This window comes from Pristiophorus japonicus, chromosome 18 (assembly GCF_044704955.1).
Source record: "Pristiophorus japonicus isolate sPriJap1 chromosome 18, sPriJap1.hap1, whole genome shotgun sequence".
Taxonomy (NCBI): Eukaryota; Metazoa; Chordata; class Chondrichthyes; family Pristiophoridae; genus Pristiophorus; species Pristiophorus japonicus.
This window is the reverse complement of record NC_091994.1, coordinates 37,348,382-37,490,460: the sequence shown is the minus strand read 5'-3', so window position 1 is coordinate 37,490,460 and position 142,079 is coordinate 37,348,382. Positions and strand designations below refer to the sequence as shown.

Here is a 142,079-nt window from a genome sequence, read left to right as displayed (position 1 = left end):
GCCAAATTTGCTGATGATACAAAGATAGGTGGGAAAGCAAATTGTGAAGATGAAGCAAATAATCTACAAAGGGATATAGACAGGCTCAGTGAGTGGGCAAACATTTGGCAGATGGGATATAATGTGAGGTTATCCACTTTGGTAGGAAAAATAAAAAAGCAAGTTATTATTTAAATGGGGAGAGATTACAAAATGCTGGGGTTCTTGTGTGCATGAAATGCAAAAAGTTAGTATGCAGGTACAGCAAGTAATCAGGAAGGCAAATGGAATGTTGGCCTTTTTTGCCAGGGGGATAGAGTATAAAAGCAGAGAAGTCCTGCTACAACTGTACAGGGTGTTGGTAAGACCACACCTGGAGATACTGTGTACAGTTTTGGTCTCCTTATTTAAGGAAGGATATACTTGCATTGGAGGCAGTTCAGAGACGGTTCATGAGGTTAATTCCTGAGATGAAGGGGTTGTCATATGAAGAAACATAAGATTCTGATGGGGCTTAGAGTAAATGCAGAGAGGATGTTTCCACTCATGGGAGAATCTAGAACTAGGGGGCATAGTTTCAGAATAAGGGGTTGCCCATTTAAAACAAATTGAGGAGGAATTTCTTCTCTCAGAGGGTCATGAATCTTTGGAATTATCTACCCTAGAGAGCTGTGAAGGCTGGGACTTTGATTATATTTAAGGTAAAGATCGACATATTTTTGAATGATAAGGGAGTCAAGGGTTATGGGGAGCGGGCAGGGAAGTGGAGTTGAAGCCAAGATTAGATCAGCCATGATCTTATTGAATGGCGAAGCACGCTCGAGGGGCCAAATGGCGTACTCCTGCTCCTATTCCTTATGTTCTTATAAAGGTTTAGCATATCTTCCTTGTTTTTGTAATCCATGCCTCTGTTTATAAAGCCAAGGATCCTGTATGCTTTTTTAACAACCTTCTCAACTTGTATTGCCAGCTTTGAAGATTTGGAATATTGCAAGAAAGCCAGAATTGTAAAAATGGCATACGGGAACAGGATGTTGCGGCTCAGGATATTTTCATATGTTAAAGCTGTTATATAAGTACATGTTGAAGTGGGACAGAAGGATGCAATAGAGGACTGGCAGAAGGTGGGAGAGAAGGGCAGGAGGGTAAAACAGGGGAGCAGGAGGTGTCTGGATCAGGGCCTTGGTTCTGAGAGTTACTTCACAGCTGATGAAAATTTACTGAAAGTTTTAATCCACAGCACCTCTACATCATGAGACACTGAAGCAAGCAAAGAATGAAATACTTGTATTTTTATAGCGCTTTTCATGACTGTTATGTCTTGAATAAAGAGTCAGACTAGATACTGCAAGCTCAAAGTAAGGTGTGACCTTAGTCCTTTATTACAGATCTCAGAGTGCCTCTCCAGCCTGTGAGGCCTCCTTATGTACAGGTGTTCCCAAGGGATTGTGGGATCCCTTGGGACTCCAGGGGATAAGCCCTCTGGTGGTTAGACATGACATTTACAGGTTTACATAACAATGACCTCATGATGTCCCAAAGCGCTTTACAGCCAGTGCAGTACTTCTTTAATGTGGGAAACGCAGCAGTCAATTTGCACATAGCAAGCTCTCACAAACAGCAATGTGATAATGACCAGATAATCTGTTTTAGCTATCGGTTGAAGGATAAATATTGGCCAGGACTATATTCTCTTTGAAATAGTGCCATGAGATCTTTTACATCCACCTGAGAGGACAGATGGGGCCTCTTACTTAACAACTGTTGGATGTCTGGTTTACATAGTCTGCTGTCTGCTCCATCACTCGAGGATGCTAAGCATTCTATAACATTTCCAGATGTCTGACCAATCAGCACTTTCACTGATGATGCATAAAGAAATACAGTTCAACAGGATCCCCACAGGCTGTCGTTACCTTGCATTTAGAGTTCAACCAAACTCATCACTCTGGCCTCCAACATTTGAAGCATTTAGATTTTATCCAGTCCCTTGCCCAAAGAAGCTCCCCGATTTGCTCCCACTCTGAGGTGGAAGTGAAGGAGAGGGAGTCTACAATTGGCCTCAGCACCTGGGGCTAAGCAAGTGGAAACTATCCAGATTCCGATTTGTTGTCCAGTGCCCCCATTGTAAAGTACGTGTGATGATGTGTTACAAAGGGTTACATTTTAAATCTGGTTTATAATAAACACATTAAAACAGATTAAATCTTGGTTAAGAGCCTTTAAAATGAATGCACTTTTAGAATTAACATGAATATTAAACTGTATAATATCAAAACAGCAGATGCTTTCAGAAACATTAAGTTGTACCAGCTCTGATTTAGGCACGGCTCCAGCTCCCAGGTTCAAGTACAGGAATTTCCTGATTTCTGGCAAACTGTCATATTTTGATACTGCCATTTTCTGGGTGACTTGCTATCTGAAGCTGCCTTCGTCATTGGAGCCTCTGGATTGTCCGTCAGCCAATAGGAGCAGTGATGCTGGAGGAGGAGAATAGCTCATACCACCATTCCAACTCCTGAGGTCAAAAGTTCTCCCGTAACAAAGGACCGACCAAAGTAAATGTAGGGGTGGGAGTTACTGAGAAAGAAAGACTTGCATTTATATCGCACCTTTCACAACCACCGGACATCTCAAAGCGCTTTACAGTCAATGAATGTACAATGTAATCATTGTTATTATGTGGGAAACGCAGCAGCCAATTTGTGCACAAGCAACTCCCACAAACAGCAATGTGATAATGACCAGATAATCTGTTTTTGTTATGTTGATTGATTATGTTGTTAGGCTGAAAGATGGATGAGACTAGGGCTTGTGTTAATTGTAAAACTGCTTCAAGACAGCACCCAGGGAGGGGATGGTCGGAGGGGAGGGGGAGGGGGGACCTGGTGCTGTAGGAAACGCCCTGTTTACATTGGGGGCAGATTCCACAGTAGCTAGAACATCAAAGATAACTAGAGTGGTTTTAAGCAATTAATTATAAGTTTGTTTGACCTGTGTACAGGTCATGAGAGCTTAACTGACTGCTACCCATGGTTGGAAAATGCAGAATACCCAACCTCTGACCTGCTCTTGTTGCCACAGTATTTGTATGGCTGGTCCAGTTAAGTTTCAGGTCAATGGTGACCCCCAGGATGTTGATGGTGGAGGATTCGGTGATGGTAATGCATTGAATGTCAAGGAGCGGTGGTTAGACCACTTCTGACCTTATGATGGAGGGAAGGTCATTGATGAAGCGGTTGAGGATGATTGGGCCTAGGACACTGCCACGACCTGAGACTGAGATGATTGGCCTCCAACAACCACAGCCATCTTCCTTTGTGCTAGGTATGTCTCCAGCCAGTGGAGAGTTCCTTCTCTTCCCTTCCCCCCCCCCCGCCCGAGTTTCTGGGCTCTTTGGTGCCACATTCGGTCAAATTCGGTCAAGGGCAGTCACTCTCAGCTCACCTCTGGAATTCAGTTCTCTTGTCCATGTTTGGACCAAGGCTGTAATGAGGTCTGGAGCCAAGTGGTCCTGGTGGAACTCATTGGTGAGCAGGTTCTTTCAGTGGGTCTCTGACCTGACAGAGGGAGCAGGACCACATTGTGTATTTTACTGTGTTGCTGAGTGACTGGGATCCGAGTGCAATTGGGTCTTCACAGACCTTGTTCTTTCAAGAGAAGTGGCACTCTATTGGTGATTGTGTGGTAGGATGGTGATCGGTGCCTAGAACTCCGGATCTAACTGTTGCCACTAGGGGCGATGCCAAGAGCAGGTCCATAGACAAGACGACCTGATCTCGTATCCCCTCAGGGCCAGCCCAGGAGCAGTGGAGACTCGTACTCTAGGAGAAGGCCACCTGCTGTAATATAACATTGGCCAGCACTTGGAAAACTGTAAAGTGGTTGAATAAAATGACTTGAAAATAAAACTCAAATAAAGCAAAATAATTTATTTTGGTCTGTTGAAGGCAGAGAGAAAAATATTTTCAGATTTCCTTGTAATAATTCACATGGTTTCTTGTCTTCTCACTGATGGTGTTCATTATGTCTACCTGAGAGTGAATACGAAAATCCAGTCAGTACAACTGACTAGTAACATTAGATTTACTGAACAGTCAATCCGTGTCGCAAAATGTTTTTGTTAACTGAATGTTTATTTTCATTCCTCCTAACCCTGAAATATCTTGTCCTACACCCTCCCCTTCCTGCCTACATCCTCACTGTGTTGTATTCAAGACTCATTGCACTGTCACCGACTCAAACTCATTCTTTCCCAGGACTTCTGAACTGTGGAACTCCTCACCTCCCTTGACTTTGCTGCTTCTGCCTACAATCTATTGGCTTTTAAACCTCAAACCAGTGTCGCCTGACCACTGCTTCTCGATTTGCCTTGTCTTCTCTCTTTCTTACTCTGTTGCTGTTTTGCAGAGTGGACCGTGGCTATTCTGCGATTCTCAATCCAAACAAAGAATGCTGCTGACTGCAGTGTGAAGCAGTCATTGCCATCGATGTGACACCTGCACATTCTCAAACACACACACCACGTTTAAAGGGTCACTCTTCACAAAGAGGACAGCAATGTCCTCTTTGCACTGCAGATGAAAGAAGAACGAACTTGCATTATATAACCCCTCACACAATCTCCGTACGTCCCAAAGTGCTTTACAGCCATTGAAGTCATTTTGAAGTGTAGTCACTTTCCCACTAACAGCAATGTGATAATGAGCAGATCATCTGACTTTAGGAGTTGGTTGAGGGGTAAATATTGGCCAGGACAGTGGAGAGAACTCCCCTGCTTTTCAAAATGGTATTATAGGATCTTTTACATCCACCTGAGAGGGCAGACATTGGTTAAACATCTCATCCGAAAGTGCAGCACTCCCACAGTACTGCGCTAGAGAGTCAATCTAGACTTTATGCTTGAGTCCTCGAGATCTGGACCCACAGTTGACACAACTGCAATAAAGTGAACCTTTCCCCAGGATAGTCCAATCTGAAAGCTGTGTCCAAATGCGCTGGGCACTGCCTGGAAGCCCTGCCTGAGTGCCCTTCCTGGTAACTGGGTGGTGGCTTGTCTGAATCCCAAATCTGATGATCCTGCTTTCTGCAATATTATTGCACTGCACAAGTGATAAGTTTGTTCAACTATTATACTTTAAGCCTTTAGGGCACATCACTGAGAGAATAAATATTCAATCCTTTTATTGGGGGGGGGAATCAGCCTGACAGGCGACCCCAGAGGAAGAGTGTCCCTTTGAGTAAACTCGTAGATAATGCACTGATGGAGCAGATTTCCTCGTGACAGCCTACTGACTCTGTACCCGCCACAACCCACAAATTCCTCTTCTCAGCCAGGCCCAGTGAGCAGAGAGGAGGCCCTGTCCGCGGGGGGGCGGGTTAGCTCAGGCTGGCTTTACACATCTCCTAGCAGCTGTTATAGAGTGGATGTGTCGGAAACAAAAAACATTAAGGGAGACTTTGCAAGTATTGAAATTGATCTATTTCATTTGGCAAGTTCCCTTCCTGCTCTGCTGAAAGCACAGATTCTGTCCTTTATTTCAGTAACCATTACTCACCTTCCCATACAACAGTGACTACACTCCAAAAGTACTCCATTGGCCACAAATTGCTTTTGAGACGTCCGATGGTCGTGAAAGGCGCTATATAAATCCAATCTTTTTTTATGGGCTCATTTAGTGAGAGTTGAGTTGGAGGGGAGGGAACATCACAGCCAAGTCTGATCACGTCCACGCTCTTCCAGCTGGCATCACTGGAGGAATCGGGAGACCGACCATCCTGCATCCTTACTGCTGCTACAGCTGAGACTAGTGAACTCAGCACTGGCCCTGGATCAAACCTGGGACTTCCCTGCTCTGTATCTTACTCTATACTTTACTACCTCTACACTCTCAACCCGCCTCAACTCCACGAATTACAACTCACTCAAAGTGTAGCGGAGAGTTCTTCACTCCCATCACCTCCGTCCTCACTCAGCTCCACTGGCTCCCCATGCCTCACGGAATTGACTGGGTCAGCCATTTAGGACTGAGATGAGGAGAAACTTCTTCACTCAGAGAGTTGTTAACCTGTGGAATTCCCCACCGCAGAGAGTTGTTGAGGCCAGTTCGTTGGATATATTCAAGGGGGAGTTGGATATGGCCCTTATGGCTAAAGGGATCAAGGGGTATGGAGAGAAAGCAGGAAAGAGGTACTGAGGTGAATGATCAGCCATGATCTTATTGAATGGTGGTGCAGGCTCGAAGGGCCGAATGGCCTACTCCTGCACCTATTTTCTATGTTTCATCCTGGCTTTCAACTTCCCTCAGTAGCTTTCACCCACCCGCCCCCTCACCTTCATGATCTCCTGCCGATTTAGCCGCTTGGACTCACCATCTACACACTGGTTTTTCCTTGTCTCCTGTTCCCTCTACTCCACCATCGGTCTCCGCTCCTGAAGTCACCGCACTCCCTGCCTCATTCCCTTTGTCCTACCGCTTCCTGCCCTGTGTTCAAAAACCTCCCCTGAACCCTTTTCTTCAACCATGCCTTCACCCTCTGCCTCAATCCTCTCCATCGGCTCCAAGCCTGCCCTCTGTGTCAGCTCAGTCTCACACTGGTGCAATTACCCACTGAGCCTCCAGAGGGAGCCCCAGTCTATGTTTCAATCTGAGTATTTGTTCAATGGACAATTGTTGATGCCTCTTCCACCCTGTATCACACCGAGCACAGCGCTGCTACAGAGACCTGTTTTTGAACAAGCAGATCCTGGCAGGTAATTTGTTTTCACACTGGTCAGACGGTTGACTCATGCACTTTGCCTGGGCCGCCGCTCTGTTCTCAGCCCTTCGATACCGTGGAACATTTCTTCTGACGGGGTGAGTACCAAGGGTTGTTCCTCTGAAACAAGGCACAATAAAACAATCAGACACTGATGATAACCTGCGGAAAATCTTTCAAAATAATTGGAGCTAAGATCAGCCGATTATAAAGGTCATTATGTCAATCGCCACTTGATGGCCAGCCCAACCAGCACCTTAAACATCCGCTCCCTCCAGCTTGGTGGCTGCAGTGTGTACCATCGACAGGCTGCACTGTGGCTCCTCCCAAACACACAACCTCCAACATCTAACAGGACAAGGGGCAGCACCCGCTCAGTCATCGTCGCTGGGTCAAAATCCTGGAACTCCCTAATCAACAGCACTGTGAGAGTCCCTTCACCACACGGACTGCAGCGGTTCAAGAAGGTGGCCCACCATCACCTTCTCCAGGGCAACGAGGGATGAAGAATAAATGCTGGCCTTGCCAGCGACGCCCATATCCCGAGAATGAATTTTGAAAAATATATAATTAGCCCATGGTTTCAGGATATAAATCCAGCCGATTCCCCATGTGCTGCCATTGGACAGCAGGGGGGAACAGTGCAATCAGAGAAAATGCTGATGCTACAATTAACCACTGGGCTAGAAATAGGAGACATCATCTGTGCTTTCCGCTGCCCACCAGCGTGCAGTGATCTCCCGAGAGGTGCGTGTGTGCGAACACTGGGTGCTGACTCGTATGTTGCCACTGATCTCGCCCACCTTCCAGTCCCCCTCCTCAGTGGCCATTCTTTCTGTCTGATCCTGGGCCGTGAGTGGTCCGCAGGCAATAGATTATGGGACCACCACAACCCTTTCCAGCAGGGGGTCACCGAGTGGCGACCATGAGATGGTTTTTGCCTCCACTTCGGCTGAGACAGAGGCCAATCGTAGATCTAGAACTAGAGGGCACGGTCTTAGAATAAGGGGCCGCCCATTTAAAACAGAAATGAGGAGAAATTTCTTCTCCCAGAGGGTTGTAAATCTGTAGAATTCGCTGCCTCAGAGAGCTGTGGAAGCTGGGACATTGAATAAATTTAAGACAAAAATAGACAGTTTCTTAAACGATAAGGGGTTATGGGGAGCGGGCAGGGAAGTGGAGCTGAGTCCATGATCAGATCAGCCACGATCTTATTGAATGGCGGAGCAGGCTCGAGGGGCCGTATGGCCTACTCCTGCTCCTATTTTTTATGTCCTTATGTTCTTATCATCTGCCACCACTCAGCTGAGATCAGCGAAACTCAGCAAAGGTTTCTGCTCCTTGTGACTCTATGCCACGACAGGGGTGGGGCGGGGGCATTTACTTACTGAGCCATTGGCAGGCGAGAGCTGGGACACTTACTGATTCAGGAGGCTTTGTTCCGGCGTTGACCACAGTTCTTCCCTCAGAGACTTCAGCACCTCTGTGATCAGCACATGGTTTACGCTGGACGTTCTGTCCCTCACTTGACACAGCAGCTGATGAAATGGGATCCTGGATTCCTCAATGGACTCTATGAAGCTCTGGCTCATTTCCTTCATCTGCGGGTTAGTCCAGATACTCCGAAACGTTAGGGCATGTCAGCTCAGTGTTTTGATAGAACTTCAAACTAACCGAAATGAATGAGGTGCCGGCCAGTAGCTCGGTGAGCTAATGCGCCACCTGGTGGCCTGAGAGCTATGCCACATTGCATCCATAACGGCCCAGGGAGGGGAGGCCTCACAGAGGAGAATGAATCATTTGGAAGAATATGTTCAAGAGATTTTAAGCCAGAAGGTCCCGGCTTCTGTCCTCAGCCCATGCTAGGAGATAGGGTCGGGATAAATGGGTCATTTTCCGGTTGGCAAACAGTGACTAGTGGGGTGCCGCAGGGATCGGTGCTGGGTTCTCAACTGTTTACAATCTATATTAATGACTTGGATGAAGGGACCGAGTGTAATGTAGCCAAGTTTGCTGATGATGCAAAGATGGGTGGGAAAGCAAATTGTGAGGAGGACACAAATAATCTGCAAAGGGATATAGACAGGTTAAGTGAGTGGGCAAAAAGTTGGCAGATGGAGTATAATTTGGGAACATGTGAGGTTATCCACTTTGGCAGAAATAATAGAAAATCAAATTATAATTTAAATGGAGAAAAATTGCAAAGTGCTGCAGTATGGAGGGACCTGGGGGTCCTTGTGCATGAAACACAAAAAGTTAGTATGCAGATACAGCAAGTAATCAGGAAGGCAAATAGAATGTTGGCCTTTATTGCAAGGGGGATAGAGTATAAAAGCAGTATTCCACTGTACAGGGTATTGGTGAGGCCACACCTACAGTACTGTGTACAGTTTTGTTCTCCATATTTAAGGAAGGATATACTTGCATTGGAGGCTGTTCAGAGAAGGTTCACTAGTTTTATTCCAGAGATAAGGGGGTTGACTTATGAGGATAGGTTGAGTAGGTTGGGCCTATACACATTAAAATTCAGAAGAATGAGAGGTGATCATATTGAAACATATAATATAATGAGGGAGCTCAACAAGGTGGATACAGAGAGGATATTTCCAGTCATAGGGGAAACTAAAACTAGGGGACATAGTCTCAGAATAAAGGGACGCCCAGTTAAAACTGAGATGAAAATTTTCTTCTCTCTGAGGGTTGTAAATCTCTGGAATTCTCTGCCCCAGAGAGCTGTGGAGGCTGGGTCATTGAATATATTTAAGGTGGAAGTAGTCAGATTTTTGAGCAATAAGAGAATAAAGGGTTATGAGGAGTGGGCAGGGACGTGGAACTGAGTCCATGATCAGATCAGCCATGATCTTATTGAATGGCGGAGCAGGCTCAAGAGGACCAAATGGCCTACTTCTGCTCCTATTTCTTATGTTCTTATGACCTTAGCATTTCGTGTTGGGTGAAGTGGCAAAATTGGCCGGGAAAGTGCATGTGAGAATATGATCAGGTTTAGCTTTTATGCCACCAATAGAAGAATAGCCTGCCAACTTCTCCTTTGTAGGAGGTAGAGAGCAGCCTGTGGTATTGTACCCCAGTGAGAGTCAGCACACTGAGAACTTTACCCCAGTGAGAGTCAAGACACAGGGAACTGTACCCCAGTGAGAGTCAGTATCCGGGAACTGTACCCCAGTGAGAGTCAGTATCCGGGAATTGTACCCCAGTGAGGGTCAGTATCCGGGAACTGTACCCCAGTGAGAGTCAGTATCCGGGAACTGTACCCCAGTGAGAGTCAAGACCCGGGAACTGTACCCCAGTGAGGGTCAGTATCCGGCAACTGCACCCCAGTGAGAGTCAAGACCCGGGAACTGTACCCCAGTGAGAGTCAGCATGCTGGGAACTGTACCCCAGTGAGAGACAAGACACAGGGAACTGTACCCCCAGTAAGAGTCAGTATCCGGGAATTATACCCCAGTGAGAGTCAGTATCCGGGACCTGTACCCCAGTAAGAGTCAGTATCCGGAAATTATACCCCAGTGAGAGTCAGTATCCGGGAATTATACCCCAATGAGAGTCAGTATCCGGGGAACTGTACCCCAGTAAGAGTCAGTATCCGGGAACTATACCCCAGTGAGAGTCAGTATCCGGGACCTGTACACCCCAGTGAGATTCAGTATCCAGGAACTATATCCCAGTGAGAGTCAGTATCCGGGAACTGTACCCCAGTGAGGGTCAGTATCTGAGAACTGTACCCGAGTGAGGGTCAGTATCCGGGAACTGTACCCCAGTGAGGGTCAGCACCCAGGAACTGTACCCCAGTGAGAGTCAAGATCCGGGGAACTGTACCCCAGAGAGAGTCAGTATCCAGGGAACTGTACCCCAGTGAGAGTCAGTGTCTGTGGAACTGTACCCCAGTGAGAGTCAGATGTAAGATACTGAGGGGGTTCGACAAGGTACATGCACAGAGGATGTTTCCACTCGTGGGGGGATCTAGAACTAGGAGACATAGTTTAACAATAAGGGATTGCCCATTTAGAACTGAAATGAGGAGGAATTTCTTCTCTGAGGGTTGTAAATCTGTGGAATTCTCTGCCCCAGAAGCTGAGGAAGCGGGATCATTAAATATATTTAAGGCGGAGATAGATCGATTTTTGAACGATAAGGGAGTAAAGGGTTATGGGGAGCGGGCAGTGAAGTGGAGCTGAGCCCAAGATCAGAGCAGCCATGATCTTATTAAATGGTGGAGCAGGCTTGAGGGGCCAAATGGTCTACTCCAGCTCCTATTTCTTATGTTCCTATGTTCTTAACTGTACCCCAGTGAGAGTCAGTGTGTGTGGAACTGAACCCCAGTGAGAGTCAGTATCTGTGGAACTGAACCCCAGTGAGAGTCAGTGTGTGTGGAACTGAACCCCAGTGAGAGACAGCGTGTGTGGAACTGTACCCCAGTGAGAGTCAGTGTGTGTGGAACTGAACCCCAGTGAGAGTCAGTGTCTGTCGAACTGAACCCCAGTGAGAGTCAGTGTCTGTCGAACTGAACCCCAGTGAGAGTCAGTGTCTGTGGAACTGTACCCCACTGAGAGTCAGTGTGTGTGGAATTCTGTCCCATCAAACACTCGTGGGTCAGATTGAACACGGGCTAGACACTCAGTAAATTTCTTTCTACACTTCAATGCCCCTCCACCTCAAACGTAAAGATCCCCTTCAATGTAATATGTCCCACACCCCACACCCCATCGTGTGGCCTCTTTAAGTGAGACTGCCCAAACTCATTTCCTGTACGCCCCTCACAACCAGCGGAAAGATGCAAACTTTCGCTGCATCAGTCCCCGGAAAGAACTTGCATATATACAGCACCTTTCACAAAGTTATCTTAATGTTGGTGTTTACAGAACACGCCATTCCCAGGATTACTCGTCTGTGCTGAAATCATTGCTGGCTGATTGTGAATTAAGTTGTCAAGAAGATGGCACATGCAGAATAACAGACAGCTCCAATCTCCTCACTTGTCAATGTGATACGATCAGTGTCGCCGTGTGGAGTTATAACAAGCTTTGACTTTGGGCTAGGTTGAACAGATGAGCAGCTGCTCATTTTAATCTCAGTCTTGGGCTGATTGCTTTTTCTCTGATAGACAATGAGTGATATTTTGTCATTTTCTCAGCCAACAATTGAATAGTACGGTGAGTCGTGTTGGGGCACATTTCTCGGAAGCCAACCAGGTTCCCATTGTTACTGGGTGAACCTCGGCAGTGAGTGTTGGCAGGGCATTCAATCATGGGAGGGTGGACAGCGTCACATTCACAGCTGATCCTCTCCTCAGCCAGCATCCCAAACATGCACTTTTCAACAAGGCTCACTGGACAGGGATCAGGAGATGGAAACTGGTGCATAAGGTGTCAGCTGTGGCTCAGGGGGTAGCACACTCGCCTTCTGAGTTAGAAGGTCATGGGTTCAAGTCCCATGCCAGAGACTTGAATACATAATCTAGGCTGACAGTCCAGCGAGTGCTGCACTGTTGGAGGTGTTGTCTTTTAGATGAGACTTTAAACCGAGGCCCTATATACCCTCTCAGGTGGCCATAAAGGATCCCATGGCACTAACATTTATCCCAACATCACTAACACAGCTTATCTGGTTGTTGTCTCGTTGCTGTTAGTGGGACCTTTCTGTGCGCAAATTGGCTGCTGTGTTTCCTACATTCAGGAAGTACTTCATTTACTGTAAAGTGCTTTGGGAGATCCTGAGGCTGTGAAAGGTGCTATATAAATCCAAGTTCTTTCATTTGTCCTCATTGCTCTGTGCTGCACTCGCGGACCTCAGCTGGAGCAGGAGCAGAGGCCTACAGTTGGCCTCAGTGCCCTGTGGAGGACATTATCAGTCAGATTGCTCCTGGTTGATTCCTTTGGAACAGAGGAGGCCGAGGAGAGATTTAATTGGGGTGTATAAAATTATGAGGGGCCAAGATAGAGTGGATAGGAAGGGCCTATTTCCCCTACCAGTGAAGTCAATGACCATGGGGCATAGATTTAAAATAACTGGTAGAAGGATTGGGGGGCGGGGGGGGACAGGGAGGTGAGGAGAATGTTTCATCTAGAGGGTGGTGGGGGTCTATTATCTAAAAGGATGGCAGAGGCAGAAAACCTCGTCACATTAAAAAGTACTTGGATGTGCACTTGAAGTGCTGTAACGTGCAAGGCTACAGACCAAGAGCTGGAAAGTGGGATTAGACGGGATAGCTCTTTTTCTGCCGGCACAGATAGGAAGGGCTGAATGGCTTCCTTCTGTGCCGTAAATGTCTATGATTCTATGATTGCTACGTTTGACCAATGCTGGAAAGTTCACGTGGGTGAGCATCAGGTCAGGCCGTTATTGGGCACAACTGTGCCGCTCCCGTGGTCGAATAGCCGCGCTTTCCCGAGGTATGGAAGAGTGGCAGGCAGCGTTGGCAGTGCAAGTGTCGACAGTCAGAGAGATGGGGGAGGGAGCAGGAGATTCAGAGAAAGGGACTGACAGCACAATAGCTAAAATGAAAGTCAAACTTCTCTCACCGCTCTGCCCGAGGGACAGCCGCTGGACAAACGCTTGGTTAGCAATACCTTCGGAAATGCAACTGTGCGGTGGCTCCGGGAGCTCGCCGGGTCCAAGTGGTGGTCTGCATTCGCCAGGATGCCGTCTTCGGTGACTTGAAGGAGGCTGAGTGTAGTGCTGGCGGGAGGGCAGTCAGAGCCGGGCTCCCCCGGACTGCCGGGGCTGGCTATGGGTGGCAGAGGCAGTCTGAGTCTGCACAGTGCCGAGGGCTGTGCCTTGCTCTCGTGTGTTCTCCAGGCCGCTCTGGGCTGTGAGCTGCCGGTGTTTGCTGGAGCTGGCTGCGGATCGGTGTGTCGGTCAGCGGGCGGTGTTTCCCGGGGGGTGAGGGGTGCGATCACCGGGAGCTCCGCCTGTTCGCTGGGCTCCTGGACCCCGGCCAGAGCCGCCCGCAGGTCCACCGTGATTCTCCGGGCGTGGCTGGTGGGCGGCGGCCGGCTCTCCGGGCCTGCCACAGCCTGCTCCCGCCGCACCTCGGACACCCCGCGGCCCCCAGCAGCTTCGAGGGCGGGCAGCAGCGGGCCCCGCACGCTGGCTCTCCAGTTGCGCCGTGTGTCAGCCGCTCTGGCCGGGCCGCTGTGCCCTGGACCCTCTCCGATGCTCACACAGCGCCTGACCAGCAGGCTGATGCTCAGCGGGCGGGCGGCCGGCAGCGGTAGGACCTTCCCCCTGCTGCCTCTCATTGCTATCCCACAAGGAAATACCGGGGCCAATGTTCACTAGGCTGCCTTGTCCCTGCCAAAGGCTCGCAGATGCTTCTGAACACAGATCAGCACAACCTTTGGTGGAATGAAAAGCAAACATTATTCTTCAACGTCACAAAGCAAATTATTCCCAGTCTTTGCAGTGTACAAAACAAATCTGAGTAGGCCACTCGGCCCCTCCAGCCTGCTCCACCATTCAATAAGATCATGGCTGATCTTCCACCTCAACTCCACTTTCCCACCTGATCCCCATATCCCTTAATTCCCTTCGTTCCCAAAAATGTATCGACCCCTGTCTTGAATCATCATCATAGGCAGTCCCTCGAATCGAGGATGACTTGCTTCCACGTCAAAAAGTTCACAGATGTTTCAATGAAGGACCTAATATTCCAGGTCCGAACTAAATCGTGAAGGGTGGAAGATGCCTGTGCTTGGATTTTTTTTAACATGGGGTGGCCGTTGCACACCAGCCACCACACGGGCTTGACAGAGCTAGGTCTTGGTCCAATGGCAAGAATTAACCAAGACGACTGGAGACCAGCTCTGCTGCACAGACCTAATGTGCACACATATCGCAGTGTGGGCTGGCCCGTGCTGCCCCTGGGCCCTCGCCTCTCCTGGGCTCCGCTCACGTCCCTCTACAATCTCTCGCCGCTCCTTTGCCCAGACCACGCTGCTCCTGCTGTACCTGCCCACGCTCCAAACACCGACTTGGACCTTGATGACATCACTCTTCACTGCTGTTGCTCTCCTGCTCCAGCACATGCTGCTCCCTGGAGTGGTATGCCTCCACGCTGCTCCTTCCACTCCCGGCCTGCTCCCCAGTCTTGAATATACACAAGGACTGAGCATCCACAGCTCTCTGGGGTAGAGAATTCCAAAGATTCACCACCCTCTGAGTGAAGAAATGTCTCCTCCTCTCAGTCCTAAATAGCTTACTCCTTATTCTCAGACTGACCTCATGTTCTGGATTCCCCAGCCAGGGGAAACATCCTCCCAGCATTAACCCTGTCAAGCCCCTTATGAATTTTATATGTTTCAATCAGATCACCTCTCATTCTTCTAAACTCTAGGGAATTTAGTCCTAGTCTACTCATTCTCTCCTCATAGGGCAATCCCCTCGCCCCAGGAACCAGTCTAGTGAACCTGCGTTGCAAGTTTTAATATTCTCCTTTCCTTGCTTGAAGATTCTGACTGTTGTTGAAGTACAGTTCCATAAGCATTGGAGGAGGAACTGACTGCATATAGATATGTAAAGAGAAAAAGATTAGTGAAGACAAACGTAGGTCCCTTGCAGTCGGATTCAGGGGAACAAAGAAATGCCAAACCAGTTGAACAAATACTTTGGTTCTGTCTTCACGAAAGAAGACACAAATAACCTTCCGGATGTACTAGGGGACCGAGGGTCTAGTGAGAAGGAGGAATTGAAGGATATCCTTATTAGGCGGGAAATTGTGTTAGGGAACTTTATGGGATTGAAGGCCGATAAATCCCCGGGGCCTGATAATCTGCATCCCAGAGTACTTAAGGAAGTGGCCCTAGAAATAGTGGATGCATTGGTGATCATTTTCCAACAGTCTATCGACTCTGGAGCAGTTCCTATGGACTGGAGGGTAGCTAATGTAACACCACTTTTTAAAAAAGGAGGGAGAGCGAAAACGGGTAATTATAGACCGGTTAGTCTGACATCAGTAGTGGGGAAAATGTTGGAATCAATCATTAAGGATGAAATAGCAGCGCATTTGGAAAGCAGTGACAGGATCGGTCCAAGTCAGCATGGATTTATGAAAGGGAAATCATGCTTAACGAATCTTCTGGAATTTTTTGAGGCTGTAACTAGTAGAGTGGATAAGGGAGAACCAGTGGATGTGGTGTATTTGGACTTTCAAAAGGCTTTTGACAAGGTCCCACACAAGAGATTGCTGTGCAAAATCAAAGCACATGGTATTGGGGGTACTGTACTGATGTGGATAGAGAACTGGTTGGCAGATAGGAAGCTGAGAATTGGGATAAACGGGTCCTTTTCAGAATGGCAGACAGTGACTAGTGGAGTGCCACAGGGCTCAGTGCTGGGACCCCAGCTCTTTACAATATACATTAATGATTTAGATGAAGGAATTGAGTGTAATATCTCCAAGTTTGCAGATGACACTAAACTGGGTGGCGGTGTGAGCTGTGAGGAGGACGCTAAGAGGCTGTAGGGTGACTTGGACAGGTTAGGTGAGTGGGCAAATGCATGGCAGATGCAGTATAATGTGGATAAATGTGAGGTTATCCACTTGGGAACAAAAACACGAAGGCAGAATATTATCTGAATGGCGGCAGATTAGGAAAAGGGGAGGTGCAACGAGACCTGGGTGTCATGGTTCATTAGTCATTGAAAGTTGGCATGCAGGTACAGCAGGCGGTGAAGAAGGCAAATGGTATGTTGGCCTTCATAGCTAGGGGATTTGAGTATAGGAACAGGGAGGTCTTACTGCAGTTGTACAGGGCCTTGGTGAGGCCTCACCTGGAATATTGTGTTCAGTTTTTGTCTCCTAATCTGAGGAAGGACGTTCTTGCTATTGAGGGAATGCAGTGAAGATTCACCAGACTGATTCCAGGGATGGCTGGACTGACATATGAGGAGAGACTGGATCAACTGGGCCTTTATACACTGGAGTTTAGAAGGATGAGAGGAGATCTCATAGAAACGTACAAGATTCTGACGGGACTGGACAGGTTAGATGCGGGAAGAATGTTCCCGATGTTGGGGCAGTCCAGAACCAGGGGATAAAGTCTTAGGATAAGGGGCAGGCCATTTAGGACTGAGATGAGGAGAAACTTCTTCACTCAGAGAGTTGTTAACCTGTGGAATTCCCTGCCGCAGAGAGTTGTTGATGCCAGTTCATTGGATATATTCAAGAGGGAGTTAGATATGGCCCTTACGGCTAAAGGGATCAAGGGGTATGGAGAGAAAGCAGGAAAGGGGTACTGAGGGAATGATCAGCCATGATCTTATTGAATGGTGGTGCAGGCTCGAAGGGTTGAATGGCCTACTCCTGCACCTATTTTCTACGTTTCTATGTTTTTCCATATTTAAGTCCAGACAGTGAGTGTAGGCAGTCTATTTGACAATGGGAGGAATTGCAGGCAAACTGGACCCTGTTATCACCCAATGTCTATGCACGGTCACTTTTGAGCTGGGGGTGTGGGGGGGGAGCGGGGGTGTCACTGGGTGGCGACCCCTGGTTGATTTATCTCTCCCTAGTGCAGCAGTGTTGAGACCAATTGTAACATGAGCTAATGCAGCGTAGACCAGAGATCAAACCTGTAGCATTCCTGCTCAGTGTGGCTCAGTGCCGAGCAGTGCATTCTCTGAAAGAGCTGGATGGGGTCCACTCGTGCAAGTTTATTTAAAGAACATAAAATAATTGCAGGAGGGGAATCCCGGCTTCACTGCCTTTAAGCAGCTGCAGCCAGGTTCTGATTGAATCGGTTTTTGGCTGCCCTACAAAAACCAGTCAGGAGCAATCTCCACTCACTCAACACACAATAAATATCTGGACACACAATATCAGCATCTGCAGTATTTTGCTTTGTACACAATATCTGGAGCTTGTTTTTGCCACATGTTGACATCAAGACTCCATGCGTTAGAAAATGCAAACATTCATTCTAATGGTTTCCATGGTTACCCGCTGAGTCACTATTCAATCCCGGCTCTAATGCAGCTCAACCTCATGGTTACAAGGCAAAAAAGCAATTCTGGGAATGGGATGAAAGTTATAGGAACATAACTATAACATTGGTTTCTATACGCTCTCACACCTTGGAACATAATGATGCCAGCCAGCCCGAATAGGCCGCTCCCTTCCCTGTACTCTTTGGTAAATGCACTTGCAAAGTTGCAAGTTCGATCCCCGGTGAGTCCCGACTTAGCCAATCTCAGCTGGAGCAGCAGTTGGGGTGCTACAATTAGTCCCATTGCCCATGGGTTCCCTGCTCCTAACTGTTATCCAGTGACCGCTTCTGAAAAGTGTTGGTGAACACGGAGTAAAGACAGATCGGGCTTCATTGTGATATCTTCCAAAGTCGAATAGACTACTAACATGCTGTAGAGGCTCACATGAAGAATGACAATTTCGCTCAGGCATCAGAGGGAACGAGTGCCCGGGGAACAGTCAGAATAACCAGGAGAGAAGGGGGGGAGGGTAAGGAAATCATTAATAAAAGATATTTGTAAAGCACTACAATGCATGGCATCTTGATGCTATTTTTCTGACTTCATTATATTAGATTGCTGTATGCTTCACACACCCCCTCACTTATTTACTTCCAGCATCTTTTTTTAATCAACATCTGTGTCATCACAAACAAAACAGCTTTAAATATAATCTATAAATTAATGTTTTGAGTCAAGCACTTTTGGCATCACACTTCATGGTGTCAAAGTATAGAAAAAGAAAGGGCTGTAATTTTATGCTTTTTGTTTCTGAGCTGAAGATGGAAATGTACAAGAGTTTGCAATCTTCAAACTTTTCTCCCCAAACAGGCAGTAACATTCTGATTGCGCTCTCTACATGTTCACAATTTATATTAATGATTTAGACTTTCGAATCAAAAACACAATTTCAAAATTTTGCGGATGACACCAAATTGTGGAGGACTGCAACAAATTACCAAAATACATTAATAAACTTACAGAATGGGCATATAATTGGAGAATGAATTTTCACATAGATAAGTGTGAGTGTGATGCATTACAATTTGGTAAGAAAAATAAGGAGGTCAAATATTACTTGGAAAATAAGAATCTAAATGGGGTCACCCTGCAGCCTCTTAGCATCCTCCTCACAGCTCACACTGCCACCCAGCTTAGTGTCATCTGCAAACTTGGAGATATTACATTCAATTCGTTTGTCTAAATCATTGATGTATATTGTAAATAGCTGGGGTCCTAGCACTGAACCTTGCAGTACCCCACTAGTCACTGCCTGCCATTCTGAAAAGGACCCGTTTATTCCTACTCTTTGCTTCCTGTCTGCCAACCAGTTCTCTATCCACGTCAATACATTATCCCCAATACCATGAGCTTTAATTTTTCACTCTAATCTCTTGTGTGGGACCTTGTCAGAAGCCTTTTGAAAGTCCAAATACACCATATCCACTGGTTCTCCCTTGACCAATCTAATAGTTACATCCTCAAAAAATTCTAAAAGATTTGTCAAGCATGATTTCCCTTTCATAAATCCATGCTGACTTGGACCGCTCCTGTCACTGCTTTCCGAATGCGCTGCTATTACATCTTTAATAATTGATTCCAACATTTTCCCCACCACCGATGTCAGGCTAACCGTTCTATAATTCCCTGTTTTCTCTCTCCCTCCTTTTTTAAAAAGTGGGGTTACATTAGCTACCCTCCAATCCATAGGAACTGATCCAGAGTCTATAGAATGTTGGAAAATGATCACCAATGCATCCACTATTTTTAGGGCCACTTCCTTAAGTACACTGAGATGCAGACTATCAGGCCCTGGAGATTTATCGGCCTTCAATCCTATCAATTTCCCGAACACAATTTCCTGACTAATAAGGATTTCCTTCAGTTCCTCCTTCTCGCTAGCCCCTCGGTCCCCTATTATTTTTGGGAGGTTATTCGTGTCTTCCTTAGTGAAGACAGGACCAAAGTATTTGTTCAATTGGTCTGCCATTTCCTTGTTCCCCTTTTAGATGCATTTAACGGGAGGCTAGATAAGCATATGAGGGAGAAATTAATGGAGAGTTATGCTGATAGAGTTAGATGAGGAAGGATGGGAGGAAGCTCGAGTGGAGTATAAACACCGGCATGGCCTGGTTGGGCCGAATGGCCTGTTTCTGTGCTGTATCTTCTCAGTAATTCTATGCAGTCATCTCCCTGCAAAACAGATACACCGCTTTGGGTACTGTTAAGGGGGATGACTCATCAGGGGATGGCAGCAGCAGCCAAATTCATGGCACCGTGGGTGGCTATGCTGCACAGGAGGGCAGGAAAAAGAGTGGGAGAGCTTTAGTGATAGGGGATTCGATTGTAAGGGGAATAGATAGGTGTTTCTGCGGCCATAACCGAAACTCCAGGATGGTATGTTGCCTCCCTGGTGCAAGGGTCAAGGATGTCTCGGAGCGGGTGCAGGACATTCTGAAAAGGGAGGGTGAACAGCCAGTTGTTGTGGTGCATATAGGTACCAACGATATAGGTAAAAAAACGGGATGAGGTCCTACGAGACGAATTTAGGGAGCTAAGAGCTAAATTAAACAGTAGGACCTCAAAAGTAGTAATCTCAGGATTGCTACCAGTGCCACGTGCCAGTCAGAGTAGGAATTGCAGGAAAGCTCAGATGAATACGTGGCTTGAGGAGTGGTGCAGAAGGGAAGGATTCAAATTCCTGAGGCATTGGAATCGGTTCTGGGGGAGTGTGGGACCAGTACAAACCGGACGGTTCTGCACCTGGGCAGGACTGAAACCAATGTCCTAGGGGGAGTGTTTGCTAGTGCTGTTGGGGAGGAGTTAAACTAACATGGCAGGCGGATGGGAACCTATGCAGGGAGACGAGAGAAATAAAATGGAGGCAGAAGCAAAAGATAGAAAGGAGAATAGTAAAAGTGGAGGGCAGAGAAACCCAAGGCAAAAAACAAAAAGGGCTACATTACAGCAAAATTCTAAAGGGGCAAAGTGTGTTAAAAAGACAAGCCTGAATGCTCTATGCCTCAATGCGAGGAGTATTCAGAATAAGGTGGACAAATTAACTGTGCAGATAGCAGTTAACGGATATGATGTAATTGGCATCACAGAAACATGGCTCCAGGGTGACCAAGGCTGGGAACTCAACATCCAGGGGTATCCCGCCTCCTTTTCCTCTCTGTCTATTCTTCATTTAGGAAGGATAGACAGAGAGGAAAAGGAGGCGGGATGGCGTTGCTGGTTAAAGAGGAAATTAATGCAATAGTAAGGTGGGACATTAACCTGGATGATGTGGAATCGGTATGGGTGGAGCTGCGGAATACTAAAGGACAGAAAACGCTAGTGGGAGTTGTGTACAGACCACCAAACAGTAGTAGTGAGGTTGGGGACAGCATCAAACATGAAATAAGGGATGTGTGCAATAAAGGTACAGCAATTATCATGGGCGACTTTAATCTACATATTGATTGGCCTAACCAAACTGGTAGCAATGCGGTGGAGGAGGATTTCCTGGAGTGTATTAGGGATGGTTTTCTAGACCAATATGTCGAGGAACCAACTAGAGAGCTGGCCATCCTAGACTGGGTGATGTGTAATGAGAAGGGACTAATTAGCAATCTTGTTGTGCGAGGCCCCTTGGGGAAGAGTGACCATAATATGGTAGAATTCTTTATTAAGATGGAGAGTGACACAGTTAATTCGGAAACTAGAGTCCTGAACTTAAGGAAAGGTAACTTCGATAGTATGAGGCGTGAATTGGCTAAAATAGACTGGCAAATTATACTTAAAGGGTCAACGGTGGATAAGCAATGGCAAACATTTAAAGATCACATGGATGAACTTCAGCAATTGTACATCCCTGTCTGGAGTAAAAAATAAAACGGGGAAGGTGGCTCAACTGTGGCTAACAAGGGAAATTAAGGATAATGTTAAAACCAAGCAAAAGGCATATAAATTGGCTAGAAAAAGCAACAAACCTGAGGACTGGGAGAAATTTAGAATTCAACAGAGGAGGACTAAGGGTTTAATTAAGAGGGGGAAAATAAAGTCCTTACACAATACCACAAATCCATACGAGGCACATTCTATGGACAAGGTCACACCATGACCTGAACCTTTATTCACAGGACCAAGAAGTGATGACCCTGCGTGGGACCTCCCTTTATATACCTGGGTGACCAGGCGAGGAGTGTCTCCCACAAGTTCACCCCCTGTGGTCAAGGTGTGCATTTCTTACGTATATACAGTATTGCAATGTGGTTACATAAAGGTTACATACATGACATCACCTCCCCCTCAACATCTTATTGGGATCATAGGTTAAGTCTCTCGGGTGGTCTGCGCACTCTCGTGGAGCGCCGCAGTTGAGGCTCTGGTTGTTGAGTCTTGGTATGCGTGTCTGTCACCTATGGTGATTCTGGCCTGTCCGGGCTGACCGCAGGGACTGTGCATGCTGCTGAATATTCTTGTTGCTCATTCACTGGCGGTGGTGTGAATACCATCTCATGATCCTCCTCAGGTTCCTCAGTGTCCATGCTGAACCTTTTTTTTACTTGGTCCAGATGCTTGCGGCGTATCTGCCCATTGTTAAGTTTAACCACTATGATCCTATTCCCCTCTTTGTCTATTACAGTATCTTCAAGCCATTTGGGCCCCAAAGCGTGATTGAGAACAAATACGGGGTCATCAATTTCTATACATTTCCCCCTTGAATTTCGGTCATGGTACTCGTTTTGGGACTGGCGCTTGCCCTCAACAATGTCGGACATGACTGCATGAATAAGGGACAGCCAAGTTTTGAGCATTCGTTTCATGAGTAGCCCCGCCCTGGCGGGACCCCCGTGAGCGAATGCAGTCGGGACCTATAGGCCAGCAGGAGGCGCAATAGGCGGCATTAAAGGGAGGGTCCTTGAATCCGGAGCATGCCTTGCTTTATGATTTGGACCGCACGTTCCGCCTGGCCATTGGAGGCCGGCTTGAATGGTGCTGTCCTGACATGGTTAATGCCATTACCTGACATGAACTCCCGGAATTCGTAGCTTGTGAAACATGGGCCATTATCGCTAACAAGGATGTCCGGCAAGCCGTGGTTCGCAAAGACCGCGCGCAGACTCTCCACGGTGGTGGATGTCGTGCACGAATTCAAAATGATGCACTCGATCCATTTCGAGTACGCATCAACCACAATGAGAAACGTTTTTCCCATGAATGGGTCCGCATAGTCTACGTAAATACGTGACCATGGCCTGGTGTGCCAGGGCCACGGGCTGAGCGGGGCCTCCCTGGGGGCATTACCCAGCTGGGCACACGTCGTGCACCTGTGAACACAGTGTTCCAGGTCTGAATCAATTCCCATCCACCATACATGTGACCGGGCAATGGCCTTCATCAGCTCGCTGTGGAGTTCCCTGATGAATGCTTCCCTGCCCCTCTGGGGCATGACTACCCGGCTGCCCCATAGTAGGCAGTCGGCTTGGATGGAGAGCTCATCCATCTGTCTGTGAACGGTCTGACCTCCTTAGGGTATGCTCCATGTGTGGGCGCCCAATCCCCAGTCAGGACACATTTCTTAATCAAGGATAGGAGGCGATCTCTGTTGGTCCAGATTTTGATCTGTGATGGGGGAGCCTGCGCTGTCAAAGGCATCAACAGCCATGTCCATCTCAGTGCTTTGCTCCGCTGCCCCTTTGGTGGTGGCCAGTGGAAACCTGCTGAGCGCGTCAGCGCAATTTTCAGTGCCGGGCCGGTGCCGGATGGTGTAGTCATACGCAGCGAGCGTGAGAGCCCATCGCTGTATGCGAGCTGACGCATTGGCATTGACGGCCTTGCTGTCTGACAGCAGGGATGTTAACGGCTTGTGGTCCGTTTCTAATTCGAACCTCCTGCCAAAAAGGTACTGATGCATCTTTTTCACCCCATAGACACATGCGAGTGCTTCCTTCTCAACCATCCCATATCCCCGTTCAGCTTGAGAGAGCGACCTGGAGGCATAAGCCACAGATTGTAGTTGGCCCTCAGCGTTACCCTGTTGCAACACGCACCCAACCCCATAGGACGATGCCTCACATGTCAGAACCAATTTCTTACGGGGGTCGTACAGGGTCAACAACTTATTTGAACAAAGTAGGTTCCGCGCCCAATTGAAAGTCCGTTCCTGACAATCCCCCACAAAACTAATCACAACCCTTACGCAGGAGCACGTGTAGCGGCTCCAACAATGTGCTTAAGTTCGGCAGAAAGTTCCCGAAATAGTTCAAGAGTCCCAGAAATGAACACAACTCCGATGTGTTGCAGGGCCTGGGTGCTCGTCGAATCGCCTCCGTTTTGGATTCGGTGGGCCGAATCACGTCTGCAGCAACCCTCCTGCCCAGAAACTCGACCTCAGGAGCCAAAAACACACACTTAGACTTCTTGAGTCGCAGGCCTACCCGGTCCAGTTGGCGTAGCACCTCCTCCAGGTTGTGGAGGTGTTCCTCAGTGCCACGACCGGTGATGAGGATGTCGTCCTGAAATACGATTGTTCCAGGAATGGATTTGAGCAGGCTTTCCATGTTTCTTTGAAAAATCGCGGCCGCTGATCGAATGCCAAACGGTTGTAAACAAACAGTCCCTTGTGCGTGGTGATGGTGGTCAGTAGTTTAGATTCGTCGGCCAGTTCTTGGGTCATGTAGGCTGAAGTGAGGTCCAACTTGGTGAACAGCTTGCCGCCTGCCATTGTGTCGAAAAGGTCCTCCACTCTCGGGAGCGGGTATTGGTCTTGTAGGGACACCCGGTTGATAGTGGCTTTGTAGTCGCCACAGATCCAGACCGAGCCATCCGCTTTTAGGACGGGAACGATGGGGCTTGCCCAGTCGCTGAATTCAACGGGCGAGATAATGCCCTCTCTCAGCAACCAGTCCAACTCGCTCTTAATTTTCTCCCGCAACACATACGGCACAGCTCTGGCTTTGTGGTGCACTGGTCTGGCGTCCGGGGTGATGCGTATCACTACTTTGGTACCTTTGAACGTCCCGATGCCAGGTTGAAATAGTGACTCAAATTGCTGTAGGACCGTGAGCATGAACTTCGCTCCACAGATGACATGGCGTGCACATCCCCCTATTTCCAGTTCATCTCAGCTAACCAGTTCCTCCCCAACAGTGCGGGACCATAGCCCGGGACAATCCAGAGCGGCAGCCGGTTCACCGATCCATTGTGTGTGACCGCCAACATTGCACTGCCTAGCACTGGAATGATTTCTTTGGTGTACGTCCGTAATTGCATCTCAATGCGTTCTGGTTTGGGTTTGCTGGCTTTGAGTGGCCACATCTTTTCCAATTGTTGAACACTCATGAGTGACTGGCTGGCCCCTGTGTCCAGCTCCATGCGTACAGGGATGATGTTTAATAGGACTTTCATCATCATAGATGGCGTTTTGGTATATGAGCTGTGAATGTTTGCTACATGAACCCGCTGAACTTCAGCGTCCATTGATTTGCCCCAAGCATCATCCTGCCTCGCAGACCCCTCATCTGGTTCATCCGCCTCGTATATTAGCCTGGTTACAGGCTTTCTGCACATTCTGGCTAAATGGCCACTGAAGTTACAATTTCTGCAGACGAACTGTTGAAACCTGCAAGTCCTGGCAGAGTGTTTGCCCCCACACCTCCAGCATGAGCTGAGATTCCCATTGTTGTGAACAAAAGAGCTGTTGCTAGGCATTCCTCGCTGATTGTCCCTTCGACTGCTCCTGAGCACCCTGTTAGTGGCTGTCAATGGCCCCATCCCGGGCCGCATTGTCCACTGGGGGGGCGTAAATGTCCGTTCAGCCTGCCATTGTCTCTGTTGGAGACTTACTCTTGGGTCTATTGCTGCATGGGGTGTCTCGAACTGCCCTTGCCTGCCTGCGGGGCTCTGTGTCACGTTTATGATATTGATTCCCTGATCCGTTGGAGGCAGAATTGCACGCGTATATTATCTTGGTTTCCTCCTCCCCTGCCATAAAAGTCTGAGCCATCAACGCTGCCACTTCCAAGATCAAGTCCTTGGTCTCAATTAGCTTTCTGAAAATCCCAGCATGACCGATGCCCTCAATAAAGAAATCCCTTAGCATCCCCCCCCTGCAGGCGTCTGTGAACTTACAGAGGCTGGCCAAGCGCTGGAGGTCTGCAATGAAATCCAGTATGCTCTGTCCTTCCCGACGTCGGTGTGTATAGAATCTGTGTCGGGCCATGTGTACGCTGCTTGCTGGTTTGAGGTGCTCACCGATTAGTTTGCTGAGCTCTTTGAAGGTTTTGTCCGCCGGCTTCTCGGGTGCTAGCAGGTCTTTCATGAGCGTGTAAGTCTTAGGTCCACAGCTGGTCAGCAGATGAGCCCTTCGCTTGTTGGCCGCTGCGTCTCCCAGCCAGCCCTTCGTGACAAAACTCTGCTGGAGCCTCTCAATGAAATCATCCCAGTCCTCACCAACACAGTACCGTTCATCTGTGCTGCCGGTGGCCATTCTCGTGGGTCGTTGATTCCCGTTTCTCGTCGCCAATGTAAAGTCCTTACACAATACCACAAATCCACACGAGGCACATTCTATGGACAAGGTCACTCCATGACGTGAACCTTTATTCACAGGACCAAGAAGTGATGACCCTGCGTGGGACCTCCCTTTATATACCTGGGAGACCAGATGAGGAGTGTCTCCCACAAGTTCACCCCCTGTGGTCAAGGTGTGCATTTCTTACGTATATACAGTATGCAGTGTTGTTACATAAAGGTTACATACATGACAGCAAGCTTGCAGGGAACATAAAAACTGACTGCAAAAGCTTCTATAAATATGTGAAGAGGAACAGATTAGTGAAGACAAACGTAGGTCCCTTGCAGTCGGATTCAGGTGAATTTATAATGGGGAACAAAGAAATGGCAGACCAATTGAACAAATACTTTGGTTCTGTCTTCACGAAGGAAGACACAAATAATCTTCCGGATGTATTGGGAACAGTGGGTCTAGTGAGAAGGAGGAACTGAAGGATATCCTTATTAGGCGGGAAATTATGTTAGGGAAATTGATGGGATTGAAGGCTGATAAATCCCCGGGGCTTGATAGTCTGCATCCCAGAGTACTTAAGGAAGTGGCCCTAGAAATAGTGGATGCATTGGTGATCATTTTCCAGCAGTCTATCGATTCTGGACCAGTTACTATGGTCTGGAGGGTAGCTAATGTAACACCACTTTTTAAAAAAGGAGGGAGAGAGAAAACGGGTAATTATAGACCGGTTAACCTGACATCAGTAGTGGGGAAAATGTTGGAATCAATCATTAAGGATGAAATAGCAGCACATTTGGAAAGCAGTGATAGGATCGGTCCAAGTCAGCATGGATTTATGAACGGGAAATCATGCTTGACGAACCTTCTGGAATTTTTTGAGGATGTAACTATTAGATTGGACAAGGGAGAACCAGTGGATGCGGTGTATTTGGACTTTCAAAAGGCTTTTAATAAGGTCCCGCACAAGAGATTGGTGTGCAAAATCAAAGCGCATGGTATTGGGGATAATATACTGACGTGGATAGAGATGTGGTTGGCAGAGAGGAAGCAGAGAGTCGGGATAAATGGGTCCTTTTCAGAATGGCAGGCAGTGACTAGTGGAGTGCCGCAGGGCTCAGTGCTGGGACCCCAGCTCTTTGCAGTATACATTAATGATTTAGATGAAGGAATTGAGTGTAATATCTCCAAGTTTGCAGATGACACTAAACTGGGTGGCGGTGTGAGCTGTGAGGAGGAAGCTAATAGGCTGCAGGGTGACTTGGACAGGTTAGGTGAGTGGGCAAATGCATGGCAGATGCAGTATAATGTGGATAAATGTGAGGTTATCCACTTGGGGGCAAAAACACAAAGGCAGAATATTATCTGAATGGCGACAGATTGGGAAAGGGGAGGTGCAACGAAACCTGGGTGTCATGGTTCATCAGTCATTGAAAGTTGGCATGTAGGGACAGCAGGCGGTGAAGAAGGCAAATGGTATGTTGGCCTTCATAGCTAGGGGATTTGAGTATAGGAGCAGGGGAGGTCTCACTGCAGTTGTACAGGACCTTGGTGAAGCCTGACCTGGAATATTGTGTTCAGTTTTGGTCTCCTAATCTGAGGAAGGACGTTCTTGCTATTGAGGGGGTGCAGCGAAGGTTCACCAGACTGATTCCAGGGATGACAGGACTGACATATGAGGAGAGACTGGATCAACTGGGCCTTTATTCACTGGAGTTTAGAAGGATGAGAGGGGATCTCATAGAAACATATAAGATTCTGACGGGACTGGACAGGTTAAATGCGGGAAGAATGTTCCCGATGTTGGGGAAATCCAGAACCAGGGGACGTAGGATCAGTGGTAGGCCATTTAGGACTGAGATGAGGAGAATCTTCTTCACTCAAGAGAGTCGTTAACCTGTGGAATTCCCTGCCGCTGAGAGTTGTTGATGCCAGTTCATTGGATATATTCAAGAGGGAGTTAGATATGGCCCTTACGGCTAAAGAGATCAAGGGGTATGGAGAGAAAGCAGGAAAGGGGTACTGAGGTGAATGATCAGCCATGCTCTTATTGAATGGCGGTGCAGGCTTAAAGGGCCGAATGGCCTACTCCTGCACCTATTTTCTATGTTTCTATGTTTCTATGTGATGCCTCTTTACAGTAATCGGACTTTGTGACTTTAAAGGGACAAGGCAAGCTACACACTGGTGCATCTTAGCAGCAGAATAATATACATTCGCAGCAGAATAGTACATGGCGCTTTACATTCCAAAACACATCTGTTGTCATAAACTTGCTGTGAGCAAAAGCACAAGAGATCCACTCGTATCATAAATGAAAACACAGAATGCTGGAAATACACAGCAGCTCTTTCAGCATCTGAAATGGGGAAAGGCAGCTTACCGTTTCCATTGGAGAGCCAGCGTCAGATTGTACAAAACAAAGAGAGGAGTGAGAATAAACAAAGACCCTGCAGCGAAGCAGTTACTATCAGGGCCTAGTAGCAGCTTTATATCGTTGTTTAAACAAACAGAAAGAAAGACTTGTATTTATATATCACCTTTCACTACCTCAGAACATCTCAAAGTACTTTACAGTCAATGGTGTACTTTTGAATTATACTCACTGTTGTAATATAGGAAACACGGCAGCCAATTTGTGCACAACAAGATCCCACAAACAGCAATGTGATAATGACCAGATATAGTATTTTAGTGATGTTGGTTGGTGGATAAATATTGGCTAGGACACCAGGGAGAACTCCACTGCTCTTCTTCGAATAATGCCATGGGATCTTTTACATTCACCTGAGAGGGCAAACGTAACGTCTCATCTGACAGAGGATGTCTTGCATGTTTCCTAGGTCGCAACATAATCTGGTAAACATTACCTCTGCCTGCCGTTTTTTGACAGCAACTCTCAGGTAAATTTATGTAGGTCCTTGTATCCCTTATTCATTGTTGAAACAATCTCATCGCACGTCCTCCATAATGTTCCCTGGCGCAGTATCACATTACATCAGACTACGTCTATCCAGAAACCAGATTAACTCGGTTGAATAGGTGTCAAAGGACGTGGGCCAGGTGCTGTTAACACACTGACAGGTGGTTTGTAAGGTCCTTTAGAAATTACTGAGCACACAACCTCAGTAACACAAACACAACAGAGCAACAGAAAGTTCAATGTTTCTGCTGCAGACACTCCCATTCCAAGAACCCTGGAAACAGGGTGATAGGGCCTGGCACAGATTGGTGTGTGAGTGTTGCTTCAAGTATTTAATCTGAACACCGTTTGCAGCGTGATGTACCAGCTGGTGGAAAACTCACCTCCACCTGCTAAAGATTGTGAAGCATTTATTTAAGGGGTTAATGGAATTTCACTGTGGAGAATGGATTTGGCTAACAAAGGGTTAAGGTATCACATGCAGGATGAAAACAAGTTGGGGGCAAAATTGCCCCTTTTTATAGCCCCATTAGCGCCTCCGGGGGGCACTAACAGGGCGCAAGGACATTTTCGCATGAGAGAGGAGAATGCTACCGCCTCCCGGGAAATTGCCCCAGAGATTTGGAAGGCACTGTCCTGGTTAGCGGTTAGCACCCCAGGCCGGCACGCAACCGGCGATGACATCATCGTTGTGCACGTCAATCCCTCACTGCCCCGCAGCGGGAATTGCCCTGTGGGCCGCGAGGCTGGCACGGGCAGATGTCAACGACAGCTTCGTGGGTTGGGAATCTGGCGGACATCAGCTCCCGGGGCGCTATTTAAAGGGGAGGTCTGCAGCGCTCCGGGTTGCTATCTTTGTTGGTCGGCCCTAGCGTGGACCGGGTGGCCATCGAGCAGCCCAGCTCTCCATTTTGGAGGCCGGGCCGCTGGTTCGGTCTCACGCACCACTGGTGGCCCAGTGGCAGCCAACAAAGGGCCATGCAGGGTGTGCAGCGGCCCTTCCCTTTAATGGAAGAGGCGGGGCGTTGTAGTGTGTCAGCGCCAGACTGAGTATCTGTGTAGCGCTGGCCCCGGGAGCACCCCTCAAAGGAAGTGGAATGCCGGAGAGGTCCGATTCCTTTGAGAGGGGTAAAGCCCAATTCCGCGTCGGGGGCGGAACTTCCGGGCCAGGCGATAAAAGTCCCGGCCCCGAAAGATAACTTCCCTAATTGAGGCGTGGGGCAATTTCACCCCCGTTATCTATTTTGATACAGGTACTAAAAAGATATTGCCCGGAATTATCTGGGATGTCAGCGGCGCGGGATCAGTGACGGGTCTAGTGGGAAAGTGATTTTTTTTGAGAGCGGGACGTGACCCCACTGTCAACCCGCCGCAAAGCGCCTTTCTCAATGTCGGGTCTGTCAGTGCTGAGCAGACCCGACAGGCAGCAGCGGGCGACCCATTTAAGCTCATTATAATGTACTTAACCGACCCTTAACAGCAGACATCTCAAAGCGCTGGAGAAGTACCACCAGCGCTGCCTCCGCAAGATCCTGCAAATCCACTGGGAGGATAGACGCATCAACGTCTGTGTTCTCGCTCAAGCCAACATCCCCAGCATTGAAGCACTGACCACACTCGATCAGCTCCAGTGGGAGGGCCACATTGTCCGTGTTGAATCCTGACCCTGCAGTACAGAATTACACGAGGCACATGCTGAAGTCAAGGTCACTCTGGACCTGCACCTTTATTTCACAGCTCTCGAGTCACACTTGCCTGAGACCTGCCTTTATATACCTGTGTGGAACATGTATGCCATGTCTCCTGCAAGGGCACCCCTGTGGTAAAGTATGCTTGTGGTTACAGGTCATATCTAGTTACAGTCATGTATAGCATGGTAAGGTACAGTTATATACAGTAGTGTGAGGTATATGACAATCCGCATGCCTGACACGAGACTTCCAAAGCAAGCGAATCCCAGGTTGGCAGAGGAAACGTTTCAAGGATACCCTCAAAGCCTCCTTGATAAAGTGTAACATTCCCACCGGAACCTGGGAATCCCTGGCCCAAGACTGCCCAAAGTGGAGGAAGTGCATCCGGGAGGGCGCTGAGCACCTCGAGTCTCGTCGCTGAGAGCATGCAGAAATCAAGCGCAGACGTTGGAAGGAGCATGCAGCAAACCAGGCTCCCCACTCACCCTTTCCTTCAACCACTGTCTGCCCCATCTGTGACTGTAATTTCCGCATTGGTCTATACAGCCACCTGAGAACTCACTTTTAGAGCGGAAGCAAGTCTTCCTCGATTTTGAGGGACTGCCTATGATGATGAACTGATCCTTAAAAGGCCTTTTTAACTTACTTTTTAACTTTAACTTCATGGCCACAGGAAACGCTGTTCGGGGACCACATCTGTCAATCTGAGGCAGGAGTTCAGTGGCCATTGCTCCAGCTCATTACTTGACAGCTTCAAATCTACAATAAAAGCTCCCATCTGACAGATCATCACTTTCTTCAGCTACAAGCTGTTTCTTAGTCTATTTCCAGCACAGTTTCCACTTTCCCTTCTCCATCCACTCTTACCTTAGTGGAAGAACTCTCTCACCATTGACAGAATGCTTCTCTCACATCTATTTCACTTGCCATTTATTCCAGCAGCATGGGTGCCCTTTATACTGTCTCACCTTGGTCCTCAGAATCCGACGAAGATCAGCCCCAACACCAGTATCACCAGGCACACCAGCAGCACCAACAACAACACCAACCTTCTCCGTAATCACCTGATGCTGCACAGGACACGAGGCCTCAGCACCCAAGCACCTTGCTGCCCGGGAGGCCAGGGATGGCCTCACCATGGCCAGATTTACTTCATTTTACACCCTGGCTGCCACATGATGTGCCAGGTTGGCACCACCTTACACCAACACCATAAAGCATCCCTACAATGTCCAAGCCATTCTTTTCACACTCAGCGCCAATACGGGGAGGTACTGTTATGTCTCATCATTCACTGCAACTCACTAAGCCACTTCCAAAGGCACTCACAAATCTGTCCAAGAACAGAAAGTGTTGTAAATAAAGGTTCCAATGTTTGACAGCACATTAACAGAAACTTTACATGAACATTAGATAAAACATCCAAGGGGCTACCCTTGTATGTTGTTAGTTGCTATGATTGCACTAGGATGAGGGTGAGTGTGAGGGATGGCTATTGAGATGGGGAAATGCTAATGTAAACAGAGAGAGAGAGGGATGGGTGGAGGTGCAAGGTAAGTTGGTGTGAGTAAGGATGTACAGGAGTAGGGTAGGAAAGGCAGAGTGATGAGGATGGGCTTGTATTCACTGGAGTTCAGAAGAATGAGAGGGGACCTCATAGAAACATTTAAAATCCTGACGGGGTTAGACAGGTTAGATGCAGGAAGAATGTTCCCAATGTTGGGGAAGTCCAGAACCAGAGGTCACAGTCTAAGGATAAGGGGTAAGCCATTTAGGACCGAGATGCGGAGGAACTTCTTCACCCAGAGAGTGGTGAACCTGTGGAATTCTCTACCACAGAAAGTTGTTGAGGCCAATTCACTAAATATATTCAAAAAGGAGTTAGATGAGGTCCTTACTACTAGGGGGTCAAGGGGTATGGCGAGAAAGCAGGAATGGGGTACTGAAGTTGAATGTTCAGCCATGAAGTCATTGAATGGCGGTGCAGGCTAGAAGGGCCGAATGGCCTACTCCTGCACCTATTTTCTATGTTTCTATGTTTCTATGAAGAGAGGCACGGCATGTTGAAGGTGAGTGTGGCTTTGTACTAACGTTTTGTGATCTAATGAGATAATTGAAAGGTTTGCATCGCTGCTGCCTGGTCCTCCTGACCACATCCCTGCTTGTGATCTCCTTTGCAATGTGCAACCAGGCTGTATTGATCTCCTCGGGAGGTCTCTTCCTCCCATGGGAAGCATATGGAGAGAGTCATGGGAGAGCCTGGGTGCAGTCTTGCACCTTTGTGCAATGATTGTCAGTGTTTGCAGTACCTCAATGCTGTAGAACACTGGCAGCACAACTGTCAAAATAAAGTTGGCCATGGCCCCTTTAAGGAATCCGGCTGATGATGTGTCATGAATGAGGTCACCAGACCCGCTTCCTCTAATTGGACCGGGAAATTCGCTGGGCGGGCTTAATAAGCCCTATCATTGTAAATTCATTTTCCAGAGCGCGACGGAGCCAGCAGCGGGGCCGTGACCCGCCACTGACATTGCCCACATCGGACCAGTTGAGGTAAGGAAAATCCCGTCCATTTTTTCCCTTCTCTCTTCCTGACCCTCAATTTTCACCTCCAAGCTCCTGAAGGCACTGACTCATGCTGGGATGTAGGTTCGACAGATGCTGGCTGATTTCCAGTACCTCACCTCAATTCTAATTAAATCCTAGGAGAAATAGTTATTTTTTTCCTATTTATCTTATCAAAACCCCTCATAATTTTGAACACATCATAATTCTGAACATCTCTGTCAGATCTCCTCTTATCTTTCTCTGCCCTAAAGTAAAACATTACCGTTTCTCTAGTGGCTCCTCATAACTAAAGTCTCTAATCCCTCGTACCAGTTTAGTTGATCTGCTCTAAGTCAAGTCCATGGCCTTAACATCCTTCGTAAAGGACCCCAAAAACTGGAGACAATATTCATTGGAATTTCTAAACAATGATTTGTATAGATTTAGCTTTACCCATTTGTAGTCTGTCCCCATTTATAAAACCAAGGGTCCCATGTGCTTTTTACAGCTTTATTAACTTGTCCTCCCATTTTTAAAGATTGTACATTTTATTTCCTTATTCTTCCTCCCAAATATTTATCTGCATTAAATTTAATCTGAAGCCTAACAGCCCAATCTAGAAACCTGACTGTCCTTCTGAAATTGTTTGCAGTGTTTTTCCAGTTAACCACACTATCTATTTTTGTGTGATTGGCATATTTTTGATATTGTGTCCTCTGTAAAGCTGCCAGATTATTTATATGTATATTGGGAAGAACAACAGTTCCAATACTCATTATATTTCTCCAGTCTAATAAACATACATTAACCATTACTCTTTGTTTTCTGTCCTTTAATTATTTCCTATCCATGTTGCCTCACTCCCTTTAAGACCATTGCCTTAATTTTACCAAGCCTTCAATGTGGCACCTTATCAAATGCCTTGTGAAAATGCATATACTTAACATCTACTGCAATGTTTTCATCAGTGCACTCGATTATTTGCTCAGAGAACTCTATTAAATTTGTCAGACACATTTGCCTTGACAAATCTGTGCTGGCTGTCCTTAATTAGCCCGTGTCGTTCTAGGTGAGTATTAATTTTATCCTGTGTAATGGCCTCTAGAAACTTACTCACTACCAATGTTAGACTAGTACTGAGCCATCAAGTAACCAAGATCCAGCCCCAATCTGTGCTAAATTGAATGTGCGGGGCAATAATTGGCCTCAGCACCCTGGGTCCAGACACCTGATCATTATCCTGATCATTAACCTTTCATCGACCTGAAACATTAACTCTGTTTCTCTCTTCACAGATGCTTCCGGTCACCTGTCACTTTAATTCTCCGTTCCACTCCCACTCTGACCTCTGTCCTCGGCCTCCTGCACTTTTCCAGTGAAGCTCAAGTAAGCTCAAGGACCAGCACCTCATCTTTCGTTTAGGCACTTTACAGTCTCCGGACTCAACATCAAGTTCAACAATTCCAGACCACATTTTGTTCCCTTTCCTTGCTTTTTTTTTTACAAAAACTCCCCACCCGCGTTTTAATTTTTATTTTGTTTCTCTCTGTTTCCCATGGCAGCTAGTAATTATTCCGCCATTCACACCCTATCTAACTCATCTTTTGTTTCCTAACTTGTGTCATTAGCATCTCAATTCTGCCTATCATCTCCTTTGTCTCTCAAATCTCTTCTGCAGCCTATCACAGACCTTCCCTTTTGTTCTTTCCAACGCATCCCCACCCCCCACCATCGCCCTTTTAGGGCCCCAGCACTTCCTTAAGAATCTGTTACATTTTGAACTATTGCCAGTTCTGACAAAGGGTCACAGACCTGAAACGTTAACTCTGTTTCTCTCTCCCCAGATGCTGCCTGACCCCTGCTGAGTATTTCCAGCATTTTCTGTTTTTATTTCAGATTCCAGCATTCACAGTATTTTGCTTTTGATCATTATCCTGTTACCCCTGCTGGAAAATGCACAGCTGATTGCCAGATAAGGTCAAGATTGGGGCCGGGTATGCTGCTTTCTGTGGTTGAATAACCTGTTGACTTTTATTGACTATGTTCACAGTTGAAGAATGGTCACTTGGGCGAGGTACTGGACAGTTGCTTATGTCACTGGGATGGTATCCGAGCACTGTAAACTGCTATTTGAGGCTCATCTTTGATCACATTGTAGTTTATATCCTGCACCCTATGAATAAAGTTGTCACAAAATTCGATTTGTTTGTATTATGTCTGTAATGTACTTATGAATGACTCCATGAGGCAATGTGTTGTACTCACACTGTGGTGACCTTGGTCCTTTATTCCTAACTCCAGCGTGAGGCACAAGCATGGTGTGCAGCCTGTTATACTGGGCCCTGCCACCAGGGCAGGAAACCCCAGTCTCCACCAGTTGCACCCTCTAGTGGTACCAGCCTGTATATACACAGTGTAAACCTTATTGACAGTACATCAGGTAAACAAGTCTCCATCTTATGCAACCACACAGTGACTACACAGAGAGTACATCCATAGTCTGCATATACAATACCACTCTCCCCCAAGTCCTTTTGCCAATTACCTTTGCACTATGTGCTCTGGCTTAGCTCTTCCCAGACTTAAGTACCAATAGCCCTTGCACCTTGGCTGTGCTTTGGCTTGGCTCGCTCCCCGTTAACCCCCAAGTCCCTTTGCCACAATGTTGGGTAGTGGTTACCAGTTTGGATGGTTCGATGATGCAGTGGAGGTTTCAGTGGGTTCTGAGTGTGATCCATGTGTGTGTCCATGGCTACATACATCCATTTCCCCCCCCCCCACAGCGAGATCATGCAGCAGGCCTGTTACATTAACATACAGGATCGGACACAGTGCAAGTACAAAGAAAAGAAGAAAAAATTTTTTTTTTACAGTTTGTATTGTGACACCTTGGTTCAGTGACTTACATTCGTTATGTTTTACGGTCATGCACCAGGATTGGGTAGATTGTATTAATGGTTCAGTCATAGTCAGTACTGAGGTAGCAGTACAGATGTGCGAAGATGCTAGTTCCAGAGCAACCGGATGAGGTCCTAGTCATCTGATGGCGGCGCTGCGCCCCCTGCTAGTGGGATGGGCTTGGTTCGCTTACCTAGCCAGGACTCAGGGCCTTTGCCATTGCCTAGTGGTGGGCACAGCCACAGTTGTGTGTGGCCTCCCTGTCCTCCTTTGAGGGCTGCAGAGTCCCGGACATGGCCGAGGTAGCGACTGGGTCTGGGGTGGTGGGCAACGGCGGCCGACTGTGCGTATCGGCGCTGTTTTCGTTTCCGGGTCTGTGGCGAATAGTGCCATCGGGTGCATGACGCGTGGGTAGACCTGGGGCAGGGTATCAGGATCGGTGCCTTCACCCTCCTGAGGTCGCTCGCTTGCTACTTTTGGGGACACTCTATTCCCGACATCTTGCAACAACATTTTGTTCTTTACATTAGGAATAGTACCGACAATTCGCAACAACATTTTGTTCACAATCTTAATCGGTTTGTTACATTGATTGCCATGTCTCTTTAAGTTCAATTGGTTGCAGGTCTCCTTTAAGAGAACCTTGCTGGCTTTACCCCAGTCAAATCCTTTGTTAGACACCACGTGTTGGTCCCTCAGTGTTGCACCTCATGATATTGCCGCGCTGCCCCTCACTGCAGCAGGGACGACATCTTGCCACTGTCCGTGAGGTCGACTGCCTTAATCCTTCTCTCCCACGATTCTGCCACAAAAGCTGGAAGAGTGCCTGTGAATTTGATCTTTCTCCCCAGGAATCCTGCCACTGGAGCTGGGAAGGTACTTTTAGGTCATTCCGGCAGTCGTGATGGACGGTCTGTGCCTCAGGTGCTACGCTGGTCTGTTCTCTGATGCCTGGCCCAAGCGAAGGTGAGGTTTTGCTCTGCCTCTGAGCATGGGGGACATCGATTGCTGGAGTGAAGAGGTCTTCCCATTTCCACTGGATCTTCCCCATCCACCTTCATCCGAGTAGCGTTGACCTGCAACAATCACCTGCAACAATCCACAGAGGTAACTTGTGCACCACGCTATTATGGATTACACATACATCCACACTACTAAGGACTGGGATCAGCTCCTTGGTGTAGGTGCGCAACTTTTCTTGTACTGGAACCAGCTCGGGTCGTTTTCGTTCCATAGCCTCTCAAAGGCATCCTGGCTCATCACTGACTGGCTTGCTCCCGTGTCCACTTCCATGAAGACTGGAACACCGTTTATCTCAACTTCCATCTTCACTGGAGGACAATCGGTGGTGCAGGTGTACACTCCATACACTTCTTCTTGGGGCTGAGCTGCCTCTCTGACCAAATTATCATACTCCCCGCTGATTCAAAGTCATCTACCGACTCCTCTGCTAGACGGTGAGTCGTATTTCTTTTACACATACGATGGAGGTGGCCCTTCGTGTTACAGGCTTTGCATACGTACTCAACAAACCGACACTGGTGAGCCCTTTGGTTTCCTCCGCAACGCCAGCATGCTGCTACTCGATTAGCACCCCTCGGCGGACTCTGGAACCCTGAGGTCTGTGCTCTCTGCCCTGGGCAGAGCCACGTTCTACAGTCTTGCCTGTGAAAAGCACCATTCTGTGTACAGTACTTGCCGGGTTTGAGTCCACAGGTTGACTAACTTGCTTGGTGCTGCAGGTTGAGGTCATGAATGCCTGGCTGACGCTGATGGCTTTCTGCAGGTTGACTGTGGTGTCGGCAGATAATAGCTTGTGAAGGAGGCCCTCGTGGCCAATTCTTATAATGAAGATGTCTCGCAATGCTTTGTTGAGATGTATGCCAAAATCACATGGTGCCGCAAGTCTCCTGAGGTCGGCAGCATATTTTGCAATCTCCTGGCCCTCAGGTCTGCAGTGAGTGTAGAATTTGTGCTTGGCCGTGAAGTTGGTCGCGAATTCATTCCATCAGCTCATCGTATGTCTTATCTTTGGCCTTCGTGGGTTCCATCAAGTCCCTGACGAGGCGGTAGACCTCGGGCCCACAACTGGTCAGCAGTATAGCCTTGCACTTCTCCGCCAATGTGTCCGTCTCCCCTGCCAGGTCGTTTGCCACGAAATAGTGTTCAAGCCTTTCCATGAAAGCACCCTACTCATCATCCTCTGTGAAGTCTTTTAGTGTGCCAAAGGTAGCCATAACATCGCGTGAAAGTCCTTATTCTCGTCGCCAGTTATTATGTCTGTAATGTACTTATGAATGACTCCACGAGGCAATGTGTTGTACTCAAATTGTAGTGACCTTGGTCCTTTATTCCTAACTCCAGAGTAAGGCACAAACGTGCAGCCTTTTATACTGGGCCCTGCCACCAGTCTCCACCAGTTGCACCCTCTAGTGGTGCCAGCATGTATATACACAGTGTAAACCTTATTGACAGTACATCAGGTAAACAAATCTCCATCTTATGCAACCACACAGTGACGACACAGAGAGTACATCCATAGTCTGCATATATAACAGTTTGGTTTACTTAAAAGTTCATACAATGTCTTTTGATCAAAAGATCAACTGAGATTGTTTCCTTGACTTAAAGAAAGACTTACATTTATATTGCGCCGTTCCCGACCACCAGACATCTCAAAGCGCTTTGCAGCCAATTAAGTATTTTGGGAGTGTAGTCATTGTTGTAATGTGAGAAACTTTAATGGTTCCTTTGATGTGAAATAATATATTTGTTCTATTGTATAAACATTTTTTGTTCTATTGTATAGTTTGATGTGTTGGAATCAGATGTGTGAATGGTCAGATTTGTCAGGATGTGTGACAATGATGTGAGATATTGGTTCACAATTGTCAATCGTACATAGTGTGAAGATTCAACTAAGTACTATACCAGATAGCAAGGACTTCAACTTCCTGACAAAACTCCAAACACCATTATGGTCACAAAACAGAGCATATTTAATGATAATTCATAACATTGATATGTCAGTATTTGCAACAACACTTCATCTTCCATCTTTAAATACTGGTGATGAAACAGGCCAGGAATTTTCCAAATTGGAGTACTTGTTGAGAACAATGATTTTTCTTCACTCATTGCCTGAGGGAAACTATACATCATTATATGATAGGGACTGTACGTTACAAAGAAAGAAGACAAAACTGAGCGAAACCAACCTTTGTATACTGAATTTTCAGAGAATTTGATATCCTGCCTAAACTCGATAAATCCACGTGCTTTTAATCCCAGCTGGGATTAACCCGCAGGAAACTTCCACCACTGACCTTACCTGGAATCAGGGGTAAGTTATCTCATTTGAATTTCATTGACAGATGCTCATGACACTGCAGGCACATCTTGGGCAACTGCCAGAACAGGGAGGAGTAGAGATGTTGGACAGCTGCTCGCTTCTTCGGCAGCAACCCCTGCCAATTGCTATTGTTTCAAGGCCCTGTTACAAGGAGGCTAATCTCTAACTATACTTTGGGAATTTCTGCAGGAGTCCAGGCCTCAACATCTTGGTGAAACCTTTGGTGGACCATGTTAAATCCAGTAATCTAATGACTGAAAATGAGGTAATGTACCTCTACAAGGGCAGAGGATAGAAAAGGTATAGCTTCCACACTGTAAGGTCCAAGGTGTCCTTCAAGCCATCACTGTCAGACTGTTGGGAGAGAAGGCAGTACTTAAAACCCCAGGACTATAACAGCAGAATATGTGAATGTATCATAACCAAGGAACGAGTGCAATAAAATGTCCTCACCTTCAAATCAGTCTGTTGTATTTAATGTGTCACTCCCCCGCAGCACATTGCTGGACCCTCTGAAGGGATATAAAAGCCTTTCACAAGGACAGTAAATAGAATACTCAGACCTAAATAGCACTGAGGGATAATGGATACCCATACCTAACGCGGTTGTCTAGAACCTCCTCCCTCTGCTATTTTAGACAAAGTGTTAACCCAGTTATTTTAAATTCTCATATAGCAGATAATAAGAAATAAAAGAGTAGAAACAATAATAACAACTTGTATTCATATAGTGCCTTTAATGTAGTAAAATGTCCCAAGGTGCATAGAAACATTGCATATATAACTTATCTATAAGGGAATAGCTTAGCATTTAGATTGCATTGTTTTCCTTTTGAGGATCTCAATGGAAGGAATTACTGTAAATATATAAGTATATTATTACTGTTACTTATTCACATATTCTTCTTTTCTTAAATTTGCTTAATAGTTTAAACCTGAAATGAGGTCTGATGTTGTGATACTTCAATGCTTATCAAAGACAGGAGAGAGATCCTATGGAGTCACAGGATTATTCCAGTAGCTAAAAATATTTAATGGAAAGGTTGTTCTGGGTGTTATCCTGGGCATGTTACTGAAAGCTGACCGGGATAACAAGGCCAGTAAAGATGCTCTCAAAGGGCAAGAGTGTAATCCAAAACATGGAGAGTAAAAAATTGAGTCGGAAGGATAGAAAAGACCAAAATGTAATCGGGACAAACTGAATCATAAGATAATAACTGTAAATTGTTTTCATGGAATCATACAGCACAGAAAGAGGCCACTTGGCCCTACGTGCATGTGTCGGCTAATTGACACTTGCACGAATTGACACATCCACCCCCCTGCTCTTTCCCCACAGCTCTGCATTTTTTCCCCTTCAAGTTTAGTTTATAGATATATCTCCATCAGTATAAATTAAACCCATATAACAGAGCTGCAATCTGGTCAAATGTTATGAGTGCTCTGACTATAAAGAATGAGATTGGTTACAAACAAAGATGCATTTAAATCCTCAATGTGAGATCCATTGAAATATGTAACATTTTTAGTCCCGTTTCATCCAATTAGTTTTCTTTACCCCTCTGACGCAGGCACGGAACTTTATAGGGATATAAAGGATATTTATATAGTGTCTTTCACATTCTCAGGACTTCCCAGGGTCCTTGGCAACCGGTGCATTATTTTTGAAGTATGGTCACTGTTGTTATGTAGACGTGTATGGCAGCCAATTTGTACACAACAAGGTCCCACAAACAACAGATAAGATAAATGACCAGTTAATCTGTTTGGCAGTGTTGGTTGAGAGATAAACATTGCCCGAGACACAGGGAGAACTCCCCTGCTCTTTGTCAAATAGCGTAATGGTATCTTCCATGTCCACCCTAACAGGCAGACAGGGCATCAGTTGACTGTCTCATCTGAAAAATAGCACCTCGAATAAGAACATAAGAACATAAGAATTAGGAACAGGAGTAGGCCATCTAGCCCCTCGAAACTGCTCCGCCATTCAACAAGATCATGGCTGATCTGGCCGTGGATTCAGCTCCACTTACCCGCCCGCTCCCCGTAACCCTTAATTCCCTTATTGGTTAAAAATCTATCTATCTGTGATTTGAATATATTCAATGAGCTAGCCTCAACTGCTTCCTTGGGCAGAGAATTCCACAGATTCACAACCCTCTGGGAGAAGAAATTACTTCTCAACTCGGTTTTAAATTGGCTCCCCTGTATTTTGAGGCTGTGCCCCCTAGTTCTAGTCTCCCCAACCATTGGAAACAACCTCCCCGCCTCTATCTTGTCTATCCCTTTCATTATTTTAAATGTTTTCATAAGATCACCCCTCATCCTTCTGAACTCCAACGAGTAAAGACCCAGTCTACTCAATCTATCATCATAAGGTAACCCCCTCATCTCCGGAATCAGCCTAGTGAATCGTCTCTGTACCCCCTCCAAAGCTAGTATATCTTTCCTTAAGTAACTGCACGCAGTACTCCAGGTGCGGCTTCACCAATACCCTGTACAGTTGCAGAAGGACCTCCCTGCTTTTGTACTCCATCCCTCTCGCAATGAAGGCCAACATTCCATTCGCCTTCCTGATTACCTGCTGCACCTGCAAACTAACTTTTTGGGATTCATGTACAAGGACCCCCAGGTCCCTCTGCACCATAGCATGTTGTAATTTCTCCCCGTTCAAATAATATTCCCTTTTACTGTTTTTTTCCCCAAGGTGGATGACCTCACACTTTCCGACATTGTATTCAATCTGCCAAACCTTAGCCCATTCACTTAACCTATCTAAATCGCTTTGCAGCCTCTCTGTGTCCTCTACACAAGCCGCTTTCCCACTAAGCTTTGTGTCATCTGCAAATTTTGTTACACTACACTCTGTCCCCTCTTCCAGGTCATCTATGTATATTGTAAATAGTTGTGGTCCCAGCACCGATCACTGTGGCACACCACTAACCACCGATTTCCAACCTGAAAAGGACCCATTTATCCCGACTCTCTGCTTTCTGTTAGCCAGCCAATTCTCGATCCATGCTAATACATTTCCTCTGACTCCGTGTACCTTTATCTTCTGCAGTAACCTTTTGTGTGGCACCTTATCGAATGCCTTTTGGAAATCTAAATACACCATATCCATCGGTACACCTCTATCCACCATGCTCGTTATATCCTCAAAGAATTCCAGTAAATTAGTTAAACATGATTTCCCCTTCATGAATCCATGTTGCGTCTGCTTGATTGCACTATTCCTATCTAGATGTCCTGCTATTTCTTCCTTCATGATAGCTTCAAGCATTTTCCCCACTACAGATGTTAAACTAACCGGCCTATAGTTACCTGCCTTTTGTCTGCCCCTTTTTTAAACAGAGGCATTACATTAGCTGCTTTCCAATCTGCTGGTACCTCCCCAGAGTCCAGAGAATTTTGGTAGATTATACCGAATGCATCTGCTATAACTTCCGCCATCTCTTTTAATACCCTGGGATGCATTTCATCAGGACCAGGGGACTTGTCTATCTTGAGTCCCATTAACCTGTCCAGCACTAACCCCCTAGTGATAGTGATTGTCTCCAGGTCCTCCCTTCCCACATTCCCGTGACCAGCAATTTCTGGCATGGTTTCTGTATCTTCCACTGTGAAGACCGAAGCAAAATAATTGTTTACGGTCTCAGCCATTTCCACATTTCCCATTATTAAATCCCCCTTCTCATCTTCTAAGGGACCAACATTTACTTTAGTCACTCTTTTCCGTTTTATATATCGGTAAAAGCTTTTACTATCTGTTTTTATGTTTTGCGCAAGTTTACTTTCGTAATCTATCTTTCCTTTCTTTATTGCTTTTTTAATCATTCTTTGCTGTCGTTTAAAATTTTCCCAATCTTCTAGTTTCCCACTAACCTTGGCCACCTTATACGCATTGGTTTTTAATTTGATACTCTCCTTTATTTCCTTGGTTATCCACGGCTGGTTATCCCTTCTCTTACCGCCCTTCTTTTTCACTGGAATATATTTTTGTTGAGCACTATGAAAGAGCTCCTTAAAAGTCCTCCACTGTTCCTCAATTGTGCCACCGTTTAGTCTGTGTTTCCAGTCTACTTTAGCCAACTCTGCCCTCATCCCACTGTAGTCCCCTTTGTTTAAGCATAGTACGCTCGTTTGAGACACTACTTCCTCACCCTCAATCTGTATTACAAATTCAACCATACTGTGATCGCTCATTCCGAGAGGATCTTTTACTCGGAGATCGTTTATTATTCCTGTCTCATTACACAGGACCAGATCTAAGATAGCTTGCTCCCTTGTAGGTTCTGTAACATACTGTTCTAAGAAACAATCCCGTATGCATTCTATGAATTCATCCTCAAGGCTACCCCGTGCAATTTGATTTGACCAATCGATATGTAGGTTAAAATCCCCCATGATTATTGCCGTTCCTTTTTCACATGCCTCCATTATTCCCTTGATTATTGCCCGCCCCACCGTGAAGTTATTATTTGGGGGCCTATAAACTACGCCCACCAGTGACTTTTTCCCCTTACTATCTCTAATCTCCACCCACAATGATTCAATATTTTGTTCATTAGAGCCAATATTGTCTCTCACAGTTGCCCTGATATCATCCTTTATTAACAGAGCTACCCCACCTCCTTTCCCTTCTTGTCTATCTTTTTGAATTGTCAGATACCCCTATATGTTTAATTCCCAGTCTTGGCCACCCTACAACCACGTTTCTGTAATGGCCACCAAATCATACCCATTTGTAATGATTTGTGCCATCAACTCATTTACTTTATTTCGAATGCTGTGTGCGTTTAGGTAAAGTGTTTTGATACTAGTTTTTAAACCATGATTTTTAGTTTTGATCCCTCCTGCAGCCCCTTTATATTCATACATATTGTCCCTTCCTATCACCTTGTGGTTTACACTTACCCCAGTGCTACTCTGCTCTGTTGCCTCCTGCCTTTTGCATTCTTTCTTGCGGTCCTGTTCATCTGAGCTCTCACCCACTCTAACTAGCTCAGAGCCATCTCCTGGGTTCAGAATACTCCTTGCATTGAGGCACCGAGCTTTCATGCTTGCCTTTTTATTACACTTTGACCCTTTAGAATTTTGCTGTACAGTGGCCCTTTTTGTTTTTTGCCTTGGGTTTCTCTGCCCTCCACTTTTACTCATCTCCTTTCTGTCTTTTGCTTTTGTCTCCATTTTGTTTCTCTCTCTCGCCCTGCATTGGTTCCCATCCCCCTGCCATATTAGTTTAACTCCTCCCCAACAGCACTAGCAAACACTTCCCCTGGGACATTGGTTCTGGTCCTGCCCAGGTGCAGAACATCCGGTTTGTACTGGTCCCACCTCCCCCAGAACCGGTTCCAATGCCCCAGGAATTTGAATCCCTCCCTGCTGTACCACTGCTCAAGCCACGTATTCATCTGAGCTATTCTGCGATTCCTACTCTGACTAGCACGTGGCACTGGTAGCAATCCCGAGATTACTACTTTTGAGGTCCTGCATTTTAATTTAGCTCCTAGCTCCTTAAATTCGTCTCGTAGGACCTCATCCCTTTTTTTACCTATATCGTTGGTACCAATGTGCACCATGACAACTGGCTGTTCACCCTCCCTTTTCAGAATGTCCTGCACCCGTTCCGAGACATCCTTGACCCTTGCACCAGGGAGGCAACATACCATCCTGGAGTCTCGGTTGCGGCCGCAGAAACGCCTATCTATTCCCCTTACAATTGAATCCCCTATCACTATAGCTCTCCCACTCTTTTTCCTGCCCTCCTGTGCAGCAGAGCCAGCCACAGTGCCATAACTTGGCTGCTGCTGCCCTCCCCTGATGAGTCATCCCTCTCAACAGTACTCAAAGCGGTGTATCTGTTTTGCAGGGGGAAGACCGCAGGGGACCCCTGCACTACCTTCCTTGCACTGCTCTTCTTGCTGGTCTTCCATTCCCTATCTGGCTGTGGACTCTTCACCTGCGGTAAGACCAACTCGGTACACGTGCTACTCAAGTCATTCTCAGCATCGTGGATGCTCCAGAGTAAATCCACCCTCAGCTCCAATTCTGCAATGCGGACCGGCAGGAGCTGGAGGCGGATACACTTCCCGCACACGTAGTCGTCAGGGACACCGGAAGTGTCCGTGAGTTCCCACATGGTGCAGGAGGAGCATATCACGTAACCGAGCTCTCCTGCCATGACTTAACCCTTAGATACACTTAAATTGGCAACAACAATGCTAAAGTTTTACTCACTGTTATAGAAGAGAAAGAAGAAAAACTACTCGCCAATCACTTACCCCCTTGGCTGTGACGTCACCTTTTCTGTTTCTTTCTACTTCTTTTTTGCCTTCTCCCTGCAGCTGCACAAGCCTCTCGCCGAACTCGCGCTGCTTCCGGTCTCGCTGGCCTTTTGTAGGCCTCTCCGATCCCCGGAACTCCCGCCTCTCGCCGAACTCGTGCTGCTCCTGGTCTCACTGGCCTTTTGTAGGCCTCTCCGATCCCCGGAACTCCCGCCTCTCGCCGAACTGCAGCATTCCCTCAGTACTGCATGATGTATCTGTCATGTATCTCACACTACTGTATATAACTGTATCTTACCATGCTATACATGACTGTAACTAGATATGACCTGTAACCACAAGCATACCTTACCACCAGGGGTGCACTTGCAGGAGACACTGCACACCTGTTCCACACAGGTATATAAAGGCAGGTCTCAGGCAAGTGTGGCATTCCAGAGCTGTGAAATAAAGGTGCAGGTCCTGAGTGACCTTGACTTCTGCATGTGCCTCGTGTAAGTCTGTACTGCAGGATCAGGACTTTACAGTGGCGACGAGTTACGGGATCACAGAATCCACAGAATGGCTACCAACGGCTCAGATGAGAAATACAATGCTGGAGATAATTGGGAGGACTTTATAGAAAGGCTCCAGCAAAGCTTTGTAACCAAAGACTGGTTGGGCGACGATAAGGCAGACAAGAGAAGAGCCCATCTCTTGACCAGCTGTGGCTCAAAAACATACGCCTTAATGAAGGACCTGCTGGCACCCGAGAAACCAGCAAGCAAGTCATTTGAAGAGTTGAGCACAATGGTGAGAGACCACCTGAAGCCAGCGAGCAGCCTACACATGGCCAGACACAGGTTCTACAACTACAGACGCTGTGTGGGCCAGAGCATACCCGACTTTGTGGCAGAACTTCGGAGGCTGGCTAGTTTATGTGAGTTCTCCGATGAACTAAGGAGAGAAGTACTGAGAGACTTTTTTATTGAAGAAATAAACCATGCAGGCATATTCCGAAAGCTCATAGAGACCAAGAACTTGACCCTAGAGGCAGCAGCACTGGTCGCACAGACATTCTTGGCAGGAGAAGAAGAAACGAGGTTGATCTATGCTGCGGGTACAACAACTAACGAAACATCGGAACAAGGGGTTCACAGCGTGAAACAAGCCGCTGCCCCCACACACAGACAAAGGCAGGAGAGCAGGCCTTCAACAGCAGGCAGTGGCGCCAGAAGCCATCAAGGGCCACATGAATGGCCGTTCACACCTCATCAACCCACAATGCAAGCAATCAACTACAAACTGAGAGAAGCTCAAGAGAGATCAGCCAGACGCAGCTCACCTTTCGGAAACAATGGAAGCGGTCTGTGCTGGAGATGTGGGGGAAGGCACTCATCAAGGGGGTGTCGATTTCAGCATGCCATTAACTGTACAGGGCATCTGGCCTGCATGTGCAGAAAAACAGCAGCTCGGCTGGTATACGAATCGGAAGGGTCGGAAAGCGGACCAGAAGACGGTGGGGACAGTGCCCGGGACACCGAGGTACAGCGGGTCAACACGATCAACGTCCACTGTTCTTACAACAAGACGCCTCCAATAATGATGAAGATCCTACTCAACGGGATACCCGTCAACATGGAACTGGGGAGCGAGTCAATCTCTCATGAGCGCCCAACAATTTGAACAGCTGTGGCCGCACAAAAGCAACAGACCAAAACTCACAAGGATCGACACCAAACTAAGGACCTATACCAAAGAAATCGTCCCAGTCCTTGGCAGCGCCATGCTCTCAGTCACACACAAAGGGACAGTGAACCGACTTCCCCTGTGGATTATCCCCGGAGATCTCCCAGCACTGTTGGAGAGAAGCTGGCTGGCAAAACTAAATTGGAAATGGGATGATTGGAAACGCCATGTCGTCAGAGGAACGGACCTCCTGCTCAACAGTTCTAAGTCGATTTGAACATCTCTTTCAGCCAGGTGTGGGCACCTTCAAAGGGGCTAAAGTTAAAATCTACATCACACAGGATGCTCGACCAGTCCATCACAAGGCTAGAGCTGTGCCTTATGTGATGAGAGAAAAGACTGAACATGAACTGGACTGGCTTCTGCGGGAAGGCATTATCTCACCCGTGGAATTTAGCGACTGGGCAAGTCCCATCGTCCCCGTCATGAAGCCTGATGGATCCATACGAATCTGTGAGGATTACAAATCTACCATAAACAGAGTCTCCCTACAGGACCAATACCCGCTGCCCAGAGCGGAGGACCTATTTGCCACGTTGGCTGGAGGAAAACTTTTCTCGAAACTAGATCTCACATCTGCGTATATGACGCAAGAACTGACCGAAGAGTCTAAGCTACTCACCACCATTAACACACATCGAGGCCTTTTCATGTACAATCGATGCCCATTCGGCATCAGGTCGGCAGCTGCTATATCCCAGCGCAACATAGAGAGTCTGCTCAAGTCCATCCCGGGGACGGTTGTGTTTCAAGACGACATACTCATCACGGGCAGGGACACCGACTCCCATCTCCGCAATTTGGAGGAAGTACTAAAGCGATTGGATCGGGTAGGCCTAAGAGTTAAGAAATCCAAGTGTCTGTTTCTCGCGCCCGAGGTTGAATTTTTGGGCAGAAGGATTGCCGCTGATAGAATCCGCCCAACAGAATCCAAAACCGAAGCAATTCGTCTGGCACCCAGGCCCCGGAATGTCTCGGAACTGCGCGCCTTTCTCGGGCTACTCAATTACTTTGGGAACTTTATGCAGAACTTGAGCACGCTGCTGGAGCCTCTCCACGTGCTACTCAGAAAGGGGTGCGATTTGTTTTGGGGGGACGCCCAAGAACGCGCCTTCAATAAGGCACGCAACCTTCTATGTTCCAACAATGTTTTGACTTTTTTTGACCCAGGTAAAAAGCTAGTTCTTACATGTGATGTGTCAGCGTACGGGGTCGGGTGCGTTTTACAGCATGTCAATGGTGCGGATAAATTACAACCCATTGCTTATGCCTCCAGGTCACTTTCGCGGGCAGAGCACGGGTACGGTATGGTGGAGAAGGAGGCGCTCGGATGCGTGTAAGTTGTCAAAAAGATGCACCAATATCTTTTCGGGGCCAAGTTCGCATTAGAAGCCGACCACAAACCCCTCACGTCCCTGCTATCTGAGAGCAAGGCAATAAACGGCAACGCCTCGGCGCGCATTCAACAGTGGGCACTCATGCTGGCGTCTTACGACTACACAATAAGGCACAGACCAGGCACAGACAACTGTGCCGACGCGCTTAGCAGGCGACCCCTGGCGACCACGGAAGGGTCTGACGAACAGGACTGTAAGATGGTCATGGCAATCAATGCCTTTGAGTCTACAGGTTCGCCCATGATGGTTCGCCAAATCAGAGCCTGACGACCAGTGACCCCACGTTATCCTTAGTCAAAAGATGTGTTTTAACTGGTGACTGGGCAGAGGCTCGCGATGCCTGTCCCGAGGAGATCAAACCTTTCCATAGGCGCATGCATGAACTCTCACTACAGGCAGACTGCCTGATGTGGGGCAGCCAAGTAGTCATGTCTTTGCGAGGCAGAGAGGCATTTGTCCGGGAGCTCCACCGCGAGCACCCGGGGATCGTTCTCATGAAGGCCATAGCCAGATCCCATGTCTGGTGGCCTGGCATTAACACGGACTTGGAACTCTGCGTCCGACGGTGCACCATTTGCGCACAACTCAGCAATGCCCCCAGGGAGGCCCCCATGAGCTCCTGGCCCTAGCCCACCAAACCGTGGTCGCGGGTGCACGTAGAGTATGTGGACCCATTCATGGGCAAAATGTTCCTCGTAGTCGTCGATGCATTTTCAAAGTGGATCAAATGCACCATTTTAAACTCGAGCACCACCTCCACCATTGTGGAGAGCCTTAGAACCATGTTTGCAACGCACGGCATTCCTGACATATTGGTCAGTGATAATGGTCTGTGCTTCACCAGCGCGGATTTCCAAGATTTTATAGTTGACCATGGCATAAATCACGTTAAGACGACACCGTTCAAGTCGGCCTCCAATGGCCAGGCGGAGCGAGCAGTGCAAATCATTAAACAAGGCATGCTTAAAATCCAAGGTCCCACGCTGCAGAGCCGCCTGTTGCGACTGCTGCTGGCATACAGATCTCGTCCACATTCGTTGACTGGGGTTCCCCCCGCGCAACTATTGATGAAACGGACCTTAAAGACTAGGCTCTCGTTAATCCTCCCAGACATGCATGAAATTGTTGAGGCAAAGCGCCGGAAGCTAATTGAGTACCATGACCGAAATTCGAGGGGGAGGTGGAATGAGATAGGGGACAAAGTGTTTGTGCTAAACTATGGCAGGGGTCCCAAATGGCTTGCAGGGACAGTAACAGGCAAGGAAGGAAACAGGCTACTGGTTGTACAAATGGACAATGGCCAAACCTGCCAGAGGCATGTAGACCAAGTAAAAAGTAGATTCACCAACAACACTGCAGAACCAGAGGCAGACTACAATGTCGAACTCACACCACACCTGGTGGACAGACAGAGGGAACAACCTGAGGAAAGGGCAGCCCAGGCGAGATACCAGCAATCATACTGAACGAAACAGACAGCCCAGGCGAGATACCAGTGATCACACCGAAAGAAAAACAGGCACCAAGGCAAACAACTGAACCACAACTACGACGCTCCACGCGAGAGCGTAGACCACCTGAGAGACTGAATCTATAAAGACAATAAGACCTTGGGGGAGGGTGATGTCATGTATCTCACACCACTGTATATAACTGTATCTTACCATGCTATACATGACTGTAGCAGGTCTCAGGCAAGTGTGGCATTCCAGAGCTGTGAAATAAAGGTGCACGCCCTGAGTGACCTTGACTTCAGCACGTGCCTCGTGTAAGTCTGTACTGCAGGGTCAGAACTTTACAGTATCAGCCTAGATTAAATGCTCAAGTCCTGGAATGGGGTTGAACCCATGAATCTTCTGAGTCCGAGCTGACAGTATTACCCACTGGGACAAGCTGTCCATGGATGGCGATCATGCTCTGGTACTTTGCCAAAGTGATCATCCTTCATAGGTGAACATAAACAGTGAATCTCAGCAGGCTGTTTGACTGTAGGGGATATCCCAGTTAAGCTCAAGCTGGTCCTCACCCATCATGCACAACTGTGGCACTAAATTCGAAGGTAACACCTCTACTATTATAGCAGCTAACTCAAGCCGGATCAGGGATACAATCTTCTGGTCTGTATGGCTCAGGACTGCACTAAACATTGACTTTACCAACGTAGCCATCAGCACAGCTCATAATTTAAACTTTTTAACCAAAATATGAATCTCACTATTACAAAAGCAAAATACTGTGGTTGCTGGAAATCTGAAATAAAAATAGAAAATGCTGGAAATACTCAACAGGTCGGAAAGTATCTGTGCAGAGAGAAACAGAGTTGACGTTTCAGGTCGATGACCTTTCATCAGAACTGGAAAAGGTTAGAGATGTGACAGGTTTTAAGCAAGTACAGAACCAGCAAACGGCAGGAGGGAAGGAAAGGACCAAAGGGAAGGCCTGTGATAGGGTGGAAGACAGCAGAGATTAAATGAGAAAAGAGAGGATGGTGAAAGGGGAAAGGGGATGGTAATGCAACGTAAAGACACAAAAGATGGATCCAGAGGAGGTGTAAATGGCAATTCGGCAGAGCTGGTCTCCAGTCGTCTTGGTTAACCCTCACCACTGGACCAAGACCTAGCTCTGCCAAGCCTGTGTGGTGGCTGGTGTGCAACGGCCAACACACATTAAAAAATCCACGCACAGGCGTCTTCCACCCTTCGAGATTTAGCTCGGGACCTGGAATATTAGGTCCTTCATTGAAACACCTCTGAACTTTTTGGCGTGGAAGCAAGTCATCCTCGACTCGAGGGACTGCCTATGATGATGATGATGAAATGGGAATATCCGAATCATCAGCAACCGCTGCTGTCCGAAAAAATGGGGGCAGAGGTTAGGACCTGAAATTGTTGGAACTGAATATTGAGTCCAGAAGGCTGTAAAGTGCTTAATAGAAAGATTAGGTGCTGTTCCTTGAGCTTACACTGAATTTCATTGGAACAGTGTAGGCTGACGACAGAGAGGTCAGAATGGGTGTGCTCTGGAGAATTAAAATGACAGTCGACTGGGAGCTTGGGGGCATGGCTTACGCCTAAACAGAGGTATACTGAAAAGCGATCGCCCAATCTGCGTTTGATCTCCCCAGTGTAGAGAAGACCGCATCATGAGCAGTGAATACAGTATACTACATTGAAAGAAGTACAAGTAAATCGCTGTTTCACCCGGAAAAAGTGTTTAGGGCTCTGGACGGTGAAAAGGGAATAGGTAAAAGGGCAGGTGTTGTTATGTAGATGTGTATGGCAGCCAATTTGCACACAAGGTCACACAAACAATAAATAAGATAAATGACCAGTTAATCTGTTTGGCAGTATTGGTTGAGAATAGAATCGTAAAATGGTTACAGCACAGAAGGAAGCCATTCAGCCTGTCGAGCCCTTGCCGGCTCTCTGCAATAGCACTTCAGCTAGTTCCACTCCCCTGCCCTTTCCCCGCAGTCCTGCAAATGTTTTTTCTTCAGGTACTTATCCAACTCCCTTTTGAAAGCCATGATTGAATCTGCCTCCACCACTCTCAGGCCGTGAATTCCAGATCCTGACCTTTCTCTGCGTGAAAAAGTTTTTCCTCATGTCACCTTTGGCTCTTCTGCCAATCACCTTAAATTTGTGTCCCCTGGTTCTCAACCCTTCCGCCAATGAGAACAGTTTCTCTCTCTCTACTCTGTCTAGACGCCTCATGATTTTGAACACCTCAATCAAATCTCCTCTCAACTTTCTCTGCTCTAAGGAGAACAACCCCAGCTTCTCCAGTCTATCCACGTAACTGAAGTTCCCCCATCCCTGGAACCATTCTTGTAAATCTTTTCTACATCCTCTCTAAGGCCTTCATATCCTTCCGAAAGTGCAGTCTGAGCACACTCAGAGGCCGAACTCCAAGCCATCGTCAACACCTTCACCGAGGTGTATGAAAGCATGGGCCTTACGCTAAGCATCCGTAAGACAAAGGTCCTCCACCAACCTGACCCTGCCACACAGCACTGCCCCCCGGTCATCAAAATGCACAGCTCGGCCTTGGACAACATGGACCATTTTCCATACCTCAGGAGCCTACTATTAGCAAGGGCAGACATCGATGACGAGGTCCAACACCACCTCCAGTATGCCAACGTAGCCTTTGGTCGCCTGAGGAAGAGAGTCTTTGAAGACCAGGACCTCAAATCTGGCACCAAACTTATGGTCTACAGGGCAGTAGTGATACCTGCCTACCTATATGGCTCAGAGATGTGGACCGTATACAGTAGACACCTCAAAGCACTGGAGCAGTACCACCAGTGCTGCCTCTGCAAGATTGCAAATCTACTGGGAGGATAAATGCACCAATGTCAGTGTTCTCACTCAGACCAACATCCCCAGCATCGAAGCACTGACCACACTCGACCAGCTCCGTTGGGTGGGCCACAGCATCTGCATGCCCGACACGAGACTCCCTAAGCAAATGTTCTACTCAGAACTCCTACACGGCAAGCGAGCCCCAGGTGGGCAGAGGAAATGCTTCAAGGACACCTTCAAAGCCTCCTTAATAAAGTGTAACATCCCCACCGGCACCTGGGAATCCCTGGCCCAAGACCACACAAAGTGGAGGAAGAGCATCCGGGAAGGCGCTGGACATCTCGAGTGTCGTTACCAAGAGCATACAGAAATCAAGCGCAGACAGTGCAAGAAACGTGCGGCAAATCAGGCTCCCCCCCCCACCCTTTCCTTCAACGAGTGTCTGTCCCACCTGTGACAGAGACTGTAATTCCCGCATTGGATTGTACAGCCACCTGAGAACTCACTTTTAGAGTGGAAGCAAGTCTTCCTCGATTTCGAGAGACTGCCTATGCTGATGGTGAAAGCCCAGAATTGGACACAATACTCCAGTTGAGGCCGAACCAGTGTTTTATAAAGGTTCATCATAACCTCCTTGCTTTTGTACTGTATTTATGAAGCCCAAGATCTTGTATTCTTTTTTAACCGCTTTCTCAACCTGCCCTGCCACCTTCAACGATTTGTGCACATATATCCCCAGGTCTCTCTGTTTATACACCCCCTTTAGAATTGTACCCTTTGATTTATATTGACTCTCCTCGTTCCTTCTACCAAAATGTATCACTTCGCCTGCACGGGAAGGTGCTGTGGGGAGAGAAGTGGGTGTTGGGAGGGATAGAGGAGTGAACCAGGGTGTCTCAGAAGGTACGTTCTTTTCGGAATGCTGAAACAGGAGGGGTGGGGAAGATGCGTTGGTGGTGGGATCACACTGGTGATTGCGGAAATCGCGGACGATGCTCAGTTAAATGTGGAGGCTGATGGGTTAGAAGGTATATGAGTCTCATTATGCCTGACCTAGAAGTGCTTGATGGTGTCTGAAATTACACTGTCCGATTTCCTAAGACATGACAGGCGGAAAAAATATTTTATGCCCTGCATGATGTTTTTTGTTTCAGATTATGATTTTACCATGTCAATATAACTTTCTAATAATGGAAATGTAAAAATAATGTTGTAGAAGTTGTATAGTAATAGCAAAGCAAATTAAATGTCAATATCTAAGTCAAATATTCAGGCCAAACCTCCCGGTGTAACAGCCTGGATATCTTTAGGCTGCCTGTGAATTCCCTCTGAGGGCAGTGATCAATGATGTGCTCCAGGCTCTGATTAGGAGCTCCGCAGTCACATGATGGGGATGCTTTAATCGTCCACCTATGGAGAAGGTGGCAGCATCGACCATGACCAGTTCTGTTGCGGTTGATGGTTGTCCACTGTTTGCGAGAAAGATTTGATCCTTCAGGTTGTACTGTGGGGTCCTCTATAAAGAATCCATTCCGTATGTCGCAGTTCTTCCAAGCATTTCGCCATCGGTCAGCAAGGGGACATTGCTGAAGGGCTTCTGCGATGATCCAAAATGGCCTAGATTTGAGAGGGATTGCTGGTAGGCCTGAATCAGCATGTCTTTGCTGGTGTAGCGGTTGTATTCTCTGGAGATTGCATATTCGTGGCGTAGGTGTGGTGGTGTGATGTTTGCAAGCAAGGGCACGATTGATGTCGATAAAAGCATGTCAGTGATAATTCTCATGGTAGAATTCAGTTGGACATCAACGGATTTGACATGCGGGCTTGATAGCCATGCCAGAGAGCAGTACTCCGCTGTAGAGTACACCAGGGCGAGTGCTGCCATACGGAGGGTTTGAATGTCTGCTCCCCATGTGGATCAGGCGAGTTTCTGGATCAAGTTGATCGTACTCCTCAGTTTCTTCCCAAGGTTCTGGAGATGCTGTTTATGTGACGGGTGCGATCAGAGAGCGTGACTCCTAAATAGGAGTTTTTTTTGGCATGTTTCACCTCTGTGCCATAAAAGGAGACTTTCAAAGCTTGGTTTGCTTGATGGGTGTTGAGGTGGAATGTTGAGGTTACCGTCTTTTGCGGGTTTGGCCGAAGTCGCCATTAGCAGAAGTAGGCCTCCATCCTCTGTAAATCCCTGGTTAGGGTCTCCTTGGTAATGGACAGATTCATGTTTTGCGTGGCCAAGTTAGTAGAATATATCTTCGCAATAATTTTCTGAAATACGTTACAATATTTTTCTAATGATGTGCACATTTCAAAAATCCTGCAGGTACAGCGAATGATATAGTGAGATGTCCCCATCGAGCTTTTGAGATGCAGAGTTGTCAGGTGCAGTAACTCCTCCCAGCCTGCGGGGGCGCAGTTTGTGGCAATCAGGCCGCCGCTCGGTAAGTTCAGTGAGGGTTAGTGTATGTGTGCGTGCAGTAACTCCTCCCAGCCTGCGGGGGGCGCTCGGGTTGGGAGTTGGAGCGGCGCTGTGCGCGCGGTGCAGTGTGGGAAACGGCGGGTCTGGACAGACGGAGCTTGGAGCGCGGCTGGGGAGGGGGGGAGAAACTGTAAAATTTAGTCCGGCTTCGAGGTGATTTTTTTTGATTTGTTTGTGTGGACGCAGCACTGTTCGAGACAGAAACTCCACAACTCTTTTTATTTTGAATTGGGGGGGGGAGGGGGAAATTGTGCTCGTCCGCTCGAGTTGAGGAAAATGTCGGAAAATCAGCCCAACAACCCGAACCGGGTGAGGAACAACAACCTGAACCCGAACCCGCTCATCAATGTCCGAGACCGGCTCTTCCACGCACTCTTCTTCAAGATGGCCGTGACGTACGCCAGGGTGTTTCCCCCGTCCTTTCGGAGAATGTTCGAGTTCTTCGTGCTGCTGAAGGTGAATGTTGTTGTTTCAGTGTTGGGGGGACCGGGGGAAGGGCCGGGCCCCGGGTATGAAAAGGGGTTGTTATGGGGCCACGGAGTTGTGCGCATGCGCGCGCGGTGTGTGTGTCTTGGCATGATTCGTGGGATTCCCCTTAAAACACTTCCCTTATTCAATACAAGTTTCATTGTATTTTTAAGTTTATGGTCACATGCACGGTATAATTTGTCAAGCTGCTGCATTCTGATTGCATAATGTTTGCAGGCAGGGTTGGGGGCAATACATCGATGCATTAGGTTGTTAAGTGGCAGGTTATTGCTTTGAACGACAAGAATAAGAATAACTTTTATATAGCGCCTTTAACGTAGTAAAACGTCCCAAGGCGCTTCACAACAGTGTTACAGACAAGCAGATAAATTTGACACTGAGCCACAGAAGAAATTAAGGCAGATAATCAAAAGCTTGTTGAAAGAGGTAGGTTTTAAGTTGCGTCTTAAAGGAGGAACGAGAGATAGAGAGGTTTAGGGAGGGAGCTCCAGAGCTTAGGGTCCAGGCAGCTGAAGGCACGGCCACCAATGGTTGAGCAGTTATAATGGATGTTCAAGAGGCCAGAATTTGAGGAACGCAGACATGTGGGTTTGTGAGGCTGAAAAAGATTACAGAGATAGGGAAGGGCAAGACCATAGAAGGAATTGTAAACAAGGATGAGAATTTTGAAATCGAAGTGTTTAACTGGGAGCCAATGTAGGTCAGAAAGCAGGTGTGATGCGTGATCTTGACTTGGTGTGGGTTAGTACACGGGCTGCTGAGTTTTGGATGACTTCAAGTTTACGTAGTGTGGCTGGCTAGGAGTGAGTTGGAGTAATCAAGTCTAGAGGTAACAAAGACATGAATGAGGGTTTCAGCAGCAGAAGGGCAGGGGCAGATAAGGACAATGTTACGGAGGTGGAAAAAGGCGTTTTTAGTTATGCTGCTGATATGTGGCTGGAAACTGATTTCAGGGTCAAATATGACACCTAGGTTGTGAACAGTCTTGTTCACCCTCAGATTGATGCTAGGGAGAGGGATGAAGTCAGTGGTTAGGGAATGCAGTTTGTGGCAGGGACCAAGGATAATGGCTTCAGTCTTCCCAATATTTAATTGGAGAAAATTTCTGCTCATCTCAGCCAATCAATCTGACAATTAAGATACCAAGCAGGGGTCGACAGAAGTGGTGGAGAGGTAGAGCTGGGTGTCGTCTGCGTACATGCGGAAACTGACTCCGTGTTTTCGGATGATATCGCCAAGGGGTAGCATATAGATGTGAAATAAGAGGGGACCAAGGACAGATCCTTGGGACGCCAGAGGTAACAATGCGGGAGTGGGAAGAGAAGCCATTGCTGGAGATTTTCTGGCTACGATTAGATAGATAAGAATGGAACCAGATGAAGGCAGTCCCATCTAGCTGGACATTGGTGGAGAGGCATTGGAGGAGGATGGAGTGGTCAACTGTCAAAGGCTGCAGCCAGGTCGAGAAGGACGAGGAGGGATAGTTTAACTTTGTCACAGTCACAAAGTATGTAATTTGTGACTTTGATGAGAGCAGTTTCGGTACTATGGCAGAGGCGAAAGCCAGATTGAAGGGATTCAAACATTGAATTCATGGAAAGATGATCACAGATTTGGGAGGCAACAACACGTTCAAGTACTTTGGACAGGAAAGGGAGGTTGCAGATGGGACGATAGCTAGCAAGCAAAGTGGGGTCAAAGGTTGTTTTTTTGAGGAGAGGGGTGATGACAGCAGATTTGAAGGAGAGGGCACCTGATGACAGAGAACCGTTAACAATGTCGGCTAGCATAGGAGCCAGAAATGTTGGGTGGAAGAATAGGCCATTCGGCTCTTCGAGCCTGCTCCTTCATTCAATAAGCTGATGGCTGATCTTCTTTCCGCACTATGCATACGGAGTCATTGCTTAGTTATTCTCAGTCAAAAAAGCAAACAGCAAAAATACAGATTTTGATTGCTACTTGTATGTCCAAGCAAAATGTAATGTAGACATGATCAACACCTAGTTTTGATCTGGGCAAAAGATGATTACGCCGCATTCACAAGAAGCAATGGGTTTAAGAATTGAAACAGTTAGGAACTTGGCAACAGGAGTAGGCCATTTAGCCCCTCGAGCCTGGTGTGCCATTCAATGAGAATATGGCTGATCGGTGACCTAACTCCATATACTTGCCATTGCCCCATTTTCCTTAACAAAAATCTATCAATCTCAGATTTAAAATTAACAGTTTACCTCGCATCAGTTCCGTTTGCGGAAGAGAGTTCCAAACTCTTACCATCCTTTGCATGTAGAAGTGATTACCAACCACTCCTGAAAGGCCTGGCTCTAATTTTTAGAATATGCCCCCTAGTCCTAGACTCCCCAACCAGCAGAAATAGTTCCTCTCTATGTACCCTATCACTTCACCTTAATATCATGAAAACATAGATCAAATCACCCCATAACTGTCTAAACCCTAGTTTGTGTAATGTTTCCTCCTAATTTAACCCTTGGAGTCCAGGTATCATTCTGATAAATCTGTGCTGCACTCCCTCCAAAGCCAATATATCCTCGCTAAGTTGTGGTATCCAGAACTGCTCACAGTACTCCAGGTGTGATCTAACCATGGCTTAGGTCTAAGGTCTACCCCCTTGTAGTCTAGTCTGCTAGATATAAAGGCTAGCATTCCATTAGCCTTTTTGATTATTTTCTGTACCTGTCCATGATATTTTAATGATCTATGTACATTGACCCACAAAGTCTCTTTGGACTTTCACTGTTTCTAGCTTTTCACCATTTAGAAAGTACTCTATTCTATCCTAAGTGAATGACCTCACATTTACCTACTTTGAAATCCATTTGCCACAGTTTTGCCCATTCGCTTAATCTATTAATATCTCTTTGTAATTTTATGATTCGGTCTACACTGCTTACATAGAAACATAGAAAATAGGTGCAGGAGTAGGCCATTCAACATGATCATGGCTGATCATGCAACTTAGTACCCCATTCCTGCTTTCTCTCCATACCCCTTGATCCCTTTAGCCGTAAGGGCCACATCTAACTCCCTTTTGAATATATATAATGAACTGGCCTCAACAACACTGGTTCACAATTCTCTGAGTGAAGAAGTTTCTCCTCATCTCGGTCCTAAATAGCTTACCCCTTATCCTTAGACTGTGATCCCTGGTTCTGGACTTCCCCAACATCGGGAACATTCTTTCTGCATCTAACCTGTCCAATTCCGTCAGAATTTTATATGTTTCTATGAGAACCCCTCTCATTCTTTTAAATTCCAGTGAATATAAGTCCAGTCGATCCAGTTATTGTTCATATATTAGTCCTACCTTCCTGGGAATCAGTCTGATGAACCTTCGCTGCACTCCCTCAATAGCAAGAATGTCCTTCCTCAGATTAGGAGACCAAAACTGTATACAATATTCAAAGTGCGACCTCACCAGGGCCCTGTACAACTGCAGAAAGACCTCCCTGCTCCTATGCTCACATCCTCTCGCTATGAAGACCAACATGCCATTTGTCGTCTTCTCACCGCCTGCTGTACCTGCATGCCAACTTTCAATGACTAATGTACCATGACACCCAGGTCTCGTTGCACTCCCCTTTTCCTGATCTGTCACCATTCAGATAATATTCTGCCTCCCTGTTTTTGCCACCAAAGTGGATAACCTCACATTTATCTACATTATACTGCATTTGCCCACTCACCTAACCTGTCCAAATCACCCTGCAGCCTCATAGCATCCTCCTCACACCCAGCTTAGTGTCATCTGCAAACTTGGAGATATTACATTCAATTCCTTCGTCCAAATCATTAATGTATATTGTAAATAGCTGGGGGCCCAGCACAGAACCTTGCAGTACACCACTAGTCACTGCCTGCCATTCTGAAAAGGACCCATTTATTCCTACTCTTTGCTTCCTGTCTGCCAACCAGTTCTCTATCCAGCTCAATACGTTACCCCCAATACCATGTGCTTTAATTTTGCACACCAATCTCTTGTGTGGGACCTTGTCAAAAGCCTTTTGAAAGTCCAAATGCACCACATCCACTGGTTCTCCCTTGTCCACTCTACTCATTGCATCCTCAAAAATTCTAGATGATTTGTCAAGCATGATTTCCCTTTCATAAATCCATGCTGACTTGGACCGATCCTGTCACTGCTTTCCAAATGTACTGCTATTACGTCTTTTAATAATTGATTCCAACATTTTCCCCACTACTGATGTCAGGCAAACCAGTCTATAATTCCCTGTTTTCCCTCCCTCCTTTTTTAAAAAGTGGGGTTACATTAGCTACCCTCCAATCCATAGGAATTGATCCAGACTCTATAGAATGTTGGAAAATGACCACTAATGCGTCCACTATTTCGAGGGCCACTTCCTTAAGTACTCTGGGATGTAGACTATCAGGCCCTGGGGATTTATCAGCCTTCAATCCCATCAGTTTCCCTAACACAATTTATTGACTAATCAGGATTTCCTTCAATTCCTCTTCCTCGCTAGACCTTCGGCCCCCTAGTATTTCCGGAAAGTTATTTGTGTCTGTCTTAGTGAAGACAGAACCAAAGTATTTGTTCAATTGGTCTGTCATTTCTTTGTTCCCCATTATAAATTCACCTGATTCTGACTGCAAGGAACCTACATTTGTCTTCACTAATTGTTTCCTCTTCACATATCTATAGAAGCTTTTGCAGTCAGTTTTTATGTTTCCTGCAAGCTTACTCTCATACTCTATTTTTCCCCTCCTAATTAAACCCTTTGACCTCTGCTGAATTCTAGATTTCTCCCAATCCTCCGGTTTACTGCTTTTTTTGGCCAATTTATATGCCTCTTCCTTGGATTTAACACTATCCCTAATTTCCCTTGTTAGCCACGGTTGAGCCACTTTCCCCGTTTTATTTTTACGCCAGACAGGGATGTACGATTGTTGAAGTTCATCCATGTGATCTTTAAATGTCTGCCATTGCCTATCCACCGTCAACCCTTTAAGTATCATTCGCCACCGTGTGCCAGCCCGGCCCGGAAATCGGCACGGTCCCGGTCTGCAGGCCGGGGCATCAGAAGGAGCAGCATGCGGCGGCATACCACTGAAGGAGGGCGACAGCTGCAAAGTCAGGTCGCTGATTGTAGTGCGGGCAGGCACAGCAGAAGGCGTGAAAGGAGCGGCAAGAGTTTGTATAAGGAAGTGACCGGGGCCCAGGAGAGGCGCGAGTCTGGGACCCAGAAGAGGCAAGGGCCCAGGGGCAGCACCGGCCAGCCCACACTGCAATATGTGTGTGCGCTCAGTCCGTGCAGCAGAGCTGGTCGCCAGGCTTCTTGGTTAATCCTTGCCACTGGACCAAGACCTAGCTCTATCAAGCCCGTGTGGTGGCTGGTGTGCGACGGCCACCCCACGTTAAAAAAAAATCCAAGCACAGGCATCTTCCAACCTGTAAGATGTAGTTCGGGATCTGGAATATTAGGTCCTTCATTGAAACACCTGTGAACTCATTCCTTTTTGGCATGGAAGCAAGTCATCCTCGCTTCGAGGGACTGCCTATGATGATGATCATTCGCCAGTCTATCCTAGCCAATTCATGTCTCATACCATCAAAGTTACCTTTCTTTAAGTTCAGGACCCTAGTCTCTGAACTAACTGTCACTCTCCATCTTAATGAAGAATTCTACCATATTATGGTCACTCTTCCCCAAGGGGCCTCGTACAACAAGATTGCTAATTAATCCTCTCATTACACAAGACCCAGTGTAGAATGGCCTGTTCTCTAGTTGGTTCTTCGACATATTGGTCTAGAAAAGCATCCCTTATACACTCCAGGAAATCCTCCTCCACTGTGTTGATACCAGTTTGGTTAGCCCAATCTATATGCAGATTAAAGTCACCCATGATAACTGCTGTGCCTTTATTGCACGCATCCCTAATTCCCTGTTTGATGCCATCCCCAACCTCACTACCACTGTTTGGTGGTCTGTACACAACTTCCACTAGCGTTTTCTGCCCTTTGGTGTTCCACAGCTCAACCCATGCAGATTCAACATCATCCAAGCTAATGTCCTTCCTTGCTATTGCGTTAATCTCCTCTTCAGCCAGTAACGCTACCCCACCTCCGTTTCCTTTCTGTCTATCCTTCCTGAATATTGAATACCTCTGGATGTTGAGCTCCCAGCCTTGGTCACCCTGGAGCGATGTCTCCGTAATCCCAATTACATCATATGCGTTAATAGCTTTCTGCGCAGTTAATTCATCCACCTTATTACGAATGCTCCTCGCATTGAGGCACAGAGCCTTCAGGCTTGTTTTTTTAACACGCTTTGTCCTTTTAGAATTATGTTGTAATATGGCCCTTTTTGATTTTTACCTTTGATTTCTCTGCCCTCCACCTTTCCTTATCTCCTTTCTACCTTCTGCCCCCATTTTACTTCCATCTGTCTCCCTGCATAGACTCCCATCCCCCTGCCATATTAGTTTAAACCCTCCCCAACAGCACTAGCAAAATTGGTCCTGCCCAGGCACAGACCGTCCAGTTTGTACTGGTCCCACCTCCCCCAGAACCGGTTCCAATGTCCCAGGAATTTGAATCCCTCCCTCTTGCACCATTCCTCAAACCACGTATTCATCTTAACTATCCTGCTTTTTCTACTCTGACTAGCTTTGTGTCTTCGGCAAATTTGGATATGTGGCTCTCTATTCCATCATCTAAGACCATAGAACTATAGAACTGAGTTTGAAAAGCTCACTGCCCAGGCCACATGTGACTAATGATCACTTGGGAGGGTGGTTGAAATTCATACCACACCCCTTCTCAGCATGAACCATTGCTGTTATAACCCTCCCTCCCCCAAAAGCAATGAGAATGAGATTCATCTCATTCACAACTTCACAACAAATTGATGAGTAAGAAACTGGAAAGCTTATTCTGTACTCCAACTTTACTAAAGTTGTCAAAAAGAAGAATTTCACGAGTGGACAAATATGCCCTTCTGCCACAATTCTCTCTCTTTAACCAGCAGAAGGATAAACCACAGATTACTTTATACCGATGTTTTGTTGAAGGGTTGCACCTGAAACATTGACCTCCCTTTCTTTCCTATTCTTGGTTGTCCATTGACTAATTTTATCAGGAAACAAAATGTAACTGCATGTTGAAATATTTCTGTCTACAATGGTTAATGATTTATTGCACTTTGACCCTGTTGCAGTTTTGTTGACCTGAAAATCAAACCATTTCAAATTAATCAGTCTCAACGACCCACTCATGAAAGTAGGATTTTACACACACTCCAATTGGTTGTGAAGCTTGGAGTTATATAGCAGTTTATTAAATCTCAGGACATTGCAACGTGCTTCACATGAATTACTCTTCGCAGTGAAGGCACTGAAGCAAATACCGTTTTAATTTAAGCTTTTAAAAATCAGTTTAGTTGGTCTCTTTCTCTTCTAACCTCCCACCCCCAGGAAATTATAGTTATGTTTCCCTTTAAGTAGAGACGTAGAAACATAGAAAATAGGTGCAGGAGTAGGCCATTCGGCCCTTCGAGCCTGCACCACCACCTAATAAAATCATGGCTGATCATTCACCTCAGTACCCCTTTCCTGCTTTCTCTCCGTACCCCTTGATCCCTTTAGCCATAAGGGCCACATCTAACTCCCTCTTGAATATATCCAACGAACTGGCATCAACAACTCCCTGTGGCAGAGAATTCCACAGGTCCACAATTGTCCAAGCGAAGAAGTCTCTCCCCATCTCGGCCCCAAACGGCCCATCCCCAGACTGCAACCCCTGGCCCCGTACCCCCCCCCCCCCCCCCAACATCGGGAACATTCCCCCCCACATTCAACCCGTCCAGTCCCGCCAGAACTCAACATGTTTCCATGAGATCACCCCCCACCCAAACTCCAGCGAATACAGGCCCAGTCGATCCAGCCTTTCTCCACATGCTAATCCTGCCATCCCGGGAGCCAGCTCGCTGCACCCCCCCAACAGCAAGAACGTCTCTCCCCAGACCAGGAGACCAAAACTGAACACAACACTCCAGGTGAGGCCCCACCAAGGCCCTGCACAACCGCAGCAAGACCCCCCGCTCCCACACCCAAACCCCCCAGCAATGAAGGTCAACATGGCACCCGCCCCCATCGCCCGCTGCACCTGCACGCCAACCCCCAACGACCGATGCACCACGACACCCAGGCCCCCCCCCCCCCCACCAACCTGCTGCTATTCAAATGATACTCTGCCCCCACGTCCCCATCACTTGTTTGTATTCCAGTAGGGTTAGGTACTCCTAAGCCCACAGGTCCAAACGCCCACTTTCATTTCATACTATAAATATCAGTTTTGGTAGGCCATGAGTCTAGGCAGTGAGTGTTTGGCTAGCCACCCTTGGGGATGGTGCAGTTGAGCCTGATCCTCGTCTCACTTGCTAGCCGCACATGCACTTTCCAATACTGAATAGCAGCTCAGAGTGATTACATAGGATATATGGCACAGAAACAGGCCATTCGTCCCAACTAGTTCTTGCCGGCAGTGGAAGCCCTTCCTGATTTTTTTTTTTGGTCTCCTTTTGTAGCCCAGATACACCAAGGCCACTTGTAGCACCCCAGGCTAAGAACAGATCTGCAATAATAATATCCTGGCTATACCTGAAACTGGATATGAGTATCCTCTTTAAACAGCGTAGCAGGCCCTTTTGTGTCTCTACATGTTAACCCTATATCTCTTTATTGCGAGTGCACAGGAAACCCACTCCAATAACAGCAATGCTACTCACTGATGTAATAGGAGTAAGCTGTATTGTATTATATTGTGTAAATCATCTTCACAGTTCCTGGAATGGGTGAGTTTGCTGGCCTAGAATCAGTGCGTGTGATGGTAGTTCTACTTTTACTATAGATCACAACTGGCACAGTGGGTTAGCAAATGTATTTTCATATAGGGGACCTGGGTTTGAATCCAACCAAAGTGGTGATGGTATTCCTCGAGTGGCTGTAAGAATCTGAGAGAAAATTAGTTTATATTTTCAACCAGTTCACAGGCCTAGAATGCAGAAAAAATTGGCAATCTAACTCGAGTTGTAAAGAATTACTAGTGTTAGTTATATCCAAATACCAGAAAGGTGAGGATATACATATCGGGAAAGGATGAGCAGGCACGGTCTCTTTTCTTTTGAAAAAAAAAGGCTGAGGGGCGACCTAATATAGGTCTTTAAAATTATGAAAGGTTTTGATAGAGTGGATACAATGAGAATGTTTCCACTTGTGTGTAAGAGCATAACTAGAGGCCATCAATATAAGATAGTCACCAAGAAATCCAATAGGAAATTCAGAAGAAAAGAGGAGGCTCGAGTGGATCATAAACGCCAGGCATGGACTGATTGGGCCGAATGGCCTGTTTCTGTGCCATATGCCTTATGTAATCCAAAGGGTGTAACAGTAATTATGGGCCCAAGTTTCCACATGATTTGCGCCTGATTTTTAGGAGCAACTGGTGGAGAACGGACTATCTTAGAAATCGCAGTTCTCCACATTTTTTTTTCTGCAGTTCTAGTCAGGTAGAACAGTTCTACTTTGGAACAGAATTTTTTCTTCAAAAGGGGGCGTGTCCGGCCACTGACGCCTGATTTGAAAGTTTCCACAGTGAAAACGTACTCCAAACTAAAGTAGAATGGAGCAAGTGAAGATTTTTGTAGAACTGAAAAAACCTGTTCTACACATTAAAAAATCAGACGCAGGTTACAAATTAGGCATCCAGAATGAGGTGGGGGGAAGGGAAGTCATTAAATTCTATAATAAATCCTTATTTATACTTATACAAATATTATACAAATAAATCCAACCTGAATAAACATTTATAAGAAAAAAAAAGATTAAATAAACCATCTTCCTACCTGTGAAAGTGCTTCAGGCAGGCCTTTCGGGACCGAAGGCTGAACGGGCCGGCCCGAGACTTCAGGCAGGGCCCGTCCCCAGCACCAGATTTACAGGTAGGTGACGTTGGGTTGGGTCGTGGAGGTTCGGTGAGGGGGGGGAGGGAGGGGGGGAAGGAGGGAGGGAAGGAGGGAAGGAGGGAGGGAGGGAGGGAGGGAGGGAGGGAGGGAGGGAGGGAGGGAGGGAGGGGTCAGGTCGGATCCAGTCCGGGTGGGGGGGTCGGGGTGGGAGCGGGAGCGCAGGTCGGGTTGGGTCCAGTCGGGAGGGCGGGGAGCGGGAACACGAGCGCAGGCGGGCGCGGGTGTCGGGTCTGGTCCGGTCCGGAGGCAGGGGGGAGCGGGTGTCGGGTCTGGTCCGGGGCGGGGGGGGGGCGGAGGCGGACAGCGAGTGTCGGGTCTGGTCCGGAGGCAGGGGGGAGCAGGTGTAGGGTCTGGTCCGGTCCGATGGGAGCGGGTATCGGGGCTGGTCGTGAGGCAGGGGGGGGGGGGGCGGGGAGCGAGTGTCGGGTCTGGTCGGGGGGGGGGGGAGAGCAGGAGCTGGCCGTGGGAGGAGCCTTATTCACGCAGCCCAAGTGAGGCCATTCAGCCAGGGCTAGGGGCTGCGTGCTTTGGGCCCCTCCCACACAGTTCGGCGCCTGGAGCTACTGCACTTGCGTGCCCACTGTAGCGCGCATGTGCAGAGGTCCCGGCACTGTTTTCAGCGCAGGGACTTGGCTCCGCCCCCCTACAACTCGTGCTGGCTGCGCCGAGGGCCAGAGGACCTGCAAGTAGGCGGAGAATACCGAGGATTTTTTTAGGCACACTTTGTGGCGCGAAAAACGAGCGCCCAGCTCGGAGGGGCGCCCGTTTTTTTTCTTTTGGAAACTTGGGCCCTATGTATGGTTTCATAACATCACTTTTAGTCAAATGACGAAATGCTTTAACATAGTTATAATGGTACAAAAAGTTTAGAAGAGATGAACTGCCAATGTACTTTTGTTTTATTTTATAAGTTGAATAAATGTTCCCATCATTGTCTTGACTTTAGAACACTGATATAAGCCTGTCTGGAAATGATGCATACATTTCTGATTAAGGCGCGGTAAAGAATTTTTTTTTAAAGACAGTGGCAATAAACATGTTGAAGTAACCATGGCTGTATTTTGAATACATTTTATTTACATGGTGAATGCTGTTGCGTGGTCATGAGAACTTGCTTGGGGCAGTACAGCTCGCAGATTTGTGAGGGAACTGAGCTGATGGTCCTTACTGTAATGGAGGAATTATTTATATAAAATAATTTATCCCCTTAAAAAGACAAAAGAATTAACAAAGCAATTTTGCTATTTTTTAATTAGAGTACTGCTGGTGATACCTTTAAAGATGCACTAAAATAATCAGATTTTTTTTAGGTTTTATGTTTTTTTTTTGTTAACGTTAAATCTGTTTCAAGTTTGGCTTTTCTAAAGAGAAGACCTAGGAAGTATATCCACTCTCCACTCGAGAAATATTTATATTTCACTGGAAATTCAAGCTGGAGATTAGCGAAATCATATTGGTGTTTGAAAGGATAATGAATTTGTACTGTAAAGGGGATTGAATGAACAAATCTTGTCTTTTTTATACTAAAATTGATAAACTACTTAGGTTTTTTGAAGATATGATGGTCAACAAAAAAGGAAATAAATTATTTCAGCAAATTTCCCTCAGTTGTTTTCCTTCCTTTTAGTTTAAAATGTGTAAAACATTGGTACGTAATTGTAATATATTTTTATCCCAATACATGTTCGTTTATTTGGAGGACAGATGACCTTTTAATCTTGGATCAAAATTTGGTGTCAAAACGAATATTGATTTCTGTCCAGCAACAGCAGTGAACACAGTACGTGGTTCAAGAAGCATAATCTCATGGGATTGTCAATTTCCAAACTGCATCTCTGGAGAAATCCTACTAGTGTTAGTGATACACACAACCATCTCATTTGAAATGTATCACTCGGCCTGACTTAAAGACTCCTGATATTGCACAGACCTGTACTACAGAGTATGACATTTCCATTCTTGGCATAACTGGTAGAACTCTGTCTTTAGAGAAAATTGAAGTGTTTTTGTGAATTATCCTTTGGTATCCATGTAAAAGAGAGGAGGAAACTGAAGAGATAGGAAAAAGAAATATAAACTTGAAGTGTTGGGTCTGTTGTCTTAAAAGCTAATTTAATTGGATGAGTTAAACCTGAACTATTTCTTAGATCTTTATTTTAGAAAATTTTACATGCTGACATTCTGCACGCAGTGTGTGCCTGTTTTCTATGATGAAAAATTCAGAATTTTTACCTGCAATTGCTGGTGTATCAAGCACTTTTATCGTAATGTTCGTAGTCATAGGAATGTACAGGACCAGAAAAGACGATTGCCATCTTTCTGGCCAGTTTCAGTGTCTAGGAAATGTATTCCATGATACCTCTATTAATATAGGAATGCACAAGATTTGGAAAAGTTGCAGACCTTTGAGTGCATTGCAACTTTTTCCATCTTTATTCATCAGGTACCAAGAGAGCATTGCTGAAACAGATCAGTTACCTCCATGCAGTTCCTCTCACCCCATGATTTATATTGTAAACAGTCGCCATACTTCCTGTAGGCCCTTGGAGACCAATTTGAAAAATAGAGACTGTTTTTCCTCTGAGTATATTGGTGTTATGACTGACAGAATGAGTAAATTCTGAATTCAATTTTTAGATACACAGGGTAAATGTAACAATTGGAACAGCCATCTCTATCTCTGAGGGCACCTCATTATTTCTGAAGCTGGGGGACCAGGTTGTGAAGCAAACTCAATCTATCAGATATTCAATAAGAAGCATCTGTCCTGATAGAGGATTTAATTTGTTGGTGTCATTGCCTGTGTTCAGAATTAAAGTCAAACATTGTTAAGGTCAAGTCAGTCCCTTTTGAAATATTAACGCATGCAGATCAGCAGACTGGGGGACTAGACAAATTCAGTCTTTTTGGCTGAAACTTTAGCGGGACTGTAGTGGGAAGGACACCGTGTTCTGAGATTGCAAAAGGCACTATATAAATGCAAGATTGTCTCTTTTTCTCGCATCGTGCCCATGTTGTGCTCACTCACTTGAATTGGAATGATCTATTCTAACTCCCAGCCTTTTCCCCATACCCATTATACTCTCATTTCAATTACTTACCAAATGCCCTTTTCAATAATGTTATAGTCTCGACTGCAATAACCACTTATGGTAAGCAATTTTGTGTTCTAATAATGCTCTGAAAAATGTATTCTAATTTCTTTCTTCATTTAATTATAATCCTTATGTCTTTGCTCACTTATCAATTTGCCAACCAATGGAAACAGTCAGTATTTATTCTGTCAGTTTTGGAAAGCTCTTGGGTTGATAAGATCATTATGGACACCCCCATTTCAGCATCCAATTGTTTCTTAAATGATAACCAAGGATTTAACCTTTCCTACTTTGTCTCAGAAGTCCATTTAACGTTTTGATCACTTTTATGTGAAGAACTTGCTGATAGTGTTACATTTGCCTTTTACTAGTTTGAACCTGTGTCCTTTGTTCTAGTCTTGCAATTTATTTTAAAGTAATATTCCAGATTTACCTTTTCCGTGGTTTGAGTTTCTGAATCCAAGTGATTGATGTACTTTAGAAAGAGTAGTGGCTCTAGCAATTAGCTCTTGGGGCACCTCACTCAGAACTTTTTCTCCCTCCCCAAACAGACAACTTCTCTTCTTAGGCAGTGCCTCGGAGCCAAGGATGACTTGCTTCCACATTGATGAGAGTTCTCAGGTGACTGATAAAACCAATGCGGGATCTACAGTCTCTGTCGCAGGTTACGGTTGAAGGGACGGATGGGTGGGGTGCTTGGGTTGTCATGTGCTTCTCCCGCTGTTTGCGCTTGGTTTCCGCATGCTCCTGGCGAAGAGACGCGAGGTGTTCTCCTCCACTTTGGGGGGTAGTGGGCTAGGGCTTCCAGATGTTGGTGAGGATGTTGCACTTTTTCAAGGAGACTTTGAGGGTGTCCTTGAAGCATTTCCTCTGCTCACCTGGGACTCACTTGTCATGTCGGAACTCTGAGTAGAGCGCTTGTTTTGGGAGTTTAGTATCGGGCATGCGGACGATGTGGCCCGTCCATCGGAGCTGATCGAGCGTGGTCAATGCTTCGATGCCAGGGATGTTGGCCTGAGCGAGAACAGTGACATTAGTGCGGTTATCCTGCCAATGGATTTGCAGGATCTAGCGGAGGCAGCGTTGATGGTACTTCTCCTGCGCTTTGAGGTGCCTGCTGTACATAGTCCGTGTCTCTGAAGCATATAGGAGAGCGGGTATCACTACTGCTCTGTAGACCATGAGCTTGGTCTCTTGGTTTGAGATCCTGGTCTTCAAACACTCTTCCTCAGGTGACCTTCCTCAGGCTGCACTTACTGGCACACTGAAAGTGGTGTTGGATTTCATCGTCAACATCTGCCCTTGTTGACAGTAGGCTCCCAAGATATGGAAAGTGGTCCACGTTGTCCAAGGCCTTGTCATGGATCTTGATAATCGGGGGGCAGTACTGTGTGGCGGAGGCAGGTTGGTAGAGAACCTTTGTCTTACGAATGTTTAATGTAAGGCCCATACTCTCGGACGCTTTGGTGAAGGTGTTGAAGATGATTTGGAGTTCGTCTCAATACTGTAATTTATATCCCTTCCAACAAGCAATTGCGGTTTTCTACCCTTTGCTTGGTTTCTTATTCCCCAGATTTACCCTGAATCCCTACAGTTTTGGGCTTAATTAATCACCTTTTATGTGGAACTTTTACATATGCCTTTTGGAATTCTAGGTACATCACGTCATACAGTTTACCACAATCCATTTGCCACTTTCTCAAAGAAGTCCAAGCGCAGGAATGTTGTTCTCCTTGATTGTTGTTTACTAAGAGTCTCCACTTATGGAAATTGCATTTTTGCTGTGAGCAGCAGTGTTTGGAGCAAACCTGAACTGTATCGATGACATTGGCATGATCGCGTATGTTCCAAGACTTAAAACCTCTCCATGGTTTTTATAGGTACAGGGTATTACTAAAGATACAGTTTTATAATGTATTAAAAAACCATACAGGACATAACTGTGCGTCTATATTCTGTGTGATTATACAAAACAGCGTCCTGACCGCACACAGGTGTAACTGGTAATCCAGAGCAGGAAGTTTCGAATCTGATACGGATCTTAAAACCCCAAAAGAATGCATTTGTAATACATCAGAACGTGGGAGGTGATGGAAATTATTTTTATGAGTCATTGATAGTGCAAAAATTGCATGCCTCCTGTTCCCTCCAGGTAATTGTTCTTTACAAGGGCGTACCTTTTTTTAATCAAAGTCACTGACCATTTTCTTCATTATCGGTGGGGTGGGGGGTTGGAAATCGCAATGGAATCACAGATTCTGATTTTCAATTCCCTGCTCTATCTGTGGCAATGCCTCAGCACTATAGTCTTGACTTTCCTGCACCCACACTGGATTTCCCCATGTACTGACCAGAGCTGAGATAGAGACCACGCTACAGCTTCAGTTTAGCTGCTGTTTACTCTGTAACAAGCCATGCTTGACCTTGGAGTTTGTTCTCTTGTGTGTTCAGTAAATGTGTTATATTGTGTCCGTGTTACTTCCATAACCAAGAGCATGCAGAAAGCAATGCAGGCAGCGGAAGGAGCATGCAGCAAACCAGACTCCCCATCCACCCTTTCCTTCAACGACTGTCCCACCTGTGCCCATATTGGACTGTTCAGTCATCTAAGAACTCACTTTTAGAGTGGAAGCAAGTCTTCCTCGATTTCAAGAGACTGCTATGATTATGAATGTCTCCTGCTTAATTCCTGCTTAGTTTTTCTCACTCTCCTCTATCTCTTTCTGTCACTTTTTCTTTTTCTTTCACCCTCCTTTCCCTATTGTTTCTATGTACTTTTGTGTCTCAAAGTGTATAAATGACTACATTTTAAATATCTTTATCTGTGCAAAAGCAAGAGGTGATTTGATGGTCTCTAAACCTTATGAAAACAGACCACACCGTACTGAATTACCTGTGCAGTTGATATTTAGTTTGGAGCAACTTGTAGTTTTTAAAATAATCTGTATAAATAGATGTTTAATGTACGCTTCAGTGAAGGAATCAACGATGATTTGGAGTTCGGCCTCCGAGTGAGCACAAACGCAAGCATCCTCTGCATACTGTAATTCAATGACTGAGTTTGGTTCTGGACCGGAGACGACGGAGATTGAACAACTTCCTGTTCGTCCTGTAGATTAGCTCTACCCCGGTGGGGAACTTGTTAAAGGTGAGATGAAGTATTGCAGCGAGCAAGATTGAGGGGAGTGTTGATGCAATGACACAGCCTTGCTTGACCCCGGTCTGCACTTGTATTGGGTCTGTGGTGGATCCGTTGGTAAGGATCATGGCTTGCAAGTCATCGTGAAGTAGGCGGAGGATGGCGACAAATTTTTGAGGGCAGCCAAATTTGAGATGGACACTTCTTAATCCTCTCAGTTGACAAGTGTCCATCTCAAATTTGGCTGCCCTCAAAAATTTGAGGTGTCAAAAAAGGCCATATAAAGAAGTTGATGCTGCTCCCTACATCTTTGTTGAATTTGTCACGTAGTGAAAATCATTTCCGTTGTGCCTCTTAGTGGGTGGAATCTGCATTGTGACTCTGGGAGGAACTCTTCAGGCACTGGGAGGAAATGATTGAGGAGGATTCTTGTGATCATTTTCCCATGGCAGACAGCAAGGAAACTCCTCTAATTACCACAATCGAATTTGTCTCCTTTCTTGAAGATGGTCACGATTATGGTGCCTCTGAAATCCACTGGCATACTCACCTCCTTCCAGCTAAGAGAGATGAGGTCATGGATTCGTGCCAAGAGTACTTCTCTGCCTTGCTTTAGTATTTTGGCGGGGTTTCCATCTGCACCGGAAGCCTTGTTTTTCAGGTGTCGAATGGCCTTTGCAACCTCCTGTCGGGCTGGTATTGTGCTGAGATAGTGGTGGGTAGCATGCTGCGGGATGGAGTCAAGGACACCCGCATCAAAGACAGAGTCTTGGTTAAGGAGATTTTCGAAGTGCTCTTTCCAGCAGGCACTGACTGCCTCTCTGTCCTTGATGAGCACATTTGTAAGACAAAGGTTCTTTGCTAACCTGTCCCCACCGCACAGCACTGCCCGATTACCAAGATCCATGACGAGACCTTGGACAGCATGGACCACTTTCCGTACCTTGAGAGCCTTCTGTCAGCGAGGGCAGACATCGATGATGAATTCCAACACCGCCTTCAGTGTGCCATTGCAGCCTTCGGTCGCCTGAGGAAAAGAGTGTGGACCAAGATCTCAAACCCGGCACCAAGCTCATGGTCTACAGAGCAGTAGTGATACACGCTCTCCTATATGTTTCAGAGACATGGACAATGTACAGTAGGCACCTCCAAGCACTGCAGAAGTACCACCAAGACGGCCTCCACAAAATCCTGCAAATCGATTGGCAGGATAGGCGTATCAGTATCCATGTTCTCTCTCATGCCAATATCGGCTCTGATGGATGGGCCACATTGCACATGCCTGATACAAGAGCCCCGAAACAAGCACTCTACTCCGAGCTCGATCATAGCAAGCGAGTCCCAGGATGGCAGAGAAAACACTTGATGGACGTCCTCAAAGCCTCCTTGAAAAAATGTAACATCCTCACTGACTTTGGGAATCCCTGACCCAAGACCGCTCAAAATGGAGGAGAAGCATTCGAGAAAGCGCCAAACACTGGGTTTCTTCGTCGGGAGCACATGGAAGCCAAGTACAAACAGTGGAAGGAGCGTATGACAAACTAAGCACCCCATCCTTCAACTACCTCCTGCCCCACCTGTGGCAGAGTCTGTAGTTCCCGCATAGGACTCATTAGTGTGGAAGCAAGTCATCCTCGACTCCGGGAGACTGCCTGACGAGAAGTTATAAATAGACCTTCAGTGCTGAGTGTAGAGCAGTCAGTGACTTTCACTTTATTGCAATGATCTATTCTACTCATTCATCTGAGTTTGTTTAATCTATATTTCTCCCCTCCTTTTTTGATTGTATTAATTTGCTTGCCACCTTATGGTCCTGAATTTGCGGTCGGAGGCGTACCTTCGGAGTACACCTGACCGCAAAGTATTTCCGAACGTAACTTTTGGCTCCACAGCTAAGGAGAGTTTGGGCCTATGGCCTCCAGGCATACGCCTGTATAAAGGCCCACGGGTCCCATGGACGCAGGTGGTTCGGAAGCGTCCCTGGGATCACGTGGCCCAGGTTCTCCAATGAGAATTTATGTATGGAATCACCATAAACCCTGATGGAATTTCAAAATAATTAAACTATTTCGACAACTAAAATAAAAATAAATGTTCTCATTTTCAAATTTAATTTAAAAATCCCTTCAATGCAGCAAATAAAATAATCTTGAGCCAAAATTTGCATAACTAATTTTAAGTGTGCATCATTTTTAATTTAATTTAAGATTTATATTAATCCTTCCACTGGTGAAAGCAGGCGCTAGAGTTTTGTGGGCAATAGTTGCCCAGCGAAATAACAACAACTTGTATTTATATAGCACCTTTAATGTCGTAAAGCGTCCCAAGGGGCTTCACGGGAGTGTTATAAGACAAAACAAATAAATCTGACACCGAGAAATTACAGCAGATGATTAAAAGCTTGGTCAAAGAGGTAGGTTTTAAGAAGCGTTTTAAAGGAGGAAAGAGAGATAGAAAGGTTTAGGGATAGAGTTCCAGAGCTTGGGGCTCAGGCAGCTGAAGGCACGGCCACCAATGATTCAGCAATTATAATCAGGGATGCTTAAGAGGGCAGAATTAGAAGAGTGCAGACATCTCTGGGTGCGGGGGAGGTTGTGAGGCTGAAAGAGATTATAAAGATAGGGAGGGCATGGAGGGATTTGTAAACAAGGATGAAAATTTTGAAACCGAGGCATTGCTTGACCAGGCGCCAATATGGATCAGCGAGCACAGGGGTGATGGGTGAACGGGACTTGGTGCGAGTTGGGACACGGGCTACCGAGTTTTGGATGATCTCAAGTTTATGCAGGGTAGAATGTGAGGGGCCAGCTAGCAGTGCGTTGGAGTAGTAAAGTCTAGAGGTAACAAAGGCATGGATGAGGGTTTTAGCAGCAGATGATCTGAAGCAGGGGCGGAGACAGGCAATGTTACGGAGGTGGAAATACGCGGTTTTAGTTATGCTGCGGATTTGTGACCGGAAGCTCATTTCAAGGTCAAATGTGATACCTAGGTTGCAAATAGTCTGGTTCAGCCTCAGTCAAATGCTAGGGAGAAGAATGGAGTCGGTGGCTAGGGAAACTGAAATTCCAGTCAGTTCGGTAGATCTGTCCAGGTGTACCATGACAGATCGCAAGCTCTGGGTTTTCGGGCATGCACAGTGCATGCGAAAACCCAGAAGGTACGGGGCCTTTCAGAAGGTGGTGTGTGCCATCATCGGGATGGCAAATTCCTGGCCATTATTTTGTAATTGCGACAAAGGGTACGCACCTGAAACGTTAGCTTATCTATTGTCTCTATAGATGCTGCCTAACCTGCTGAGTGTTTCCAGACTTCCAGCACCTGTGGTATTTTAGCTTTTTGTTCACTTTAACTCACGGGAAAATAGGGAAAAGTATTGCATGCAATTAAGGGGGACACAAACAACCATTAGATTAGCCAAGAGATCTCTGGAAAAGAAGATGGTGTATAATAATGGCAGTAATAGCAAAATCTTTATCACCTGTGTCAGAAGACTATTAAGGACCGACTAGGGCCACTAAAGGTTACTGTAGGGCAAATTCAAACTGATTCTAAAGTTATGGTAAAACAATAAATTGCTATTTTGCATCAGTCTATACCTCTGTAGATGAATATGTATGTTCCAGATGCGGGGGGGGGGGGCTTAGTATCTCATAGCATTATTAATATTAAAATAGTAATGTCATCTTTGAAAATTGATGAGGCTCCAGGTCCAGATAATATCCATTCAAGGGTGATTAAAGGGATGGGGCAGCTGCTCTGTGTGTCCCTTACCCATTTCTTCAACAGTTCAGTAGAGTCCAGGATAGTTCCCTTAGACTGGAAGCTAGTGCATGTAGTTCCTATTTTCCAAAAAGGAGACAAATCTTCGCCTAACATCCATTATTTGGAAAATGCAAGAAGGGATCATTAGAGATACACTTTATGATCAATGGGAAAGAAATGGGGCCATTAGAAATTCATAACACAGCTTCTGAAAAAATAGTCACTAGGGTAGTGGATGAGGGAAATGCATTGACATTGTCTCCCTGGACTTTCAAAAAAACATTGATAAGGGACATCGCACAAGGTTACTTCACAAGATTGAATCTTGTGGTATTAGTAGGAACTTGAAACGCTGGATTAGGAATTGGCTCTAATCATGTAGCCAAAAAGTTGTAGTTAACTGATGTGGTTCAGCTTGGAGTCATGTAATTAATGGTGTCCCCCAGGGATCGGTCCTGGGCCTGCTACTCCTCACGGTCTTTATTAATGATATAGACTGCAGTGTTGGGGGTATTGTAAGGTAGTTTGCAGATGACACTAAAATGTATGCAAGAGTTAAGACTAGAGGGGTGCAATCAAATCCAAAAAGAATTGGATGTGCTAGGGGAGTGGTCTGCACAATGGTGTTTAATTTAGATAAATGTAGTGTCATGCATGTTGATAAGGCCAACATGGAATACGCATATCATTTGCAGGGAACAATACTGAAAGAGGTTGAGAGAGAAAAAGATTTCGGTCTTATTGTGCACAGATCACTAAAGGTTCATGACCAATGTAGAGGAACTGCAGCTAAAGCTAACGGTATTGGGTTGTCTTAATAGAACCATTCAGTGTAAGTCAAAGGGCACCATTTTGACACACAACAAGTTGCTCGTCAGACCAGTGCTGTGCCCAGTTTTGGACCCCCCCAAATGGTGGGTGATATAGTGGCCTTAGAAAAGATACAGAGGAGAGCTACAAGAATTAATCCTAGCTTAAAGAACTTCCGCTACTCTGATGGGCTCAAGGGAATGGGGCTATTTACTTTATGTTGCCACCAATGACCTGCTCACTAATGCTCAATTTGGGTTCCGCCAGGACCACTCGGCTCCAGACCTCATTACATCCTTGGCCCAAACATGGTCAAAAGAGCTGAGGTGAGAGCAACTGCCCATGACATCAAGGCAGCATTTGACAGAGTGAAGCATTAAGGAACCCTAGTAAAATTGAAGTCAGTTGGAATCGGGCGGAGGGGGAGGGGAACTCTCATTGGAGTCATAACTAGCATAAAGGAAGATAGTTGCGATTGTTGGAGGCCAATCATCTCTGCACCAGGACATTGCTGCAGGAGTTTCTGAAGGCAGTCTCCCATGCCCAACCATCTTCAGCTGCTTCATCAGTGACCTTCCCTCCATCATAAGGTCAGAAGTGGGATGTTCAGTTCTATTCGAGACTCCGCAAATAATGAAGCAGTTCGTGCCTGCATACAGCAATACCTGGACATCATTCAGGCTGGTAAGTGGCAAGTTACATTCACGCCACACAAGTGCCAGGCAATGACCATCTCCAACAAGCGAGAGTCTAACCGCCTCCCCTTGATATTCAACGGCATTACCATCGCTGAATCCCACACCATCAACATCCTGGGGGTCACCATTGACCAGGATCTTAACTGGACCAGCCGCATTAATACTGTGGCAACAAGAGCGGATCAGAGGCTGGATATTCTGCGGCGAGTGTCTCACCTCCTGACTCCCTAAAACTTTTCCACCATCTACAAGGCACAAGTCAAGAGAGAGATGGAATAATCTCCACTTGACTGGATGAGTGCAGCTCCAACAACACTCGAGGCTCAACAAAGCAGCAATGTTCCCTCTAATTGTTTTTGGTGCATGGCCCCTTTGGAGGGATTAAGGGTGCAAGATTCAAAAGCAAATCTAAGTTGCTTTATATTTTATCTGATGAGTATTTGACTTGGGGAGGACTGGAATGTCTGAGATAATTTTCTTTAAGATCTGTAGTGATCAATTCAACATATCTGTTCCACAACCTGTCTAAAGTGGAAGACTAAACTTTTGTGCAAGAACTGAAACTTTTTTCATGTGTGATTCTTATTAATACAATTATATTTTAACACTGCTCTTATTTTCCCCAATAAACAAATACAAATGAGAAGTTGGCAACATGAACTGTCACTATTTTGTGTGTGGAACTTGTGCTCTCGATTTCAGTGTTTTTGGTGACATTTATCTAAATATATAATAAACTAGTAGACCCCCTGTTCATGGTAAATAGGGCAATGCACTGTTTTATAAGGACAAAAGTGTTGTAGCATGTAATGCATAGTATTATTCTTCTAAAGTGAACCTATGACCCTGTAAGGCCATAAAGTCAAATTATCTCTGATTAATCCATTTGTTTGGTGAGAGAATTATGCAGAGTGGAAAATACTTGTGTTAAGACCTTAAGAACATAAGAATTAGGAGCAGGCGTAGACCATTCGGCCTCTTGAGCCTGCTCCGCCATTCAATAAGATCATGGCTGATCATCTACCTCAACTCTACTTTCCTGCACTGTCTCCATATCCCTTGATTCCCTTAATGTCCAAAAATCTATCTATCTCTATCTTGAATATACTCAACGACTGAGCATCCACAGCCTCCTGAGGTAGAGAATTCCAAAGATTTACTACCCTCTGCGTGAAGAAGTTTCTCCTCCTCTTAGTCCTAAATGGCCAATCCCTTATTCTGAGACTGTGATCCCTGGTTCTCCCCAACTAGGAGGAACCATCCTCCCTGCATCTACCCAATCAAACCCTGTAAGAATTTTGTCTGTTTCAGTGAGATCACACCTCATTCTTCTAAACCCGAGAATATAGGCCTAGTCCGCTCAATGTCTCCTCATAGGACAATCCGGTTCAGGGTCAGAACTATCTAGCATTGGGTGACCGGCTTTCTACTTTTTAAAAAAAAAACTGTTTGCATTTGTAACAGTGTAGTGTTTGTAGAGCGATGGACAAAACATGCGCTACATGCCATATTTTTATGTGGTATATAAAAATCTTGCATCATGGGCTACCCCAAAGGCATACCTAGAGTCGGTATAGATATTGACCTTGAGGTCTTTAGCCAAGATACAGGTTCGGGTGAGGGCGAATAGTTCAGCTTGTTGGGCGGAATAGGCGGTCTCAAAGGCGGCAGATTCCAGGACCTGATTCTCCTGGTTTACTATGGCGTATCCCGAAATTCGTCCGCCTTCTGAGTCAATGGAAGAGCTTCCGTCAACATACATAATACAGTCAGGGTCCTCCATTGGTACATCAACTAAATCTTCCCTGACCGAGGTAGCTTCTTGCATTAAAGATAAACAGTCATGACTCGGTTCTTCCTCATCTTGGGGTGGCTAGGTAAGAAAACAGGCCGGATTAATGGCAGTACAGTGCCGAAAGGTCAGCCTAGGATTATTTAGTAGGTAGATCTCATATCTACTCTGCCTGGCCATGGTAAGATGTTGAGTCTGCAGTTGACCCAAGAGGGTAGCTACGGAGTGAGAGGTATATACAACAATATCCTGCTGGAGGGTAAGGTTGGCGGCAGATTGAAGGCTATTGTAGATGGCAGTTAATATTTGAGTACATACAGGGTGCCCCAAGGCAACAGGTCTATTTTAGAAGAGTAGTAGGCAACAGGCCTCTGCTTATCCCCATGTTTCTGAGTTAAGACAGCGGTTGCACAATCTTTCAGGATCATACAATACAGTTGAAAGGGCCGCCATAGAGGGGCCGGCCCAAAGCCGGAGCTTGCAGCAGGGCTGTCTTTAGTTCCTTAAAGGCTTGGACGTCTGCGGTTTCTATTTCAAAGCTGCCTTCCTTGGTTGTGTACGGTGTGAGGTGCTTGGTCATCAGGGCAGCATTAGGGATCCAGGATCTACAGTAATTGATCATCCCCAACCACTGCCGCATTTGTTTAGCAGTGCTAGGGACTGGAAACTGGCAGATGGGTTCGACTCAGCTAGCCTCCAAGGCTCGGTGGGTGCCTGATAAAATGATCCCAAGAACTTTGACTTGAGACTGGCCAATTTTGACCTTTGATGGGGAAACTATGTATCCCAGGGAGGACAAGTAATTCAGTAACTGATTAGCATCCTCCTGATTACTTGGTTCATCTGCGCTGGCTACCAGTAAATCGTCCACATACTGAATTAAAGTGGATCCCTTAGTCAGCGTGAGGGACTGTAACTGTTCCTGCAGGCACCTTGAGAATAAGGTCGGGGAGTGGATGAACCCTTGGGGAAGTCTAGTCCATGTATATTGCTGTCCCTGGTAAGTGAAGGCGAACAGGTACTGACTCGCCTGGGCTAGCGGCAAAGCGAAGAAGGCGTGTTGGAGGTCTATTATTGCGAAGATCTTGGCGTTTGCTGGGATTAACGACAGTATCTGTGCTGGGTTGGGAACCAGAGCGTGTAGGGGCTGGACGATAGCATTGATGGCTCGAAGGTCTTGGACCAAACGGAACTGATTTGTTTTGCCTGGCTTAGGGGACTGCCAGTATTGGTGTATTACACGGGGACTGACATTGAACCAAAATGCCCTGTTCCACTAGTCCCTTGATCAATCGGTGGATACTTGGTATTGCCTGTGGTTTCAGTGGGTACTGACGGATAGAGGGCCAGTCCACATTGTCCTGTACTAGGATCTCAATCGGATCGATTGAAGTATAGCCCACTTGGGAGGGGTCCTCTGCCCATATGTGAGGATCCACATAATCGAGTGTATTGGTACCGGTATGGTGGCATAGTACCGTCAGGACCTTCTCGGGATCCCTGTGAAGTTGGACCGTCCGGCCATGTCCCACAATCTGCAAATCCGGGCTGGTAGGGTCAGCCTCGTCTATAGCTTGGCGCACCATAATTTCTAAATTTCTGGCATGGTGGGGAGGTAATACTTCGCGAGTGACGTGGGGTGCCACCGTTGGGGGCTGCCGCCACAACTTTCTATTCATTTCCACGAAATCTGCTTTCCCCTCCGGTCCAGACACTCTGGCTCTTAGGAGGATTTTCCACTCCTCTCCCACGTGATCCTGGTAGAGATTCTGGAGATCCTGATTCTTACCACTAGGATCATAGGCTAGGGTCACATGATAGGGCGCTTGGGGCAAATCCAGGGACCACCATTGAGGGGTCCGGGTAGTGTAGCACTGCCGTTTAAAGGTTCCTTGCTTTACAATGATCCCATCATCCCCGCATTCCAGATGCAACTGAAATTTACAGAGGAGATCCCTAGCCATCAAGTTACAGTCCAAATTGGTGGTAATAACAAACCGATGTTCCACAGATTCTTGTAATTTACTTTAACTAGTTTTGACACTGGGAATGTTGAGACTTGTCCCAGGAACCCTGACAGTCCCTGTGTCTCGATGGAGGCGGGGAGTTTGAACTTCGATTGCACAGAGGACATGGAAGCTCCTGTATCTATTAAGAAGGGTTGCCACTCATTTTGAATTTTTAGCGATATCATTGGTTCCTCATCCGAGGAAGGTCCTCGTACAGTTAAGCTGCGTGGTCAGTATTGATATTCCGGTGACAGTTGGGCAAAGGGGTTGTTCTGGGAGAAGTTAGTATAAGATCCCCGTCCTCTTTCTTCCCCCCCCCCCCCCCCCTTGACCCCCTCTTTTTCCTCCTCTTCCTTTTTCGTGCCGATGGGAGGGGCATTCCCTGCTCTAATGTCCTTCCTGTCCACAATTAAAGCATCGTCCGCTCCTTCCCCAGCGCTGGCCGCCTCCCATACCCGATCGAGGGCCATAAGGGGGTCCATAGTTTGCGGGGCCTGGACCGTTGGGGTGTTGGGTATACCCATATCCTTGGTTATCCACCCATCCCCTTACACAGTACTGTAGTTCCATTTGATATCCCCTTGGGTCAGGTTTCGGTCTTTCCCCTCGAGGAGGCTCTTTCTTTCTAATCACGTATTCAGTCTTGACCCGGGTTGGGGGCGCACCTCCCCCCTCTCCTTTCTTTTCCTGCCAATAATATTTCACTGCTCTCTCCATCTGGGCCTGACTGTTATCTGCCCAATTCATATTATTGGTCCGGATAGCGTGAGCAATCGAATGCGGTAGGCACTGAAGTAGAATAGCGCAGAATTGAGGTGAATTATCCCCCGCCCGGAAGGCATTATCTCCAGATTGACCTCCGTATATTTCAGTGAATCTTTCCATGAATTCGTCGACATTTTCGTCTCGCTTGGGTTTAGTTTCTGATACTGCGGCCATACTGATGGGCTTCTGAAGGGTCGTGCCGAGGGCGGTGAAAACAGCGTTTAGGCAGTCCTGGGCATTATTAAGGTGTGCAGCCAACAATGCGTCATGGGTTGCACGTCTTAGGTGAGCTAGAAATCGGGAGTGCTCAGTTGGGCTCAGGGTCTGCTGTACCAGGGCCCACAGGTCCCTTGATATTCTGCATTATAAACTGCAATGGTAGTTCGAAGATGATCTATAAACTTGACAGGTTCCCTTTTACGATCTGGCATGGTGGCCAGAATGGCCATAATTTCGCTCGGTTTCCAAGGCTCATAGACATCTATGGTGGGGTGGTCTGCAGCTTGTTGTGCGTCAGGGTTTGGCATTGGTCGGAGGGTGGCTCGGAGCCGTCTGACTGCACAGCACCTCCGCGTCCTGATTGGCGGGAGGGTCTGTTTTGCCTTTCGCGACTGGCATTCTGACTAGCGGATTCACGGGACTGCCTGTTCCTTCGAGATATAGATCTGCCCTTCCGGGTGTGAGATCTGGTCCTCTTGGCTACATGGCTCGTGAACTGGGGATTTGAGTCGCTATCAGAGGATGAAGGGTCCGTCTGGGCTTGTTGGTTCGTTGGTGTGGGGTTATGGTGATCATTACCTCCTACTGCCGGAGTGTAAGGTGGAGGTTGGCGGGAAGTGGACTGTGGTAAGGGGCCAGGGGCTGCGGGAGGCGCCGTTGGGCGCCGAGTCAGTGACCATTCATCAATTTCAGCATCAGCCTCGGTCAATGCAAGGCCAACCATTTGACTACGTAGTCTATCAATACCCTTTTCAGAGGTCCGAGTGAAGCTCTTGGTACGTTTTTCGTGCGCGCACTCTTTTTTTTTTAAGACGTCTACGGTTTTAACATGTCCACCTTCTGTCAATGAGAGTCCTAATTTAGTGGCGTTTTCCTGCCATCTTGACAGAAGTGATGCATCTTTCAATTTTTGACAATGTCGCCACGTGGCAATTAAATTCTTGTCCCTTTTCCCTCGTCCCCTTTTCCAAATCAATCCCTGTGCCCTTTTTGCTACCTCCACGCTTCTAGTGCCTCCTAGGGGCCATTGGTCATCTAATAATTTGTTCAGGGCTCCAGATAACAGTCTAAATTGTTCAGCTCTTTCAGGGAATTCTTCACATAACTTTTGTAGCGGACTACCCGCATCCGTAGTTTTATCGAACTGATTACCCATCCTCGTGTCGCCACGCGTATTGTCAATGTTCTAATTAGTCCCGATTGTCCCCGCGTCGCCCCGTGGTGGTTTAGGTTACCTTATCCAGAGCCTAGGCGGACCAAGTGATATACAAGATCGACGCCGTACCTGGCATAAGTACAATTTTAAATTTACGCAATCCCGCGTCGCCCCGTGGCTTAATTTTACCTAATTCCCTATCCTCCGCGTCGCCACGCGGTTTTTAAAATCCCTCCGCGTCGCCGCGCGATTTTACCTAATTCCCTATCCTCCGCGTCATCGCGTGATTTCCCTAATTCCCTATCCTCCGCGTCGCCGCGAGATTTAAATCCAATCAGTGCCTAGACGGGCCAAGTGATATACAAGGTCGACGTCACACCTGACTTGGACACTTATTTCCTAAGTTTAGAAGGTATTGACCAGATTGACCTGGATCTCGTTCAGACGCTACCTGAGAACCAGCGAGTGGCCAAACTTTCCTCAGACTTTTGGAACTGAAGGAAACTGAAGTGGTATTTAAAGTATACTCACTCCAGTGGCCACTTTCCTCCCGTCTCGTCCAAGGCTAGTCTGGCTCTTAATTTGCAAGTTTTCGGCAGTCGTCTGTTGAGATCCCACTTCTGACACCAAATGTTAATACGGATTCTTTTTCCCTCAATCTGTTTCAGCGAATACACTGACACGAACACCAAAGCAGCTTATAACAAAGCAGTCTTTATTATTTGTTTCACCGGCCGGGACTTATCAGAACAAAGGAACGCTCTCCCTTCAGAGTGCGCTCACTTCCCTCGGACAAGCCCCGTTACAATGTAAGGGCGCAACGGTTATACACTTTCGGTACGTAATACAATTGAGGGAGATTCAGTTCACCCTATCCTTTGTGATCCCTCCTTCCCTTTGTCCACTCATGAGCCGACACCTGGCCTTCCTTGCCCAATTAGATACGGGTAAGTGGTTATAGCAACTGTTTTGCACAAAGAGCTTTTTACCCATGGCTTGTAAATGTTACAATTTTACTGGCGTGACTAGTAACCAAGACCTTGAGCAAGTCTGCTATTTGTGCCAATGTTGTAACATTTGCAGTCTGACATTCTTTTGGTTATCCTTCCATGATTCCTTTGTTCACTTCACTGTCTCCATTGCTATACATTTTCGCACATTCTCAGACCCATCCGGATCAGGTTAAGTACACACTGGTGTTTTACTGAACCTCGTGGAAAAAATAGCATTTGATCGGAAACCTGTCCATGAACTTTTGAGCGTTATTTTTGGATCCCTGAACAAACCTAATTTCTCTGTTCTGATGTCTTGCCAAAAATCAGTGCATTTATAGACTACTGCTAGTGTCCTATTGTAATTGTGCAATGTTCAAAGTTTAGGGCACTGATCTTGTGTTGTGATCAAACTTGGTTTGATCTGTTTGGGTGTCCTAGCACCGGAATGATGCAGGAAGTAGAAGTTGGACTACTTCAACAAAGTCATCATCATCATCATAGGCAGACCCTCGAAGCGAGGATGAGTTCACAGGTGTTTAAATGAAGGACCTAATATTCCAGATCCCGAACTACATATTGAAGGGTGGAAGATGCCTGTGCGTGGAATTTTTTTAACATGTGGTGGCCGTTGCACACCAGCTACTACACGGGCTTGACAGAGCTAGGTCTTGGTCCAGTGGCAAGGATTACTCGAGACTAACTGGAGACCAGCTCTGCTGCACAGACTGAGCGTGCTAACATATCGCAGTGTGGGCTGGCTCGTGCTGCCCCTGGGCCCTCGCCTCTTCTGGGCACCAGATTCATGCCTCTCCTGGGTCCCGGTCAATAAAGTATTGTCCTGAGGGCAAGCTACACCAGGCCTATTGATTTGCCTTAAGCTGTGCTTTGACATGTAAACCATTTCAATGGGGCATATTTTTTATTGAAAACCACATTTGCATTTTATGACACTTAACACCTGCCTTAATAATTGCTTCGATCTCCATTTAGGTTGCTTTTAAATTTCTATTGAGTACCAGGTATGATATGGAGAACCAGCTCAACTTCATTTACTTTTCTGGAACATATCCAGATGCAGATTTGTTGATCTGCATGCATGTGAGTCTTTGGTGCTGTTGATTCCTTGCACATCTCCTTGTTCATATGTTGCTCCTGCTAGCTGACAGTATTTTCAGTTAATTTGTGTAGGTTAATGTTCATGTTTGGGTCTTGATTCTGCAGTAAGTTTACAATTCCTTCATCCCAATAAATGTTTATTACAATATTCTTTTTAGTTTTCTTGGCATTGTGGCTTTTCTCCTATAGTTAACCAGTTTGAGCAATGATTTTATCTATCAATAATTTTATGAATTAAAATTTCAGTGGTCAGAGCACCTTAATGTCCAGCAGTAATTGCACATTTATATAAAACGGCAACTTTGTGTTTAAAACTATGTATTCCATGTCATGTCGACATGCACGTGAGAAAGTGGGTACAGGGTACTTCCTTCAGTGGTGGAAAGTTTCCTAACATTCTGTAAGGTTTCAACTATGAAACCTTACAATGTTCATCGATTAGTGTGAAGTTTGCAACTTTTTTGTTCTCATTGAGGTGAAGGTGTTAAAGTTGGGCCCATTTCAACTACCAAAAGGGTGGTTGCACAATCTGAAACCCTGAGCAGAAATGGCGCCTGTAGTAATATCTTGCACATTACAGGTTGTTATCAAATAGATGAAAGCTCACAGGCTGTCCGTTGATTTCTCTTGCCAGATTGTGCAATGAGTCCTCCAGTGCCAGCATTAAGCATTCCTATATCTGGGGTTGTGTCTTTCTCAAATGTATTCTCAAACTGAATCGCTTGCCAGAGCTAGATAACAAAATGAACTAGGATGGCAAGCCTCGATTTAAGCAGCATCTGTAAAACAGTCTTGTCTACTTTCCTGCAGAAGTATGTCTCCATTCCAGCCTGAAGAGAACTCTACTGCACCAGTATGACATTTTTTTTCCAATTCCCATAGCAGTCATTCTGCAGCCACTCTTTGAGAAAATGAAACTGCTCAAACTCATTTTGTATAAGAACTTTCCAGTGAGCAGAGAATAGATTTTCATCTCAATTAACCTGGACTAGATTTGGACCTGTGTTCTAAAGGTGAAAGAGTAGTTGTCTAACACCATATTGCACCTAGTCCATCTGCAGGGTTGCAGATATAACCCTATGTGTGTGATGGTCCTGTAACGTTTACAGATGCTGCTTACTTGAGGCATGCCATCCTAATTCATTTAGTGTTATCTAGCTCTAGCAAGAGATTCAGTTTGAGAACACCGTTTAAGTTGAGAGAGGTACATAGAAAGATGAAACTTTTTGGTTTGCCATCTAACTGGAATTTTCTTTTAATTTGTTCTCGAGATGTGATCGACTCTGGCAAAGTCATATTTACTGAACATATTTAGTTGACCTGAGAAGCTGGTGGTGGACATTTTTCTTGAACAACTACTAGTGATTACCCGCCCACAAGGGTGTTGGGTAGGGAATCATAGAAATTTACAGCACAGAAGGACCCTGTTCAGCCCACCGTGTCCGTGCCGGCCGACAAAGAACTATCCAGCCTAATCCCACTTTCCAGCTCTTGGTCCGTAACCTTATAGGTTATGGCACTTCAAGTGCATATCCAAGTACGTTTTAAATGCTATGAGGGCTTCTACTTCTACCACTCTTTCAGGCAGTGAGTTCCAGATCCCCACCACCCTCTCGGTAAAAAAATTGCCTCAAATCCCCTCTAAACCTCCTACCACTTACTTTAAATCTATGACCCCTGAGAGAAGGCGAGAGAGAGAGAAGGCGAGACAGAAGGAGAGAGAGAGAGAGAAGGCGAAAGAGGGAGAGAGATTAGAGAGGAATAGGTTCTTCCTATCCACTCTATCTAGGCTTCTCATAATTTTATACACCTCAATTAAGTCTCCCCTCAGCCTCCTGTGTTCCAAAGAAAACAACCCCAGCCTATCTAATCTTTCCTCATAGCTAAAATGTTCCAATCCAGGCAGCATCCTTGTAAATCTCCTCTGTACCCTCTCTAGTGCAATCACATCTTTCCTGTAATGTGGTGTCCAGAACTTCACGCAGTGCTCTAGCTGTGGCCTAACTAGTGTTTTATGCAGTTCAAGCGTAACCTCCCTGTTCTTATATTCTATGCCTCGGCTAAAAGAGACAAGTGTGCCTTCTTAACCACCTGATCTACCTGTTCTGCTACCTTCAGGAATCTGTGGACATGGACTCCAAGGTTTTTCTGTTCCTCTCCACTTCTCCGTGTCCTACCATTTATTGTGCATTCCCTTTCCTTGTTAGCCCTCCCAAATGCATTACACCACACTTCTCCGGATTGAATTCCATTTGCCACTGTTCTGCCCACCTGGCCAGTCCATTGATGATCTTCCTGCAGTCTACAGATTTTTTTCTTCATCATCAACCACACGGTCAATTTTTGTATCATCTACAAACTTCTTAATCATACCCCCTACATTCAAGTCCAAATCATTGCTATCTATATACCATGAAAAGGAAGGGACCTAGTACTGAGCCCTGTGGAACCCCACTGATAACAGCCTTCCAGTCACAAAACCCATTACCTTTTGCTTCTTGCCTCCGAGCCAATTTTGGATCCAATTTGCCACTTTGCCTTGGATCCCATGGGCTTTACTTTACTTTACTTTACTTTACTTTACTTTACTTTACTTTACTTTTGGGAACAAAGAAATGGCAGACCAATTGAACAAGTACTTTGGTTCAGTATTCACTAAGGAGGACACAAACAACCTTCCGGATATAAAAGTGGTCAGAGGGTCTATTAAGGAGGAGGAACTGAGGGAAATCTTTATTAGTCGGGAAATTGTGTTGGGGAAATTGATGGGATTGAAGGCCGATAAATCCCCAGGGCCTGATGGACTGCATCCCAGAGTATTTAAGGAGGTGGCCTTGGAAATAGCGGATGCATTGACAGTCATTTTCCAACATTCCATTGACTCTGGATCAGTTCCTATCGAGTGGAGGGTAGCCAATGTAACCCCACTTTTTAAAAAAGGAGGGAGAGAGAAAGCAGGGAATTATAGACCGGTCAGCCTGACCTCAGTAGTGGGTAAAATGATGGAATCAATTATTAAGGATGTCATAGCAGCGCATTTGGAAAATGGTGACATGATAGGTCCAAGTCAGCATGGATTTGTAAAAGGGAGATCATGCTTGACAAATCTTCTGGAATTTTTTGAGGATGTTTCCAATAAAGTGGACAAAGGAGTACCAGTTGATGTGGTATATTTGGACTTTCAGAAGGCTTTCGACAAGGTCCCACACAGGAGATTAATGTGCAAAGTTAAAGCACATGGGATTGGGGGTAGTGTGCTGACGTGGATTGAGAACTGGTTGTCAGACAGGAAGCAAAGAGTAGGAGTAAATGGGTACTTTTCGGAATGGCAGGCAGTGACTAGTGGGGTACCGCAGGGTTCTGTGCTGGGGCCCCAGCTGTTTACATTGTACATTAATGATTTAGACGAGGGGATTAAATGTAGTATCTCCAAATTTGCGGATGACACTAAGTTGGGTGGCAGTGTGAGCTGCGAGGAGGATGCTATGAGGCTACAGAGTGACTTGGATAGGTTAGGTGAGTGGGCAAATGCGTGGCAGATGAAGTATAATGTGGATAAATGTGAGGTTATCCACTTTGGTGGTAAAAACAGAGAGACAGACTATTATCTGAATGGTGACAGATTAGGAAAAGGGAAGGTGCAACGAGACCTGGGTGTCATGGTACATCAGTCATTGAAGGTTGGCATGCAGGTACAGCAGGCGGTTAAGAAAGCAAATGGCATGTTGGCCTTCATAGCGAGGGGATTTGAGTACAGGGGCAGGGAGGTGTTGCTACAGTTGTACAGGGCCTTGGTGAGGCCACACCTGGAGTATTGTGTACAGTTTTGGTCTCCTAACTTGAGGAAGGACATACTTGCTGTTGAGGGAGTGCAGCGAAGATTCACCAGACTGATTCCCGGGATGGTGGGACTGACCTATCAAGAAAGACTGAATCAACTGGGCTTGTATTCACTGGAGTTCAGAAGAGTGAGAGGGGACCTCATAGAAACGTTTAAAATTCTGACGGGTTTGGACAGGTTGGATGCAGGAAGAATGTTCCCAATGTTGGGGAAGTCCAGAACCAGGGGTCACAGTCTAAGGATAAGGGGTAAGCCATTTAGGACCGAGATAAGGAGAAACTTCTTCACCCAGAGAGTGGTGAACCTGTGGAATTCTCTACCACAGGAAGTAGTTGAGGCCAATTCACTAAATATATTCAAAAGGGAGTTAGATGAAGTCCTTACTACTCGGGGGATCAAGGGGTATGGCGTGAAAGCAGGAAGTGGGTACTGAAGTTTCATGTTCAGCCATGAACTCGTTGAATGGCGGTGCAGGCTAGAAGGGCTGAATGGCCTGCTCCTGCACCTATTTTCTATGTTTCTATGTTTCTATGTGACCAGTCTGCCATTTGGGGGTCCCATCAAAAACCTTGCTAAAATTCATATAGACTACATCAAACGCACTACCCTCATCGACCCTCCTTAGTCAGACACGTCCTTCTCTTAACAAATCCATCCTGACTGTCTTGGATTAATCCGTGTCTTTCTAAATGATTTATCCTGTCCCTCAAAATTTTCTCAAAAGGGATAGACCGAATAACTACAGGCACATCAGCCTAATGGCTGATGTGCCTGTAGTTATTCGGTCTATCCCTTTCTTCCTATTTAAACAACGGTACAATGTTAGCAGTCCTCCAGCACCACACCTGTAGCCAGAGAGGATTGGAAAATGATGGTCAGAGCCTCTGCTATTTCCTTCATTTAACTGCCTGGGATATATTTCATCCAGGCCTGGGGATTTATAAGAACATAAGAAATAGGAGCAGGAGCAGGAGTAGGCCATTGGCCTCTCGAGCCTGCTCTGCCATTTAATAAGATCATGTCTGATCTGATCTTGGGCTCAGCTCCGCTTCCCTGCCTGCTCCCCATAACCCTTCACTCCCTTATCGTTCAAAAATGTGTCTATCTCCACCTTAAATATATTCAATGACTCAGCCCCCACAGCTCTGTGGGGCAGAGAATTCATAGATTTACAACCCTCTGAGAGAAGAAATTCCACCTCATCTCCGTTCTAAATGGGTGACCCCTTATTCTTAAACTATGCCCTTTTAACCACTTTCAAAGTTGCTAATCCCTATAATACTTCCTCTCTGTTTATTTCATCTAATGTTTCACATTCCTCCTTCACGATTATAATGGCTTCATCGTCCCCCTCTTTTTTGTGAAAACAGATGCAAAGTATTTATTAAGAACCATACCCATGTCTTCCGCCTCCACACACAGGTTACCTTTATGGTCCCTAATATGCCCGACTCTTTAGTAATCATCTTGCTCTTAATGTATTTATGAAACATCTTTGGGTTTTCCTTGATTTTACTTACCAATATGTTTTCATGCCCACTCTTTGTTTTCCTAATTTCCTTTTTAATTTTACTCCTGCACAATGTGAGGTTCAGTCCAGGTAACCTTGGTGTGTTCCTGCAATGCATCCTATAGATGGTACATACTGTAGCCACAGTGTGCCAGTATTGCAGGGTCTGCATATTGAGTCCAATGGTAAAGGCACTGATGGAAGTGTATGATCTGTCCATCATATTCCTGACTTGAACCTTGTAGATGGTGGAGAAGCTTTGAATGGTCAAGAGGTGATGCACTCATTCCAAGTTTCCCAACCTCTACCCTACATTCATAGCTACAGTGTTAATATGGTTGGTCCAGTTAAGCTTCTGGTCAATGGTGACCTCCAGGATGTTAACAGTCGACGACTCTGCAATGATGGTGCCGTTGAAGGTTAAGGGGAGGAAGCTGGGCTTTATCTTACTTTAGGTGATCATTATTATGGAATATTATTCTGCAGGAATTCTAGTTTTGAAGTATAATGGAAAAATAGATAATACACTGCGTATTTCACATCTCACAAGTAAGCTTGGTAATCTCAACTATGTGGTTTTATCTTAGTATGGATTAGATTAGTAATGTACATAATTAAATTCTCCCCACCCCATTCTCCCCCCCCAAAAAAAAAACTGTGTGCTTTCTGAGAAAATATTAATTGTGCCTTTTTCTTTTCTTTCCAGGCTCTCTTTGTTCTCTTTATTTTAGCTTATATTCATATTGCCTTTTCCCGTTCTCCAATCAATTGCTTGGAGCATGTCCGTGAGAAGTGGCCACGGGATGGGATCCTCCGTGTAGAAATCCAACGCAATTCAAGCCGTGCTCCCATTTTCCTTCAGTTCTACGAATCAGAAAACTTTGCAGGCATGGTGAAGGAGCCAGCAGAAGATGAAGAGGAGCTGACCATCGAAATGTTTGACAACAGTTCAATACAGGTGCGATAACTGCCCAAAATGTAACGCACCAAGTATAATAAATGCAGAAACATTTAATTTGATTCAGCTTTGGTGAGACTGTCAATTTGAAGTTTCCATTTATAAAATATATATATATATATCATTTGAAGTTTCCGTGCAGCAAGTTTATAATTAGTCAGGAATGAAATAGAGCAAGTGAAAAGAACATTTGAATAATAAAAGAAAGTGGGGTTGAAAAACCTTTTTTGCACAAGATCCCTGATCTTGGTCATTTAACAGTATTAGCATACTGTAGCCTATGTTATCTCTCAATTCCAGCTGAAAGAGGTTAACTGTGGGGAAGAAGGAAAAAATACAGAAACGAGTGAAATAAATATATTTTTGTGTTCGACTGGAGTTGTGATTTATAAATTTTAGTGAGCACTATTCCTGGACCAGTCCCCTGACTAAAACTACCCAAGACAGGGCTGTTCAGCCTGTGGCCCAGGAAACTGCTAGTTGTACTTTGTTTAGTTATTTGCTTGTTTGAATGTTGTTGAGTTGGAGGTTTGGAAAGGTCTGTTTCTAGCACTGTTTCCTCATTGGTGGATAACATCTAGTTTTGTTTGAATCAGTAATTAGAGATCTTGCAAATAATGACATGGATTAGAATATTTTTAAATACTGCCCTCGAGGCTCCATAATACATACCTATGAAGACAAAAAGCTTGGAAACGTCTGACATTAGTGTTACTCAAGTGTTTTGGCGAGACCCACATGCTTGAATTTAGTCCGCCAGGGATAGTTGTTGAGTTGAGGCCATGTAGCTCCCACAGGAAGAGAAAACAAAATAGAGCTGAGTTCTATTAAGCACTTTTTTTTATAGAACTCTTTCACTTGGATTGCGGATGGTGGGATGCCCCAGCTCATAATAAAATTCTTGGGCTTTCTTTCACTGGACGACTAGATAAAGTGAGGGAACAGCAATAAGTCCCAGAATTGCAAACGCCCTCATGCTGATGGAGACTGGAGCAAGTGGAGTGATAAGTCTGCTGAGATGCACAGATGAAGGGAAGTGAGCCAAAAATGGCCTATGGGATGCATAGGAATTGGGCAGCATGGAAAATAACCTACTCTCGGGCTTCTATCAAAGCTATTCTGTGTAGTAAATCGGGCTGAAAAAAGAGTTGCCTGAAACTAGTTAATATAACTGTAAACATACAGCACCACCGATTGCAGCAGCTTGATTTCTATTTGCTTGCATCAATTTTGGATAAATGGTAGACTTCACTGTACTTATCATATTGAGGGTTTGAGATAATCTGGGTATATGACATCTGATGGAAATTTCTGATGCAGAAAAAGGAGTTTGTTGCCAGGTACGATATAATCTCTAGGCGTATTTAATGGGTCCTGGGGAAAAGATCACCCTAATGCCACTTGTGCAACATGCTTAATTCATCTTCCCACTCCTGCCACTGCACCACAATTAACATACCTGTAACCACCATTATTTCACCCTAGTGTTATACAGCTCTAAATGCTCTCGCCAGACACCATTCGAGTTTGGAAGGACAATCTGTAATTATACTGCTACCTGCTTATCACAGTTGAAGTGAAGGCAGTCGGAAAATTCTACATATGCACCATTACGCTCAATGAGGCATTACTGACAACAGCGTATAGATGCTATGGTTATACCCTGTATAAATTGGTAAAGTAAAACCTACTTTTGGCCTGATGTGGTATACAGGTAGGAGCTGACCATCTACTGTGTCTCAACACCCCCATCAGCAAAAAAAATAATTAATGAAAAGCAGAAAAGGTAAGAAATTGCTTTATTTTATTGAACATAAGTCTCTTTTTTGAACATACAGTAAAATTTTAAGCACTGTAATATTTCACTTCTCCCACGCATCCATTTTAATGCACACTGAGGATTTACGATGATTTTATTATGTAAATGCTGCAAGTAATCAGGTTATTTTGGAGCAGATGAGGTCTGAGCTGTCTTAGTCACCAATTATCTTCAGGGCAGCTTCATAATTTAGCTTATAAGCTGTGTCTGAATGTATTTCTGTCTCCTCCCAGTTCAACAATCAAACCTTCAGTTTGTTCCCAGAGCCATATTATTTTTGTGGTGGGCCGCTGCACACAACAGCCTGAATGGCTTACTGCAAATTGATAACCGCATGATATGCCCGTACCTTACTTTAACAGTTTGTTTATGTTGGCCATAATTTCCCACTTAAAACTGCATGATTAATCTTTGTCTTTCACAGTACAGTATAACACACTAAGATTTATATTTATGAAGAATATGAAGTACACGACTGAAATTTCTAAAATCTCTCTCCAAGCTTCATTGCCATCTCGTATGTATTAAATAACATTCATCAACTGATTTGCCAATATTATGGGCAATTCATGTATGTTTGTATATTTGTGCATACATGCATATATATGTATGTATGTATATTGCATAATTTTCTGGATTCAAATCAGAATAGGAAATTGTGTGTGTTGATTGTCTGGTTGAGTACAATGGAAACTTTATGTATTAACAGTGTGACTAACTTGTTGAGGCCAAAATCCCAACCATATCTTGCACAAGGTGTGCCATTCCCACTGCCATACCCTCTCCAGCTTTGAATCCCCCTCAAGTACTTTCAACTCCACTAACATCAGGTTTCTCCTTGGCATCATGTCCACCTTTGATAGTTTTTTTTCAGTCACTATACTCCTCTCCTGTGAACTCCCAGCCTCGTTCCCTTTGCTTTACCAAATACTTCCCTCCCCATCCCTCACTAATTAAAAAAAACATCCTCAAAACCTTTGCCTGTGCCCTCACCCTAACAATCTCCATATCTCCTTTCCTGCACATCAGTCTAATGTCAGTTGTGGGTAAACCCTTGGAATCTGTTGTGATCAAATTAGTGACCATTTAGAAAGGCATGGGATAATTGAGGACAGATAGCATGGATTTGTTAAAAAAACAAGTAATATTTGACAAACTTAATTTTTTTTAAAGAAGGTACCATATAGATATAGGGAACGTAGTAGATTTAATGTATTTGGATTTTTCTGAACATGTTTCAAAGATGCTTCAATAAAAATTTAAATGTATGGTATAAAATGATATGTAGCAACATGGATAGAAAGTTAGTTGATGGACAAGAAACAAATTGAAGAAAGGTTGGAAGTGGCGGATCCTAGGGGTCGGTGAAGATAAGTCATCAATTCAAAGTTGTCACTGAGAAGAAAGGGCAAGGATAGAAGACATTTTTTTACAGGGAGAGTTGTTGAAGCATGGAATGCTTTCCTGCAGGGAGTAGTTAAGGCATCTTTTAAGGAGAAAATGGATGAATATTTGAAACGGGAAGATGCAGAGCTATGGGCAGTGGGATCAGTTTTGGATTATTCTGGCAAAAAAGCCGGGCACAGATGAGAGGAACAAAATGGTTCCCTGCTAGCTATGGTTGTGCCCACTGTTTTGTACTCCCTCTAAAGTGCTTTGAGACACCTTCCTACATTTGAGGAGCACTATAGAAATGCAAATTGTTGGCTACTCAGGAATGCTGCACCATCAAGTGCGCCTGTGACACACAACTCTTTCAATTGTAGACTTTCTTGCAGAAAGACAAAATCCAAACCTGTAGGACAAACATTTCTCTTTGAATGTGCCATTTACACTTTCTCAGGGTGAAGCTTGGACAACCTTGCTTTTATAATAAGATTTCATTGCCTCTTTTTCTTGCACCCCAGCAAAAGCAGAGGGAGCAGCACTGATTCCCAGCAACCAATAGGCAGGCAAGTCTTGACTGGTGGCCCAGGTGCAGCAAGTCTGTGGCCCACAAATGAAAGAGGCGGCGGGGTGCAGCAAGTGGTCCCTGGGCTATGTTCCAAACACTACTTCGTTGGCATAATAAATGTAATAACCAATAAGTTGTGTTCAAAGTTTTGCAAACTAGCACAGTGCTGTCAGTAAATGCTGAAGTCTCTCTGGTTCCCAGGAAGGTTGTTTTTGGATCAGAAATAATTGAAGATTCCACCCAAAATGTTAACCTGTCTTTCTCTTTCAGATGCTGGCCTACCCGCTATGCATTTTCAGCACTTGTGTTTTTCTATTTTCTTTGTGACAAATTTATGCCTGACTTTTTTTTTACCTTTGTGCTCCTTTTCACAGTTTGAACTGGACATAGAGCCCAAAGTGTTCTTAAAGCCCTCACTTGGAAATAAAGCAGAAGTTGTAACGCAGGTGGTACAGAATGATAGCCAGGGGCTCTCATTCACTGAGGCACCTACTAAAGGTATGCAGCCTCTGCAGGAAACAGTCTCCGAGTTTGAGATGCTAACAAGAGCAGGTAAAATTTTAGTGATTCAAGCTATTCTTTTCCCCTTTACAACCTGTTTCCAGCATCTCTCGCAATCTTCAGTTGGGTAGGACCCTTATTTGGAGATATATAATTGCTATCACACTCCTATTTTGGTGAAATACTGCCTGATGGATAGTTATTTGAGCTGAGAAGAAAATTGCCTCGATTTAGAAGTGTGAAATAACTTTTCTGTTTATAACTTCTGCAAAACTCATTAATTGCATGTCGCAGCTGTAGTGCTTTTCACAAACTCTAGCAGTTCCAAACTCAGTTTTCTGTATTTGCTTCTGAACACTGATGGGCATCTAAAGCTGAAACTGAGGCATATCCTCTTTACCTTTCCGATTCAGAAACTAACAGCCAGTTGCTTTAATTACACTTTGTTGTCACTAGTCTCACTTAGTGTATTGGTATCAATACACTGTAGGGAAAATCACGGATAAGCTAACATGCTCTAGTATATAGTGCTTTTAGTCACCTAAAAGTGCTGCCATTGCCAACAGTGACTGACTACAAACTCCACTACTTCACCTCAGTGTTGTATTGCTCACTGTAGGCACAACCGGAAGGGAAAAATATACAATTGTATTGCTGTGGGTGTTTTCACAGATAAAGTGGACAGTCTAAAAATTCCACACCCATCAATATGACTTAACGAAATTATAGTGACACGGCTGGCGTGCAAGCATTGCACTGTTCTGAGTGTTAACTTTGTTTCTGGCTCAACTGACTGCAGTAGAACTTTATCTCTCACTAATTCGTGGACAATATCGCAGTTATTTAATTTGAGTTTGAAAGGACTCACTGCTAACCCCTCTCCATCCACATGTGTATCACTTGGATTTTAAATAGAGATCTGGATAACTTTTGTGTAGACAATGAAAGAATTTATAATACTGTGAAGCCTGCTTAAATGCACATGTTCTAGTAGTTAAAAATGGGCACTAAACTAGGTTAACTAGTTAACTGGTCTACTATTGAAATTAATAATGCTAATTCAGTGAGTACATATTTACAGACCCAAGTGTTCTGAAAATGAGTGTGTTTTTAATACAAGGTATGAACTGACCTATAAAAGTGAAGAAAAGTCAAGCAACTTCGTTTCGTCTTTCTTAAAGCCAGCTTTTTGACAAGCAGAATAGAATCCGTCAGACGGGTTCCTCTGAAATAAAGTGGGGTCAGCCAGAGGGGTTCGTCTAAAACAAAGCAGAGTCAGCCAGAGGGGCGGCTCGGCGCAGAGCAGGATCATTAAAGTAGCTCTGGACTTTTAAACAAGTGTCTCAAGTAAAGTGCGGTATTTGTTAATGGAGACAACCCTCTGTATTGAGAAGGTACTTTATCACCTGACCGAAGCCCTCAATTGAAATAACAAAATCAGTGACGCCAGATTAAAAAAGAGAGAGCATTAGTCATGAATGACACATTGCCTGGCTTGAACAGGTTTAGCCCCGTGACGGGAAAAGTTAGCGTGGGAAAATACATAATAGAACGTATCTTCGATGTAAAGTTAATAGTGCTTGAAGGTGTAGCATAAACGATTTGATACATTATTCAATTTAATATGGCCCACGTTTAAGACATAGTGTGTTAGTCCCCAGTTTTTGAGCAATTGGTGAGTAGCTTTACAATTGATTGAACTTACTATTCATTACCACTTGGGATCATCAACATCTCATGAATACCTTGGCAGCAGTGAATGCTAATTTTTTTTCTTAAAACTTTTGGGATATTTTGTCAGTATGAGACAATGAGCTAATAAAGAAGAAATTGTCCCCTCTGGTGAGTGAATGACCTAGAAGCTCTGTGCACTTGAAGGAGATGTGCTTTAAAGCAGTTTGCCTTTAACCTGAATACTCCAAATTGAGCTAGTGGTAAAAGAATCTGGATGATGAAAGTGTGAATTTAACCAAGGTGTATTTACGTGGGCTTTGCTGTATTAATTTTTGTCGTTAGTAATTTCTGATGTATGCCACACAATAGTTTACTCACTGCATTTATTTAGGGCCTTTGTGAGACCACACCAAGGATATACTTGCCTTAGAAGAAAGTGCAACAAAGGTTCACCAGACTGATTCCTGGGATGGAGGGGATTGTCCTACGAGGAGAGATTACATAGGATAGATGGCACAGAAACAGGCCATTCGGCCCAACCAGTCTTTGCTGGCGTTTATGCTCCAATTAAGTCTCCTGCCGTCTTTCCTCATCTAAATCTATCACCATAACCTTCTTCTCTACCTCCTCATGCTTGTCTAGCCTCTCCTTAAATGCATGTATACTATTTGCTTCAACTACTCCCTATGGTAGTGAGTTCCACATTCTCACCACTCTTTGGGTAATTAAGTTTCTTCTGAATTCCCTATTGGATTTCTTGGTGACTATCTTATATTGATGGCCTCCAGTTATGCTCGTCCCCAGAAGTAGAAACATTCTTTTTGTATCCACTCTTTCATAATTTTAAAGACCTCTATTAGGTCACCCCTCAGCCTTCTATTTTCAAAAGAAAAGAGACCCAGCTTGTTCATCCTTTCCTGATGGCAGGACTGACATATGAGGAGAGACTGGATCGACTGGGCCTGTATTCACTGGAGTTTAGAAGGATGAGGGGATCTCATAGAAACATATACAATTCTGACGGGACTGGACAGTTTAGATACAGGAAGAATGTTCCTGATGTTGGGGAAGTCCAGAACCAGAGGACAGTCTAAAGATAAGGGGTAAGCCATTTAGGACTGAGATAAGGAGAAACTTCTTCACTGAGTTGTTAACCTGTGGAATTCCCTAACGCAGAGAGTTGTTGATGCCAGTTCATTGGATATATTGAAGAGGGAGTTCGATATGGCCCTTACGGCTAAAGGGATCAAGGGGTATGGAGAAAAAGCAGGAAAGGGGTACTGAGGTGAATGATCATCCATGATCGTATTGAATGGTGGTGCAGGCTCGATGGGACGAATGGCCTACTCCTGCACCTATTTTCTATGTTTCTATACCCTCTGGTATCACCCTAGTAAATCTTCTCTGCACCCTCTCCAGTGCTTCTATATCCTTTTTATAATTGAGACGACGATACCTATATTGCCTAGAATTTCGAAGAATAAAAGCTGATGATATTGAAACATAAAATTCTTACAGGGCTTAACAGGGTAGATGCTGGGAGCATGTTTCCCCTGGCTGGAGAATCTAGGACTAGGGGTCACAGTCTCAGAATAAGAGGTTGGCCATTTAGGGCTGAGATGAGGAGGAATTTCTTCACTCAAAGGGTTGTGAACCTTTGGAATTTTCAACCCCAGATGGCTGTGGGTGCTAAGTAGTGAGTATATTCAAGGCAGAGATCCTTAGATTTTTGGATACGAAGGGAATCAAGTGACTTAGAGATAGTGCGGGAAGGTGGAATTGAGGTAAATCAGCCATGTTCTTATTGAATGGCAGAGCAACCTCAAAGGGCACAATGGCCTACTTTTGCTATTTCTTGTGTTCTTCTGAATTTGAAACAGTGGTGGTGAGAGCAGCAGAAGGTGTTTTTGTTGCCAAAGTGTGAATATGCCAGTCAGTGAGCTGACCAATGGGCAATAAGTTGTGGGGACAGAGATGGGGGTGGTTGAGAACTGACTGAGAAAATGTTACGGCTTACTATTAGAGACTGAACAAGCTGAAGATATTTTGTATCTTCACTATAAAAGGTACATGAATTGCCACGCCTCCAGTTGTGTTCTATTCCTATGCTAAAGAACCTGCAGCACAAGTCCAAGTAATATTGGATCTCGCTAGTACTTGTGCAATGTTTATGCTACAAAGCTGTACTGTGATGCAGTTGTAAAATTTGGCATTTCCTTCCTTTGGTGAAACTGTTCACTGGCAAGAGGAAGAAGTACATGGCTGCCACATCTATCTACCTCATGCCCTCCTGGCCAACTCGCATAATGTTTCTGCAAGACTTGCCTCATGAGAGTCTTACAAAGGAGCCAAGATGCACAACATATCCACAAAAACATTACTATTCACTCGAAACAGCGGAGCAAATCCCCTGTTGGGTCTAGTGATAACAGTACTTTGGTGACCTCAGGCATTTGGCCGTGAAATCCACCAGAGTTTGTAATGACAGGAACTGCAACTTCAGAATATTAAGCATAAAAAATCCTCACCAAAAAGTTAAATGATGGTTACCCTGGCAATCTTAATGTTGTTAATGTGCCAGTCAGGAGTGAATCACTTTTCTAAGTACTCTGCTCCTGTTTCATGGTATAAATGAAATGTGATAAAATCTACTCTGCTTAATCTAGTGATTTTAGCTGTTATAGAGCTTGGATTGGGAACTGCATAAATGCCCCTTTGTATTCAGGATCATTCATTATTGTCATTGGGATCATTAACTGTAACTGAACTGACGCACTATAGTTAATTTCACATGGCCTGATGGTGCTTCACCAGTACTGTTGTACTCACACTTGCACTGGTAATCTTTTATAGGGGCTTGTATTAATTTGTGCCTGCGAGATCCGTGTTCTTGAGCCAGTCCTGGATTTTACCCTAACTGAACCTGGCTCCCTTATCTTGGCAGCAAATTCATAGATCCATTTTTTTTTTGTAATTTACAAGTCTGCTGTCAAAATAGGGAGCCAGATTTAGTAGTGTAACCACTGGGGGCTGGTTCATGGATACCAGTCACCTAGAATCCTAATTAAAATGTCGGGTAAAGTTGGAGATTGGGAGGAGAGGAAATGAACATAATTCAGCACAGAAACCATTTAAAAGCAGCTCTAGCTTTGTGCTAATGGTAGCAGTGATTCGCTAAATACTTTTGTGATGTTGCAATTACTCTAAAATTGGCTCAAAGTTGTGCTTCTACATTTTGAAATGGTAACAACAACTTTTATTTATATAGCGCCTTTAACGTAGCGATGTCCCGGCGTTTATTATGAGACACACAAAGTGGCACCAAGCCACATGAGAAATGAGAGCAGCTGACTAAAAACTTGGTCACAGAGGTAGGTTTTAAGGAGCATCTTGAAGGAGGAAAGAGAGTTGGAGAGGGTTAGGCAGGGAATTCCAGAGCTTGGGGCCTAGGCAACAGAAGGCACGGCCACCAATGGTTGAGCGATTATAATCCGGGAGGCTCAAGAAGGCAGAATTAGAGGACGCTGATATCTTGGAGGTGTGGGGCTGGAGGAGATTAGAGATGGGGAGGGGCAAGGCCATGGAGGAACAAGGAAGAGAATTTTGAAATCGAGGTGTTTCTTAACCGGGAACCAATGTTGGTGAGCGGGACTTTGAGCTGTTAGCTCCCAATTGTGGCTTTTCTTGTCCTAAATTCTTCTCTATTGCATAATAGCCATTTGTAAATGATATGACCTACCATTTCACAGAACTGCCTAATGCTCACTTTTTCCCCTATTGTAGTTTGGCCACAAGAGGAGTACATAGTTGAATACTCACTGGAGTATGGATTCCTCCGTCTCTCTCAGAACACCAGGCAACGCCTAAACATCCCGGTCATGGTAGTTACACTAGGTAAGAGGTAGTAACTCTGCTCAGTACATGTTCTTAAAAAAAAATGTTTGGAACTGTGGAATAGCTTTTGCCTTGGTTATGATGTTGCTGTTCAGGGTGTTGCCAATTCTGCTCCCAAAGCTACAGCATGCATTGATTACAGTGACTGTGTGCCTCCAAAGTCCTGGCATAGAAGAATATTACTGCACACCGATCTATCGGGTGAAGTTAGAGGGAAGGGAATGCACACAATTCAACACAAATTAGTGGCGGGGGAAACTGTACAGAAACTAGCAAGGAGCACGTTTCCCTTTTCTGACAGTTTCCCACACTTTTCAGTTATTATTCCGTGTGTTTAAATGTACATTTCATAATTGCTGCAATTCTAGGTATGCTATTAAGTAGGCTATTGGTTTCTATACAAGTCCCCACGGGTTTGCGAATTGAGATACAGAATTTTTCTTCCCAATCGCATTGTGCTTTTAAATATTACTGCAGCTTTTGAAACTTTGATGTGTCGGGTGCAAAATTGCAATGATGTGCCTGCTTCCTCTAGCCATTATCATGTTCCACTGGCTGCACTTTAGATTTGCTACTCTGCTGTTCTGTCCACTTAATCCAAAGCTTCTGTACCATGCATTTTCAAAAGTAAAACTCAATATTATCTGTCAATTATTTAATAATGTTGTATTTGGATCCTTTTCTGGATATGTGGCATATTCAGTCCATATTGTCTTCTAGCATCACTTTAGTCCTTGGGAATCGCAGAACCCTTGCCATGTTATGTATCTCGTGATTTGATTGGCATTTGAGTTCGGTGACTCACCAGATTTATTTATTTCCATTATTGACGGCTGCTTTCATCTCCTGGTCCTGCTGTTACCTCAACCAGAGGTTGTGGGTTCAAATCTCATTCAAATTCAGACATTTGAGCACAAAGATGTACACTAACACTCCAATGCAGTACTGAGCGAATGCTGTGCTGTCGGAGGTGCCGTTTTTCGGATGAGATGTTACAGCGAGGCCCTGTTTGCTCTCTCTCAGCTGGATGTAAAAGATCCCATGGCACTATTTCGCAGGGGAGCTATCCCCGTTGTCCTGGCCAATATTTATCCCTCAATCAACATCAGTTTTTAAAAAAAAAACAGATTATCTGATCATTATCACATTGCTGTTGGTACCAGCCCAAACTACAACATGTGTACGCACTAGGTCTATACAGCAGAGCTGGTCTCCAGTCGTCTTGGTTAATCCTTGCCACTGGAACAAGACCTAGCTCTGTCAAGCCCATGTGGTGGCTGGTGTGCAACGGTCACCACACACTTTAAAAAAAAAAAAAAAAAAAAAAAAAAAAATCCACGCACAGGCATCTTTTACCTTTTCAATATGTAGTTCGGGACCTGGACTATCAGATCCTACATTGAAATACCTGAGAACTCATCCCTTTTCAGTGTGGAAGCAAATCATTCTCGATACGAGGGACCGCCTAAGAAGGAAGAGGAGACCTGAGGCCACAGGTGTCTTTCTTGGGGGACTGTGGGCCACTGCTCTTGCTTTCTTTAATCTCCTGCCACTCACTTTTTGTTGTTTGTCCTGGAATGTGGACGTCGCTGGCAAGGCCAACATTTATTGCACATCCCTAATTGCCCTTGAGAAGGTGGTAATGAGCCGCCGCCTTGAACCGCCGTAGTCCACCTGGTGAAGTACTTCCACAGTGCTGTTGGGGAGGGAGTTCCAGGATTTTGACCAAGTGTCGGTGAAGGAACGGCGGTATATTTCCAAGTCAGGATGGTGTAATTTGGAGGGGAATGTGCAGGTGATATTCCCATGCACCTGCTGCCCTTATCCTTCTAGGTGGTAACGGTCGCGGGTTTGGGAGGTGCTGTCGAAGAAACTTTGGCGAGTTGCTGCAGTGCATCTTGTAGATGGTACACACTGCAGCCACAGTGCGCTGGTGGTGGAGGGAGTGAGTATTTAAGGTGGTGGATGGGGTGCCGATCAAGCGGGCTGCTTTGTTCTGGATGGTGTCGAGCTTCTTAAGTGTTGGAACTGTACTCATCTAGGCAAGTGGATAGTATTCCTGACTTGTGCCTTGTAGATGGTGGAAAGGCTTTGGGGAGTCAGGAGGTGAGACACTCGCTGCAGACTACCCAGCCTCTGACCTGCCCTTGTTGCCACAGTATTTATGTGGCTGTTCCAGTTAAGTTTCTGGTCAATGGTGACCCCCCCCCAGGATGTTGATGGTGGGGGATTCGGCGATCGTAATCCTGTTGAATGGCAATGGTGTTTTGACTTTTGTTGGAGATAGTCATTGCCTGGCACTTGTGTGGCACGAATGTTACTTGCCACTTATCAGCCCAAGCCTAAATGTCGTCCAGGTCTTCCTGCATGCGGGCATATGGACTGCTTCATTATCTGGGGAGTTGCGAATGGAACTGAACACTGTGCAATTCATTAGCAAACAGCCCCACTTCTGAACTTATGTTTCCTGAAATTAAGGTGTTGACTTATGAAGAAAGGTTGAGCAAGCTGAGCCTGTACTCATTGGAGTTCAGAAGAATGAGAGGTGATCTTATTGAGACATATAAGATAATGAGGGGGTCGACAAGGTAGATGCAGAGAGGATGTTTCCACTCATGGGGGGATCTAGAACTAGGGGGCATAGTTTTAGAATAAGGGGTCGCTCATTTAAAACTGAGATGAAGAGTAATTTTTTCTCAGGGTTGTAAATCTGTGGAATTCTCTGCCCCAGAGAGCTGTGGAGGCTGGGTCATTGAATATATTTAAGATGGAGGTAGATTTTTGAGCGATAAAGGAGTAAAAGATTATGGGGAGCAGGCAAGGAGGTGGAGCTGAGTCCATGATCACATCAGCCATGATACTGAATGGCCAAATGGCCTACTCCTGCTCCTATTTCTTATGTTATATTCTTAGAAGATCATGATGAAGCAGCTAATGGTTGGGATTATGACACTACCCTGAGGAACTCCTGCAGCGATGTTCTAGGGCTGTGATGATTGACCTCAAATAACCACAACCATCTTCCTTTGTGCTAGGTATGGCTCCAGCCAGTGGAGAGTTTCCCCCCTGATTCCCATCGACTTCAATTTTACTAGAGTTCCTTGATGTCAAGAGCAGTCACACTCTCCTCCCCTCTGGAATTCAGCTCTTTTTTCCATGTTTGAACCAAAGCTGTAATGAGGTCTGGAGCTGAGTGGTTGTGGTGGAACCCAAACTGAGCATCGGTGAGCAAGTTATCGGCGAGTAAGTGCCGCTTGATAGCACTGTCGATGACACCTACCATCACTTTGCTACGATTGGGAGTAGATTGATGGGGCGGTATTTGGCCGGACTGGAATTCACCTGGTTTTTGTGGACAGGACATACCTGGGCAGTTTTCCACATTGTCGGGTAGATGCCAGTGTTGCAGCTGTACTGGAACAGCTTGGCTAGAGATGCACTATTTCTGGAGCACAAGTCTTCAGCATGACAGCCGGGATGTTGTTGGGGCCATTAACCTTTGCTGTATCCAGTGCACTCAGCTGTTTCTTGGTATCACGTGGAGTGAATCAAATTGGCTGAAAACTGGCTTCTGTGATGGTGGGGATGTCAGGAGGAGGCCGATACGGACCATCCACTTGGCACTTCTGGCTGAAGATGGTTGCAAATGCTTCAGCCTTGTCTTTTGCTCTCACGTGCTGGGTTCCGCCATCTTTGAGGATGGGCGTGTTCATGGAGCCTCCTCCTCCCATTAGTTGTTTAATTGTCCGCCATTCACGAATGGATATGGCAGGACTGCAGAGCTTTGATCTGATCTGTTGATTGTGGGATCGCTTAGGTCTGTTTACAGCATGCTGATTTCGTTGTTTAGCATGCATGCAATCCTGTGTTGCAGCTTCCCCGGGTTGGCACTTTCTTTTTAGGTATCCATGGTGCAGCTCCTTGCATGCTCTTCTGCACTCCTCATTGAGCCACACTTGGTCCCCTCGCTTGCTGATAATGGTAGAGTGAGGGATATGCCGGGGCATGAGGTTACAGATTGTGGTGTAGTGCAATTATGCTGCTGCTGATGGCCCATAACACCTCATTGATGCCCAGTTTTGGGTTGCTAGATGTGTTCTGAATCTATCCCATTTAGCATGGTGATAGTGCCACACAGCACGATGGAGGGTGTCCTCCGTGTAAAGACGGGGCTTTGTCTCCACAAGGACTGTGCGATGGTCACTGCCACCAATGCGGTCATGAATAGATGAATCTATGACAGGTTGATTAGTGAGGGCGAGGTCAGGTAGATTTTTCCCTCGTGTTGATTCTCTCCACCTGCTGTCGGCCCAGTCTGGCAGCTATGTCGTTCAGGACTCAGCCAGCTCGGTCATTAGTGGTGCTACTGAGCCATTCTTGGTGATGGACATTGAAGTTCCCGACCCAGTGCACATTCTGTGCCCTTGCCACCCTCAGTGCTTCTTCCAAGCAGTGTTTGACATGGAGGAGTACTGATTCATCAGCTGAGGAAGGGCGACTGGTGGTAATCAGCAGAAGGTTACCTTGCCCATACTGGACCTGAAGCCATGAGATTTTGTGGAGTCGAGTCAATGTTGAGAACTCCCAGGGCCACTCCCTCCCGTCTGTATACCACTGTGCCACCTCCTCTGGTAGGCCTGTGGGACAGGACATATCCAGGGTTGGTGATGGAGGAGGCTGGGGCATCGGCTGAAAGGCTGTGAATATGACTGTCAGGCTGTTGCTTGACTCTTGAGTGCACCAGGCCTCCCCGTTGTTTTCTGGCCCGTCTCCCTGCTCTCAGACTCTGTGAACCCCCCATGTCCTCCTGAACATTATCTCTGCTCCACTCTGTGACACCTACCTCTGCTCTCAGCCTAATCTTGACTTGCCTCTTCTGCAGGTGCTATTCCTCAGCCCCCTGCCCATCAAGCTCCCACTTTAAACCCCAATTGGCTGAAATTAAGCCGAAATATTTTAGAAATTAATTATCAGGTAATTTGCTCAACATTTCTATTAAGGCCCTAGCACAATCTCCATTTCTGCTTTAAAATAAATGAGCATGTTTTTACATTTGAAACTTTGCCTGAAACTTTCTGCTCCATCTATCCAACTAGATATGTAAAGCTTGAATTCTTCCCGGTGTTGCTTGTGTATTGAATTACCTTCTGAGTCTTTGATCTGAGCAGCGATCAGTGTCTATTTCATGGAGGTGGAGAGGAAAATTTGATTTTGACAGGGGTGTACAGTGGAAGATGGGAAAGTGACAGCAAACCATTATGGCATTTGCACCAGATCTAAAGGCCAGGGCGAGTTTTGTAACTCTGGAGCAATGAGCTTAAGGAAGTGGCCCTAGAAATAGTAGATGCTTTGGTGGTCATTTTCCAAAATTCCATGCACTCTGGATCAGTACCTATGGATTGGAGGGTAGCTAATGTAACCCCGCTTTTTAAAAAAGGAGGGAGAGAGAAAACGGAATTATAGACTGGTGGGGAAAATGCTGGAATCGATTATTAAAGATGTAATAGCAGTGCATTTGGAAAGCAGTGACAGGATCAGTCCAAGTTAGCATGGATTTATGAAATGGAAATCATACTTGACAAATCTTCCAGATTTTTTTGAGGATTTAGAGTGGATAAGGGAGAACCAGTGGATGTGGTGTATTTGGACTTTCAAAAGGCTTTTGACAAGGTCCCACACAAGAGATTGGTGTGCAAAATTAAGGCACATGGTATTGGGGGTAATGTATTGACGTGGATAGAGAACTTGTTGACAGATAGGAAGCAAAGAGTGGGAATAAACGGGTCCTTTTCAGAATGGCAGGCAGTGACTAGTGGGGTGCTGCAAGGTTCAGTGCTGGGACCCCAGCTATTTACAATATACATTAATTATTTAGATGAAGGAATTGAATGTAATATCTCCAAGTTTGCAGATGACACAAAGCTGGGTGGCAGTGTGAGCTGTGAGGAAGATACCAAGAGGCTACAGGGTGACTTGGACAGGTTAGGTGAATGGGCAAATGCATGGCAGATGCAGTATACTGTGGATAAATGTGAGGTTGTCCACTTTGGTGGCAAAAACAGGAAGGCATATTATTATCTGAATGGTAACAGATTAGTAAAAGGGGAGGTGCAACAAGACCTGGGTGTGATGGTACATCAGTCACTGAAGGGAGGCATGCAGGTACAGCAGGCAGTAAAGAAAGCAAATGGTATGCTGGCCTTCATAGCAAGAGGATTTGAGTATAGGAACAGGGAGGTCTTACTGCAGTTGTACAGGGCCTTGGTGAGACCACACCTTGAGTATTGTGTGCAGTTTTGGTCTCCTAATCAGAGGAAGGATGTGCTTGCTATTGAGGGAGTGCAGCGAAGGTTCACCAGACTGATTCCTGGGATGGCAGGACTGACATATGAAGAAAGACTGGATTGGCTAGGCTTATACTCACTGGAATCTAGAAGAATGAGAGGGGATCGCATAGGAACATATAAAATCATGATGGGACTGAACAGGTTAGATACAGGAAGCATGTTCCTGATGTTGGGGAAGTTCAGAACCAGGGATCACAGTCTTAGGATAAGGAGTAAGCCATATAGGACCGAGATAAGGAGAAACTTTTTCACCCAGAGAGTGATGAACCTGTGGAATTCTCTACCACAGAAAATTGTTGAGTCCAGTTCGTTGGATATATTCAAGAGGGAGTTAGATGTGGCCCGTACGGCTAAGGGGATCAGGGGGTATGGAGAGAAGGCGGGAGTGGGGTACTGAAGTATGCATGATCAGCCATAGAAAGATAGAAAATAGGTGCAGGCGTAGGCCATTCGGCCCTTCGAGCCTGCAGCACCATTCGATAAGATCATGGCTGATCATTCCCTCAGTACCCCTTAGTGAAAAAGTTTCTCCTCATCTCAGTCCTAAATGGCTTACTCCTTATCCTTAGACTGTGACCCCTGGTTCTGTGTTGATTTCTGGATTCTTTTACCTCCATCTGGTTCAGCAAAATTACTGAAACGAATACCGTTTGTGCTTTAAACAAAGCAAGCTTTTATTTAAAAAGCAAATCCCGATCGGGGACCTTATCAGACAGAAGGAATGCAACTCTGATAGATCACACCCACTTCCTACGGACAAAGTAACGTTACATTGTAAAGGGACGACGGTTATACATTTTCAGCAAAAGATAACAAGATAGGGCTAGAGTGACATCCTAGTCCAGCCTATCCCTTTTGATCCCTCTTTCCCTTTGTCCACTCATAAGCCGACCTAAGTATGGTCTGATTTTAAACAAAGACCTTCTGTTAATGTTTCAGGTTAATAACATGATTTAATAAGACCTTGACGTTTTTCTGCAAGCTGTGGGTTTTGTTTCAATATGCGTTAGTGTTGTAACATTTCGCAGTCTCGAGTCTGAGATGTCATGGCTATTCCTCCATGAATTCTTTGTTAGCTTATACTGTCCCTATACAATTCCCACGTTCTCAACTTCAATGTCTCTATACATTTTTAAACATTCACATTGGACTTCCCCAACATCGGGAACATGCTTCCTGCATCTAACCTGTCCAGTCCCATCATGATTTTATATGTTTCTATGAGATCCCCTCTCATTCTTCTAGATTCCAGTGAGTATAAGCCTAACCAATCCAGTCTTTATTTCTTATGTCAGTCCTGCCATCCCGGGATTTAGTCTGGTGAACCTTCGCTGCACTCCCTCAATAGCAAGCACATCCTTCCTCAGATTAGGAGACCAAAACTGCACACAATACTCAAGGTGTGGTCTCACCAAGGCCCTGTACAACTGTAGTAAGACCTCCCTGCTCCTATACTCAAATCCCCGAGCTATGAAGGCCAACATGTCATTTGCCGCCTGCTGTACCTGCATGCCAACTTTCAATGACTGATGAACCATGGCACCCAGGTCTCGTTGCACCTCCTCTTTTCCTAATCTGCCACCATTCAGATAATATTCTGTCTTTGTGTTTTTGCCCCCAAAATGGATAACCTCACATTTATCCACATTATACCGCATCTGCCATGCGTTTGCCCACTCACCTAACCTGTCCAAGTCACTCTGCAGCCTCTTAGCGTCCCCCTCACAGCTCACACCGCCACCCAGCTTAGTGTCATCTGCAAACTTGAAGATATTACACTCAATTCCTTCATCCAATAACCGACTAACGTGCAGATCTAGCAACATCCTCCAGCTCCAATAACTGGATTCCATTCGAGGAGATCTCACATGATCTTGGTAACTCTGGGGCGATTTGTTGAATTTATGGCAAGAGAAATTCTCTATACATTTGATTTTGTTTGGATTAATTGTACTTGTTTTTATTAGGATATTGAATTTTTAAAGTAAAGAATACAGATTATTTGAAACTTTGACTAATCATAGTTGTAAATTAAATTACATAGAATTTATAGCACAAACAGGCCACTCGGCCCAACTGGTCTATGCTGGTGTTTATGCTCCATTCGAGCCTCCTCTCATCCTTCTTCAATTAACCCTGTCAGTATTCCTATCTCCCTCATGTACATATCTAGCTTCTGTTTAAATGCATCTATGCTATTCGCCTCAACTACTCCATGTGGTAGCGAGTTCCATATTTTAATCATTCTCTGGGTAAAGAAGTTTCTCTTGAATTCCTTGTTGGATTGATTACTGACTGACTGTCTTATATTTATGGCCCCTAGTTGTGAACTTCCCCACAAGTGAAAATATCTTCTCTAAAGATTGGGGGGGCTGAAATTCCCCTGTTGTGCGCCTCCCCGGGGCGCTAACGAAGCGCAAAAGTGTTTTCACCCGGTGGTCAGGGGTGGCACTACCAGCTCCCGTGAAATTGCATGGGAGTTGGCAGAGATATGGATCCAGTAGCACTGCGCCCCGTTGGTAGCGTGCCAGGCCGCTGCGCCTTCGGTGAGGACATCATCACCATGCACAGTGACCCCATTTTACCCCGTGAATCGAGCCGCATACCCATCATGGGGTGAAACTTGAAGGGGAGGCACACTGCCATTTTTCTTTTACCCATTTATCGGTCGGGCTGTTGTCCGATGCTTTCGTGGGGTCCGGTCCGCAATCGTGCAGCCCGGCACTCCGTTTTGGTGTCGAGCTGCAGTCACGGCACCCCACATCACTGGTGGCCCAACGGAGGCCATCAAAAGGGCCTGAAGAGCATGCAGTGTCCCTCCCCTTTAACGGAAGGGAGAGGTGTTGAAACGCGTTGGCGCTCCACAATGTGCCCGGGTAGCGCCCCTGATCTCGTTCTGAAAAGAAGTGGAGCGCGCGACATTACCCTCCACTTCCTGTGAAGGGCGGTGGCCCCAATTTCGCTTCCGGGGCAGGATAATTAGATTTGTTCACTATCTTATAAGAATTATGCCAGTTACAAGTGCTGTTAAAATACATTCGTAGTGCAACTCTTGACAGTGGAAACCTTAGTAGCATAATGTTCCTGTTAACTTGTCGGGAACAGTGGAGCAATATTTCATTATTAAGAGCTCAGATGAATACGTGGCTTGAGCAGTGGTGCAGCAGGGAGGGATTCAAATTCCTGGGGCATTGGAACCGGTTCTGGGGGAGGTGGGACCAGTACAATCCGGACGGTCTGCACCTGGGCAGAATCGGAACCAATGTCCTCGGGGGAGTGTTTGCTAGTGCTGTTGGGGAGGAGTTAAACTAATATGGCAGGGGGATGGGAACCAATGCAGGGAGATAGAGGGAAACAAAAAGGAGGCAAAAACAAAAGACAGAAAGGAGATGAGGAAAAGTGGAGGGCAGAGAAACCCAAGGCAAAGAACAAAAAGGGCCATTGTACAGCAAAATTCTAAAAGGACAGAGGGTGTTAAAAAAACAAGCCTAAAGGCTTTGTGTCTTAATGCAAGGAGTATCCGCAATAAGGTGGATGAATTAACTGTGCAAATAGATGTTAACAAATATGATGTGATTGGGATTACGGAGACGTGGCTCCAGGATGAGCAGGGCTGGGAACTCAACATCCAGGGGTATTCAACATTCAGGAAGGATAGAATAAAAGGAAAAGGAGGTGGGGTAGCATTGCTGGTTAAGGAGGAGATTAAGGCAATAGTTAGGAAAGACATTAGCTTGGATGATGTGGAATCTATATGGGTAGAGCTGCAGAACACCAAAGGGCAAAAAACATTAGTGGGAGTTGTGTACAGACCTCCAAACAGTAGTAGTGATGTCGGGGAGGGAATCAAACAGGAAATTAGGGGTGCGTGCAATAAAGGTGCAGCAGTTATAATGGGTGACTTTAATATGCACATAGATTGGGCTAACCAAACTGGAAGCAATACGGTGGAGGAGGATTTTCTGGAGTGCATAAGGGATGGTTTTTTAGACCAATATGTCGAGGAACCAACTAGGGGGGAGGCCATCTTAGACTGGGTGTTATGTAATGAGAGAGGATTAATTAGCAATCTCGTTGTGCGAGGCCCCTTGGGGAAGAGTGACCATAATATGGTGGAATTCTGCATTAGGATGGAGAATGAAACAGTTAATTCAGAGACCATGGTCCAGAACTTAAAGAAGGGTAACTTTGAAGGTATGAGGCGTGAATTGGCTGGGATGGATTGGCGAATGATACTTAAGAGGTTGACTGTGGATGGGCAATGGCAGACATTTAGAGACCGCATGGATGAACTACAACAATTGTACATTCCTGTCTGGCATAGAAATAAAAAAGGGAAGGTGGCTCAACCGTGGCTATCAAGGGAAATCAGGGATAGTATTAAAGCCAAGGAAGTGGCATACAAATTGGCCAGAAATAGCAGCGAACCTGGGGACTGGGAGAAATTTAGAACTCAGCAGAGGAGGACAAAGGGTTTGATTAGGGCAGGGAAAATGGAGTATGAGAAGAAGCTTGCAGGGAACATTAAGACGGATTGCAAAAGTTTCTATAGATATGTAAAGAGAAAAAGGTTAGTAAAGACAAACGTAGGTCCCCTGCAGTCAGAATCAAGGGAAGTCATAACGGGGAACAAAGAAATGGCAGACCAATTGAACAAGTACTTTGGTTCGGTATTCACGAAGGAGGACACGAACAACCTTCCGGTTATAAAAGGGGTCGGGGGGTCTAGTAAGGAGGAGGAACTGAGGGAAATCCTTATTAGCCGGGAAATTGTGTTGGGGAAATTGATGGGATTGAAGGCCGATAAATCCCCAGGGCCTGATGGACTGCATCCCAGAGTACTTAAGGAGGTGGCCTTGGAAATAATGGATGCATTGACAGTCATTTTCCAACATTCCATTGACTCTGGATCAGTTCCTATGGAGTGGAGGGTAGCCAATGTAACCCCACTTTTTAAAAAAGGAGGGAGAGAGAAAACAGGGAATTATAGACCGGTCAGCCTGACATCGGTAGTGGGTAAAATGATGGAATCAATTATTAAGGATGTCATAGCAGTGCATTTGGAAAGAGGTGACATGATAGGTCCAAGTCAGCATGGATTTGTGAAAGGGAAATCATGCTTGACAAATCTTCTGGAATTTTTTGAGGATGTTTCCAGTAGAGTGGATAAGGGAGAACCAGTTGATGTGGTATATTTGGACTTTCAGAAGGCATTCGACAAGGTCCCACACAAGAGATTGATGTGCAAAGTTAAAGCACATGGGATTGGGGGTAGTGTACTGACATGGATTGAGAACTGGTTGTCAGACAGGAAGCAAAGAGTAGGAGTAAATGGGTACTTTTCAGAATGGCAGGCAGTGACTAGTGGGGTACCGCAAGTTTCTGTGCTGGGGCCCCAGCTGTTTACATTGTACATTAATGATTTAGATGAGGGGATTAAATGTAGTATCTCCAAATTTGCAGATGACACTAAGTTGGGTGACAGTGTGAGCTGCGAGGAGGATGCTGTGAGGCTGCAGAGCGACTTGGATAGGTTAGGTGAGTGGGCAAATGCATGGCAGATGAAGTATAATGTGGATAAATGTGAGGTTATCCACTTTGGTGGTAAAAACAGAGAGACAGACTATTATCTGAATGGTGACAGATTAGGAAAAGGGGAGGTGCAAAGAGACCTGGGTGTCATGGTACATCAGTCATTGAAGGTTGGCATGCAGGTGCAGCAGGCGGTTAAGAAAGCAAATGGCATGTTGGCCTTCATAGCAAGGGGATTTGAGTACAGGGGCAGGGAGGTGTTGCTACAGTTGTACAGGGCATTGGTGAGGCCACACCTGGAGTATTGTGTACAGTTTTGGTCTCCTAACCTGAGGAAGGACATTCTTGCTATTGAGGGAGTGCAGCGAAGGTTCACCAGACTGATTCCCGGGATGGCGGGACTGACCTATCAAGAAAGACTGGATCAACTGGGCTTGTATTCACTGGAGTTCAGAAGAATGAGAGGGGACCTCATAGAAACATTTAAAATTCTGACGGGGTTAGACAGGTTAGATGCAGGAAGAATGTTCCCAATGTTGGGGAAGTCCAGAACCAGAGGTCACAGTCTAAGGATAAGGGGTAAGCCATTTAAGACCGAGATGCGGAGGAACTTCTTCACCCAGAGAGTGGTGAACCTGTGGAATTCTCTACCACAGAAAGTTGTTGAGGCCAATTCACTAAATATATTCAAAAAGGAGTTAGATGAGGTCCTTACTACTAGGGGGATCAAGGGGTATGGCGAGAAAGCAGGAATGGGGTACTGAAGTTGAATGTTCATCCATGAACTCATTGAATGGCGGTGCAGGCTAGAAGGGCCGAATGGCCTACTCCTGTACCTATTTTCTATGTTTCTATGTTTTCCTCTGATTGCTAGAATCATTTTTGAATTTACTATAAATGTATTATATGATTTGAGCATTGCTGAATTTTAAAAGTGCATTCATTTTTTGTTGCTCCACTTTTATTGTGCACGTTATTCCTTGGTTGGTAATCCAGGATTTGCACTTGAGCAAGATGGCAAGCTCTTCCACACCACAAAACAGAATGTGTCTTGGTAGATAGTGAAGAGTAGGGCTTGAGCTCTACTCTTCCAGTTAACACAGCACTTTAAATGCTACCAGAATTTACAACTGCCCAGTTACATTATTCAATTTTGTTCACAGATCCAACAAAAGATCTTTGCTTTGGGGATGGGTTTAGCCGGTTTCTTTTGGATGAATTCTTGGGCTACGATGATATACTGATGTCTAGCGTGAAAGCATTGGCTGAAAACGAAGAAAACAAAGGTGAGTTCAATTAACACCACAAAATTGGCTGGCCTTTCACTTAATGATAAAACTAGTGACCAATCTATTTTTACCTAATGATAAAACGAATGACTTGTCTAATTTCTGACATTTTGAATTTAGTCTTCTGTTCTGTAAAATAGGCATTTGTCAGTATTAATTATCCAGAAAGACAGAAAGCTATCAACCTTGAAAAGACATTGCCAACAGAAATACATAAATACAATTGTTTTACTAATGTACTTTGCTTTAGTGGTTTAAAATAACATGGTAATTGGCAATTCATAGGAGTAGGCCATTCAGCCCCTTGAGCCTATTCCACCATTCAGTTAGATCATGACTGATCTGTATCTTAACTCCATCTACCCACCTTGGTTTCATAACTCTAATACCCTTGCCTAATAAACATCTATCAGTTTCAGTTTTCAAATTTTCAATTGACCTAGCCTCAATAGCCTTTTCGGGATTGACTTCCAGATTTCCACGACCCTTTGTGTAAAGAAATGCTTTTTGACATCACCCCTGAATGACTCTGTTCTAATTTTAAGGTTAAGCCCCCTTGTTCTGGACTCCCCACCAGAGGAAATAGTTTCTCTCTACCCTATCAAATCCATTACGAACATACGAACAATGACGGATAGGTAAAGACCTCTGTTCATCCAGCCTGTCCCACACAATTGTAGTACCTTGTTTATCACAATATATACATTTTTTAATCCATCCAAAACCATGTGATGATCTAGGAGAGGCGGAAAAAACAGATTTAAAAACTCAGGCCAATTTTCGGGTTGGGGGAATTTTGGAAGTTCCTCTCCCAACCCATCTAGGGAATTGAACCTAGTCCAAGAGATCACTCTGGCCCTGCAGTACCTACCTTTTGTAAGAGGTGATGTACGCCCCAACCAGAAACTGGTCCAGCTCTCGCTTGAAGGAATTCAGCGTATTGGCCTCCACCGCCCAAGACGGCAACCTGTTCCTCCCTAAATTATTTAATTGGAACAAATTCAACTGGAACGCAATCTATTCCCTTCATCATCTTATAAACCTCAATCAGATCACCCCATAGTCTACACTGCTCTAAAGTGTAGAGTACCAGCTCTTTTAGTCTATCTTGATGCTTTATACTGGGAATTAGTCTTGTGGCCCTACTCTGCATCCTTTCCAAAGCCTCAATGTCACCCACCATGTAAGGAGACCAAAATCGGATGCAGTATTCGGTGAGGCCTGATTAAGGTCTTGTACAAGGATAAAATAGTCTACCTCGTCTTATAATCAATTGTCCTATGAATGCACCCCAGCAATCAATTTGCTCTAGCTGTTGCTTCAAGGCATTGTTCATGAGCTTTAGAGATGTCTGCACTAGAATGCCCAGATCTCTTTCTATCTCCACCTTCTTTAATGCTTTTCCCTGAAGAGTGTATGGAAGATTGCGTATTCGCCCTGCCCACATGCATAGCACTGCACTTATCCAAATTAAACATCATTTGCCAGTCATGAGCCGAATCTTCCAACACATCAAGGTCCACCTGAACCCATCGAGCATAGTCTACAGTCCTAACACTTGCACAGATCTTCGTATCAGCTGAAAATTTGCAGATCGAGCCCCCAATACCTATATCCAGATTATTAATAAAAATAGTAAAGAGCAACATTCCCAACACTGAACCCTGTGGTATACCACTGGTGACCGGTCCCCAAACACATCCAAATCCATCTAGAACTACTTTTTGCCCACTTCCTGCCAGCCAGTTCTCAAGTCAATTCAGTATATTATCACCCGTACCAGAGTCTTTAATCTTGTAGAGAAGCTTCTTGTGCGGTACCTTTATCAGAAGCTTTTTGCCAAGTCTACGTAGACAATGTCTACTGGGCTTCCCTCATCCACCATCTTCGTAACTTATACAATTAGATTTGTAAGACTTGACCTTTTTATGAAGCTATGCTGGGTGACCCTAATATGTCCTTCTCTATTAAAACAATCATATATTGAATCTCTAATGATTCCTTCAAGCATCTTTCTTATTACTGCTGTCAAACTAATGGGCCTATAGTCACCCAATTCTGCCGTGTCACCTTTTTTTAAAGATGGGGACTATATTAGCCTCTTTCCAGTCTATGTGAATCATCCCAGAGTGCATTGAACTATTAAAAATACAGGCTAGGGGCTCACACAGGACGTGTCCCATCTCCTTGAAGACCCGCTGGTAGATATCATCCGGCTCAGCTGCTCTATCTATTTTCAAGTTCTAGTTTTATTATTAAAATCATTCAATTCCTATAGTGAGCATCATCTTCAAGAGTGAAGGCCGATGCAAAGTGCTCTTAATTTTGGCCGAGTCCGTTTTTCGGCGCACTCACTGGAGTTGCACCGCTTATGTAGGTTCCCAGATGCACCGAAAAAAAATGTTGGCACTTTGGCCGCTGTCTGGCCTCTTCACTGCAGTCGGGCAGCGTAGCCAGTCGTTCTGTGCTGGAAAATGTGCCGGGACGTCTGCACATGCACAGTGGTGATTCGTGATGCGCATGCGAGTCTGCAACAACAGTCCCAATTGATGTAGGTCTCTGTCAGTTTGCAAGCGTGGCGATGTTCTTCTTCCCTGTGTTGCTGGGCTCCTTTAGGTAAAATTCTCTGCATTTATTCTGCCGCCTTTGTTGGGCTCGGGGCGGGCAGGAGAACTGATAGAAATCACCGGCAGGTAAGAGCACTATCAGTTCTCCTGCCTGCCCCTAGCTCAGGTCGCGTGGCCTCCCGGTGCGTTGTCCCGCCCCTAGCCCAGGTCGAGTGGCCTCCCGGTGCGTTGGCCCGCCTCTCGCCCAGATCGAGTGGCCTCCCGGTGCGTTGTCCCGCCCCTAGCCCAGGTCGAGTGGCCTCCCGGGACGTTGTCCCGCCCCTAGCCCAGGTCGAGTGGCCTCCCAGGGCGTTGTCCCGCCCCTAGCCCAGGTCGAGTGGCCTCCTACACTGGATTGCTGCCTTCCCAGACCGAGTTTGAAGATGAAGGTAGGACTTTTTATTTCTTATTGAATTGTTAGTACTTTTTGTTTGCAAACATTGCTAAGGGTAAGGATTGGTTGCTTTAGGTGCAGGTCCTCTCCACTTCCCGCCCCTATCCCGGGCTGAATGGTCTCCGATGTACCTTCCTGCGCCGATTTCTTTAACTCTGCAAGGGTTTTCTGAAGTGGCCGCATACACTAGCCTAAGTAGAACTGGAGTAACTATTAGCTGGCCAAAGTTGCCTAAATGGGCAGAACTGGCGGAGGTGGCTTTTGAGAAAAAAAACTAACCTTAAAAAAAAAACCTGAGGAAAAAAAACGAACCTAAAAAAATCGTAACTAACTGAGTTACGCTGGTGCAAATTGATTGGGGAAACTGGGGATTTTTAAGTTATGCCAGAAAAACCAGTTTACTCCAAAAAAAGAAAGCGGAGCAACTCCTGGCCAAAGTTGAGCCCATTTCCGCCATACTCAGTGAGTCCTTTGTAACCTGTCCTTGAACATCCTTCAGTGGCCCAATGCAGTCTTTGACCATTCTGACTCCACATAACTGAAACAGCTTTTCCTATTTCTTCCACAATTGTCTGATTCTCATTTCCATTGACCTTTTAGCTGATCTATTAGCTAAAAGGCTAATGGATATCATAAACATCTCAATTAGATCATCCCTTAATCTTCTATACTGAAGGGAATACAAGGCTAGTCTATGTAAACTGTCCTCATAATTTAACCCGTTTCGCCCCGAATAGGAGACTAAATTCAAACTATACCAGAAGATAGGCAATTCATATTCCTTGGTCTTGATCTAGTCTGTATGGCACCAGTAACCGTTGGTACAGTTTAGAAACCATAATTCATAGGCTTTTATGTTTGCTTTACTGGCAATACATCAAGAAACAAATTTAGTCTGATGTGTGGCCAGGGCCACTTAGGCATCATCATCAGTAAATGCAGCTGCATAGCTGGAGCTTCTTGTGTGGGCTCCATTCGAAATGGGTGATGGGAAGTGGTCAATTTATTGCAGGTTTTTATAAGTTATCTCAATTAAAATGCTACCATCTTGCTTTGAATGGCAGTTTCATCTTAAATGTCGACTATGTTTTTATTTTTTAAACTAGGATTTTTGCGCAATGTCGTTTCGGGAGAACACTACCGTTTTGTTAGCATGTGGATGGCTAGAACCTCCTACCTGGCAGCCTTCGTCATCATGGTTATATTTGTAAGTATGTTAGTCAACCATAAAAATGTCCATAATTCCTGCAACTGGCTTCCAGATGACATGGCAGAAAAATCTTGAAAACTTCTCTGTTGGCTCCTAGGCGTATAGTATGTACTGAGCAACCTAATGCACACTTCATGTAAAAAGCTGCAGGTGGTAGTGACTGGCATCTATTTGTATTCCTCAAAAGACTGTCTGAAGATCACCTGGAATTTCTCCCCAGTATGGAATATTTATTGCCTTTTCTTGCCACTTCTACAGGAAAAAGAGTAATGGCTTTGTGTTTCCACGTGAAGTGGGGTGAAAGTTTGAATTGTTCTGCTCCTCTCTATATGGGAGTAAAAAAACTAGGAGAGACCGCTGATCAATTTTAATAGCCCATTTACCTTTATAGGGCAGATGATGGTCAAAGAGGTAGGTTTTAAGGAGGAAAGAGAGGCGGAGAGGTTTAGGCAGGGAGTTCCAGATCTTGGGGCCTAGGCAACAGAAGGCATGGCCACCAATGGTTGAGCGATTATAATCAGGGATGCTCAAGAGGACAGAATTAGAGGAGCGCAGACATCTCTGGGGTGGGGGTTCTGGAGCTGGAGGAGATTAGAGAAAGGGAGGTGTGAGGCCATGGAGGGATTTGAAAATAAGGATGAGAATTTTGAAATCGAGGCGGTGCTTAACCAGAATCTAATGTAGGTCAGCGAGCACAGGGGTTACGGGTGAGCGGGACTTGGTGCTAGTTAAGACACAGACAGCCGAGTTTTAGATAACGTCTAGTTTACATAGGGTAGAATGTGGGAACCTGCCAGGAGTGCGTTGGAATAGTCAAGTCTAGAGGTAACCAAGGCATCGATGAGCTTCAGCAGCGGATGAGCTGAGGCAGGGGCGGAGACGGTTGATGTTACGGATATGGAAATAGGCGGTCTTAGCAGGGGAACGATATTAAATACAGAGTTGGTTCTGTCAAAATATGTTCCATAATGTAAATGGGATGCTGGATGGACACTCTTGATTTTTATAATAGCACTCAGGAGAGGTTTGCCTTCCAATTGATCCAGAGACCATTCCGATGTATCAGTACAGCTTCTAGTCCACATGTTCTTAATTGCTGTGACATAAACTTAGATGCAGTTAGAACATAAGGTAATACGTTAAGTAATCCAAAATACCACTGCAGTATCTCGCCTGTGCTAAGGGCACATCCCCATCACCCCTGCCCTTGCCAAGCTCCACTGGCATCCCATGTCCCAAAGAATTGACTTAAGATTCTGGTCCCTATTTTCAAGACCATTCACAGCCTTGCCTCTCCATACATCCCCATCCTGCAAGTGCCCTCTGCTTTTCTGACAGGCTACTTCTCATTCGCCCCCCCCCCCCCCCCCCCCAACCAGCAATGGATTCTCATTCAATAATAATTTGCTTATATAGTGTTTTTGACCTAGTAAAATGGCCACAGCACTTCACAGGAGTGTTATCAAACAAAATTTGACACCAAGGCACATATATTAGGGCAGATGATGGTCAAAGAGGTAGGTTTTAAGGAGCGTCTTAAAGGAGGAAAGGGAGGCGGAGAGGTTTAGGGAGGGAATTCCAGAGCTTGGGGCTGAGGCAGCTGAAAGCATGGCCACCAATGATTTAAAATTGGTGGTGCATAAGAGGTCAGAATTGGGGGAGCTCTAACTCGAGGGTTATCGGCCGGGGGAGGTTACGGAGCTAGGGAGGGGCAAGGCCATGGAGGGATTTGAAAACAAGAATGAGAATTTTTAAATTGAGGCGTTTCTCAACTGGGGAGCCAGTATAGGTCAGCGAGCACAAGGGTGATGGGTGAATGGGACTTGGTATGAGTTAGGACACTGGCAGCAGATTTTGGGATGAACTTAAGTTTATAGAGGGTGGAAGATGGAAGGCCGGCCAGGAGTGCATTTGAATAGTCAAGTCCAGAGGTAGCAAACGCATGGATGAGGCAGGGGCAGAATCGGGCGATGTTATGGAGAAGTAGTCATTATGTCCCATTTTCTGAAACACACTCAGCCTTGTCATCTCCCTCCCTTCTTTCAAAAACCTCCATATGATGCTCCTTTTAGCCCCTCCTCCCTTCTGTTCATTTCTGTTCAGTGTCCTCCCTGCCTGCTGTTCTGTGATGCATCTTTATGAAATGAACACTATACGAATGTAAGTTGTAATGTCAGAAAATGTATATATATTAATATGAAATGGGCAAGTTAGATTTCTTTGGAAGTCAGTTGCTGTTTACATTAAGTTACTCCATTGCGGCCTTTTCAGTGTCTCTTACCTGATAGGAGAAATCGTTCATTTAATTCTCTCTCCACAGGTTCATGAAGACCTGGGGCTAAATATTTGTAACAGCTGGTGCCGCAACAGGCGTGGTATCGGATCGGCTGATCCAGTACCGTTCGTTTTGCGCCACCCCCCGAGTCGAATTTCTAGGCCCTGATGTTTTGAGTCAAGTTTGTTGAGACAAACATCAGCAAGTGTCTGTATTGAAACCATTTATGCCACAGGATCCTGTGTTGTCGTTTTTGATTTCGAGCAGCTAGTTATTTTGAAATTGAGGACTGGTTGCATTAGTGCTATATAAAAGAGTAACTCAAAGCAAGAGAACATTTTGCATTGAAACCCAAGGAAAAATTATCTTAATCTGAAGAACATGATATTTAATACATTCTAAGCAGCACCATGACTTCACTTTGATATTCTACTTGACTGTTGAGAAGATGGTAATTCTGCTCAATCAGAAAGAACTACTGAGTCAGTTAATTTCTAAAAAAATTACCTGGGCACATTAAAGTTATGAAGAAAGGTTACGGGCCCAAATTTCCCCATGAGTTGCACCGTTTTTTTGGGTGTAACTTGATTTTTCTGGTGTATCTTTTTAGTTGTAAATATAGCCATTTAATTTACGCCAGTGTAAGTGAGTTAGTTAGGTTTTTTGTTAGGTCAGTTTTTTTTCAAAAGGGGGCGTTCTTAACCACTTACACCATTTATGCCAATTTGGCCAGAAAAAAGTTGTACTAAACTAACTTAGGGCAGCGTATGTGTCCACCTTTGTCCGCACAGAAAGACCTTCCTTACAGTTAAGGAATCGGTTCAAGTAACTACATTTAAAGCACCACCAAGCACCAAACAAAGCACAAAAAGTAATAAGCAATTAATTAACAAATAAAATAGAAGGAACTCTGCCCCTAAAGCACCAAGACCAAAGTAATAAGCAATCAATAAATAACACACAAAAAAATAGAAGGAACCCTGCATCTAAAGCATCAAAATCAATCAGTAAGTTACAAATAAAAAATCGAACTCCTACCTTAGGGAACGCAGCGGGCCGCTGATGAGGGAGCCCATTCGGCCAGGGCTAGGGACGGCGTGCTTCCTGCCTCTCCCATACAGCCTGCAGCGCGCGTTTGCCGAAACGGTCTGCCAGGAGCCACTGCACATGCGCGCAGACTCTAGCGCATATGTGCAGAGGTCCCGGCACGGTTTTCAACGCCGGGACTTAGCTTCGCCCCCCTATCTTTCTTCTGCGCCACACCAGCTCCACAGAGGGCCCAAAAATCGGCCATAATCGGTTTTTGGGCGCTGCCTCTGAGGTAAAATGTCGGCGGGGGGCTCAAATAGGTGCGCCGAAAAAACCGGAGGGCCAAATTTGGGCCCGTTGGGTGTGCTTTCTTTCAAAAAGTGACTTCGGGGTGATCTAATGGCTGTTTTCAATGGAATTGTCAAGATCTAATCCATGCAAACTGTTCACTGTAGTGAATGATTCAAATCCCTGGGGGCACGAGTTCAAAATTAGGAATAAAAAGAGAAATCAGAGAACATTTTCCACCCAAAAAATGGTAATGGACCAGTGGATTAAAATACCTAGGATGGCCGTTAAAGCCAGCCACATAAGTATGTTTGTGGCAATTAGACGTATAGGTAGAGCGTCAGAAATCCAGAAACCTCAGGACCTAAGGTGGGGGGGGCGGTGGCAGCGGGTCTGGATGTCGGAATATTTTCCGGACAAGCCCGCCACGGATCGGTCCGAATTCCAGAACTCAGGATTTCGGAAGCTCAACCTGTATTTCCAAAAGGGGAAAGAATTTCAGGTTTGGGATCAAACTAAAGAAAAAGGTGGCTTATTGACCTGTTTTAAGGATCCTGGTTCTGTAAATATATAGTTAGAAATTGGATATCGACTGAGATGGTTAAAAGCTTCATAGTCCATGCTTCTGGAGCTCTTCTCTACAGGATTGAATAGTGGAGATGTGAGGATGGATGAATATTTTGGATTTTGCATTGATGGTGACCGGGACATATTTATGCAGAACATTCTCTCAGGAAATGAAATGAATGGGGTGGGTTGATGACCAGATATATTGTACCAGGGCTATGGAAGGAGATTAAATTTATGGAGAAGAGACCACAATAGATTAAAGTGTACATGAGCAGACTTAAGGCCCAAATGACCATTTTCTTGTTCTATTATCTAAGTTATTGCTTTCCTCACTAAAACCTCACTGAAGCTTGTTCATCCACTAGCTGTACGAGAGTACTCGTAGCATAAGGGTGTCTTTCAAACTGGGCTCTCCAGCGAGAGGTTTATAAATTACACCACTGCAAGGTAAGGCATTGATTACTGATGTGCCATGGTGTAGAATGTGGTTTGTGATTCCTTTTCATGCCATCTGTTCAACTCTTTAATTTATCTGAATTACTGCCTATGCAGTGGTGTAGATTGTAACCTTGGCATCTATCCTATGTAAATGACTGAGAATATCTAAATCTTTTGACATTGAATATGCAGGCACATACCTATTAGCTGCTTGAAATTACCATATCAAATTGAAGCTTAGAAATAATTCACAAATTAAATTTTCAATTAATCCCCATTTTTAGGAGAAGCTTTGACTGTTTGTTTTTCTTTCCTTTTCCCCCAGACATTGTCGGTTTCTATGCTATTACGTTACTCTCATCATCAGATCTTTGTCTTTATTGGTAAGTCTGTGTCTTAAGGTAACTTCATTATAGTGAGCTTTGTACAAAATGAACAGGAAGTGGCGCCTTTTCATTAAAAAAATGTTAATGTGCTCGGTTCTTGCCCAAGTGCTTACACGGTATAAATATAAATTCACAAAACAAACCCTCATTTCCTCTTTTCCTTTATTTGCATTGGCTTCAAGTTAAACTGTGGAAAACTAACGCATGATTATTAATTACCTGATGAAATATTTCACTCTGCAATTCAAACAGGGGTTGACCAGTTTATGATAAAATAAGAAATATCTCAATTAAAATGGAGGAAGAAATGTAAAGTGTTCATATGCTTCTATCCCAGTGTAATTTCAAGTTCTTTTTGTCCTTGTACATTCACGTGTTACCCTCCATATTCTTGATTCAGAAAGCAGCATTTCTATCTCCATTTCATGCAGCGATTGGGAAGCTGTAGTTGCCCTCTGGGGAACAGTTGAATATGTGATTCCCTTACACCTGTAACATTTATCACATTTTAACTCAAAGGGTGTTCTCTGAGTTTACTTTCATGCTGTTTCTGCTTTTGTTTGTCTCTTCAAAATTTTTTTTTCTTTTTTACTTTCATCCCCTCAAAAAAAACAATACATATGCAAATCTTTAATGCTATAGACATTTGTTTCAACTGTTTTTTTAAACTCTTATGATAGTCTGAACTGCACATGCACTGCATGTCCACTAGGTGTCTCAATAGTTTGGTGGGAGGTGCACTTGCACTGTAGAAAGTTCTCTCCAATTTAGTAGATCATTATAGAGTGGCATTGTACAGTTGGCCCAGTCAGGTGCTTGCTTCTAACAGTGATTAGCAACTCTGGGACCAGTAGGTCATATCAGAAGTCTGTTTGAATGACTGCCATTATTCTTTATTGCAGTGAACCCAGAGTAGTTCCTAGAAACGGGGTGATACCCAAGGCAGGGACTTGTATTCAAGTGATGACCCATGTTGATTCTTAATTGTTTAATGCTATAATATGTACAAAACATCGCTGAACACATGAAAGCCAATTTTACAAATCAGAATCTTATCAGCCAGAGTGCTAATTTGATGCTAAGCTAGAAGCACAATAAATAAGCAAATATTATATTTTCATACCTGTTCAACAGAGTCCAGGAAAAATATATTCCGCTACAAAAAAATAACAAACTAAACACTAATGAGACATCATGGATGAATTAAGATTTAAGGGAAAAATTGGGGAAGGAAAGAGGCATACACTAAGTAGATGGAGAGGAGGGGAGAGCATGAGAAGGGAGAATATGAAGAGATGAGGAAATAAGTCAAACAAACAATTGGGAAGGCAAAAAAGAACTATGAAATTAAATTATCAAGGAACATAAAATAAAACAGTAAAATATTCTGCAGGCGCATACATTTTTTTAAAAAAGGAAGTCGGGATGGGAATAGCGCCACTAAGGGATAGACATGATAATCACGCAATGATAGCAAAATGGCAGAAATATAAAATCATTACTTTGCTTTGGTATTTACCAGGGAGGTAGATCAGGTGGACATGACATCAGAAGATGAGATTAGAAATGATCTATCCACATTTAAAATAAAAAGAGAAATATTAAATAAACTAATCAACCTCAAAGAGGATAAGACCCCTGGTCCGGACTAATTAAATTTGCACATTTTAAAAGAATCTAGGGGAGAAAGAGATGTAGTGCCAGAGGGCTGGCGGATAGCTCTACTTGAGAAGGGGGATCGAACATATCCATGGAACTATAGACCAGTCAGCTTAACATTTAGGGTAGGAAAATATAATGGAATCTCTACTAAAGGAGAAAATAGAAAAACATCTAGAAACCAAAAATATTATAATGAATTGTCAGCATGGATTTCAAAACTGAAAGTTTTGCTTGACAAATCTCATTGAACTCTTTGAAGGGGTAACTGAGACAGTAGATAAGGGTGATGCAGTAGATGTAATTTATCTAGGTTTCCAAAAGGGCCTTCAATAAGATGCCTCATAATAGTGAATAAGGTCCGAGCATGCAGGGTCAGGGGACAAGTAGCAGAATGGATAGCTAGCTGGCTTCAAGACAGAAAGCAAGAGAGTAGGGGTAAAGAGTAGCTATTCAACGTGGCAGAAGGTAGAAAGTGGGGTCCCTCAATGATTCATGCTGGGACCAATGCTGTTCACAAGTTATATTAATGATTTAGACTTTGGAATCAAAAACACAATTTCTAAATGTGTGGATGACACCAAATTGGGGAGTAGTCAATCAACACTGAGGAGGACTACAGCAAATTACAAGAATATGTAATAAACTTGCAGGATGGGCACAATTGCCGAAATGCAGATAAATGTGATGTATTGCACTTTGGTAGGAAAAATAAGGTGGTCTCATGTTACTTAGAAAATAATCTAAATGGAGCAAAGGGATTTGGGAATACAAATACACATCATTAAAAGTAGCAATGCAGGCTAATAAGGTCATAAAAAAGCAAACCAAGCACTAAGGTTTATTTCTGAAAGGATAGAATTGAAAAGTAAAGAAGTTCTGCTAAACTTGTACCGAACCTTGGTTAGACCACACTTGGAGTACTGTGTGCAATTCTGGTCGCCATATTAGAAAAAGGGATATAGAAACACTGGAAAGGGTGAAAAAAAGACTTTCAATGTGGGGTTATACCTATCGGGAAAGGATGAACAGGCTAGGTCTTTTCTCACTTGAAAAGAGAAGGCTGAGGTGTGACCTAATAGAGGTCTTTAAAATTATGAAAGGTTTTAATAGAGTAGACACAGAGTGTTTTCACTTGTGGGTTGAAGAGCAAAACTAGAGGCCATCGATAAAAGATAGTCACCAAGAAATCAAATAGAGAATTCAGAAGAAACTTCTTCCAAAGAGTGGTGAGAATGTGGAACTCACTACCACGGGGAGTAGATGAGGTGAATAGTATAGCTGTATTTAAGGGGAGGCTAGATAGCATATTAGGGAGAAGGGAATAGAGGGTTATGCCAATGGTTAGATGAGGAAGGATGGGAGGAGGCGTAAGTGGAGCATTTACACCGGCATGGACTGGTGGATCGAATGGCCTGTTTCTGTGCTGTATATCCTATAATACCTGACAACCCATATTATTTATAGAAGTTATTGTGGTTTTCCCACATGTATAAATGTTATATTTGCTTGCCTGTAGGGTATAATGGTAATAATAAAGTAGGAATAGGGAAAATACTAATATAAAGTGTTCTCCACCTCAACGTTACATTTTTATCATAGAATATACACCCAAAACTGCAGGTGTGCTGTACAAGACCAAATTGGAATCAAAATGACTTGCATTTTAAAAGGAGCAGTAAAGTCTAATAAAACCTGAAAGAGGAGCATGACGTATTTTCAATTAACAGACTTTTTTCTTTCAGTTGATTTGTTACAGATGCTGGAGATGAACATGACAATTGCATTTCCTGCAGCTCCTTTACTTACTGTGATACTAGCACTAGTTGGTAAGAATGTTTTGTGTTCAGTAGAGTTTTTGTTGACTTTTTCTTGAATCTGAAATGAATGTGGAAAGCTGCACGTTTAATAGCCAGCAATACCCGAGGACAAGTTTCCATTGGTGACAGTTGATTCACCCTCACCTGAAAGAAAGACCGGTTAACAGTTTGGGTGTGAGCTCTTCTGATGAAGGTCCCAGAAAATACTTTACTACCTCACTTTCAGATGTTGGCTAACCCTCTTACGCATTGCAAGCATTCCCTGTTTTTATTTTAAATTGTCAACATACCTGGGTAAAATGGTGCACTGTGTGGTCTTCAGAAACATGGGAAGCAGTTTAACTGGTGCAGTACCACAGTGCACTGTGTGGCTGGTGCAAGCCAGTTTATCCCCCCCACAATTCCCTGAACCCACCATCGATATGATCGGGTATGTAATTGGTATCTTGCAGAGCTAAGAAAAAATGAAAATGCTTGAAGTCTGACATAAAACAAAATGCTGGAAATACACAGCAGGCATCTAAGAGAAAGACAGTAATGTTTTGTTTGAGACCCAGGTCACGGTAGGAGCCCCACACAGAGAATGATAGCCTATCCCTCATCCTAATAACAGATAGTGGCAGAAAATATAATGAACTATTGCATTGGAAATAATGAATCCTAGTGCAAATTGATAAGTATCCATTAATATAATAAAAGCTACCTATCCTGTCAGTTATGTACCACATTTGAATTAGCTCAAATCTCATTCATAAAACAGCAACAAATCAGAGCTCAGTAGATAGAGAGCCTACCTTTAAGGAACTACTAAACATGCAAGCAACAAATCAAGGAAGAGGAAATGCTTCCAGTAATTATCTGCATTCAGTCCAGCTTTACATATAACACAAGTTTAGAAGATCACAGAACTAGTGTAATTACTGTGAACATACACTTTTCTGTGACTTTTCTCTATTTGGATGACAGCTATTGTATGTGGAGCATGTATCAAAGTAGACATTGGAATTGGAGTAAAGACCTCTAAACCTAATGCATCTTTTATCTAGTCAATCCTGCAGAAAAGGAACACTGATGGATACTTTAACCACAGAGACTCATTCTGTCTCAACTGAAGCTTTAGCTCTGATTGATGTAAATGCAAGGGTGCATCTTTTTCTGCAGCCACCTGTGCTGTAAATTTCAATTGACCCCAGTTCATGCAGATGGAAAGTTTGGACTTCAGTGATTGAGGTTTTCATGGAACCTGCAGCCCACATTGGGGTTCTGGTACTATTGTAATATTATCACTGACTGCATTGCACTCACCTCTGTCATCAGCTTCAGGTGGCACCCTTCCAGAGTCTTGGGGCCCTTATTTGAGATGTATTTTTGTGGGCAATTTGGCTGTTGAAGAATTTAAGTGAGCAAGATTCCCTCCTGTCAGAATTACATACCGTTGGTATCTGCAAAACATCCTATGTATTTTTTAAATCTTGGCAAGAGCAAGGAAACCAGTCATTTCTTGCTGAGTTTGCTAATTTTAGAAAAGAAAGAAAACTTGCTTTTAAATAGTACTTTATCACATCCTTAGGATGTCCCAAAGCATTTCACATCGAAATAATTACTTTTGAAATGTAATCACTGTAATGTGGCAAATTTATACGCTTGTGTGTTTTCATCCCATACAGTATATATTTTAAAAGCTGAGAGTTTGAGCACAAGGCCATTGTGTAGCCTTATCCTGGATTCTTTTACGGTTTACTAGTTTAATCCTTCTCAAAACTCCCAGATGCCCCAGTGCAAAATATGCCCAACTATTAAAGAATATGCCCCTGTTTTGCATACAAGAGCACCAGAGCTGCTTTTTAAATGATTCCATTCTTCCTCAGTTTGAATTTATTTTTTTGGTCGCTCATTATCTCTCTTCATGGTTTCTAAGTACAGCTGTGTTTCATCCTCACTGTGTTTGCTGTCCCATCCATTATCTTAGTCTAGTGTCACCAGTGTTTTTTTAGGCAATGTTCTCCTTTCACCTACGAAAGGCACTGATTTATGCTGGGATAACTTTTCACAGGTGCTGGTTGCTGTTTAATACCACACCCTCTTTAGATAATTACTGGTCACTTGCATTATAATTTTTACGAAATGGCAAACTGTTTTATTGCCACCCGCTAATTTGGTGTCCCTTTGAAATGCCCTAAAATGGGAGAAGGTTTCATAATGCCAAATGTACAGTATTTGGCAAAATAAATCACTCCTATGAAAAACAAACCAGCTGAAAGCCACGTTATATTTGGGATATGAAAACACGGCTTGGTAGAAGTGAATTTTCTGTGCTGGTCAGTCTGTAGCCAGCCAGGGGGACAGAAAGCATCCATTTAAAAAAAAATGCATGGGTCCTGAGTTCTACATTCCTTTTGAGTTGGGATGGAAGTTATGGGGGTATTTCTATTTCAGATAATGTATTCCTGGCCATGGTCTTGCTGATTTTGCTTACTGTTTACTTTAAATTTTCAATTGCAATTTTTGCAAGTAAAATCTTGGAATTGTGGAATTTTGCAGAGGTTTGATTCTAGTCTTTCTTTTACTTTTTAATCTTTAATGTATAAACCATTTTGAATGAGAAAGCTTGGCTGATTTACCTTTTCCCTCATCTCTTTGTTGTATTTTCTTCCTCCAGGGATGGAAGCCATAATGTCTGAATTCTTCAATGACACAACTACTGCTTTTTACATTATTCTAATCGTTTGGCTTGCAGACCAGTACGATGCAATTTGCTGTCACACTAACACTAGCAAACGACATTGGCTCAGGTGGGTTTTAACCAAGATCAAGGCCTGGACTTCTGATTTCAAAAATGTTACTGTTCCTCTTTATTTTTGATGTATTTGTTTTTATCCCTTGCGTTTTGCTTGTTTATCCCCCCTCATTGGAGGAGAGAGAAATTGAGAACATTTCATGGCAACTTGGTGCGAAGTTTCGTATCCCCAATTGCACAGTTGAGGTCATGAGCTCCCAGTTTTGAGATTGAGAGCTTTTACAACAGAGTGACAGGGTATGAATTCATCAGGTTAACAGAGTAATTTTCAAACTTCTCTGTTTTGGACCTCCCATTAACCACTATTATAATTTCCATAAAAAGTGTCAGCTACCCAAAGGAAAACAATAAATCTGACGGCCTGGCAGGGCCTTAGAGTTCAGAAACCTCAGCAATAACATCTATGCTCTGGAATGCCATGGGTTCCAGCATTTCAAGTTCCACTCTGATTGAAACAGAAGACGACGCAGGCTATGGGGAAGGAACAGAGCAGTGGGATTCATTTTCAATTGTTCTAGCAAAGAACCAGCACAGACGCAATGGACCAAATGGCTTTCTGTGCTCTAGACTTCTATGGTTCTAGTGTGTCTTAACATGAAGTTAGTACAGCCTATAATGCTGTTTATGCCATCCTGATCTAAATTAGGAACCTTTTAAATTCCTCCAAGAGTTTAATTTCCCTTTTCTTCCTTGAAGGCGCTGTCCTTACTTGGGATATGGTTCCAACAAACTGGCTGTCCTCCATACCTTGCCCATTATTCATGAGAGAGTTTGACAGGCTGCTTACTTGTGGTGAACATCACTACTTATCCCCATCCTTTCCTAATCCAACATCCACACACTACACAGGAGAGGTCTCTGGATAGTGATGAGGAACAGGGATTGTGGCTGATTTCACCCTCCCTAACCAAAAGGCAGTGTAATTGTAAATCCCCCCCTACCCTACCCTCGCTGATATCACTCAGTCCAGACCATGTCACCAACCTTTTTAACTCTGAGAAGTGATGCATTTCTTCTGGGGTCCTGGATAGTAAATCTATTAGTTGTTTAGGTGATTGATTCGACGGACCACTATACAAAGAGCTGTAAAAAGTGTATACGCGAGATATTTTATTTGATTTATCTAAAATCACTGGCATTTTATATGCTCTGTTGGAGATTGCTGATTCACTGTGTTTGCTCTGAAGGGCTAATGTGTGTCCTTCAATGAAACTTTTTAAGAATGAATATGTGTGTTTTTTTGCAGATTCTTTTACTTGTATCACTTTGCTTTTTATGCGTATCATTACCGTTTCAATGGGCAGTACAGCAGCTTGGCTTTGGTAACGTCGTGGCTCTTTATACAGGTATATTCTTGGAGTTCTTTATTTTTCTTCCAAATTTCTCCCCATCTCTTCTGAAAACATTGACTCTTGCTGGGGGTACGGTTCTTCACTTGTGAGCCTGGTGAGAGGTATTGGACCATGTAAATGTGGAAAGCGTCATTGCTAAATCTGACAAATAGACATCACACCCACCCCAGCAGGAGTCACTGAATAGTGATCACTGGCGGAAGCCCACCCACACCATCCCAACCCCAGATCGCTGAGGCCAATTGTAGTGTTTCTATTGCTCCATCTAAGATTGACTAACTCAGCACAGATTGCTGGATCTGAAAATTGCTGAGCTGCCATTGCACCTTCTGTCCTGGGCAGGGCCTTTACCACTGAATTTTTCTTTGAGTTTTATAGGAATATCCATTGATTTAGTCATCGTACAACACTGTTCATGTAGTTGTTTGTAAGTACAAATTTATATCTTGAGGTCAGTTATGTGTGTCTATTTCGCACTTGGTGAGGCACCGTAGTCATCCAACCAGTGGTTGAAGAGAGTCATTTGTTGTGGGACTGTGGGGAGTTGGGGCAGTGGATTGAAGATTGAGTGGTTGTTAACTTCCTTCATCCCCTTGAGATTGGGTCAGCCTACTCTCAGGCACTGGCAGTTTGCGGGATGCTTCTTCCTCTGCTCTATGCCCCCTTCCTCACTTTTTAAATAAAGATGACGATTGAGGCAAAATTGAAGACTTAAAATAAATTAAAACAGAAAATGGTGAAAATACACAGGTGGCATCTGAAAAGAGGAATCATTCTTCACTTGGATGTGAACTGTTTGTCAGAATTGGATAAGTGAGCCCTATTATAGGTCAAAAGAGATAGGGAGATCAACATTTACTGCATCTTGTTACAAATAGGCAGTAATTGCCTTTGTAAAGAAACCTCAAACATCATGTGCAGTGCTTCATACAGGAGCCTAAACAGCTGATAAAATTCAGCCTTTGAGGCCAAGCAAGGCTAAGTGTCAGTCAAGAACAGGGTTACAATCTCTCACCCACAGAGCTTTTGCATTTTATTGTATTTGTTCCCAAGTTCTGTTGTCTGTATATTATTTAAAGAGACAGCTGGTGTAAAATGCAAGTTATCTTTAGCATTGGCCCTACTCATTAATTGGTATTTTTTTTGCCCCCCCCCCCCAGCATTCAATGATCTACTTCTTCCATCACTACGAGCTGCCTGCCATCCTTCAGCAAATTCGCATCCAGGAGATGTTGCTACAGAACCAACAGGCTGGGCAGGCCAACCAAACAACACTCCAGGACAATCTCAACAACAACACTTCAACGGATAGCGTGCAGCAGAACCCCGCAGACCCAGACAATCCGCTCGCGGCGGCTTCCGGTGCAGCCCAACCAAGTGGCGCTCCCAGCCTGGCAGACAGCATTCAGCCTGTTCGCATGCAGAATGCAAACTCTGAGGTGACCCCATTAAGTGGTGATCTTAACTGGGTGGCAGAGACTGCAGCTATCATATCAGAAGGCATTGCAGCTCCAGAACGGGATACATCCACAGAGGGCTCCAGCAGCATGATTGAGGCATTAAGCAACGATGGCTCAAATACCCAGGATCTTTTAAATGATTCTGGTGCCATTGAGCAAATCCAACCGGGTACAAGTTCTGAAGAAAACAAAAAAGCAGTGTCTTCTTCACACAGTGGTGGTCTTCAAACAGAAGTGGACCTTAGCACATTAAATTATCATGCAACTGAGAACCAAGAGGGAGTTCTCACTAAAACTGACCACCAGGACATGTCTCCCCCACCAGATAATGAGACCTACATGCATCCATCTCTGAGTAGTAGTGACGCTAGCTTTGACCAATCAGAAATGGACCATGGAAGCCAATCTGGTGTTTCAAAAAGCTCAGTAACAGAGACAAGCGGTCACAGCGTTTCAAGAACCTCGTGACTCTCTTTTTCTGTTCTATCTGGCAATTTGTTATCAGAAGACCCTTTTGCAAAGTTCACAGAAAGTGTACCGTAGAGTGTGTGTGGGGGAATCGCTATTACATCGAGCGTTTTCATTTGTAAAACCAAAATATCCCAGTGCTTTCGGTTGGTTCCAGAAAACGGGAGTATGGAGGGCAGGAAGCAGCATGTTGTTCAGTGAGCATTAATGGTAGGAGCTCGATTGGAACAATAACTCCTCCATTCAGTCACCGTGTCCATAATCTTCAGCACAGCCGTGTGTGTTACCGTGACATTTGTGCTACGAAGAAACGCTCTCGATCCGTAAAGTGAGAGGACGACCTCCAAAAAAAAGAGAACAACCGAACCCACAGCTGGGTACCCAACAAAAAGGCAAGTGTCTGAATGGCAGTAGAAGATGGCTTGTTCCTTTGAACTCGCAGCATACGTGCAAGTTGATTCCACAGTGCAATAAGTTGATGTGTATTGATTCTATTCTGCAAGGTCTTGTTACCTGAAAGACTTCAGTCTTGTTTCTTGAACTGGTGCCTACATACAGAAGAGATTTTAAAGGTAGTAGTGTCAGAAATTCCCTATAGCTTCTAATAAACTTTGAACCTAACTAATTTGGATCTGATTCCGATTGATTTTTCTGTTGGCAATATTGTATTTAAATGTAATGTAAGAGTTTCTGTCTGTATATATTAAAATAAATGACATCTGAACGTGCTTGTGAATTACTTTAAAATGTATGAGCCATGTGTAGTGAATTACATCACAATGAAAAATGTTCTGTAGCTTTAGCAAAGCACTACAAATTCTCTTTTTGTTTGTTTATTGATGGATTTTTGAAGTCAAGGTAAGGGACACCCAGTGTCTGCATCAAGCATTCTCGGGTCAGGCATTGCATGGGATCAGTAAAGTACTTGTGTCCTGCCCTAAGCTCGGAAGAGCAGTCCAGCTGTACTGGTATGAAATTTAATTCTGCAGCTCTCCTGTTGACTAAGCACGTTAGGTCAGGAAGAGATAGTGCTGTCAATAAGATAAGAACAAAATCACCCGGGCTGTGATTCCGTCCCATGGGCTTGGACTGCCTGAAGGTGATCACTCACTTGGATCACGCTTGAAGAACGGCCCCTGGGTAAGGAGTTGGAGGTCATCCAGTGCCTGCGGAGCTGAAGCTTAGCAGGAGTGCGTGTCTTAAAGGACAGGAGACAGTTGATGGAGGAAAAAGTTCAATTTCCGATGCTAGTCTTGTGCCTTCTCTGGGACTGTCAATACTGTCAACTAGCTAGGATTTCTGTTGATACTGTTCAAATCCATATCTCATGGGCCTCTTAAAGCCAAATGATAAGTGCCTTTATTGAGTATGGGTATGGATTGCAACCTAGCTCCAGTTCATTGACAGGACTGTATTCAAATACCAGTTTCTGAAATTATATCATAAACAAATTATAGCACCAAAGGAAGCCATTTAGCCCATTGTACTTGTGCTGGTGCTCGTTTCTTCAAAGAAGCAATGTCCTCTCGCCCTGTCTCTGTTCCCCCTCCCCATATCCTTTTGTATTCTTCCCTTTCAAATACCTATCCAATTTTAATATTAGAAAACGATGTCAGCTGATTATCTTTGTGTTTTAATAACAATGTCCAGGCCCAAGAGCCTACATGATCACAGCCAAGAAGCATATACTGTCTGTTCCAATTGAGGATTTTTTTCTATTCTGTGCTCTGATTACTTATTAAATTTCCACTGTTACTTTATTAAATTAAATGTACTTTAGGTTGGATTGCTCTGCAGTCACTTGCTATTAAACTGAATGTTATGTATAAGGGTACAATAAAAATTGTTTTAAAAAAAAAAAGCCACCTCTTGAATAGTTGGCTGGCTTCACCAAGATGCTATAAAAAGCTAAATCAACAATCTGCTTTTTAGTTAATTGGTTCAGGCCGCACTCCCAGGAGCAACATAGCAATCTGTGAACACTGCTGCAGGGCAGGCAGGGAGCAGTTTATTTACCACACGTTTCAGCACGGAGATTATGCTTTGCAACGTTAACTTCTGCAGGCTCTCTGTGTTCATGTGACAATTCTCTGCTTGCGATTTAAAAATAGGTGTGAGCTGTTTGGGCGGGTTAATGCCTGTGTTAAAATAGCGCACACAGCAAACTTTCACAAACCTCTTCACTAATACTGTCACTCCTGGGTGTTTTTACCATAAAAATGTCTTCATTTGGGTGGAGGGAGGAAAGAAGTTATTTGTAGAAATTTATCATTACTTTGCTCTGGTACTCTATCCCCCTATTTATGAGGACCAAAATGCTGCTGTTTTTCCTTTTGCTAACTACCTGCATTCACACTTTCAGGGAATTATGCATTTGAACTTGTCAGTCTAATTTATCTTTCCCTTCATGAACAAAGATTTTTATATTAGCAACTCTCTAGTCCCATCATAATTTGCATTTGTAAGAAGTGTTAAGTTTTGGGACTTTTGACCAATTTGCACAAAATGGACTTGGAAAAAGTATTACTTTTAAATTTAGATTTTTACAGCAAGATGTATTCACTTCAATTTAGAAAATAAAAGATGGCACCCAGACAAAAGATTGTTAACATGCGAATGAAAATTGCTTCCCCCAAAGACTAAAGAATAAGCAATTTTTTTAGCTGATCTCAGTAATCAATAAATATCTCAGTGTGCTGGGGGCTCTGTGGTGCTTGGCAGGCCTTATTAGCTGTGAACTGAGGGAGGAGAAAAAAAGTGACAGGCAAAGGCAGTCAAGCCCAGCAAAGGCTACGAGGTCTGAATGCAGGGGGTAGTTGGAAATTACATTTTAAGTCGAGCAAGACAACTTACTGATCTGTCTATACAATGGTTCCACTTCAGAATAATTTATTGTATGTGAAGCACTTTGGGATGATTTTGAAACGTGTTAAGTCACTAAATGCAAGTTCTTATTTAAAGCTGGTGATTGCGGAAGATGCTTCATTCAACCCTGTCGGAAGTCTTTTCAAAACCCCAGGGTAACTGCCACTACTGGGGTGAGTAGACAAAGTGCCAGGTGAATGTGGTTAGGAAATCTTCACATTATCCGATAAGGTATATTGTCTGTGAAGCATAATTGGAAACTGAAATTGCGATGGGGCTTTACAGTCTTCCATTGCAGATGGTCTCTACCTCCACATATTTCAAGGTAGTTGCAGTTTTGGTCATAATTTTGTTCAGCACTCCGATAATTCCAAGGATTACATCCAAGGCTAGGAAAACAAGCTGCATCCAGGGGTGGCCTTGAATTATTAGAATATCAGTTGGTTTAACTTGATCTGTCCTGTACAATTTGTGCCTAAAGTTACTGTCACTGGGAAGTGTCTATTCCAATGTTACACTGTAACATAGGCTGTGTTTTACAGGCAGCCGTGGGAATATACAGGACCAGAAAGGACCATTGTCTATCTGGCCAGTCACAATGTCTAGAAAATGCCATACCCCACCATCCCTTTCATACACTCTTTATGAACTGTTTCTCCAGGTGCGCACCGTTAACCTCTGGTATCCCCAAGGATCCGTCCTTGGCCCTCATTTCTTGTCTACATACTGCTTCTCAGCGACATCATCTGAAAACACAGAGTCAATTTCCACATGTACGCTGCTGACACCCAGCTCTACCTCACTACCACATCTCTTGAACCCTTCACTGTCTCTGAATTGTCAGAACTGTACTGGACGAACAGAAAGTTCCTCCAACTGAATATTGGGAAGACCGAAGCCACTGTCTTCGGTCCTTGCCACAAACTGTTCCCTAGACACCGACTCCATCCCTCTCCCTGGCAACTGTCTGAGGCGGAACCAAACTGTTCGCTACTTTGATCTCCTATTTGACCCAGAGATGAGCTTCTGACCACATAAAGGCCATCATGAAGACCACCTATTTCCATCTCCGGAACATCGCTCGTCTCCACCCCTGCCTCTGATCATCTGCTGCTGAAACCCTCATCCATGCCTTTGTTATCTCTAGACTTGACACTTCCAACACACTCCTGACCAGTTTCCCACGTTGTCATCCCGTATCCTACCTCGCACCAAGTCCTGTTCTCCCATCTTCCCTGTGCTCGCTGAACTACATTGACTTCCAGTTAACCAATGCCTCAATTTTAAAATTCTCATCCTTGTTTTCAAATCCTCCCTATCCCTGTAACCTCCTCCCAAGATATCTGCGCTCATGTAATTCTGGCCTCCACTCCACCATTGGCGGCTGTGCCTTCAGCTGTGTAGACCCTAAGCTCTGGAATTCTCTCCACAAACCCCTCTACCTCCTTTTTAAGACGCTCCTTAAAACCTACCTCTGATCAAGCTTTTGGTCCTTTGCCCAACTATCTCCTTATGTAGCTCAGTGTCAAATTGTGTTTGTTAACACTCCTTTGAAGCACCTTGGGGCATTTTACTATGTTAAAGGCGCTGTATAAATACAAGTTCTACTTAATCAAGGCTGTATCAGTAAATTCAAGACTGCATTCTGTCAATTCCTCTCCGTCACCTCTGTAAACTAGTTAACAATAATAAAAAAAAATGTCATGCCCCTCTTCCACATTTAAAGCAAGTCCTCTTAGTCTTTGACTATGATGAGCATACTGATTATTTTGTAATTACCACTTGAATCTTGAATAGGATCACCCTGAGCCGAGCCTCCTCATTATAAACATTCCCAGCCTCTGCATAAATCAGGTGCCTAGTCCCAGCTATCAATTTAGTTGCCCTTTGAAACAGTTTAATATACAACCCCCCCTTCCCCCAGACACACACATTCCATGAAAACTGTCAATTGGGTACAATGTCAGAATCCACAAAAACGTGTGATTTTGCATTTCTATTTAACCACTCAATTCATAGCCATTTGTGCAAAGCAAACTAACCCATTGTGAATCTATGGTGGCCCGTATACTCCTATTGAAGGTAAAATATGCTTTTCTGTGATTTCTGAACATCCCACTGCTCTGCCTGCTGAGCTGTGAACTACCTCTATGAGGTTAATCCATACTTGGACTGGTGCCATATAAACTATGCCTTGAAATAAATTTAATTTTGCACAATTTATTAAGATCAACATCATGCAATTGTTGTACATCATTGAAATCAATTGCAATCTTCACAGAGGATGAGTTGCTACCTTTGGATTTGTGTTTAGAACTGGTCAGCTATAGGGGGTACAATTGGTCTCAGCACCTCTAAGCCTGGGACAGGGGGAAGCGTCCATTGTTCCCACTCCTGGTTGCTAGCCAGTGACCCCTGCTGGGAAGTGTATCTGGGTGGACAGTGTTAGGATATCAGGGTTGACAGGTGCTCCAAGATTGCCAACACTCTCTAGGCTGAACCATGTGTAGAATGGCCATTTCATTTTTGAATGCCTCAATCAAATTGCAGTCTATTCTAAACATGGTCAACTATGAACTGTGGAGAATAATAGTTTTTTCCCTTCCCAAAAAAGATATACAGTGCACTCTCTTCCTGTTCCTAAGCACTTGACAATTAATTCAGTCCTCACTGTCTAATATCGCACCTCTCCCAGAGACTTCTCAAAATCCTTTGCTTAACAGTAACAGTGACTGTTGTAGGTAAATGTAGCTGCCATTTTGCACCTGGCAAGATCTCCCAAAACTGCATTGAGATAAATGACCAGTTAATATTTTTGGTGAAGTTTGTTCATAGAGGAGTGTTGTAGGACATCAGGAGAACTCTTGGGGGTAGAAATGTCCCCCCTGCCCAAAACGGGGCGCACGCACTCTGTTTCAATGGTTTTTTACCGCAGCTGTGGTTGAGGTCGCCTCGAGCGAAATTCCGCTCTTGCTTTTTTTAAATTGGGATCCGGAAGTCGCTCTTAATGGGGGCGGTGACTACATGAGAGGGGCGGATACGCGGCGATGGCAACACCTGAAGGGCAGAAGTTGGGGGCAGTGTGGATTGACTGCCGTGCGGCGCCGCGTCACCAAGGCTCTCCCCTTCACTTAAAGGGGAGAGCCTTTGCAATTTTAAAACTTCGGTCCACTAGGCCACCAGGAAGGGTTTCGACCGGGCCAGTGGCCTGGCACCCAACAGGGGGTGCCAGGCTGCCTGTTGGTGGCCCAGCCGAACCCGCGGGGGCATAATTGTCGGCCGACAAATAAAAACAAGGCGGCAGTGGCAGTGCGTCCTCCCCTTTAAGGGAAGCTGCACTGCCGTTGCCTTACTAGACCACTGGGAAAAAAACAAGTTTTGGCACCGTCGGGCGGGCCGAAGATTTTCAGAAGGGAATGTCTCCGTCGGAGGGGGGGGATAGATCGGTGGTGCGCATGGTGATGATGCACTTACCATGGATTGGGGGGTGGGGGGGGAAATCGGGGCACCTCCGGGTAACTCTGAGGGCAATTGGGCTATCAGCGGCCATTCCATGAGAAGTCGTCGACCACTCCGCAGCTTGGCTGCCGATTTGCAGTGATAACAGGCCTTAAGCAGAGGGGCAATTTCAGCCCCCTACTTTTCCCAATAGTACCAGGGATCTTCAACACCCACCTAAAACTTCCAGGGCTTGACACGGTAGATGCAGGGAGAATGTTTCCTCTGGCTGAGGAGTCTAGAAGCGGGGGTCAGAGTCTCAGAATAAGGGGTCGGCCATTTAAGACTGACATGAGGAGAAACTCTGAAATTCTCTACCCAGAAGCTGTGGAGGCTCAGTCTTTGAGTATATTCAAGACAGAGATCGATAGATTTTTGGATATTAAGAGAATCTAGGGATATGCGGAAAGTGCAGGAAAGTGGAGTTGAGGTAGAGGATTAGCCATGATCTAATTGAATGATGGAACAGGCTCGAGGGTCCGAATGGACTGCTCCTAACTCTTATGTTCTTAAAATCCTGGAGCAGGCAAATAGGCCCTTGGTTTAACATCTCATCCAAAAGATGGCTCTGCTAATAATGCAGTACTCCCTCCAAACTGCACTGGACTGTCAGCCTAGATTGTGTGCTCAAATCTTGAAGTAAGCTTCAAATGCACAACCTTCTGACTTCCTGGAGACAGGAATGTTACCAACCAAACCAAGCTAGCACAATAGTGAGAGCAGTCTAAGATAGCATTTATACAATCTGATTATTATTTCTTCCCTCCCTCCAGAATGAGTTCTCTGCTCACCTGGTTGAAAGATGTTACCATTGAGGAATGGAACACTCCAATTTCCGGCACCATTGTCAGCACGAAAAGCTCCAAGGTGATGTACAGGTGCAAAGTTCCCAGGTCAGATACAGTACGGGCCCAATACATGGCAAAGCTTCCACATCATTCCAACAATTAACTTTAGTCCCAACCCCAGACAATGTGCCATTTTTCCATTTCCCAGAGCAGTTATCCTATGGCCTTTTAAGAAAATTACTAAGTTAGTGCTGAATTCGGGACGGCTTTGTGCTGTGGGCCCAGGTGCAGCAGGAATTGGTTTGACCTTTTTGGATTAATCTAGACAATTGCCAGCACAGACACGATGGAATAGTCTCCTGTGTTGTAAACCTCTCTGGTTCTGTATGATCATTCTGATTCTCTGAATGTAATTTGTTCTCTACATTATGTTATAGGAAAGCCCTCTCGTCCACAGGGGGAAATTGTGGGGATGGTTGAAGATCATTACTTACACTATTGAGATCCACATGACTGTCTCTCTGCCATTTCCCTCCCTTTCTTGGTTTGCAGATCTTGTATTCTGGAGCCATCTGAATGATTGAGTTCAAGATTGAGATATCTCAATGAAGCATTAAATAAATTGATCTAGTCTTGGTTCCGGGCCTGTTGCTGGCGGTTGTATTGTGTGGCAAAGGAAAATAATTGTCAAAAATTATTAAATTGTTGGAACAGTGAGTTGTGTAGAATGGAAAATAAAAGTATATTCAAAGAGTGACAAATGACTCAAAGGCTGTTCATTTTAAATAATGGGGAATATAAATGGAGGAAGCCAATCATTAATGTTATTTGAAAGTCTGTAGCACAAAGACAATTTTTTCTAACAATCTGGTTGACTGGAGGTGGAAGAATTGCTCCATGTGGCTGCCTTGAGTGGAATGAGATATTTCCCCCCTTCCCTGTCTCCTATCGAGTAAGTGTTGGTAACCTGAATCC

General features: G+C 45.0%; 2 protein-coding genes and 1 long non-coding RNA gene across 6 annotated transcripts; 2 read left to right on the top strand and 1 right to left on the bottom strand.

Annotated features, from left to right (window-relative positions):
- Positions 1–3,896: 3,896 nt before the first annotated feature.
- LOC139229205 (uncharacterized) lies at positions 3,897–14,222 on the bottom strand. 2 transcript variants are annotated; one of them, XM_070860858.1, is made up of 4 exons: positions 13,278–14,222; positions 8,161–8,339; positions 6,706–6,858; positions 3,897–4,013 (listed from the first exon to the last, which is right to left on the bottom strand). In XM_070860858.1, the coding sequence occupies exons 1-4, from the start codon at positions 13,995–13,997 to the stop codon at positions 4,010–4,012; spliced, it is 1,056 nt and encodes a 351-aa protein (XP_070716959.1). In that variant the 5' UTR covers positions 13,998–14,222; the 3' UTR covers positions 3,897–4,009. The 2 variants fall into 2 exon arrangements, with proteins under 2 accessions (XP_070716959.1, XP_070716962.1); XM_070860861.1 differs by having other exon boundaries at positions 13,326–14,220.
- A 41,707-nt stretch (positions 14,223–55,929) lies between these two features.
- On the top strand, positions 55,930–134,677 carry tmem259 (transmembrane protein 259). 2 transcript variants are annotated; one of them, XM_070859891.1, is made up of 11 exons: positions 55,930–56,292; positions 91,940–92,191; positions 96,339–96,462; positions 101,923–102,033; positions 115,076–115,198; positions 119,308–119,408; positions 124,337–124,394; positions 127,802–127,885; positions 130,536–130,668; positions 131,920–132,019; positions 133,186–134,677. In XM_070859891.1, exons 1-11 carry the CDS (start codon positions 56,113–56,115, stop codon positions 133,951–133,953), a joined length of 2,034 nt encoding a protein of 677 aa, XP_070715992.1. In that variant the 5' UTR covers positions 55,930–56,112; the 3' UTR covers positions 133,954–134,677. The 2 variants fall into 2 exon arrangements, with proteins under 2 accessions (XP_070715992.1, XP_070715990.1); XM_070859889.1 differs by having other exon boundaries at positions 55,931–56,292; positions 96,339–96,516.
- A 2,233-nt stretch (positions 134,678–136,910) lies between these two features.
- Positions 136,911–141,865, top strand: LOC139229204 (uncharacterized). Of its 2 annotated transcripts, none has more exons than XR_011587686.1 (2): positions 136,911–136,991; positions 141,090–141,865. It is a non-coding gene; the product is annotated as an uncharacterized lncRNA (long non-coding RNA). The 2 variants fall into 2 exon arrangements; XR_011587687.1 differs by having other exon boundaries at positions 136,919–136,991; positions 141,542–141,865.
- Positions 141,866–142,079: the final 214 nt, after the last annotated feature.

Excerpts from the sequence above, each read along its gene's own strand:
- LOC139229205 (XM_070860858.1), bottom strand. The coding sequence starts at position 13,997 with ATGAGAGGCAGCAGGGGGAAGGTCCTACCGCTGCCGGCCGCCCGCCCG. Across the intron at positions 8,340-13,277 it reads GCTGTCCCTCGGGCAGAGCG|ATGAAGGAAATGAGCCAGAG; the intron begins GTGAGAGAAGTT and ends ACTAACCCGCAG. Across the intron at positions 6,859-8,160 it reads GAACAAAGCCTCCTGAATCA|AGGAACAACCCTTGGTACTC; the intron begins GTAAGTGTCCCA and ends GCCTTGTTTCAG.
- tmem259 (XM_070859889.1), top strand. The coding sequence starts at position 56,113 with ATGTCGGAAAATCAGCCCAACAACCCGAACCGGGTGAGGAACAACAAC. Across the intron at positions 96,517-101,922 it reads TGAGATGCTAACAAGAGCAG|TTTGGCCACAAGAGGAGTAC; the intron begins GTAAAATTTTAG and ends CCCCTATTGTAG. Across the intron at positions 124,395-127,801 it reads TCAGATCTTTGTCTTTATTG|TTGATTTGTTACAGATGCTG; the intron begins GTAAGTCTGTGT and ends TTTTTCTTTCAG.